This window comes from Triturus cristatus, chromosome 1_2 (genome assembly GCF_964204655.1).
Source record: "Triturus cristatus chromosome 1_2, aTriCri1.1, whole genome shotgun sequence".
NCBI classification, from domain to species: Eukaryota; Metazoa; Chordata; class Amphibia; order Caudata; family Salamandridae; genus Triturus; species Triturus cristatus.
This window is the reverse complement of record NC_140580.1, coordinates 15,494,350-15,638,528: the sequence shown is the minus strand read 5'-3', so window position 1 is coordinate 15,638,528 and position 144,179 is coordinate 15,494,350.

The following is a 144,179-nucleotide window of genomic DNA, read 5'->3' as shown; positions in this document are numbered from 1 at the left end:
TTCCAAGTGTACACTGGGGCTTTAGGACGTCTCCCCATAACCTCATCAGCTATCACTTCTTCCTCATTTCTTGGAACCATTTTCTCCTTTTCCATTACACAACCAACTTTCACTTCATAAGCACGACCTCTGGTGTCAACTGCATGCAGCAAACTATTACTTTGGAGATAACTCTCTTCATTAAAAAAAGGTTCAGTATTTGAACTATGCATCCATTCTCCTAAAAACAATTTACAAAAGTTATTTCTTTTCACTACTCTTTTCGTTTTGCTTTGTGACTTCATTACATTGACCATTTTATCTAATGTACGGATCCTGTTCAAAATTCAAATGAATAGTTTTCTTTTTAATTCTAAAGCCTTAGCTACAATTGATTCAATATCTTTCTTTCTCTTATAAAATTTCGCTTTCTTCTTATATTTTTTCACATCCTTTAGCAAATTGGACATCACTCTTCTCTGAAACATTTTGCTACGAATGTCTTTAAATGCTGTTTTTCTTTTTAAGTCAATCTTTATTGCTTCTGATTGTACATTAGCATTTAGTAATTTCTCACTTTTGTCCTGTTGTTTTCTACTTGAAACACTATTTGCAGTGGGGACATTTTTCAAATGTTTTCTTTTTTTGAAGATATTTTTTAAAAAATCCTTAGTCTGCTTACCAGAAGAAATTTGATTTGCAATTTGAAAGCACACTTACTACTGTGGTAGAGCAAGTGATAATTACTCTAACAGTCTTACACTTTTTCATTATAGTTTTCAGAAACAGAAAAGAGCACATGTCCAAACAGCTTTTTGAGACCATGAACATGTGTAACCTGGATGACGTACTACACTCCAGCAAAGGAAATGAGCCTTGGTGATGTTGAACGTATTAGCGTTACTCACTGCTATCTGAAACACCACACAGTGCTGAATAGTAAGCATGACTGTAGAGGAGAAACAGATTCCTCTCTGCTAAGAGTGTGCTTCTGGAGACTGTCTACTGTCAGGTGCAAGAGAGATCTGCATGGACGCTTGCACAACTGCATAAACACTGGAGACATGTATGTAAGACTACATGTGTGGTAAGGGTTAATAGGAGTTTTGAACATGTAGGAACTACATGACCCATTGCACGAGTGGAAGTAAAATCTACCATGTTGATTTCAAATGTGTTAGCATTGCCCTCTCATTTGTGACATATTAATTTGGGCTGAATGCTAACCAACACAGTTCATGAAAACAAGCTTCCCCTTTCCTACGAATGCAATTCTAAAAGAACCAGAGTAACACGAATTAAATCTCTGACAACAATTCCTGTGTGCATCCAGACTCATGGTGTGATTCTAGGCAGAAAACGAAATTTGATTTGCAATTCGAAAGCACACTTACTACTGTGGTAGAGCAAGTGATAATTACTCTAACAGTCTGACACATTTTCATTATAGTTTTCAAAAGCAGAAAAGAGCACATGCCCAAACAGCTTTTTGAGACCATGAACATGTGTAACCTGGGTGACTGACTACACTCCAGCAAAGGAAATGAGCCTTGGTGATGTTGAATGTATTAGCGTTACTCGCTGCTATCTGAAACACCACACAGTTGTGAATACTAAGCATGATAGTACAGGATAAGCAGCTGGGTGTGTGCTAAGAGTCTGCTTCTGCAGACTGTGTATTTTCAGTTACAATAGACATGTGCATGGACGCTTCCACAACAGCATAAACATTGGAGTGATGTATGTAAAAGTACATGTGTGGTAAGGGTTAATTGGAGTTTTGTACATGTAGGAACAACCTCACCCATTGCATGATTGGAAGTAAAATCTACCATATCAATTTCAAATGTGTTAGCATTTGCCTCCCATTTGTGAGATGCTGTTTTATGCTGAATGCAAACTATCACAGTTCTAAAAAACAAGCTGCCCTACGAATTCCATTCTTACAGAACCAGACCAACACAAATTAAATCTCTGACAACAATTCCTGTGTGCACACAGACTCATGGTTTGATTCTAGGCACAAAACAGTATTCCTCAGTGATACCAGTACACCTTAACTTATGGTGAAGACATACTCCATAATATCTTACAAGTTCAAGACAGTTAAATATCTCCTAAAACACAAAATGTGAAACACAACTTTAAAAGAAGAATCACATTTCTATTATTTATATCAAAATGCACCACATACATCCCCTCTCAAATTCATAACTCACCTTTAAAAGTAGTTAGTTGAGAAAGAAATGTGGCACTCAAACAGCAGATTATCAGAGCAACAATCTCTGAGCTGTACACCTCTCTCCTCTCACCAGAACCAGTTAATGGCAAAGTTTCCCTCTCTTTTTTCACACATATACATGTTAACTCCAAATCACAGTGCTTCCCACATTTTTTTCAAATGGAAACACACATTTCTATTGGTTAGAAATTTCAACCCTTTCCAAATGATCCCTACCCCCATCTTTACTTCTGCCTGCTACCATAGCAACAGGTTATGGAACACTGGTGTGAGCAGAGAGGTCATAAGTTCAGCACACAATGTTTCTAATCCTTAGAGCAAGAGTGCTTGACTTTTCAAACCTAACAGCAAATCCAAAGTATGTTCTGTGGGTACACATTTTTCTGAACCAATACAAAACATGCTTGTAAAAATCTAAACAGACAGCCTAGTTTTAACTGTAAAATGGTTTGAATCAGCCAATGAGTTCTTTTTTTTTTTTAAAGTATGGTAGCCTCCATTTTACAAACTATCTTTCTTTTCATATTGCCATTCTACTGAAAGACACCTTCTGAGTGCATCCCGATCTCCTTGAAAGGTGTTCACAGTGTGGATTGTAGGTTATAGCTATGTCTTCTGGAGTGAAAAGTTTGCAGAAAAAAGAGGTATTGTGAAAGACCTTGCTTTGCCAAATGTAGACATTAAATGGATTGGTCAGAGAGGGTTAAAGTGGCACAAATTAATGCCTTTGGTGAAAACCTTTCTACATCTCCCACAGCCTAACCTTATTATTGTGCACTGTGGTGGAAATGACCTAGGCACTTTAACTGGGGTAGGTCTGGAAATGCTTAGTAAGGACACCTTTGTGCAATTGATGTCACTTTTTCCACAAACTGCCTCTGTATATTCTAATATATGCCAAAGGCAAAAGTCGAACTGGTCCAACCAATTTTGTCCGCAGATTGACAAAGCAAGAAAGCACGTCAATAAGTCTGTTTCTGCTTTCCTCAGAGACTATGGTATGGGTTCTATATACCACAACAACTTGCGTTACAACATGCAAGACATTTATAGAGGAGACGGTGTACATTTCAATAATGAAGGGAACAGAGTCTTCCTCTTGAACTTTAAACTCTGCATCGGTACTTACTTGTAGGTACCAAAAAAACACTTCATAAACACAACGGCTCTTTTTAGAGCCACCTAACATCTAAACATTTAATTTTGATTAATTACATTTTTTTTTTTTTTTACCGCCGTACGCGTACCGTACGCGCACAGTACGCGCACCCCGCGATTTAAAAAAAAAAAAAATGTATTTTTCACACTTCTGGGTCCTTCTTGGACCCCCTGACAAAGGGGCAACTCTCTACCTTGCCCCCTTTTCACGTTCTCCACCTTTGTTTTTAGTGCGAGACACACAAAATGGCGGCCAACACTTCCTGATTTCGACCGACTGGAATGTTTACTGTCATGTAACCACCAATCAGAATTACGCTCGCGCACGGCAGCGTGCGCGTACGGTATGCATACCGTGCGCGCACGGTGCGCGGCTATAGATATGTATGTACTTTTAACTGCAATTTTCTCAGGAACTACTGAACAGATTGACTCCAGATATGCAAAAGGCACATCCCTGACCTGAGGACTTTCTCTTTGCCAAATTTCAAATAATTCTGTTCAGCCGTTTGGGCTGTACCTTGGACTAAAGGTCACTATGGAAAATTGCATGGGAAAAACGCGTATTATCTACTGGCGGTCGCCAGTAGATAGTTATAGTTAGGACCGTGTTTCCATAGGAAATCCGCAACATTCTATTTGGAATAACTTTGGCGCCGGTTGACGAATCCTCGCGAAATTTTCAAAATAGGTGGGGCGCTCCGCTCCGCTCGTACCCTAAAAGTCTCGTGGAGATTCGTCAATGGGGGCTGAGAAAAAAGGGGGGTCACAAAACGCGTTTTTCCCATGCAATTTTCCATAGGGACCTTTAGACTCAGGAATACCAGCTGGGCAAAGTGAAAAAGTGGATAAGTCAAAAGAAGAAGAAATTTATGAACATTTCAGCATACATCCTCTTCATTCAAAAGAAGTTATGGCAAACACTATTGATCTGTTTCAGATGAAAAAAGCAAAAGGAACTCCCGTGAGTGTATGGGAGAGCTTGGAAGCTCGATGTTTTCCCCAGCTGTTTCCTACAGGAAAAGGTGGACGATATGATGAACGCCCAGTACAGATTCCTGCTTCTGAGTATCGGACTACAAGATTAAATGCAGAAGATCCAAGATTTCGTCAAAGTATTCCTTATTTGTTCCATCTTTTATTTGAAAGTGACTTGTCTGCACTATCTTATGCAGTAAATCACATTTTAAAAAGTGGAGTACATCTACATAATGTGTCTGCAAAGGATTTTATGAACAAAGTGCAACAGCGAGATGATCATTTGGAATCAAAATTGATGAATCTGATCGCTTGTCAGCGTGGGACTAATGAATATTGATACCGACGCCATGGAGAATTGAAATGTATGTTAAGGAATTTAGGAACTCCTACATGGTTTCTCACCCTAAGCTGTGGTGAGTACGCTTGGGATGATCTTCTGGATTTTCTGCGAGAGGCAAATTCAAATATTGAAAACATCCAATACAAGACAGCAGGAGAATTGTGCTCATTGGATCCGGTTAATGTTTGCAGATATTTCAATCATAGATTTGAGGCTATGATGTCCTTTATCTGCAATAAAAAAAATCCACCTCTTGGAGAAGTTGTGGATTTCTTTTGGAGAAAAGAGTACCAAGCAAGAGGTGCTCCTCATATTCATATGCTGTTGTGGATCAAGGATGCCCCAAAATTTGGAACAGATTCTGATGATGCAGTTTTAAGTTTCATCGAAGAATATGCAACATGTGCTATACCTAAAAGCAGAGTCATTTTATCCATGTGGAATGCTAACATGGATATACAGTATGTTGCTGACAATTCTATTGCTGTTGCTCGGTATGTCACATCTTACATCACTAAATCTGAGAAAACGGAATTGAAGGAAATGTGGGAAGAGATTTCTCACAAGAAGACTGTCAGTAAGAAGCTATACAGTTTCAGTTTAAAGATGTTATCGCATCGAGAAATTTTATCCTACGAATGCTCAGATAGGTTATCATCTGCAAGTTTGTACTCCAAATCCAGAAGAATAATTTGGGTAACTTTAGGCCTTGCAGGAATGCGAAATCGGGTACTGAAATCTGTTGGAGAAATTGAATATTTGGCAGAGAACGACCCGGAAAGTACAGATATTTTGAAATCAAACATGTTGGACACATATTACCCAAAAAGAAGTCGTCATCTTGAGAACATGTGTCTCTATGAAGTGCTGCAGAACTACATTTTTACACGGAAAGCCACAGAAGACATCAACAATGGAAAATATAAAGTCATTGGTGAGGAAGGATGTTTGGTGAAGCAAACAAAAGGAAGTTTGATTAATCACAGGAAGCTGAGTTGCGACACTCCTGACAAAAAGGAATTTTACTACTTAGCACTTTTACAGCTGTTTAAACCATGGCGTTCAGAGGATGAATTACTTGGAGATTTTCACAGCTATGAAGATTCCTTTAATGCATGTAAAGATACGATTGAATGCAGTACTTTCACAAATTATGTACAAATGTTAAATGAAGAAATTGAACAGGAAGCTACAATTGCAGCTGAAGTAGCTAGAGACAGTTCTCAAGACAGCCAAAGTTCTGGAACGCTCAGTCAAGATCCCCTAGGACAACCAATCGTAGAAAATGAAGCTGCAATAGCCATGACTGAAGTGGAAACAGCTATGAATCAAGCTCAGGAAGATTTAATAGACTTACCAAATTTGGAACAGCAACTGAATGAAGAACAACAACAAATTTATGAAGAAGTCACAAAAAAAAATTGATCATGGATTACTACATGAAAAGAAAGAGTGCTCATGCACATCATTTGAACCAATCAGGATGTATGTGAGTGGACAAGCTGGAACTAGAAAAAGTTTCTTAATTAAAGTCATCAGAAGCTACCTACAGCAAAAAACAGATTCAACTTTGTCTTGTGTTGTTACTGCTCCAACTGGGTTAGCAGCATATAACATAAAAGGAATTACCTTACATCGCATGCTAATGTTACCAGTGGAGCATGAGAACAAAATAGAATATCACAAGCTAACAGGAGAAGCATGCTTCGAAGTTTCAAGAGTGTTGAAGAAGATGCAAGTTCTCATTATTGATGAGGTAAGCATGGTATCAAACTTAATGCTTGCCTTTGTGCATTTAAGAATGCAGCAAATTCTAAAGAGAGACTATGACGTGTTATTTGGTGGAAAACATGTTATAGTTTTTGGGGATCTTCTGCAGCTCACTCCAGTTAAAGGACAACCAGTGTTTAATACTGTGACACATGAAGACACGAAGAAGTCATTAGGTAGTATTGGTAATGCGAATATTTGGTCATTCTTTGAGTACAAAGAACTCACTACCAATATGAGGCAAGCAAATGATGAAGATTATGCAAGTGTTCTGAAAGATATCAGAATTGGACTACTCACAGAAGTTGGCAGAAAAGCATTACAGAGTCGGTTGCTACATAATTTATTTCCAAGTGAAGAAATAGTTGCAGAGAAAATATACAAGAACATTGCAGAAAAAAATACTGTAATCTGCTTAATGCCAACACTACGTGAATGCTCGATATTCAATGAGTAACTTTTGAAATTGGAAAAGGAAGAGATTAAGAAAATGGAAGCAGTGGACAAAATTCAGCATGAAGGAATTACTATTACATTAACAGGCAAAATGAAAAATAAATTGGATTCTCTAGAGAAAAACATTTCGAAAACAGCTGGATTAGAAAAAAATCTTTATGTTTTTATGAACTGTCGAGTATTTTTAAGAAGAAATTTGGATGTAGAAAAAGGTTTAGTGAATGGAGCTATGGGTAAAGTTGTGGGTTTTGTGAAATACCAGAAAAGAGATGGGATTGAATTTTTAAAAATAAAATTTGATCAGATTGAAGAGGTTAAAGACATTAGTCGTTGCTCAGTCCGTTTTTTGCTTGTAAAAGACTTATATGTACGTAGGAAGCAGTTTCCATTTTCTCTAGCATATGCTGTAACTATTCACAAATCTCAAGGATTAACTGTAGATAGTGCTTTTGTAACATTGGTTCTACTGTGTTCAAAGAAGGTATGGCATATGTTGCTTTGTCACGAGTGAAAACATTATCTGGTTTATTCATGATAGACTTTGAATGTTAGTGCTGATGCAAATTGTGTAAAGGAGTATAATAGATTAACAAGAACCTATGCTCCTCATTTAGGTCAGTATCCTGTGTTTGAAAAATGTGTTGTTTCTCGGAAAAGGAGAATTGAGAATATCTGTAATGAGGATGTACAGAAGAGAAAACAAAAGGAGAGTGATGTGATTGCAAGCAAAAAGAAAAAGGACAATGTTCAAGAGGTTGTTGGTTGTCATTTTGAAAATAGCTCTGGTGTCAACTGCTACGCTAATATAGTGCTGAATGTTGTATTTTATCTTGAAAGTTTGCAAGAGCAGATAATAGTAAATCATGAAAAAAGATTTTGTTCTCTGATGAGTTTTCTTTTTGAGATGCTGAGTATTGATAAAACTAAAATAGAAAGTGCTTCTGATGTTAGAAAACTTTTAGATGTATGTTCAGGATGTACACAGTTTACTCAAAATGTCCAGCAAGATGCACAGGAATTCTTGATGTATATCCTTATGGTACTGGAAGAAGAAGGAGTAGAAATAGAAAATATGTTTGGTCTCTCTTATAAATGGGAACATAGTTGTGAAAACTGTTTCAACAAATGCAGCTCTAATGTTGATTCAGAAAGGTTTATATATTTAACATTACCAGAGACTAAATCAGTGACTTTTAGTAAATTAGTTAAAGATGCCAATCACAACATGGAATGTTCTAAATGTAAATCAGACATGTTTTCAACGTTATTTTTAAAGAAATATGGACAGTATGTAATTTTAATGATGCAACGTTGTAGAGCTGATGGTTCAAAACTGGACACTTTAATAAAGAAGTTTACAGGACATCAATTATTAATATCTGGAAAAACTTTTGTTGCAGTTGCAATAATTTTCCATGATGGACCTTCTATAACTTCTGGTCATTACACAGTTTATCTTAAATGTGAAAAAGGATGGACACTGTGTAATGATTCTCGATTGATTTTCAAGCAACGTTTGCCTGCAGAATTACCAAATTCCTATTTAATTTTTCTGAAACCGAAATTTTAGATTCAAATTGCAACATCTTGAACAAATCATTTTTGCGATTTTATTGGATTACCATTGGATATTTCATCAAAAAAGAATTTAAAAATTACCATTTGGCCTCATGGAAAGGTAAAAATTTCTATTGTGGAGGTAAGTTTGAAATATCTGTATTTATCACACATTTACTTTCATGCTCCCTTTTTTCACTTCTCCTCACTCTGCTTTTCTCATTTCCCTTGTGGTCCTTCAAGTACCTTGGAGGGTGAAAAAAAGATTTTATTTAAAAAAAATTAAAAAAATTGTGAGGTAAGGTGGCTCTTAAAAGAGCCGTTGTGTTAATACAGGGACAGAGGAAGGAAAGAATGGCAATATTATAAGGTACCGTACTTGTGCTGCTCTATCTTATTGTCTATTAGAGGAATACTAGACTCCCCAAAAGCAATAGGAGCATAGCAAGTATTGCACCGTATATGTACCCTCTGAAATCGAGGGTAAATGTCCAGAGTAGCAGAAGAGGGTGACGCTCCCACCGCAGAGGAAGTGCTCGGCTGAGCTGCCGAAGATGTACTCGGCTGAGCACCTGCGGATGTGCTCGGCTGAGCTGCTGGAGGGGTTGCTGCAGTAGCTCGAGCAAAAGTCTTGGGATGTACATCCCTAATGTGTCTGAACATAGTGAAGATTCCAAAAGAGTACTTCTTCTTTGGATCTCCTCTAGACAAGACACACCCACAAAGTTTGCAGGTGACTTTTGGAGCATTGACTTTCTTCTGCCCCTCTGGAAATGTAAAATATTGCCAGACAAAAGAATCCTTCTGTTTCCTCTGTCTCTGTCTGATAATGCTGTCCTGCTCACTCCCAGAAGAGAACTGCTGCTCTGCCATTGTATCACAAAGACACTTCAGCTCCTTCTCCTAGGGAATCACAAGCAATAATGAGGGGAATGGGTGTGGTGTTGGAAGTTTCTGGAAATGAAAGAAGTTTAAACCAATGAAAAGTGTTGTTTCTGGATCACATGACCTACCGTGCGCGCTCTGTATGCTTACCGTACGCGCACGGTAAAAGTACGCAAGCGCGTACGTAAGACACGTGCATGCGCGTAAGGAGCACGCGTGTACGATGCATGCGCGCATGCGCATTAGAGGCTCGCGCGCATGCGCGTACGGCAGTTCCGCGTAAGGAGCACGCGCGCATGCGCAAAAATAAAACACGCGCATGCGCGTAGGAAGCCAGCGCGAACACGTCGCAGACGAAGTACGCATACATACGTAAATCGCATATGCATGCGCACACGGAGCATAGATATTACGTACGCGCACCGTACTTATAGCGTACCGTGCGCGTAGCGTAAGCTTACTGTATGCACACGGTAAAAAATCCTAAAACAAAAAACACAAAAAAAGTATAAAGGTTTGTAGAAGATATTAACTATGTTGTTCAACTATATCTAAATATTTATTTAAAAAAGGTGAACCATTCCATATTGCAGGATACAGTAAATCTATGATTATATACATAGGTAGCATGTTGTTTAAAAAAAATCTCAAAAGAAATAATAAATAAAAAAATTAGCATTTAAAAAACCTTGCAAATTCATAAAAAAAACCATAGGTTTCACACACGTTATAGTTAGGAATTAGCATTTAAAAAACCTTGCAAATTCACTGAAAAAACCATAGGTTTCACACACGTTATAGTTAGGAATTAGCATTTAAAAAACCTTGCAAATTCACTGAAAAAACCATAGGTTTCACACATGTTATAGTTAGCTGGACATTGCGCTCGTAAAAAACCAATGAAATTCCCCCGTTATAGTTAGTTCAGCTAACTATAACTCGCGCGCCCGCAATCCACTGCTGATGACGTCACATATTACATCACTCATGACATGGTCAGTGACATCACTCATGACATCACTGATGACATCTCAAATGACATCACTGATGACGTCATCCATGTGATAAATTACCACATCTTCTCACACCCTAATATTACCTTTGATACACCGACTCAAAATTTCAGAGTTCCATTCTCAAAACCATACATACTGCAATACCAATAACTACATACCCACTTATTAACTCTTAGGTCTACATACACCTCCACTCATTCACCTGTACAGTCACTCATACTTACAGTCACTCCATACAAGACTATCATATGCATTTATACACCTATATAGACACTCACACATCACCAATCATTCATAGAGGTATTCTCACACCTAGTCAGTCATGCAAATAATCACACTCCCATTTACTCACCTATGCGGTTATACACACTCAAGTTCACTTACTCAAAAATAGTACCACATTCTTACGCTCTTATAGAATCACTGATACAAGCACACACTCATCCATACAGTCACTCTCACAATCACACACTCTCACATCTACCCACTTATATACTCTTACACGCATACATACTGCCTTTCAAATATGTAGTTAGTCACAAATGTACCACTGAGGTATACATTCAATCCCTAACACACCCATACATACACTCACTCAACCATACAGTCCATCACAGATGCACTCTTAAAACCATGCACCCATAGAATCACCCACTCACACATCTAGTCACAGAGTAACACACACCCTACCCACACAAACACTCAGGAACCCATACAGATACTGAGACAATCAATCAATAACTCATATAGACACTCATATAGTTATTCACAAAACCATGCAGCCACTTATACACCAACATACAGACACATACAAACATTTACACAGTTTAGTCACTAGTCTGCAGTAAGATACATTTAATGACTCACATAAAGTCAGTTACGCACCACAGAAAATCATCCATTTACAAACTTGTACACCCACTTATTCTTCAACTGGCCTTTCCCTATATATATTAAACATATTAAAATTGTCCATTTAGACACTTATTTACCCATTTATTCTTCCATTAATCTTTAGATATACATATATAAAAAATATTTATTTTTCAGAAACACACATATTCACTGGATGATGTCATCAGTGATGTCATTTGAGATGTCATCAGTGATGTCATGAGTGATGTCACTGACCATGTCATGAGTGATGTAATATGTGACGTCATCACCAGTGGATTGCGGGCGCGCGAGTTATAGTTAGCTGAACTAACTACAACGGGGGAATTTCATTGGTTTTTTTATGAGCGAAATGTCCAGCTAACTATAACATGTGTGAAACCTATGGTTTTTTCAGTGAGTTTGCAAGGTTTTTTAAATGCTAATTCCTAACTATAACGTGTGTGAAACCTATGGTTTTTTCAGTGAATATATATATATATCCATCTTGCTGCCATTGGTGGAAGCCCAGCTGATTCGGTTGATTTCCTGAATGCCTGGACGCTGTCTCATCAGAAGACTTCGTTTCCCAGCATGCACCATCTTGGCTGCCAGGTAAGCGTTTCGTTGTTGGCTCATAGAAGACTCATAATTGAGTGCTGGCAATCGTGACTAAGCTTGTGTAGGTGCGGATAAAATAACACAGTGTCCTTGCTGCTCCAAGGTCTCTCCCAGGCCCCCTTGACGTCTCACCGCAAAATTCAAAGTCCATAGCGGTTGGAGACTCAGCTACAGTGACGCTGATCCCTGCGTGCAGTCACGGACTGCATTAGCAGCAACATAACAATGTTCTTTGGTTGCGGGGGCCTGAGCTTATTCCAATACCTTGGACACAACGAAAGCTGCAGAGCAGTTACCCTCGATATATATATATATATATATAATCTCAAATTATTCATAAATCATGAACCATGGTGCGCCGCATTGTAAATGCAACGCATCTGTGGTGGCGCAAGGGGGAATTACGTGACGCATCTGTTCTAGCGCATCCATGCTGATTTGCAGAGATGCGCCAGAAGTTGTAAATCTGCCCCATAATGTATTGTGAGCTGTGTCCATAACGGGTGATGGAGCGGGTAGTACAACATTTTGTATAGCCCCCTCTTAATTTGCATGCCTATACTAATTAGAATAATCTTTTAATTATAATATTAATGTGTTTGCATGAAAACTAATCGACATTACTAATAATCAAAATATACGTGGGATTAGCATTTGCATGGCTGAATAATTTTATTTACCCATGTACGCATACTAACTGTAGAAAATAGGATACTGCATAGTATATGTTGCTTTCGTGATGTTTTCGTAATGTTGCACCAGATTACATCAATGGGAGAATATGAACGCTTTGAATGTTGCTATACGCTAGATAATTACAAGCACATAAGGGAATTAGTGAGGGTTTAACACTTTATTCATTATTTCTATGTATTAATTATTCTTTTGTGTTTGTTTCGCTTAAGTTATCGTTTGTGCCTAAAAAAAAAGATGGCCGCTGACGTAACATGACGAAGTGGCCATTGTCCCACGAGGCATGGAGCGAAGTGCGCCAATGCGACAAAGGCTTCTAGACCTCAACATGAACTCTAAACGTGGTGTACCCGAACAAGTTCACTATGGGATGACGGCCAAGACGGAAAACAATGGACTTCCACAAGCAAACCAGTATGGACTGACTTTAGAAGAACCCATGACATCACCACTTTAATTATACCAAATTTGCTAACTTCAGCATCAAACGATCCTAACTAACCAATGGATGAAGCCCAAATTTTGTAAAATGTATCTTACCGACTTGACTTTCATTATAAAATGACAATAGAATAGAGAAGGCCACCTTTTGCTCTTCCTTTTCCTTATAATTTCTTTGCTGACGGAGGTGACGGTGACGCTGTGTTCCTGACAGACTGAATTGCTGCCCATTTCTTTGATGAACTGAGGACTTCCTAAATCTATGGGTACTGACAGATGCTTGCATGGCTCTGGTCCTTGATCATTCATGGGACTGTAGCGTGTTGCATGAAGGACTTTCGAATTCTGACTGATTGATGACCAAATTTGATGACTTAGAGGACGACCAATAGCCAGAATATGTAAATATGATGTTCTGTGATTTGCGTAATGATTAATAAATTCACTAGATAAAACTAAATTCTCGCAATAATTAGATAAACAAAATATTGATTAACAAGCAAATGTGTTTTGGTCGTTTATTAAGAATAAATAGATCAGGATCTTGAGTGTATTTAGCTGGACTAAATCACCATATCAACTCAAATAAATGATCCATTGATCACGTGGGAGGATTATCTTAATGTTTAAGTTTATGATGGGTAGAGATAAGGTTTAATGTACAGATATGTAAATAATTTTCTTCCTGTAGGATTATAAGGTATTCCTTTCATGTCAGCGCTTGGAACATTCATCTCTCCTATAATTGCAGACCAACGAGAAGTGAAGTGTGAATGTTGGTGTTATGGGCCCCACCAATGATTGTAGGAGTGAATGTGTTAATGTGATATTTGGTCTGTGACAAAAGGAGGATATTAGGTAAGGGGTTTCGTCTTGATTCCCGATACCCAGGTTTCCGCGCTGCATCAGGTTTTTCTGGTAGCAGGATTATGGTTTTTATTGTTTTGATTTGGTGAATATTGCTTGTAAATAGCTTATTGATTATTGATTGTGGATAAGTATTGGTTTATGTATTAACACTCTATGTTCAGTCGCGTTGAGTTCTATGTTGTTTGCGCGGCTTCTGGGATGTAGGAAGGCGGACGTTTGTAACGGTTCCGTAGTAGAGCAGAGGTAAGCGCTGCTCTCAGGAAAGACGGAATTGTTGTTGCCCTGTAGGTACGCAGGGGAAACGTGTAACAAGTGAAGCTGCATGACGCATTGTCTGGGTTCGATTCGGTGACATCGTCGCGTGTTGCCGTTAGAAAATATCTCCTATATGAAAGAAGTGTATGGTAGCGAAGGTCACCTGTGAAATTTTGGTCTTCGGTACCAGGGGTCCAGAAGGCACTCCGATAACGCTTATCAATAGAAAGGTAATAGGTGCTCCCTAAGCTTGATAGAAGGATAAAGTAGAGGGAAGTGCTACTTTATTAACGTGTGTCATAATTCTGTAGTAGGACAGACTGTTCGCTGTTCTCGGGAAAGACAGAATTCTGTGTGAATGAATTACATTTTCCGTATGAAAGTGCGTGAATGAAATAGCATTCGGGTTAATTGTGAAACTCTGGTTTTATTTCTCAGGAGTATTGGGTCTCCAACTAGGTGTCTTAATTCTGGAGAAACGATTAGCTAATACTTGTTAGAAGGGTAAGGTAGAGGGATATGCTACTTTATCAATGGAAGTAACGATTCCGTAGTAGGCCAGAGGTAAGCGCTGCTCTCGGGAAAGACAGAATTCATGTGAGGAAGGTCATTAACTATTCTTGGTTAGCGAAGCGGACAATGGTGGCATTTTTATGTTGTTACTAACAGATTTGTAAGTTAGAAAAAATGAAAAAAACTTACCGAGAAAATTTTGAAAAGGATGGGTCAGTAGAAGCTGGAGTAAGAGCAGCGGCTGCTGACGTCAGAAAGACTGCGCTGGGATTGGCCAGTCAGCTAGAGACTCAGACGCTCCTGATTGGTGCGTTAGTGTGAGTCGTGCTACGATTGGCTAAAATAACAGAATAGTCGAAAAGGAGAGACTAGCGATACACAAAAAGACAAAATGATGTATTACGATCCACCTGAAAAGGAGAAAAAGTCCTGGTTTGGAAAAATCAAGAAGTGGTTTAAAAAGGGCAAACCGATTGTGACTAGGGAAGGACAGCTCCTTCCCCCACCGAAAACCCCTGCATCCTTTATGGTTGCGAAATACGGATATCACACTTGTATTTGGTTACACAATTGGGTGAAATATACCAAGAATGACTGAATTTTAGCATTTCCAGAGCATGGTTCGTTTAATTTAGCGGTTTTGAGAAATTTGAGAGAAAGAATGATGAATCTAGAACCGAGACCTAGACCAACACAGTTTGAAGCACTGACAGAATGGGAAGATGAGATGCATGACAGAGAAAGACAGAGAAGTGGCGGAAGGTATAAATACATGTTTGGCAGATACGGGCATGATACTCATGATGAGAGAATGAGAAGGTGGCGGAATGCAAGTATGACCGAAGGTTTGTTTCCTGTAAGAATGGTTGAAGGAGTTGGAGGGAAAAAATGTACAGAAAAAAGACATAATTTAGAACCATAGGGGTATGGAGTGAACGAACTAGAGGATGATGTTCTTGATGACATGTGTTATAAAAATCCACCTCCGTATCAACCAGAATCTGAAATGTTGACACCAAGTGCCCCAATGAGAGAAACTTTGCGAATCATTAAGACAGAACCAGTACCTCAAGAATTAGGGAAAAGTAAAGCACTGGGAGAAATAGAGAGAAAATCAGATGATAAAATGAGTAGTGAAAATTCAGCAGAGTTAGCAAAAACAACCTTAGAATTAACTGAATAGATAAGAGAATTGACCAAAAATTTAGAAGCTGTAACTGTTCCGGTGACTATAGGCCCTGTGATGCCTATTTTTGACAAACAGAAGGATAGTGAACATTGTTTAATGGTTCCTTATAACGGCAATAAACAGATTGAAAAGCCAAAGCAGAGCTTAAATGAGAATCAGTGGAGACAGACAATGGGTAGGTTCGAGCCAAATGCCTCGAATAACCCATTTCTAGGCCCAAATGTAGCAGAAAACACTACTGTGAAGATGGAATCAGTATTTGAAACCCAAAGGGACTTAGAACAAACTAATGTAGAAAAACCAGTAGGCCCGTCTTCAGAGGAACTGAGCGAATGGTTGAGAAGTCTGCAGAGAAAAGACCTAGAATCTCAATCAATAGATGTAGCCAAACTACAAATGGTACTGGAAGAGTTAATAGTAGGAACTATCCCCACAGAGAAGTTAAAAACCTACCAGCATGAGGAGTTACTGTTTCTGTGTAAAACCATAACTTGGAGAGCAAAAAGTCTGCATGAAAGATTAGAAGAAGTAGCAAATGAAATGGGTATAGATATTGAAAAGGTGAAGGCCCTGCAGAAACCATATCGAATAGATTTCACTGAAAAGGACATTGAAAATTTGAATACCGCAGGACGAATGAGTCAGATTAAGGAAATAATTATCCTGCTGAGAAAATGGGGAGATGTGGACAAATGGAGAAGCAGATGGTATCGAAAACGAGATGATGCCTCAGATAAAACTTTTGCAGCTTTCCCTGTTAGAGAAAAGGAGAAGGTAGTAACAGAATGCCCTATGAGAGATATTCCAGGGAAAGGATATGTACATGTCCCATGGACTAGACAAGATATTTTGTCATTTGCAAATGATTTCCCTCGACTACGCGAAAAGCCCGTCGAGTGGTATAGGCAGGTGGACAGATTTGTAAAATTATCTAAAGTATTATGGATTGATCTAAACAGCCTGTTTGACATAATAGTACCAGCAGATTTATGGACAGAGTGCAAACTTATGATAAACTGGCCAACACAAGAATACCCTAGGGATCCAAAGACAGGAGCCCCTGACCCAGAGGTAATGAAAAAATATGAACAGGTCATTGTCTTTTAAAAAAATAAAGTACCTCCTAAAGAAACCGATTGGGTGAAAATTGACAGAACACATCAGGGAAGTAAGGAGTCGGTACATGCCTACTATGAGAGGTTGATTTTGGCTTTTAAACAATTTAGTGGTGATGAACATTTGAGCGAAAAGGACTTGAGTCATTTTGTATACAGATTTGTATATGGTCTATGTCCAGAAATTAGTGAAATGCTCAAGCAACATACCGTAGATTGGCAAAATAAGAAAATAGATGAGGTATTGAGACATGCAAAATATTTCAGTGATGAGATTGAGGCCAAGCAATGTAAATTAAAAGAAAAAGCTATGTGGGCACAAGTAAAGGTGGCAGAGAGACAGGAAGCCCAGTTAATGGAGCAAGCGAATAATATAGGCTCCAAAAAGTTCACTCCTGGGAAAGGTAAGGGAAATTTTTTCATAGAAGAAGCCAAAAAGAAATCCCCATGTCACAATTGCGGTAGGATAGGGCATTGGAAATCCGAGTGTAAATTTCCCCCAAGTACTAATAATGAAAATGCATCATTGAATCCACAGGTGCAGAATGAGGTGAGTGGTCAACCTCAGCGACAGCAGCAGGTTGTAAGCCAACAGAATCAGGTGCCAAAACCACCTTTTCCACAAAGCAAAAATTCACAGAAATACAGTAATGAGACAGGATTCTACAACGAAGAACAGGTAACTAAGCTGCCGTGCGCTAGCACTGTTTTGCAGTATTGGCTACAACGTGATGCAAGCGATTCAGAAGAAGGCTATTGACGGTGCCGAAGGGAGGGAAAAGAGTGCGTACTTGGCGCAACTCTAGAAGTAGACCAGACAGGCCCATTTGTGGATGGAAAGATAAATGACGAAAATGTTACCTTCCTAGTAGATACTGGTGCTACTCGATCAACTGTTAGATCAGCTGATGTTAAAAATCTTCCTCTCTCGGATGAAACGATCCAAGTAGTTGGTGTATCCAACAGACAGATTAAAACTTATCTGACAGAACCTGTAAAAGTAGGCATAGGGAAATTTTCCGAAATGCACCGCTTTGTTGTGTGCGATACAAGTCCTGTGAATTTGTTAGGAAGGGATTTGTTGTGCAAAATGAATTGCACTATATTCTGTACTCCTGATGGTATGGCATTTGAGACCCCTGATGAAGATGTATTGTATAAAATGACTATGGCAAACAGAGAAACTGAGGTTACTGTAGCCTATGCTGTATTTAACCCTGATGACCTACCCAAAGAATTGAAACAAACTGTAAAGGCAGAAGTCTGGGATTTCACGGGGGAAGATGTGGGACTAATGAGAAATGTTGACCCAGTAAAAATAACAGTGAAAGAAGGAATACGTTATCCAAATATTCTGCAGTATAAATTGACACCTCAGATAATTGAAGGAATTACACCTATAATTGAGAAAATGCTAAAACAAGGCATTCTGTGGGAAATAATGTGTAGTCCATGTAATTCCCCAATTATGGGACTGAAAAAACCTAATGGAAAGTTCAGGATAGTACAAGATTTGAGAAAGATAAACAAAATTGTCGTGCCATGTTGTCCTATTGTACCAAATCCATCTGTGATTCTGTATCAGATTCCCCATGAAGCAGAATGGTATATTGTAATTGATTTATGCCATGCTTTCTTTTCCATCCCATTGCACCATGACAGCCAGCAGATTTTTGCATTTCGTTTTGGCGAGCGTATTTTGGCATGGTGCCGAATTCCACAGGGGTACACAGAAAGCCCCTCAATCTTTAATCAGATATTGAAGAAATCTTTAGAAAGTTTAGAGATGCCCGAGAATTCAGTGTTAGTACAATATATCGACGACCTACTTGTGGCGTCAAAGACTCGTGAGGCATGTGTAACGGACACTATAATATTGTTGAATCATCTAGCTGATGAAGGACTTAAGGTGTCACCATCAAAATTGCAATTTTGCAAGAAAGAAGTACATTACTTAGGCCATAACCTCGAAAAGGGTCTGAGGAACATAACAATAGACAGAATCAGGATCATAAAAGGAATGAGAGCCCCTATGACACAAAGAGAGGTAAGGATGTTTCTTGGAATGGTTGGATATTGTCGGCAATGGATAAGCAATTTCTCCCTGATCGCAAAGCCATTGGTACGTTTGACAAAAAGTAATGTGAGAGATCCCATTGATTTGAACAAAGAAGAATTGGCAGCCTTTAAACAATTGAGAGATGGTTTGTGTGAAGCGCCAGCATTGGGAATGCCGGACTATGAGAAGGAGTTTGAGTTGTATTGCAGTGAGAGGAATGGATGTGCACTTTCTGTATTAATTCAGAAACATGGAAAAAATGAGAAGACCAATTGCATATTTTTCATCAATGCTAGACCCAGAAGCTGTAGCTTTACCTTGGTGCTTGAAAGCAGTGGCTGCTACATGTCGAAGCCTGGAACAGAGTGAAGGAATTGTGATGAGGTATCCTGTGAAAGTGTTTGTACCTCATGATGCGGCAATCCTTTTAACAAGGAGTCGCACTCAATACATGACACATAGTCGGCTGACTAAATATGAGAAAGTCATATTAGGTGCAACAAATGTGAGCCTTGAGAGGTGTTTGAATGTGAATCCTTCAACATTATTGCCTGATGCTGAGAAAGTGGTAGTCAGAGATGAAGCAGATCATGATTGTCTGGATGTACTCGATTTCTGTACCAAGCCACGTCCAGATATAAAAGATGTAGCATTGCCAGAAAGTGATTTTGGGATGTTTGTAGATGGTTCTTGCTTGAGAACAGATGATGGAATGTTGAGTGCAGCATATGCAGTATGCACGGTTGCAGCAGTAATGGAAGCATCCTATCTGAAAGGAGTGAAATCAGCCCAAGTAGCTGAACTTGTTGCTTTGACTAGAGCATGTAAGATTGGGAAAGGTGTGAGAGTGACTGTGATCACTGACAGCCAGTATGGTTTTGGTGTGGTGCATGACTTTGGCCAAATATAGCTACAAAGAGGATTTCTGACATCAAGTGAAATGCCCATTAAGATTGCTGAAGTGGTTGGAAAATTTCTTGAGGCGATACAGCTGCCTAACCAATTGGCTGTTGTGAAGAGTGCTGCACATAATCAGTCCGGCGATTACATTGCCGTAGGCAACAAATATGCCAATGATATGGCTCAATACTGTGCACAAAATCAGAATTCAATCCATAGGGGAAAGGAGAAAGAAATGACTTGCACCTTACTGTTTACTAACATTGTGGGTACCTGGGAGGAAGTGAGACAAGTGCAGGAAGAAGCAGGAGATGAGGAAATTAAACAGTGGGTAAAAGCAGGATCTGCACCAAGAGAGAAGGATCATGTATGGGTCTATTGGGATGGAAGACCAGTTATGCCTGATAGCATGATGTCTGCCATGGCACGGATGTATCATGGACATGGACACGTAGGGAGAGATGCCATGATAAGATCGTTTAAACAGACCTGGTACAATGCAAAATTTAGACTTGTGGCAGAAAGCCTTTGTCAGAGATGTCTTATATGTCAGCAATACAACCCAGGAAGAAAGACAGTGGTGAGTCTAGGAGCAATAGGTCGAGAAGGAGGACCTTTTACCAGAATGCAAGTAGACTTCATTGAAATGCCTCCTTGTAACAGGTTGAGGTATGTTCTAGTTATGGTCTGTTTGTTTTTGAGATGGGTAGAAGCTTACCCAACGAGAAGAAATGATGGAATCACAGTGGCAAAATTGCTTTTGAGGGAGTTTATTCCCAGATTCGGGTTCCCAGTAACAATTGAATCAGATCGAGGAAGACATTTCCAGAATGAGATCATAAAACTGATTTGTGAAGCATTAAATGTACAGCAAAAACTACATTGTGCCTATCGTCCAGAAGCTTCTGGTGTGGTGGAACAAATGAATGGTACTATCAAAAACAGGATAGGGAAAATGTGTTTAGCCACGGGTATGAAATGGCCTGATGTCTTGCCTCTAGCACTCATGACAATTAGATCAATTCCAGACAGAACCTCAGGGCTGAGCCCCCATGAAATTATCATGAGAAGAGCAATGCGCCATGTGTTCATACCAGTCAACAAGCTGTTGCCTATAACTGATGGTGTTGGATTACTGTAAAAGCCTGGCTGACGCAGTTCATTCTGTGTTTCATCAGGTTGGAGCGGCTGCCACCACCCTTGAAAAGAAGCAAGCTCATGACCTGAGCCCAGGGGACTGGGTAAGAATCAGAAGAAGAAACTGTTTGGTTCCAAGGTGGGGAAAACCACGACAAGTGATTTTGACTACAACAACAGCTGTAAAGTGTGCTGGAATCAAAAACTGGATTCATGCAAGTCACACGTTGAGAATCCCAAATCCAGTGGATAGCACAGAAAAGAAATATTTTGATGAGACAGAATCAAGTACTGACTACTGAATCAGACGAGGAAGAGACAAGAACAAAAGAAAACCCTGAAAGGGGGGAATTGGAGACAGATCAAACAGTCGTCCCAAAAAGTATTTCATTGAAAAGAAGATTACAAATTTCTGATACCAGCTCAGACTCAGAGACTGAACAAGCAACTTTACATTCGAGAAAATAAAAAGAAAGCGAAAAGACAATTAAAGAAATTGTTGATAAAGAAATTCCAGATGAAAAATTGAGAGAAATTCCACCTGAAGTATCAAAATTAGATGGACAGGTGCCAGATACAGAGAGAGAGGGAAAGATTCTTGCGGAAGACCCCAGAGGAGGTGTAGGGAATTCCAACATCCAGTTAGAGAAAGGGACAAGTAGCCAGCAGGAAGATTGTGCGCAAGAAACCCGAGGAGGGACAGAAGTAGGGAAAACGAAAGAAGCAAAAGAAAGAAAAGAGGTTGGAAGGAAAAAGCAAGTTGAAACAGAGTCAGAAGAAAGTGAAGACGAAGTACCAGAAAGTAGAGTCTTAAGACAGAGAGCTTGGAGGATGGAAAGGAAGATAAAGGAAATAAACTGAAAAGATCAGCAAAGGATGAAGTTTGGCCGAATAAAATAAAGAAGTTGAGATACCGACTGACACAAGTAAAATCACCAAGAGCTGAACAGGTGAATGAAATAACGAGTCAAGAAAAATCAAAAGACGAAGAAACAGTTGTAATTGAGGAAAGCAAAAGAACGAGGAAGCCTAACCAGAAGTATAAGTCGCCGGAATGGACATATGTAGCCCTGCCTGAAATTAAAGAAGAGGCACATAGCCAAGAAAATCCAGAGGTGACTATACCAAAAGTGGTTGAGGAAGACGAAGAATTGGAAATCCTCAGAGTAATCTTATCCGATATTGGAGAAGAGACGGATGTTCAGGAAATCCTATATCTATACAACGAAGGAAAGGTGAAGAATGATGAGATGCCAAACTGAATGAGACAAGAATGCTGCTGATGGAAAGACAATAAATAAGGAAAAAGATAAAAACTGGTAGAACCAAGTAGGTGCTTAGAGCCTTGGGTTAGATAAACTAGTTGTGAAGTAGAAGAGGTTAAGTCAAAATTCACTGTTCATTTCACGAAATAGCATACAAAGATGGTAGAAAAGGTAGATGTATATTTTTGAAGCGATGGTGTAAAATGTGTTGTTGTTGTACAGGATTACTAATGTTTCTATGGAGTATACTAGCCTTGATGATTACATTTAAGGTTAACTTAGACACAATAGAAGGACATAGTGAAAATAAGACTAATATAGAGCAGATTCAAAGGGTAGATCAGACCAGAATAGATAAACATTATTTGCATCAAGACAGGTCTATAACTGATTTTTCTAACAATGTATTTTCAAAATTACTGTACGAATATGTAAAGACAATGGACGTGAGGGACTGCTATGTTTGTATGCAGTTACCTGCATCTGTTTCGGAGGGAGTGACTTATCACCACCTTCCTGTAACTTATGGAATAACATGTAGTGTAATAGCTAGTTTATTTTATCAAACAGGAAAGCTAGAATATTATTTTTCAGATGTAGATAACATATTTTCACAAGTACTGTCAATTAACAAACTAAATAGGGTAAAACCTGCAAAGGTATTAGGTGAATTTTTCTTAGAGATTAAAGAATTAACATTAGAATATATATATAGAAATAATTTGACTTGCAGTTTAAAGAAAGAAGAAAATACTTTTGTAGATATGGTTGAAGAAAGGAGACTGAAAATGCAAAGGAAGGCCTCTGAAGGAAAGGTAGAAAAGACAGTTTGGGATGTAGATATGGAAAAACACTTGAAGGGGGAAGCTAGTCCAACTATGGCTTTAGATTGGCCTCAGAAAGGAAATTTTTGTATTAGAAGGAATCAGACTGCATATGACAATTACTTTGTAGGTAACAGTGAGTGCCATGATACATACCGAATCATGGGTGGATGGGGATTTAAAGGAGGAAATGATCAAGTTTTTCCAGGATTATATTTTATCTGTGGGAACAGGGCATATTATCGTTTGCCAGACCATTGGTATGGCACATGTTAGCCTGGTTTTCCCAAAGATCTTTCATATGGAAAGAGGAGAAGATGGTGTACATAATTTAGGTAATTATTTAGCCCGTAGAAAGAGAGAATCTTGGTCAGAAATTGTAGGTGATATCTTTGGAGCATTGATACCAGCAGTGGGAATATCTCTGAATGCAAATAAAATTAGAAAACTGTCAACAGTAGTGGATCGCTTGTCAACAAGCACCGCTGGAGGATTTTTATTGGTAAATACTGAAATGGTTGCCATGCGTGCCATGGTAATGCAAAATCGACTTGCCCTTGATATGTTATTGGCAAAAGAGGGTGGAGTCTGTGGAATGTTGAAAGTCCAACATTATTGTACTTACATACCAGACGAAAGTAAAGATTTGAAAATTTATATTAAAAGTATAACTGATTTGCATGGCGAAATTGCACCACTGGAGGTTGAAGGTGTTTGGGAAAAGATTGTTAAGAAAATATCTTCTATTAAAGATTTCTTAGTAAGTTTAGGTAGTACCTTTATATGTAAAATCTTATTTCCATTAACATGTGTGATTTTCTTAGTATTAATATTAAGATTAGGATGTCTTTGTTATAAAAGGAAGAACATTCAGAAAAAGTTAAAAAGAGAAAATTTAAGGAGACAGAATAAGAGACAGAAGAGGGAATTTAAAGAAATAGAATTAGAAGAGATAAAAGAAGATATGTATAAGACAGCCAAAATTGAAGAAATTGGGGAGACTGAGATGTAATAATGGAAGCAAGAATTCACTTTGACTCTATGAAAAAGTATACAACATTTTTATGGTGTGGTGATAAAATCACCAAAGGGGGGATTGATGGAGCGGGTAGTACAAAATTTTGTATACCCCCCTCTTAATTTGCATGTTTATACTAATTAGAATAATCTATTATTATAATATTAATGTGTTTGCATGAAAACTAATCGACATTACTAATAATCAAAACATACGTGGGATTAGCATTTGCATGGCTGAATAATTTTATTTACCCATGTACGCATACTAACTGTAGAAAATAGGATACTGCATGGTATATGTTGCTTTCGTGATGTTTTCGTAATGTTGCACCAGATGACATCAATGGGTGAATATGAACACTTTGAATGTTGCTATAAGCTAGATAATTACAAGCACATAAGGGAATTGATGAGGGTTTAACACTTTATTCATTATTTCTATGTATTCATTATTCTTTTGTGTTTGTTTCGCTTAAGTTATCGTTTGGGCCTAAAAACGAAGATGGCCGCCTACGTAACATGACGAAGTGGCCATTGTCCCACGAGGCATGGAGCGAAGTGCGCCAATGCGACAAAGGCTTCTAGACCTCAACATAAACTCTAAACGTGGTGTACCCGAACAAGGTCACTATGGGATGACGGCCAAGACGGAAAACAATGGACTTCCATAAGCATATCAGTATGGACTGACTTTAGAAGAACCCATGACATCACCACTTGAATTATACCAAATTTGCTAACTTCAGCATTGAACGATCCTAACTAACCAATGGATGAAGCCCAAATTTTGTAAAATGTATCTTACCGACTTGACTTTCATTATAGAATGACAATAGAATAGAGAGGGTCGCCTTTTGCTCTTCCTTTTCCTTATAATTTCTTTGCTGACGGAGCTGACGGTGACGCTGTGTTCCTGACAGACTGAATTGCTGCCCATTTCTTTGATGAACTGAGGACTTCCTAAATCTATGGGTACTGACAGATGCTTGCACGGCTCTGGTCCTTGATCATTCATGGGACTGTAGCGTGTTGCATGAAGGACTTTCGAATTCTGACTGATTGATGACCAAATTTGATGACTTAGAGGACGACCAAAGGCCCGAATAGGTAAATATGATGTTCTGTGATTTGTGTAATGATTGATAAATTCACTAGATAAAACTAAATTCTCGCAATAATTAGATAAACAAAATATTGATTAACAAGCAAATGTGTTTTGGACGTTTATTAAGAATGGATAGATCAGGATCTTGAGTGTATTTAGCTGGACTAAATCACCATATCAACTCAACTAAATGATCCATTGATCACGTGGGACGAGTATCTTAATGTTTATGTTTATGATGGGTAGAGATAAGGTTTAATGTACAGATATGTAAATAATTTTCTTCCTATAGGATTATAATGTATTCCTTTCATGTCAGCGCTTGGAACATTCATCTCTCCTATAATTGCAGACCAACGAGAAGTGAAGTGGGAATGTTGGTGTTATGGGTCCCACCAATGATTGTAGGAGTGAATGTGTTAATGTGATATTTGGTCTGTGACAGAAGGAGGATATTAGGTAAGGGGTTTCGTCTTGATTCCCGGTGCCCAGGTTTCCGCGCCGCATCACGGGCAACTAAATTGTTATGTTTATATTAATTTTAATAATACGGTTTGTATTTTTTACATGTGCTTGATGCTGAATGTTAACTCACAAATTGTGTTTGTGTTGCTAAGAATCTCCCTCTGCTTAGCAGTATGTTATACCTCTTTAAGATGGAACCCATACTGAAATGTATCTTTGAGTCCTTTTCCTATTCCGATTGCACACTTTTAAATGTGGCTTTTGTTATTGGGGCATGTTTACATGAGCAAGGCTGGCAGGCCGAAGCGCTTCTCATGAGCTGGTGATAAATTTGAATAAATCCAATTTATTGACAGTCCTGAGTGTGCGTGCTTTCGTTTCATTGGGAGAATGAAGAGTGGAATATTGAGCAGCTGGCTTTAGCATCCGGCGTCACGTGACACGCCCGTTGGGCAGTGCAGTACAAAGCAGACATGTGGAGATATGTATATATATATATATTACCTACTGGCGGTCGCCAGTAGGTAGTTATAGTTAGGACCCCTTTTCCATAGGAAATCCGCAACATTCTATTTTGAATAACTTTGGCACCGGTCGACGAATCCTCGCGAATTTCTCAAAATAGGCGGGGCGCTACGCTCCGCTCCTACCCTGAAAGTCTCGGGGGGATTCGTCAAGCGGGGGCTGAGAAAAAAGGGGGGTCCCAAAACACGTTTTTCCCATGCATTTTTCCATAGGACCTTTAGACAGGGCTACAGCCCGAACGGCTGAACAGAATTACTAGAAATTTGGCAGAGAGGTAGTCCCTAGGTCAAGGAAGTGCCTTTTGTAGGTTTGGTGTAAATCTGTTCAGTAGGTCCTGAGAAAATAGCATTTAAATCAATATATATATCTGAGCCAGCTTACGGTACGCTTACCGTAAGCTTACCGTACGCATACGGTGGCGTGCGCGAGCGCGATTCTGATTGGCTGTTAGATCTTAGTAAACATTCGAATCGGCCGAAACCAGGAAGCGGCGGCCGCCATTTTGTGTGTTTCACTCAGAAAAAAAAGAGTGAAAACAAGAAAAGGGGGCAAGGAGGAGAGTTACAGACCCCCTTACATTTGTTAGGGGGTCAAAGAAGGACAGAAAAGTACAAAGAAAACATTTATTGATTTTAAAAAAAATCGCGGGGTACGCGTACGGTAAGCTCACCGTACGCGTACGGTAGAAAAAAAATAAAATAAAAGAAAAGAAAAGCAGATTTAAGAGTTTAGATATTAGGGGGCTCTAAAAAGAGCCGTTGTGTTTATGAAGTGATTTTTTAAGTGGTACCTACAAGTAAGTACCGATGCAGAGTCTAAGGTTCAAGAGGAAGACTCTGTTCCCTTCATCATTGAAGTGCACACCATCTCCTCTATAAATGTCTTGCATGTCATAACGCAAGTTGTTGTGGTAAATGGCACCCATACCATAGTCACGGAGGAAAGCAGAAACAGATTTGTTGACGTGCTTTCTTGCTTTGTCAATTTGCGGACAGAAATGATTGGACCAGTTCCATTTTTGCCTTTGGCATATGTTGGAAAACACAAAGGCAGTTTTAGGGAAAAGTGAAAACAGTTGTGCAAAGGTGTCCTTCATAAGCATTTCCAGACCTACCCCAGTCAAAATGCCTAGGTCATTGCCACCACAGTGCACTATTATGAGGTCAGGGTGTTGGATTTGCATGAAGGATTTCACCAATGGCATCAATTGGTGCCACTTTAACCCTCTCTGACCAATCCATTTAATGTCTACATTTGGCAAAGCAAGGTCTCTCACCATACCTGTTTTCTCTGCAAACTTTTCACTCCAGAAGACATAGCTGTGCCCTACAATCCACACTGTGAACATCTTCAAAGGAGAACTGGATGCACTCAGGAGGTGTCTTTCAGTAGAATGGCAATAAGAAAAGAAATACAGTTTGGAAATGGAGGCATACATATTTTTTTCAAAACAAAAAGAACTGATTGGCTGTTTCATACCATTCTAGAATAAAAACTAGGCTGTATGTGTAAATTAATAGAAGCATGTTTTGTATTGGTACAAAAAAATGTGTTACCAAAGAACAGTACTATGGATTTGCTGTTAGGTTTGAAAAGTCAAGCACTCTTGCTCTGTGGAATTGAAACATTGTGTGGCGAACTTCTGACCTAACTCCACACAGCAGTGTTCCATGAGCTGTTGCTATGGTAGCAGGCAGAAGTCAAGTTGGGGGAAGGGTACTAGTCAGAAGTCAAGTTGGGGGCAGGGTACTTTTGGAAAAGGGTTGGTTTTCAACCAATAGAAATGTGTGATTACATTTGAAAAAAAGGGGGAAGCACTGAGATTTGAAACTTACATGTATATGTGTGGAAAAATAGAGGGAAAGTTTGCCATTATCTGGTTCTGCTGAGAGGAGAGAGGTGTAGAGAACAGAGATCCTGGCTCTGATAATCTGCTGTTTGAGTGCCACATTTCTTTCACAACTAACTAATTTTAAAGGTGAGTTTAGAGTTTGAGAGGGGATGTATATGGTAAATTAAGAAATGAATAATAGAATTGGAATTCCTTTTGTAGAAGTTGTGTTTATTATTTTCTGTTTTGGGAGAAATTTAAATGTGAGGAACATGTAAAATAATATGGACAATTTTTTCATGATAAATTAAGGTGTACTGGTAAAAATAAGGAATACTTTAAGGGTTTGAGGTTGCAGTCAGTAATGCAAATACATTCAGCATCACTAAGGCTGGTTGCCCTTGCTGGAGTGTAGGCAGTCACCGAGGATACACATGGTGGTGGTCTGAAAAAGCAGTTTGGACATGGGCTTTTTAAGAAAATCTAAAAAGTGGATTCATAATGTGTCAGTCTGTAAAAGGGATTTTCACTTGCCAAAAAAAAAGAGCAGTAAGTGTGCATTTAAATTGGCAAAGAAATTTTGTTTTGTGACTAATGTGAAAACATGACTCTGTGTGCAAATAGGAATTACAGGCAGAGATTTATTGCGTATTGCTCTGGTGATTTCACAGTTGCATTAGATGGAAAGGGGGAGCGATTTTTTGGTGCAGAAGCAGACTCTTAGCACACACCCAGCTCCTGTCCATGTATAATCATGCACAGTATTTACAAGCGAGTGGGGTTTTCAGGTTTCAGTCTGTAATGCAAATACATTCAGCATCACTAAGGCTGGTTGCCCTTGCTGGAGTGTAGGCAGTCACCGAGGATACACATGGTGGTGGTCTGAAAAAGCAGTCTGGACATGTGCAATTAAAAAAAATCTGAAAAGTGGTTTCATAATGTGTCAGTCTGTAAAAGTGATTTTCACTTGCCAAAAAAAAAGAGCAGTAAGTGTGCTTTCGAATTGGCAAAGAAATTTCGTTTTGGGACTAATGTGAAAACATGACTCTGTGTGGAAATAGGAATTACAGGCAGAGATTTATTGCGGTTTGCTCTGGTGATTTCACAGTTGCATTAGTAGGAAAAAGGGGGAGTGATTTTTTGGGGGAAGAAGCAGACTCTTAGCACACACCCAGCTCCTTTCCATGTATAATCATGCACAGTATTTAGAAGCGAGTGGGGTTTTCAGGTTTCAGTCTGTAATGCAAATACATTCAGCATCACTAAGGCTGGTTGCCCTTGCTGGAGTGTAGGCAGTCACCGAGGATACACATGGTGGTGGTCTGAAAAAGCAGTCTGGACATGTGCAATTTAAAAAAATCTGAAAAGTGGTTTCATAATGTGTCAGTCTGTAAAAGTGATTTTCACTTGCCAAAAAAAAAGAGCAGTAAGTGTGCATTCAAATTGGCAAAGAAATTTCGTTTTGGGACTAATGTGAAAACATGACTCTGTGTGCAAATAGGAATTACAGGCAGAGATTTATTGCGTTTTGTTCTGGTGATTTCACAGTTGCATTAGTAGGAAAAAGGGGGAGCGATATTTTGGGGGAAGAAGCAGACTCTTAGCACACACCCAGCTCCTGTCCATGTATAATCATGCACAGTATTTACAAGCGAGTGGGGTTTTCAGGTTTCAGTCTGTAATGCAAATACATTCAGCATCACTAAGGCTGGTTGCCCTTGCTGGAGTGTAGGCAGTCACCGAGGATACACATGGTGGTGGTCTGAAAAAGCAGTCTGGACATGTGCAATTTAAAAAAATCTGAAAAGTGGTTTCATAATGTGTCAGTCTGTAAAAGTGATTTTCACTTGCCAAAAAAAAAGAGCAGTAAGTGTGCTTTCAAATTGGCAAAGAAATTTCGTTTTGGGACTAATGTGAAAACATGACTCTGTGTGGAAATAGGAATTACAGGCAGAGATTTATTGCGTTTTGCTCTGGTGATTTCACAGTTGCATTAGTAGGAAAAAGGGGGAGCGATTTTTTGGGGGAAGAAGCAGACTCTTAGCACACACCCAGCTCCTTTCCATGTATAATCATGCACAGTATTTAGAAGCGAGTGGGGTTTTCAGGTTTCAGTCTGTAATGCAAATACATTCAGCATCACTAAGGCTGGTTGCCCTTGCTGGAGTGTAGGCAGTCACCGAGGATACACATGGTGGTGGTCTGAAAAAGCAGTCTGGACATGTGCAATTTAAAAAAATCTGAAAAGTGGTTTCATAATGTGTCAGTCTGTAAAAGTGATTTTCACTTGCCAAAAAAAAAGAGCAGTAAGTGTGCATTCAAATTGGCAAAGAAATTTCGTTTTGGGACTAATGTGAAAACATGACTCTGTGTGCAAATAGGAATTACAGGCATAGATTTATTGCGTTTTGTTCTGGTGATTTCACAGTTGCATTAGTAGGAAAAAGGGGGAGCGATTTTTTGGGGGAAGAAGCAGACTCTTAGCACACACCCAGCTCCTGTCCATGTATAATCATGCACAGTATTTAGAAGCGAGTGGGGTTTTCAGGTTTCAGTCTGTAATGCAAATACATTCAGCATCACTAAGGCTGGTTGCCCTTGCTGGAGTGTAGGCAGTCACCGAGGATACACATGGTGGTGGTCTGAAAAAGCAGTCTGGACATGTGCAATTTAAAAAAATCTGAAAAGTGGTTTTATAATGTGTCAGTCTGTAAAAGTGATTTTAACTTGCCAAAAAAAAAGAGCAGTAAGTGTGCATTCAAATTGGCAAAGAAATTTCGTTTTGGGACTAATGTGAAAACATGACTCTGTGTGCAAATAGGAATTACAGGCAGAGATTTATTGCGTTTTGTTCTGGTGATTTCACAGTTGCATTAGTAGGAAAAAGGGGGAGCGATTTTTTGAGGGAAGAAGCAGACTCTTAGCACACACCCAGCTCCTGTCCATGTATAATCATGCACAGTATTTACAAGCGAGTGGGGTTTTCAGGTTTCAGTCTGTAATGCAAATACATTCTGCATCACTAAGGCTGGTTGCCCTTGCTGGAGTGTAGGCAGTCACCGAGGATACACATGGTGGTGGTCTGAAAAAGCAGTCTGGACATGGGCTTTTTTAAAAAACTGAAAAGTGGTTTCATAATGTGTCAGTCTGTAAAAGTGATTTTCACTTGCCAAAAAAAAAGAGCAGTAAGTGTGCATTCAAATTGGCAAAGAAATTTCGTTTTGGGACTAATGTGAAAACATGACTCTGTGTGCAAATAGGAATTACAGGCAGAGATTTATTGCGTTTTGTTCTGGTGATTTCACAGTTGCATTAGTAGGAAAAAGGGGGAGCGATTTTTTGGGGGAAGAAGCAGACTCTTAGCACACACCCAGCTCCTGTCCATGTATAATCATGCACAGTATTTAGAAGCGAGTGGGGTTTTCAGGTTTCAGTCTGTAATGCAAATACATTCAGCATCACTAAGGCTGGTTGCCCTTGCTGGAGTGTAGGCAGTCAACGAGGATACACATGGTGGTGGTCTGAAAAAGCAGTCTGGACATGTGCAATTTAAAAAAATCTGAAAAGTGGTTTCATAATGTGTCAGTCTGTAAAAGTGATTTTCACTTGCCAAAAAAAAAGAGCAGTAAGTGTGCATTCAAATTGGCAAAGAAATTTCGTTTTGGGACTAATGTGAAAACATGACTCTGTGTGCAAATAGGAATTACAGGCAGAGATTTATTGCGTTTTGTTCTGGTGATTTCACAGTTGCATTAGTAGGAAAAAGGGGGAGCGATTTTTTGGGGGAAGAAGCAGACTCTTAGCACACACCCAGCTCCTGTCCATGTATAATCATGCACAGTATTTACAAGCGAGTGGGGTTTTCAGGTTTCAGTCTGTAATGCAAATACATTCTGCATCACTAAGGCTGGTTGCCCTTGCTGGAGTGTAGGCAGTCACCGAGGATACACATGGTGGTGGTCTTAAAAAGCAGTCTGGACATGTGCAATTTAAAAAAAAATGAAAAGTGGTTTCATAATGTGTCAGTCTGTAAAAGTGATTTTCACTTGCCAAAAAAAAAGAGCAGTAAGTGTGCATTCAAATTGGCAAAGAAATTTCGTTTTGGGACTAATGTGAAAACATGACTCTGTGTGCAAATAGGAATTACAGGCAGAGATTTATTGCGTTTTGCTCTGGTGATTTCACAGTTGCATTAGTAGGAAAAAGGGGGAGCGATTTTTTGGGGGAAGAAGCAGACTCTTAGCACACACCCAGCTGCTTACCATGTGGAATCATGCACAGTATTTAGAAGCGAGTGGGGTTTTGAGGTTTCAGTCTGTAATGCAAATACAATCAGGATCACTAAGGCTGGTTGCCCTTGCTGGAGTGTAGGCAGTCACCGAGGATACACATGGTGGTGGTCTGAAAAAGCAGTCTGTACATGGGCTTTTTAAAAAAAATCTGAAAAGTGGTTTCATAATGTGTCAGTCTGTAAAAGTGATTTTCACTTGCCAAAAAAAAAGAGCAGTAAGTGTGCATTCAAATTGGCAAAGAAATTTTGTTTTGGGACTAATGTGAAAACATGACTCTGTGTGCAAATAGGAATTACAGGCAGAGATTTATTGCGTTTTGCTCTGGTGATTTCACAGTTGCATTAGTAGGAAAAAGGGGGAGCGATTTTTTGGGGGAAGAAGCAGACTCTTAGCACACACCCAGCTCCTGTCCATGTATAATCATGCACAGTATTTACAAGCGAGTGGGGTTTTCAGGTTTCAGTCTGTAATGCAAATACATTCAGCATCACTAAGGCTGGTTGCCCTTGCTGGAGTGTAGGCAGTCACCGAGGATACACATGGTGGTGGTCTGAAAAAGCAGTCTGGACATGTGCAATTTAAAAAATCTAAAAAGTGGTTTCATAATGTGTCAGTCTGTAAAAGTGATTTTCACTTGCCAAAAAAAAAGAGCAGTAAGTTTGCTTTCAAATTGGCAAAGAAATTTCGTTTTGGGACTAATGTGAAAACATGACTCTGTGTGCAAATAGGAATTACAGGCAGAGATTTATTGCGTTTTGTTCTGGTGATTTCACAGTTGCATTAGTAGGAAAAAGGGGGAGCGATTTTTTGGGGGAAGAAGCAGACTCTTAGCACACACCCAGCTCCTGTCCATGTATAATCATGCACAGTATTTACAAGCGAGTGGGGTTTTCAGGTTTCAGTCTGTAATGCAAATACATTCTGCATCACTAAGGCTGGTTGCCCTTGCTGGAGTGTAGGCAGTCACCGAGGATACACATGGTGGTGGTCTGAAAAAGCAGTCTGGACATGTGCAATTTAAAAAAAAATGAAAAGTGGTTTCATAATGTGTCAGTCTGTAAAAGTGATTTTCACTTGCCAAAAAAAAAGAGCAGTAAGTGTGCATTCAAATTGGCAAAGAAATTTCGTTTTGGGACTAATGTGAAAACATGACTCTGTGTGCAAATAGGAATTACAGGCAGAGATTTATTGCGTTTTGCTCTGGTGATTTCACAGTTGCATTAGTAGGAAAAAGGGGGAGCGATTTTTTGGGGGAAGAAGCAGACTCTTAGCACACACCCAGCTGCTTACCATGTGGAATCATGCACAGTATTTAGAAGCGAGTGGGGTTTTGAGGTTTCAGTCTGTAATGCAAATACAATCAGGATCACTAAGGCTGGTTGCCCTTGCTGGAGTGTAGGCAGTCACCGAGGATACACATGGTGGTGGTCTGAAAAAGCAGTCTGTACATGGGCTTTTTAAAAAAAATCTGAAAAGTGGTTTCATAATGTGTCAGTCTGTAAAAGTGATTTTCACTTGCCAAAAAAAAAGAGCAGTAAGTGTGCATTCAAATTGGCAAAGAAATTTTGTTTTGGGACTAATGTGAAAACATGACTCTGTGTGCAAATAGGAATTACAGGCAGAGATTTATTGCGTTTTGCTCTGGTGATTTCACAGTTGCATTAGTAGGAAAAAGGGGGAGCGATTTTTTGGGGGAAGAAGCAGACTCTTAGCACACACCCAGCTCCTGTCCATGTATAATCATGCACAGTATTTACAAGCGAGTGGGGTTTTCAGGTTTCAGTCTGTAATGCAAATACATTCAGCATCACTAAGGCTGGTTGCCCTTGCTGGAGTGTAGGCAGTCACCGAGGATACACATGGTGGTGGTCTGAAAAAGCAGTCTGGACATGTGCAATTTAAAAAATCTAAAAAGTGGTTTCATAATGTGTCAGTCTGTAAAAGTGATTTTCACTTGCCAAAAAAAAAGAGCAGTAAGTTTGCTTTCAAATTGGCAAAGAAATTTCGTTTTGGGACTAATGTGAAAACATGACTCTGTGTGCAAATAGGAATTACAGGCAGAGATTTATTGCGTTTTGTTCTGGTGATTTCACAGTTGCATTAGTAGGAAAAAGGGGGAGCGATTTTTGGGGGGAAGAAGCAGACTCTTAGCACACACCCAGCTCCTGTCCATGTATAATCATGCACAGTATTTAGAAGCGAGTGGGGTTTTCAGGTTTCAGTCTGTAATGCAAATACATTCAGCATCACTAAGGCTGGTTGCCCTTGCTGGAGTGTAGGTAGTCACCGAGGATACACATGGTGGTGGTCTGAAAAAGCAGTCTGGACATGGGCTTTTTTAAAAAACTGAAAAGTGGTTTCATAATGTGTCAGTCTGTAAAAGTGATTTTAACTTGCCAAAAAAAAAGAGCAGTAAGTGTGCATTCAAATTGGCAAAGAAATTACGTTTTGTGACTATTGTGAAAAGAAATGTAGTAATATATTTAAATAAAATAAAGGATTTTTTTTTTAGTTTTTTTCAGGTATTGCTGAAGAGCAGTGGACAAAATTTAAGATGCCTACAAAATCCAGAGTTCAAAAAACGCACAAAAAAAACCTATATTTGAAGACAACTAGAGGACCAAAGTTAGTAGAAGATGCTCATGTTGGGAAAAAGAAAAAATCTTCTGGTAAGCAGAAAAAAGAATTTCTAAAAAAAATATTAAAAAGAATGAAAAATGTACAAAATGTCTGTACTCGAAAGGATGTTTTGAACAAAAAAGGAGAGGAAAAAATTGAAAATTTAGTTAATGCAAATATACCTTCAGCAACTGAAAAGATTTATATAAATAGAAAAACAGCGTTTAAAGAGATACGTAGAAAAATGTTTCAGAGAAGAGTTATGTCCAATTTGATGAAGGATGTGAAGAAATATAAGAAAAAGACAAAGTTTTATAAAAGAAAAATAGAAGCCATTGCAGCAAAGGCATTAGAATTAAAAAGGAAACTATTCATTTTAATTTTGAATAGGATGCGTACATTAGACAAAATGGTTAATGTACTGAAATCACATAGCAAAAGGAAAAGAGTAGTGAACAGAACAAACTTTTGTAAAGTGTTTTTAGGAAAGTGGATGCATAGTTCAAGTAGTGAACCTTTTTTTAATGAAGAGAGCTATTTTCAAAGTAATAGTTTGCTGCATGCAGTTGACACCAGAGGTCGTTCTTACGAAGTAAAAAATGGTTGCATAATGGAGAAGGAGATAATGGTTCCAAGAGATGAGGTACAAGTGATGGCAGATGAGGCTATGGGGAGACGTCCTAAAGCCCCAGTGTACACTTGGAATTGTAGTAGTATTTGCACAGTGCGTCAGGAATCTATTGACAAATTTCGAGAGTTTCTAAGAGAATATAGTAAAAAAAGTATAAAACAGAAGATTAAGGTGCTTCAAAGTCTGGATCCATGCAGAGTGAGAGAGAATACTGGTTTGCAGGGTCATTCTCTGGCTTGTCTATCTAGAAAAGTGTGCAATAGTGTTTTCCATCATTTTAGGATGCTGGCTGTTCATCATACTGAAATGAGAAAGTTTGTGAGACGGTTGTATTTTGCCAAAAGTCCAGCAATAAAGTTAAATGAATTGAATAGGGCTCTGTTCCGAGGAACGGTATCAGATGTAGAGAAGGTTGTGGATGAAATTCAGTTTTGTTACTTTGGTCCTGAACAAAACAGTGCAGAGAAGGACACAGTAAATGAGGAAGAAGTGGAAGAGAATGTAGAACCCTCTGTAAGTAACACATTTAATGATCATATAACAAAATTTGCAATAGTCTCTAATGAAAGACCAAATTTTACTTGTATTTGTTGCCGCAGAACTCATTATAGAAAACAAACTAGGAATGTTGATCTCTACAGAAAGAGTGAAAATGAAGATAATTATAAGTGGAAGGATTTTGCCACATATATATTTCTAGAAAATTGTTTTGATTTGGGAGAAGATCAGCGTATTTGTAAATACTGTTACAACAAGTTAGAGGAAAATAGAATGCCGACCAGAGCTGTACATAATAATTTAGAATTGGATGCTATTCCTGCTGAACTTTCTGAATTAAATACATATGAGTCTATACTCATTCAATGTGTTCATCCGTTCCAGACCATAGTACGTATGGAGCCCAAAACTGGTAAATTGCCTCCTTCTGATTTACTGAGAGGTTTAAAAGGAAGAGTGGTGTATTTGCCCTTGGATTTGAAAAAAAATATGGAAACTATTGATGCGGATACTTTGGAAACTGAACCATTAATTATTCTGGTTAATGGTGTACCTACAAAGAATAAGAAGATTTGGCAGGAGCTGGTAGATGTGCGGAAAGTACAAAGAGCAAATTTGTATTTGAAAAGGAATAACAAATGGTATGAATCAATTTATATAGAAGAAGAAGAAGAAGAAGATTTACAAGAAGACACAGAAACACCAACTGGACAAATTGAAAAAGTGGACAAGTCAAAGGAAGAAGAAATTTATGAACATTTTAGCATACATCCTCTTCATTCAAAAGAAGTTATGGGAGATAATATTGATCTCTTTCAGATGAAGAAAGCAAAAGGAACTCCCGTGAGTGTATGGGAGGAGAGCTTGGAAGCTCGATGTTTTCCCCAGCTGTTTCCTAAAGGAAAAGGAGGACGATACGATGAACGTCCAGAACAGATTCCAGCTTCTGAGTATCGGACTACAAGACTATATGCTGAAGATCCCAGATTTCGACAAAGTATTCCTTATTTGTTCCATCTTTTATTTGAAAGCGACTTGTCTGCACTGTCTTATGCAGTAAATCACATTTTAAAAAGTGGAGTACATTTACAAAATGTGTCTGCTAAGGATTTTATGGAGAAAGTGCAGCACCGAGATGATCATTTGGAAACACAACTGATCAATCTGATGGCTTGTCAGCGTGGGACAAATGAATATTGGTACCGACGCCATGGTGAACTAAAATGCATGTTACGGAATTTAGGAACACCAACATGGTTCGTTACCCTAAGCTGTGCGGAGTACGCTTGGGATGATTTACTGGATTTTCTACGAGAGGCAAATTCAAACATTAAAAACATTGAATACAAGACAGCAGGAGAACTGTGCTCATTGGATCCGGTTAATGTTTGCAGATATTTCAATCATAGATTTGAGGCTATGATGTCCTTCATCTGCAATAAAAAAAATCCACCTCTTGGAGAAGTAGTAGATTTCTTTTGGAGAAAAGAGTACCAGGCAAGAGGTGCTCCTCATATTCATATGCTGTTGTGGATCAAGGATGCCCCAAAGTTTGGAACAGATACTGATGAAGCAGTGTTATCTTTCATTGAAGAATATGCAACATGTGCTATACCAAAAAGCACAGAAGAGAAAAAGTTAAAGGAGCAAGTTTTACGTTTCCAAAGTCATCGGTGTGGAAAATACTGTCGACGGAAATACAAGAGCAAAGATAAATACTACACTAAATGTCGATTTGGATTTCCTAGACCTGTTCTTTCAAATGGAAGAGTCAACAGTTTTATGTCAGCTGTGAGACATACTATCACAAGGAAATCACCTAAGAATACCTACAACCTAAAAAGAAAAGAAGAATCCAAAAATATAAATGACTACAACCCAGTCATTTTATCCATGTGGAACGCTAACATGGATATACAGTATGTAGCTGACAATTCCATTGCTGTTGCTCGATATGTAACGTCTTACATTACGAAATCAGAAAAAACAGAATTGAAGGAAATGTGGGAAGAGATTTCTCACGAGAAGACTGTCAGTAAGAAGCTGTACAGTTTCAGTTTGAAGATGTTATCGCATCGAGAAATTGGATCCTACGAATGTTCAGATAGGTTATCTTCTGCAAGTCTCTACTCGAAGTCAAGAAGAATAATTTGGGCAAGTTTAGGCCTTGCAGCAATGAGAAATCGGGTACTGAAATCTGTTGGAGAAATTGAATATTTGGCCGAGAATGACCCAGAAAGTACAGATATTTTGAAATCAAACATGTTGGACACATATTATCCCAAGAGAAGTCAACATCTGGAGAACATGTGTCTCTATGAAGTGCTGCAGAACTACATTTATTCACGGAAAGCCGCAGAAGACATCAACAATGGAAAATATAAAGTCGTTGGTGAGGAAGGATGTTTGGTGAAGCAAACAAAAGGAAGTTTGATAAATCACAGGAAGCTGAGTTGCGACACTACTGACAAGAAGGAATTTTACTACTTGGCTCTTTTACAGTTGTTTAAACCATGGCGTACAGAGGATGAACTACTGGGAGAATTTCAAAGCTATGAAGATTCTTTTAATGCTTGCAAAGACAGCATACAATGCAGTACATTCTCAAGTTATCTGCAAATGCTAAATGAAGAAATTGAACAGGAAACTACAATTGCAGCAGAAATAGCTAGAGACAGTTCTCAGGACAGCCAAAGTTCAGGAACACTCAGTCAAGATCCCCTAGGACAACCAATCGTTGAAAATGAAGCATCAATAGCCATGAATGAAGTGGAAACGGCTATGAATCAAGCTCAAGAAGAATTTATAGACTTAGAAAATTTGGAAAGACAACTGAATCAAGAGCAGCAACAAATTTATGAAGAGATCAGAAGCAAAATTGAACACGGATTTCTACATGAAAAAAAAGAGTGCTCATGCACATCATTTCATCCAATCAGGATGTATGTAAGCGGACAAGCTGGAACTGGAAAAAGTTTCCTTATAAAAGTCATCAGAAGCTACCTACAGCAAAAAACAGATTCTACTTTGTCTTGTGTGGTTACTGCTCCAACTGGGTTAGCAGCATATAACATAAAAGGAATCACTTTACATCGTTTGCTAATGTTACCAGTGGAGCATGAGAACAAAATACAATACAACAAGCTAACTGGAGAAGCATCCTTGGAAGTTTCAAGAGTATTGAAGAAGATGCAAGTTCTCATTATTGATGAGGTGAGCATGGTATCAAACTTAATGCTTGCCTTTGTGCATTTAAGAATGCAGCAAATTTTGAAGACAGACTATGACATGTTATTTGGTGGAAAACACGTCATAGTTTTTGGAGATCTTTTGCAACTTACTCCAGTTAAAGGACAACCAGTGTTTAGTACTGTCACACATGAAGACACGAAGAAGTCATTGGGAAGCATCGGAAATACAAATATTTGGTCCTTCTTTGAGTACAAGGAACTTACTACTAATATGAGGCAAGCAAGCGATGAAGAATATGGAAGTATTCTGAAAGATATCAGAATTGGACTACTCACAGAAGTTGGCAAAAAAGCATTACAGAGTCGGCTGCTACATAATTTATTTCCAAAGGAAGAAATAGTTGCAGAGAAGATATACAAGAACATTGCAGAAAACAAAAGTGTCATCTGCTTAATGCCAACTCTACGTGAATGCTCAATATTTAATGAGGAGCTTTTGAAATTGGAAAAGGAAGAGATCAGGAAATTGGAAGCAGTGGACAAAATTGAGGATGGAAGAATTACTGTCACAGTAACAGGCAAACTGAAAAATAAATTGGACTCACTAGAGAAGAACATCTCAAAAACAGCTGGATTAGAAAAAAATCTATATGTTTGCATGAACTGTAGAGTATTTTTAAGAAGAAATTTGGATGTTGAAAAAGGTTTAGTTAATGGAGCTATGGGAAGAGTTGTGGGTTTTATTAATTATCAGAAAAAAGATGGAATTGAATGTTTAAAAATAAAATTTGATCAGATAGAAGAAGTTAAAGATATTTGTCGTTGTACAGTTCGTTTCATGCTTGTGAAAGACTTATATGTACGTAGGAAGCAGTTTCCGTTTTCTCTAGCATATGCTGTAACTATTCACAAGTCTCAAGGATTGACTGTAGATTGTGCATTTGTGAACATTGGTTCAACTGTATTCAAAGAAGGTATGGCATATGTTGCTTTGTCACGAGTGAAAACATTATCAGGTTTATTCATGATAGACTTTGATGATTCAAAAGTTAGTGCTGATACAAACTGTGTAAAGGAGTATAATAGATTAAGAAGAAGCTATGCTCCTCATTTAGGTCAGTATCCTGTGTTGGAGAAACGTGTAGTTTCTCGTAAAAGAAAAAATGAGAATATCTGTAATGAAGATGTAGAGAAGAGGAAAAAAAAGAGGAGTGATGTAATTGCAAGCAAAAAGAAAAAGGAAAATGAAGAACAGGTTGTAGGATGTCATTTTGAAAATAGCTCTGGTGTCAACTGCTACGCAAATGTAGTGCTGAATGTTGCATTTTATCTGGAAAGTTTGCAAGAGCAGATAATAGTAAATCAGGGAAAAAGATTCTGTTCTGAGCTGAGTCTCCTTTTTCAAAAGCCGAGTAAAGATAAAACTCAAATAGAAAGTGCTACTGAAATTAGAAAACTTTTAGATATATGTTCAGGACGAACACAGTTTTCTCAAAATGTACAGCAAGATGCACAGGAATTCTTGATGTATTTTCTTCAGGTACTGGAAGAAGAAGGGGTTCCCATTGAAAATGTATTTGGTCTCTCTTATAAATGGGAACATAGTTGTGAAAACTGTTATAATATATGTGGCTCTAATGTTGATAATGAAAGGTTTATTTATTTGACATTGCCAGACAGTAAAACAGTCACTTTTGCAAAATTAGTTAAAGATGCTAATCATAGCATGAAATGCGCTGAGTGTAAATCTGACATGTTTTCAACATTAATTTTAAACGAATACGGAAAGTATGTAATTTTAATGATGCAACGATGTAGAGCTGATGGTTCAAAATTGGATACTTTAATAAAGAAGTTTACAGGACAGCAATTATCAATTTCAGGAAAAACTTTTGTAACTGTTGCAATAATTTTCCATGATGGACCTACTGTTACTTCTGGACATTACACAGTTTATCTTAAATGTGAAAAAGGCTGGACACTGTGTAATGATTCCCAATTGATTTTCAAACAACGTTTGCCTTTTGATTTAGCAAATTCCTATCTAATCTTCCTGAAACCTAAATTTTAGAGAAACTTGGCAAGATCTGGACAAAATAATTTTTCTATTTTACTGGATTACCATTGGAAATTTCTAAAAAAAAGATTTTTTAAATTATCATTTGGCCTAATGGAAAGATAACCAATTGTAATGTTGACTTTTTTAATTTTTAATGAAACTTTCAAAAACCAATAATTTAGAGATAATCGGTAACATCTGCACAATTTAAATTTTGGAATGTTATTGGAGTGCCATTGGAAATTTTTTCAAAAATGATTTTAAAAATTACTATTTGGCCATGCGGAAAAGTAACCAATTCTATTGTGGACTTATTAAATTATTAAAAAAAAATTCTTGGACCAAAATGTTACAGAGAATCGGTGAGATCTGGACAAATTAAACTTTAGAATTTTATTGGATTACCGTTGGAAATTTAATCCAAATTTTTTTTTTAAATTACTATTTTGCCTAAAGGAAATGGAATCAGATGTATTGTGGAGTTATTTGAGATATAATATTGTGATTATACTTCTGAAACAAAAATATCAGACGGTATTTTAAAGAAATAAGTATTGTTTTTTGATGATATTTTTTTAGAATATTATGCATTTCTGTAATGTTAAGTTTAAGTGAGAAGAGATTCTGGGCTTTTTTAATACAATCTTTGAGATTGTTATTTTTTTTTTGCCCGCTGTTAAATGATGAATGCAATTGCTTTCACAATTTAAAGTGAAATGCAATATATTCTGAAAACAGCAAAAATAATGCAAAAATATTTTTTTAAAAATATGTAAATACGAGTACCGTATTTTAAAATGTTTAAAAAATATTAATACTTTTTTCTTTTTTTTCAGATTGATATAGAAAATTTTCGAAAACTAGACCCATTTTTAAAGGAATTTTTTTTTTAAAAAACAAATGAATAAATATTTTTTGAGTGGGTATGGTAAGTCAATAATAATAATTGTAGTGTTTCAAAGTCCTTGTAATGTGATTTTTGATTTTTAGTGTTTTTTTTAAAAAAAAAAAAAAAAAATTACGCGCACCATACGCGTACGGTAAAAAAAAAAAAAAAAGTTTTTACAAATATCTATAAAAAAAAGATGAAAGATAAGGTTGGCTCTTAAAAGAGCCGTTGTGTTCATGCAGGGAGAGAGGAAAGAAAGAATGGGAAAATTAGTCTCTGTGACAAGTGTGCTGATCTATTTTGAGGTCCACTAGGGAAACACTGGTCTCCCTATGACAAATTAGATCATGACAAGAGGCACATCGAATATCAACCCTCAGAAATCGAGGGTTAATTTCCAGAGGGCCAGCAAAAGGAGATGCTCCCCCCACAGATGAAGGGCTCACCTGACCTGCAGAAGAAGGAGTCAGCCCTGCAGATGATGGTCCAGGCTGAGCTGCTGTGGATGTGCTTGGTTGACTTTCTGAAGGGTTACCTCCAAAAAGTCGAGCATGTGTCCTTCTGTGTACATCCTTGAGGTGTCTCTTCATGGTATGATTCCCAAAGGAATACTTCCTGTCAGGATTACCTCTTGAAAGTACACGCTTACACAGCTTGCAAGTTACCAAGGGTGCATTTACCTTTTTCTGGCCTTCAGGAAAAGTAAAATAATCCCATACATAAGAGGTCTTTTGTTTCCTCGCTCTCTGCCTCAAGGTAGTGCTGCTAGTGCTAGCCTCACTCTCAGAAGAGCTCTGCTGGTCTGCCATCGTATCACAAAGACAACCCAGCTCCTTCTCCTAAGGGATCACAAGCAGAAATGAGGGGAATGGGTGTGGTGTAGGAGAGTTCTAGAACTGAAAGTAGTTTCAACCAATCAAAAGTTGTGTTTCATGATCACATGACCTACCGTACGCTTACGGTACGCTTACGGTGCGCTTACGGCAAAAGTGCGCATGCGCGTAAAAAAGACACGCGCTTGTGCGCATGCGCATAACAGTCACTACCCGACACTTCCGCGTAACGTGCGCGTGTAGCGTACACGCGTACGCGTCCCACGCGGAGTACGCGCGGCTACGCAAATTGCGTAACTATACGCAAACAGCGTAGAAAAATTACGGGCGTTGCGTAAACCGTACGCTTACCGTAAGCTTACGGTACGCGTACTAAAAAAAAAATAAAAAAAAAGGAAAAAATGTATTGCTAATAAATTTTACCTTTTTGTATTATAAAATTTTTAAAAAAAAACATATTATAGAATTTTAAAAATTTAACCACAGTCTTAAAAAAAGGATAGAAAATTTTTAAAAAAAATATGAAAAAAATAAAAAAATACATAACTTAGCATTTAAAAAACCGTACAAATTCACTGAAAAAACCATAGGTTTCACACACGTTATAGTTAGGAATTTGCATTTAAAAAACCTTGCTAATTCAATGAAAAAACCATAGGTTTCACACACGTTATAGTTAGGAATTAGCATTTAAAAAACCTTAGAAATTCAATGAAAAAACCAAAGGTTTCACACACGTTATAGTTAGCTGGACATTTTACTCGTAAAAAACCATTGAAATTCCCCCGTTATAGTTAGTTAAGCTAACTATAACTCGCGCGCCCGCAATGCACTGCTGATGACGTCACATATTACATCACTCATGACATGGTCAGTGACATCACTCATGACATCACTGATGACATCTCAAATGACATCACTGATGACATCACTAATGACATCATCCTTGTGATAGAGTGGCAGACCTCCTCTCACCCTAATATAACCTTTGATACACACATTCATAAATAGAGACTAAACTTTTCAAAACAATGGACATACCAATACCAGTTACAACAACCTCTTCAGTAATTCTAAGATCCACATACACATCCACTCATTCACCAACAGTCCTATACAGTCACTCATACATGTACTCACTCATCATATGTACTCATACACCTATACATCCTGTTACACAATGCCACTCATCCGTAGAGTTACTCACACACATAGTCACTCATGCTAATAAAGAATCAAACATCCATTTACTTGCATATACAGTTATACACACACCACCACACTTACTTCTACAAAAACTTACACATACTTAGTCTTTTAAACAATCACTTATAGAAACACATACTTATTCATACAGGAACTCTTTCAATCTCTCACTCTCACATATACTCACTTATATACACCAATAGTCACATATACTAGTTTAAAACATATGTAGTTACTCATAAAAACACTGTAGAGACAGTCATTCACTCACTAACACACCCATACACACACTCATCCACCCATGCAGTCCTGCACACATACTATCTTCAACACATACAAACAGTAAGTCACTCATTCATGCACCTTTGCACTACGTAATACCCCCCATCGAACCATAAAAACATCAGACACTTATACTGATACCCAAAAAACCAACTAATAACCTATATAAACACTCATGTAGCTGCTCACCAACCCATGCAGCCACTTATACACAAAGTGAAAGACTGATACAGATATATACATATTTAAACATTACTCACTAAGCCATGTATTCACTATGATACACCTAATCAGTCAGTTACACAATCAATTTTTCAAAAACAAATCATCCATTTAGACACTTATATACCCATTTATTCTTCCATCGACCTTGAGATATACATATATAAAACATATTTAATTTTCAGAAAAACACACATTCACTGGATGATGTCATCAGTGATGTCATCAGTGATGTCATTTGAGATGTCATCAGTGATGTCATGAGTGATGTCACTGACCATGTCATGAGTGATGTAATATGTGACGTCATCAGCAGTGCATTGCGGGCGCGCGAGTTATAGTTAGCTTAACTAACTATAACGGGGGAATTTCAATGGTTTTTTACGAGTAAAATGTCCAGCTAACTATAACGTGTGTGAAACCTTTGGTTTTTTCATTGAATTTCTAAGGTTTTTTAAATGCTAATTCCTAACTATAACGTGTGTGAAACCTATGGTTTTTTCATTGAATATATATATATATTACCTACTGGCAGTCACCAGTAGGTAGTTATAGTTAGGACCTATTATCCATAGGAAATCCGCAACATTCTATTTAGAATAACATTGGCGCCGGTTGACGAATCTTCGCGAGATTTTCTAAACTCGTGGCCTGCTCCGGTCCGCTCCTATCCTGAAAGTCTCGGGGTGATTCGTCAAGTGAGGGCTGAGAAAAAAGGGGGTCCCAAAACATGTTTTCCCCATGCAATTTTCCATAGGGACCTTTAGTCGCAGCTACAGCCCGAACGGCTGAACGGAATTATACCACATTTGGCAGAAAGGTAGATCTTGGTTCAGAGTCATGTCTTTTGCTTAAATGGTGTAAATCCATTCAGTAGTTGCTGAGAAAATCAAAAGTAAAATCACATATATATCTGGGTGGAGCCTAACCACACATCTCATCGTGAGATCTGATTGGCTGACAGCACTTCATCCAAGAAGTGTTGGCAGCCATCTTGGGACCAATATACATGATAGCACCTCATTAAAAAACATTGCAGTTAATAGAAGGTTTTAAGACTTTAGTTACATTATAAATTATTTGTTGATGGTACCATACTCATTTTAGGAATTGTGGTATGTTCTAAGGTGATTTTACCATGTGAAAATGCCTCCTGCTGGGATATCATTAATCATGTTTGAGAGAAAACTATTTTCTCATGCTTTTCCTACAGAGGTTTGGAAGGTGATCTATAAGCTAAACTGAGAGCATTTTTTCTGTAAATTCACATTATCTTTCTCAGTCATGTGAGAATGAAGTCTGACATTATCAGTAAACCATGAACATCCAACAAGGGCAGAGACTGTCAGTTGATTCCTTTGAGTTCTACTGCAGCTTTCCAGAGTGTTCCAAAGAACAACTAGTGCGCTAACAGTCCTACTTATGATACACGTATGGCACACTTGAAGCCATCTTGATTGGAATAAAGTGGTAACTCTTAAAACATTTAATTTAAAAAGGAACAACATGAGGGGGTTCATTTTGCCATAGAAAGTATGATTAGTGCTGCAGAAAGAAAAATTAGGGCACATTTTGAGTGACTTCTCAAATCCTCTTCTATTTCATTCAAAAATTCTGACATGCAGACTGAAACATGCACTTTCAATACCAGCAGCCGACTTCCCTGGTGAGCAGTAGCTTTAGTACAGTGATCTAATGAGCAACTAGAGTGCTAACATTCTGAATTTATGGCAAATGTGTGACACATCTGAATGCCTTCTTGATAGAATCAAAGTAAAAAACTGAAAGTATTCCTACTGAGGAGACTGTAGTAAATGAGGAAAATAGGAAACTTCATTAACAAAGAAGTCTCCCAAGATGGCCACCAAAGACAAAAGAGCCCAAATGTAGCACAAATATCACCCAGATGTAGCCCAAGTATAGCCCAATGACAGAATGTCCCAGAGTGTTTCAAAGAACAACTAGAGCGCTAACAGTCTAACTTATGACAAAAGTATGCCACACCTGAAGCCATCTTGATTGGAATAAAGTGGTAACACTTAAAACATTTAATTTGCAAAGGAACAAAATGAGGGGGTTAATTTTGCCATAGAAATTATGATTAGTACTGCAGAAAGAAAAATTAGGGCACATTTTGACTTCTCAAATCCTCTTCTATTTCATTAAAACATTCTGACATGCAGACTGAAACATGCACTTTGAATACCAGCAGCAGACTTCCCTGGTGAGCAGTAGCTTTACTACAGTGATCTAATGAGCAACTGGAGTGCTACCATTCAGAATTTATGGCAAATATGTGACACATCTGAATGCCTTCTTGATGGAACCAAAGTAAACACGCATTGAAAATGAAATAGGTCTCGCCCTAGTTTAAGTTAAAGCAATTCTGTTTGTAATTAGGTGGCTTTTTAGCTTTGCTTTTATTAGTGTTTTTCAAACTTTAATGTACATAACATGCATATGCATGCATATATGTAAATGTATATGTATGCATGCATTTATATTTGTATTTATATGGATATGCAAATTATATATATGTATGTATATATATATACATATCCAGAACTCGTCCTGCAATCCCGAATGTTTGGAAAGGACAAAGCGAACCCAAGTTAAGTGCTTTCGAAGTTTATTCCGTGCCCAGCACCGCCGCAATTACGCGTTTCAGCCCTCTAGGGGCCTTGGTCACATGATACATCACATGGCTCATTTCACACTATTTAAAGTGACAGTGCTCAGGAAAGACAAACAAACACTTCCGTTTCTACATCATGGAAACTGTAGAAATTTTAGCATAATGCTACATAAAGTGCTAATATGTGCAAAATAACGCAAACTTTTGGTCTAAATACCGAACTTATGTTCAGGCAATTGTTAATAAGACTAATAAATAAATAAATATACTTATTAGAAGTCAGACAGGGTTAAACGAACACTCTCATTATATCAAAATTTAGGACACATTATAAAACAGGTTAAAACCATCTATATGTGAACCATTGATATGGAGTGACAAAGAATGAATATTAAAAGAGAACATGCAGGTAGAATACCTAATTCCCATCTTGATATCATCAAATTGTAACAATATCAAAACCCAATATATTCAATCTCATGTTGTACAGATTGTACTTGTACCAAGTTGTCACCCTGTTGGAAGTGCTAGAAACATAAAAGACAACTGACCAAAACTGCCCCAGTGGGCTATTGCACAAGCGAATACTTAAAGCACCTAAAGTTTGTTGTCTGCCTGATGTCACCCAAAATTGTGTCTCTAACCTATTGTGCAAAATTGTGATTAAATAGAATAAAAAAATATATATAAGAATTATTTCATAGGTTAAAAAACTAGTAGCTCATATGTTTGGGGATAGCAGGATTAAATGTCCAGAAACTAAAAAATCATAAATCAGTAAAAAAGTCCTCACTAGAATTTAATCCATTTGGAATTTTGCTATCTAACTCCAATATAAATTTGATTTCCAATTTCCTTAGCAGAGAATCGCGGTTCCCACCTCTTCTTAGGGGAGGAACTGAGTCTATTAAGAAGTATCGCAACTCACTAGATCTCCTTGCATGTACTTCATCAAAGTGGCGAGCTACTGGATATGTGGGATCACCATGATAAATAGCTCGAATGTGCTGTAATATTCTTTTATGTGCCTGGAGTCTTGTACTGCCCACGTAGCGTAACCCACATGGGCACTCAAGCACATAGATAACAAACTCGGTTTTACAGGTGAGTTTTTTATCAATTTGGGTGATCCTATTATTCAATGGAGTAGTATATTCTGTTTTGTTCACTCCATGTTTACATGCTTTACAACTAGCACATTTGATAAAACCTTTGCTAGTCGATAACCACGTTGTATTTTCAACCAACTCCGGGCTACTCTTGACAAGGGAATCACTCATAGAGCGTGCCTTTCTAAAAGTCAAATTAGGTGACCGAGAAAGTGTATCGCCCAATACCAGGTCACTTTTGACCAACGCCCAGTTTCTATTGATAATCTTTCTTATACTATGTTGTTGATTGCTGTAGGTTAGAATTAATCTGGGTGGTTGTGAGGTCCCTGGTTCAATGGTAGGAACGATATGCATATATATAAATGCATTTGCATATATATGCATATATATATATGTGCATATGTGTCCGTGTAGAGAGAGGTAGAGAGAGGTAGATAGGTACAGGTGTAGAGGTAGAGGTGTAGAGGTAGAGGTGTAGAGGTGGAGAGGTAGAGGTAGAGAGGTAGAGAGAGGTAGAGAGAGAGGTAGAGAGAGGTAGAGAGTAGAGAGTGAGTAATAGAGAGTAGAGAGTGAGTAGTAGAGAGTAGTAGAGAAGAGTAGAGAGAGTAGCAGAGAGTGAGTAGTAGAGACTAGTAGAGTGAGTAGTAGAGAGTGAGTAGTAGAGAGTGAGTAGTAGAGAGTAGTAGAGAGTGAGTATTAGAAAGTGAGTAGTAGAGAGTGAGTAGTAAAGAGTAGTAGAGAGTAGTAGAGAGTGAGTAGTTGAGTGAGTAGTAGAGAGTATTAGAGAGTAGTAGAGAGTGAGTAGTAGAGAGTGAGTAGTAGATAGTGAGAAGTAGAGAGAGAGTATTAGAGAGTGGTAGAGAGTGAGTAGTAGAGTGAGTAGTAGAGAGAAGTAGAGAGAGAGTAGCAGAGAGTGAGTAGTAGAGAGTAGTAGAGAGTGAGTAGTACAGAGTGAGTAGTAGAGTGAGTAGTAGAGAGTAGTAGGGAGTAGTAGAGAGAGTAGTAGAGAGTGAGCAGTAGAGAGTAGTAGAGAGTGAGTAGTAGAGAGTAGTAGAGAGAGAGTAGTAGAGAGTGAGTAGTAGAGAGTAGTAGAGAGTGAGTAGTACAGAGTGAGTAGTAGAGTGAGTAGTAGAGTGAGTAGTAGAGAGTGAGTAGTAGAGAGTAGTAGAGAGAGAGTAGTAGAGAGTGAGTAGTAGAGAGTAGTAGAGAGTGAATAGTAGAGAGTGAGTAGTAGAGAGAGAGTAGTAGAGAGTGAGTAGTAGAGAGTGGTAGAGAGTGAGTAGTAGAGAGTGAGTAGTAGAGTGAGTAGTAGAGAGTAGTAGAGAGTGAGTAGTAGATTGAGTTCTAGAGAGTAGTAGAGAGTGAGTAGTAGAGAGTGAGTAGTAGAGAGTGTGTAGTAGAGAGTGAGTAGTAGAGAGTAGTAGAGAGTGAGTAGTAGAGAGAGTAGTAGAGAATGAGAAGTAGAGAGAGTAAGAGAGAGTAGTAGAGTAGTAGAGAGTGAGTAGTAGAGTGAGTAGTAGAGAGTAGTTGAGAGCGAGTAGTAGAGAGTGAGTAGTAGAGAGTAGTAAAGAGTGCGCAGTAGAGAGAGAGTAGTAGAGAGAGTAGTAGAGAGTGGGTAGTTGAGAGTGATTAGTAGTGTAGTAAAGAGTGAGTGGTAGAGATAGTGGAGAGTAATGGAGTGAATAGTAGAGAATAGTAGAGAGTGAGTACTAGAGAGAGTAGTAGAGAGTAGTAGAGTAGTAGAGAGTGAGTAGTTGAGAGTGAGTAGCAGAGAGTGAGTAGTAGAGAGAGTAGTAGAGAGTAGTAGAGTAGTAGAGAGTGAGTAGTAGAGAGTGAGTAGTAGAGAGTAGTAGAGAGTGAGTAGTAGAGAGTGAGTAGTGGAGAGTGAGTAGTAGACAGTAATAGAGAGTGAGTAGTAGAGAGTGAGTAGTAGAGAGTGAATAGTAGAGAGTGAGTAGTAGAGAGAGAGTAGTAGAGAGTGAGTAGTAGATAGTAGTAGAGTGAGTAGTAGAGAGTGAGTAGGAGAGAGAGCGTAGTAGAGAGTAGAAGAGAGTGTGTAGTAGAGTAGTAGAGAGTGAGTAGTAGAGAGTAGTAGAGAGAGAGTAGTAGAGAGTGAGTAGTAGAGAGTAGTAGAGAATGAATAGTAGAGAGAGAGTAGTAGAGAGTGAGTAGTAGAGAGTGGTAGAGAGTGAGTAGTAGAGAGTGAGTAGTAGAGTCAGTAGTAGAGAGTAGTAGAGAGTGAGTAGTAGAGTGAGTTCTAGAGAGTAGTAGAGAGCGAGTAGTAGAGAGCGAATAGTAGAGAGTGTGTAGTAGAGAGTGAGTAGTAGAGAGTAGTAGAGAGTGAGTAGTAGAGAGAGTAGTAGAGAATGAGAAGCAGAGAGAGTAAGAGAGAGTAGTAGAGAAGTAGAGAGTAGTTGAGAGCGAGTAGTAGAGAGTGAGTAGTGGAGAGTGAGCAGTAGAGAGTAGTAGAGAGTGAGCAGTAGAGAGTGAGTAGTAGAGAGTAGTACAGAGTGAGCAGTAGAGAGAGAGTAGTAGAGAGAGTAGTAGAGAGTGGGTAGTAGAGTGAGTAGTAGAGAGTGAGTAGTAGAGAGTGAGTAGTAGAGAGTAGTAGAGAGTGAGTAGTAGAGAGAGTAGTAGAGAATGAGAAGCAGAGAGAGTAAGAGAGAGTAGTAGAGAAGTAGAGAGTAGTAGAGAGTGAGCAGTAGAGAGTGAGTAGTAGAGAGTAGTACAGAGTGAGCAGTAGAGAGAGAGTAGTAGAGAGAGTAGTAGAGAGTGGGTAGTAGAGTGAGTAGTAGAGAGTGAGTAGTAGAGAGAGAGTAGTAGAATGAGTAGTAGAGTAGTAAAGAGTGAGTAGTAGAGAGTAGTAGAGAGTAGTGGAGTGAGTAGTAGAGAATAGTAGAGAGCGAGTACTAGAGAGAGTAGTAGAGAGTAGTAGAGAGTGAGTAGTAGAGAGGGAGTAGTAGAGAGTAGTAGAGTAGTAGAGAGTGAGTAGCAGAGAGTGAGTAGTAGAGAGAGTAGTAGAGAGTAGTAGAGTAGTAGAGAGTGAGTAGTAGAGAGTGAGTAGTAGAGAGTAGTAGAGAGTGAGTAGTAGAGAGTGAGTAGTAGAGAGTGAATAGTAGAGAGTGAGTAGTAGAGAGAGATTAGTAGAGAGTGAGTAGTAGAGAGTAGTGGAGTGAGTAGTAGAGAGTGAGTAGTAGAGTGAGTAGTAGAGAATAGTAGAGAGTGAGTAGTAGAGAGTGAATAGTAGAGAGTAGTAGTAGAAAGAGAGTAGTAGAGAGTGAGTAATAGAGAGTGAGTAGTAGAGCGTGAGTGGTAGAGAGTAGTAGAGAGTGAGTAGTAGAGAGGGAGTAGTAGAGAGTAGTAGAGTAGTAGAGAGTGAGTAGTAGAGAGAGAGTAGTAAAGAGTGAGTAGTAGAGTAGTAGAGAGTGAGTGGTAGAGAGTAGTAGAGTGAGTAGTAGAGAGTAGTAGAGAGTGAGTAGTAGAGAGTGAATAGTAGAGAGTAGTAGAGAGTGAGTAGTAGAGAGTTAGTAGTAGAGAGTAGTAGAGAGTGAGTAGTAGAGAGTGAGTAGTAGAGAGTGCGTAGTAGAGTAGTAGAGAGTAGTCCGTCAGTGTCAGTCAGTGTCAGTCAGTGTCAGTCAGTCAGTGTCAGTCAGTGTCAGTCAGTCAGTGTCAGTCAGTCAGTGTCAGTCAATCACTGTCAGTCATTGTCAGTGAGTCAGTTTCAGTCAATCAGTGTCAGTCTCAGTCAGTGTCAGGCAATCAGTGTCAGTCAGTTTCAATCAGTCAGTGTCAGGTAGAGCAGCTCTGCTAACCTGGTTCTCTGGCTCTAAAGCAGCTCTGCTGACCTGGTTCTCTTCCTCTTCAGCAGCTCTGCTGACCTGGTTTCTCTGACTCTACAGCAGGTCTTCTGACCTGGTTCTCTGGCTCTAGAGCATCTCTGCTGACCTAGTTCTTAGGCTACAAAGCAGCTCTGCTGATCTGGTTCTCTGGCTCTACAACAGCTCTGCTGACCCGGTTCAATGGCTCTAATGCAGTTCTGCTGACATTGTTCTCTGGCTCTAGAGCAGCTCTGCTGACCTGGTTCTCTGGCTCTAAAACAACTCTGTTGACCTGGTTCTCTGGCTCTAAAGCAGCTCTGCTGAACCGGTTCTATGGATTTAAAGCAGTTCTGCTGACCTGGTTCTTAGGCTCTAGAGCAGCTCTGCTGACCTGGTTCTCTGGCTCTAAACCAGCTCTCCTGACCTGGTTCTCTGGCTCTAAATAGGCTCTGCTGACTTGGTTATCTAGCTCTAGAGCAGCTCTGCTGACTTGGTTCTCTAGCTCTAAACCAGCTCTCCTGACCTGGTTCTCTGGCTCTAAAGCAGCTCTGCTGACCTGGTTCTCTCCCTCTAAAGCAGCTCTGCTGTGCTGGTTTCTCTGGCTCTACAGCAGCTCTGCTGACTTGGTTCTCTAGCTCTAAACCAGCTCCCCTGACCTGGTTCTCTGGCTCTAAAGCAGCTCTGCTGACCTGGTTCTCTCCCTCTAAAGCAGCTCTGCTGTGCTGGTTTCTCTGGCTCTACAGCAGCTCTGCTGACCTGGTTCTCTGGCTCTAGAGCAGCTATGCTGACTTAGTTCTTAGGCTCTAAAACAACTCTGCTGACCTGGTTCTCTGGCTCTAAAGCAGCTCTACTGAACCGGTTCTATGGATTTAAAGCAGTTCTGCTGACCTGGTTCTCTGGCTCTAGAGCAGCTCTGCTGACCTGGTCCCTTGGCTCTAAAGCAGCTCTGATGACCTGGTTCTCTCCCTCTAAAGCAGCTCTGCTGGCATGGTTCTCTCGCTCTAAACCAGCTCTACTGACCTGGTTTCTCTGGCTCTACAGCGGCTTGGCTGACCTGGTTCTGTCCCTCTAAAGCAGTTCTGCTGACCTGGTTTCTCTGGCTCTAGAGCAGCTCTGCTGACCTGGTTCTCTGGCTCTAAAGCAGCTCTGCTGACCTGGTTCTCTCCCTCTAAAGCAGTTTTGCCGACCTGGTTCTCTCCCTCTAAAGCAGCTTTGCTGACCTGGTTCTCTGGCTCTATAGAAGCTATGCTGACCTGGTTCTCAGCCTCTAAAGCAGCTCTGCTGACCTGGTTCTCTGGCTCTAGAGCAGCTCTGCTGACCTGGGTCACTGGTTCTAGAGCAGCTCTGCTGACCTGGTTCTCCGGCTCTAGAGCAGCTCTGCTGACCTGGTTCGCTGGCTCTACAACGGCTCTGCTGACCTGGTTTCTTTGGCTCTACAGCAGCTCTGCTGACCTGGTTCTCTGCACTCACAATGCACGCACCCGACTTCGCGGAAATATATTTTAATTATAAGTACAAATATATTATTTTTATGAATATCTTAGATAATCTCTTGCCCTAATATGTATATTAAAGACACATACATATCATTTTAGAACATAACATTATTTTGCGGGAGTCGCGCACCCAGCGCGCCTCAGCACGTATATGACTTCACGCGGGACCCGCAACCACGCAAGCATCTCGTATCGTAATGCGCATGTGTCGTGAATGCGCGGGAGCAGGAGTCGCAGACTGGTCGCATACCAATCGCACACATCACGTAATATTAAATGTATATTATGTAACTGAAAAACACACAGCCGTCGCACCCCGTACGCGGATCCTTCACGCCTTTTCTAAAATGGCGGCTAGAATGCGCACACCCACCGCGATGTGTACGCTTTGAGTGCGCTACTCCGAAATTTTTTTACATTTTTTTTAAAGAACATAATATAAATATATTAAAATAAAAAATGAAAACAAGAACATTTATCAATATGTCAGTCAGTCAGTCAGTGTCAGTCAGTCAGTGTTAGTCAATCAGTGTCAGTCAGTGTCAATCAGTCAGTGTCAGTCAGTCAGTGTCAGTCAGTCAGTGTCAATTGCTTTTTTTTAAAAAGAAAAGAATATAAATATATTAAAATAAAAAATGAAAACAAGAACATTTATCAATATTTCAGTTTGAGTTTTAAAAAAAAACTATTTTGATGCAATTTTCAGAAAAATATATCGTGTTACTTAATGAATACATTTTTTATAAATAAACAGTTAAAAAACTGTAGAAAATCAGTACAAAAAAATAGGTATAACTACTATCACACTTCAAAATTAGCATTTAAAAAACCTTTGAAATTCACTAAAAAAAACATAGGTTTCAGAGACGTTATAGTTAGAAATTAGCATTTAAAAAAGCTTTGAAATTCAATGCAAAAACCATAGGTTTCAGAGATGTTATAGTTAGAAATTAGCATTTAAAAAACCTTAGAAATTCACAGAAAAAACTATAGGTTTCAGGGGTGTTATAGTTAGCTGGCCATTTCACTCGTACAAAACCATAGAAATTCCTCCGTTATAGTTAGTTCTGCTAACTATAACTCACGCCCCCGCAATGCACTGCTGATGATGTCACATATTGCATTATTCATGACATGGTCAGTGACATCACTGATGACATCACTGATGACATCTCAAATGCTGTCTAAGAACGTTCATGAAATCAAAGTCTGTTGTTTATGTTTAGTATGTGTCGGAACACGTAAAACGATGTGTCACTATTTGCTCAATATGTGAACAAGTGAGTGCTTGCTCTCAAAACGCGTTATATTGACTAATACATTTTGCTTTATTTCACTGCACCTGAGAGCACGTTTTGATCTTGAAACTTTTTGCAAAACCTATTTGCCGGCAGTGGCTCTACCGGCATATCGTGCCACCATACCATGGGCGAGATTTCTGGGAGGAGCCGTGTTCGCTTTAACAAATAATATGGAGGAAATCTTGCCGGCCGATGTGTAACCATTTGGAATTTCACTTGGAATCCGAGAAACTTTGAGGAAGATTGGAGACCGGAGATCTTACCCGGAACGGCGTCCTAGAAGTAAGCCTTACCGGAACATGTAATATGGGGCTGACGCGGGTCTAACGTGTTAGCCTACCGGGTTACGGTTACCGTGGGGGGGCGTCTCTAGTTGGCTGTAGGGTCGCGCTAGCATAAGAAGTATGCAATTGGGACATCATTGTGAATAGAATGCCAACTACCAAATTGCAGTTCACGGAGGAAATACTTATTTAGGGAACCCTCGTGTGTGCTAACAGCGCTCCGTGTATTTTGTGTATATATATTTCGGCATATGGAACTTCTGATCAGAGGAGGGGTGCAGTGAACATAGAAACAATTAAAATGCAACAATAGTGACACTAGGCAGTGTTATTATATGAACTATAATATATTTATAATAAATTGAAAAAGACAGACATATATGAAACATTGATTACTTTGTCACAGACTATATCTCTATTATGGATGAAGACTTACAAAGACGTATGGTAGCACAAACACTGTTGGCACGTGCACCAGGGAAGAGTCAGCAAGTTGTGCTTAGACAAGATACAGATACTTCATTGCTAACTAAACTAAGGAAATATGAGAAATTGAAGAAGTCTGAAATGTCAAAATGGTGGGAGGCAGTTTCTCTTCAAGACTATGTGGATAAGAACATGGTGCCGCGAGGGTTGAGAATCTATACAACACCGTCTTATGAATCTCCTAATCCGAAGATGTGAGAGGAGTGGTCCGAGAATTCTTCTAAAAGCTCCAGAACAATGCTTTGCACACTTGTAAAATATGCTTGGGAAGATAGAGAGAACATAGTTAAAGAAATTGCGGAAATTGAAGAAGAATTTAAAGTTCACAGCGAGCAGACAATAATTAAAAAATTCAAAGAAGAAATGAAAACAAGATTACTGAAGAAGATATAAAACTGAGAAAACAGAGAAAACTTCATCGAGATTGTACGGATTATGAGACTGGTCGGATACTTACTTATAGTAGAAAGTACGATCACCTGTATGATATACAATTACCTGAATCTGGGAGTAATACAGTAAAAACAACTGGAAAAACAACAATACCAACTGAAGTAACAGAAGATTCTGATACAGATATATCAGTTAATACTACGAGTACATCATCAGAAGTAAAAGTTATCACCCGACCGGCAACTTTTTTAGATGAGTTCCGAGTGCTGAAGAAGGGGCTGTAATCGGGGAGAACAACCCCTCCAATGGTACAGACACCAAGAGGGAGAGGATATCGTGGGAGAGGAAGAGGCAGAGGAAGAGGCAGGGGCACCTTACGCAAAGAAGATCAAGACGGAAACAAAGGATTAACAAGAGACAAAAACATAGAGCCTATGGGAACCAGACGTGGTGGCTACAAGAAGAAACAAGAACACTGAATAACAACACAACGGTAAATAAAACTATTGTCAACCTTACTAATCGACATCTTTCCCCTCTAGAGACTAGACTGAAGTATTTAGTTATTCGAATACTCGTATTGACATGTTTAAATTTATTAGGAAACTCAAATTTACTAAGTGGCATACATTAAAAAAGAGTACTGTTTATTCCACCGGAGACAATCAACCAAGATTGACAGTAGAAGATGCAAATATCCTCAGAACCATGCAAAATCTCGCCACAAGTACTGAGGTGAATGATGAGAATGTTGATATTACCACTGAGATTACCGATATGATAACAGATAAAGCAGCTGGTACTAAATTTAAACCTAAGTCAATATTTTACCCAATTCTTCCACATGATAATATTGACACATTTCACGATGTGGTTACAAAGTCACTACTTGAATGTAAGCATCCGCAAGGTAGAAAAACATGTAGGTTTTTTAACTTAACTCTTAAACAGACATCCATCATTTCAGAGTTGGCTAATGATAAGAATCTGATAATTTGTCCTGCAGACAAAGGAGGGAATGTGGTACTACAAGATAAGACAATGTACCTTAAAGAAGCATACAGACAACTTGATAATGACAGATTTTATTCCAAAAGTAATACAAGAGTATATAATGACAGTATTACAAAAACGTGGAAGAAACTGTCTGAGTGGCAAATGCAAGGGATTATCTCATGGGAAGAATATTTATTCTTAAAAAGAGACTATCCAAAATTACCAATAATATATTTCCTCCCCAAAATTCATAAGAATCCACTTGTACCCCCAGAGAGGCCGATTGTGTCATCTATAGGTAGTGTTTTTGAAAATATTTCAAAATATGTCGACCACTTCTTACAGGAATATGTGTCAAAACTTTCATCGCATGTGAAAGACACAAAAGATTTTCTTTGCAAAATTGAAAATGTTGTCTGGGAAGACGGATATATGTTTATGATTATGGATGTGTGTTCCTTGTATACGATCATAGAACATAATCAAGGGATTAAAGCCAATATGAGATATCTAAAAGAGAGAGATATCATGTTTTTGGAACACACAAAAATGCTAACTGAAATGATGGACATGTGTCTTCGCAATAACATTTTCTTATTTAATGGGGATCTGTACAAACAGACTACTGGAACATCGATGTTTCGCGCCTAGTTTTGCGAACTTGTTCCTAGGTGTATGGGAGGAGAGGACATTCAAAGATTAAAAAAAACATGAAATATCTGGAAAAAGTGGTCCTTTGGCTACAGTATATAGACAACCTATTTATTATTTGGAAAGGCAGTGAACTAGAGGCTATAGAATTCATCAGTCTTTTGAATGACAATATATATAATATAGCCCTTACGTACAACTTGCAAGATAAGGAGATAGAATTTCTTGATGTCAAAATTGCAGCCATAGGTAACACTTTAAAAACAAGACTATATAGAAAGGATACAGCAGGTAACAGTGTCCTCCATGCTCTCAGCAGCCACCCAGACACATTGAAATGGAGTATACCATTTGGTGAGCTGCTGAGAGCACGAAGGAACTGTAGTGATCTGGAGGAATATCAGGAAGAAGAAAAAAACATGCTATGTAGGTTCAGGATGCGTGATTACCCAGAATGGGTGCACAATAGGGCAGTATCCAAAATAAGAAACACATTGAGAGAGAAAACCCTTGAGCCAAAAGATAAAGATGATGTTATTACCGATCATGACACACGTGTGATTCTGACTTATAACAATGATTCACACAAAGTCCAAAAAATCTTGAATGAAAATTGGCATATCCTTAAGAATGATTCTGTTATAGGTTCTACTATAAGTAATAGACCTAAAATTACCTACCGGAAAAGCTAAAGTATAAGAGATATGCTAGTACGAGGTGACATCACAGAATCTAAGGATTACAACCAACACAATTTAAAGGGATTTTATCCCTGTGGCCATTGCAAAGCCTGCAAAAACAGCAAAATGGTACGGGAATTTAGTATACCATCAAACAAAGGGGTTAAAACAATTACTCAATTCCTTACATGTAGCACCACTTTTGTAATATACGTGTTGGAATGCCCATGTGAGATGAGATATGTGGGAAGCACTACTTTGATGGCAAAAAAAGAGTCCTTGAGCATCTTAGGGCAATAAAGAACAAAGACCCCCACTACCCTATTGCACGACATTTTGCAGAATTCCATCTGTCCAATAGTAGTCTGTTGCGTTATTTTATTATAGAGCAGGTACATATTGGTGAAGGGGGGGCAACAGAGAGCTGACCCTCAGAAAACGAGAATTCAATGGATTCTCAACCTTGAAACGAGGTATCCAAAAGGACACGATCAGGATGAGGAATTAGCAACACACCTTATTGAGGAATAATGTGATTTCCTTCCCGGTTCTCGCACATGTTGCTCTCCCGAAGATTAAGTAAGCATAATAAAATAACAAAGAGGTGAATGCATTACTACGCCTGAGGTGGTGACTTTTATCCATAGAGTATGATTTTAAGAATATAGTCTGTGTTTTGTTTGTAATCCTTATGTTTTTTGTTCTTTTTCCTTTTCAGGAGGAAAGGAAGGGGCCCAAGGTATTTTATGGATAATCATACATTCACACACTTGTACACCCACTCATTCTTCAACAGGCCTTTCAATATACATATTAAACATTAAAACTTTACAGAAACACAGACTCACTGGATGACGTCATCAGTGATGTCATTTGAGATGTCATCAGTGATGTCATCAGTGATGTCACTGACCATGTCATGAGTGATGTAATATGTGACGTCATCAGCAGTGCATTGCGAGGGCGCGAGTTATAGTTAGCTGAACTAACTATAACAGGGGAATTTCTAGGGTTTTGTACGAGGGAAATGTCCAGGTAACTCTAACGCCCCTGAAACCTATGTTTTTTTTTAGTGAATTTCTAAGGTTTTTTAAATGCCAATTCCTACCTATAACGCCTCTGAAACCTTTGTTTTTTTCAGTGAATTTCAAAGGTTTTTTAAATGCCAATTCCTAACTTTAACGTGCATGAAACCTATGGTTTTTCAGTAAATTTCAAAGGTTTTTTAAATGCTAATTCCTATCTATAACTTATCTCTGAAGATATCATGTTTAATGATTTTGATTGGATTTCTATATTTTTCAAATTCAGTGTGTCTATTTCATTAATTATCTTTTTTTTAAAATACTTTTTTATCACCATTTTTTAAACTTATTTTTTCAATTAATTCTTTTAAAAAGTAAAAAATGTTATTTGAACTTAATGGGTTTTTCAAACATATTTTTTTATATTTTTCAAAATATTTTTTTAACTATATGTTCAAAACTTTATTTTATATATTTTTTTCAATGTTTTTGGATCCGCGCACCCTAAGCGCACCATTCTCGATCCCTACGCGATAGCATCCGCGCAGGGTACGAGTTGGGTACGTGTTTAGTGCGTGATCGCAATGCGACAGGTACGCGACTCGATGTACGTAACGCGACGTTTACGCTCTTCCGCATTGCGTCATGTGCGTCTATGACGTGGTAGGTGCGCGGATCCCGCGAAATAATTAACATTTAAAAAAACATATATATGTATTTCATGTGAATATTAATTGAAGACAAACTCTAAACTAGTCTTAAAAGTAATATATTTTTACATCTAATCCTATATTTCTTTTTAATTCAATTTCGCGGATGCGCGCTGGGTGCGTGCTGCGTATGCGCAGGGTGCGCAGATCCCATGTGACTTGCAAAAAAAGAGATTTGATTGGTTCATTACACTTCCTCTTCTAACTATTGAAAGACCCCAGCCATTTCAATCATTCTTCTTTGACCTTCTTTAGAGCACCATCTCTCTTTGGAGAGAAGAAGATTTTTTAGACTAAGTTTACACTTAGCTCTAACTTTTTTCAACCAAAAATGGCTTCAGGCCAGCAGGCATCACCTGCATCACCTCATACTTTTGAGGATGAATTTTTGCCGGAGGCACCACCCAAAAAACGTTTTTCTTCAGTGGTGTGGAAATTTTTTACTTTTCCCGAGGGGCAGAATAATACCAATGCCACCTTGATCACGTGCAAGATTTGCAAAAGAGTTCTATCGAGAGGGGATCCTAACAAGAAATACTCTTGCAGCACGGCAAGTATGATGAACACATGAGGACCCTTCATCCGAACAATCTTGCACAAGAAGAGTGCCGACGGATGAAAAACAATCCTGCTCCTGCGCCATCCACCACATTGCAGCCGAGCACATCAAGAGTGCATCCATCAGCCCAAACCTTGGACATCCATCCTCAATTTCAATTTTTAAAAGTGCTCTGCACTAAGTGCAATAAGGCTTTGTGCTATGGTGAGCAGTCGATCGATCTGATCTGCCGCCGGCAAGAAAGTCACATTTGCTATGGCTATAATGCAGTTCTGCTGACATGGTTCTCTGGCTCTAGAGCAGCTCTGCTGACCTGGCTCTCTCCCTCTAGAGCAGCTCTGCTGACCTGGTTCTCTCCCTCTAAAGCAGCTCTACTGACCTGATTTCTCTGGCTCTACAGCAGCTCTGCTGACCTGGTTCTCTTGCTCTAGAGCAGCTCGGCTGACCTGGTTCTTAGGCTCTAGAGAAGCTCTGCTGACCTGGTTCTCTGGCTCTAAAGCAGCTCTGCTGACCTGGTTTCTCTGATTCTACAGCAGGTCTTCTGACCTGGTTCTCTGGCTCTAGAGCAGCTCTGCTGACCTAGTTCTTAGGCTACAAAGCAGCTCTGCTGATCTGGTTCTCTGGCTCTACAACAGCTCTGCTGACCTGGTTCTCTGGCTCTAAAGCAGCTCTACTGACCCGGTTCTATGGCTCTAATGCAGTTCTGCTGACATGGTTCTCTGGCTCTAGAGCAGCTCTGCTGACCTGGTTCTCTCCCTCTAGAGCAGCTCTGCTGACCTGGTTCTCTCCCTCTAAAGCAACTCTACTGACCTGGTTTCTTTGGCTCTACAGCAGCTCTGGTCGCATACCAATCGCGCACGTCACGTAATATTAAATGTATATGATGTAACTGAAAAACACGCAGCCGTCGCACACCGTACGCGGATCCTTCACGACTTTTCTAAAATGGCGGCTAGAATGTGCGCACACACCGCGATGTGTGCGCTTTGAGTGCGCGACTCCGAAAAAAAAATGGATTTTTTTTTAAAACTAAATAATATAAATATATTAAAATAAAAAATGAAAACAAGAACATTTATCAATATTTCAGTTTGATTTTTAAAAAAAAACAATTTTGTTGCAATTTTCAGAAAAATATATAATGTTATTTAATGAATAAAATATTTATAAATAAACAGTTAAAAAACTGTAGAAAATCAGTACAAAAAAATAGGTATAACTACTATCACACTTACAAATTAGCATTTAAAAAACCTTTGAAATTCACTAAGAAAAACATAGGTTTCAGAGATGTTATAGTTAGAAATTAGCATTTAAAAAAGCTTTGAAATTCACTGAAAAAACCATAGGTTTCAGAGACGTTATAGTTAGAAATTAGCATTTAAAAAACCTTAGAAATTCACAGAAAAAACCATAGGTTTCAGGGGTGTTATAGTTAGCTGGCCATTTCACTCGTACACAACCATAGAAATTCCTCTGTTATAGTTAGTTCTGCGAACTATAACTCACGCCCCCGCAATGCATTGCTGATGATGTTACATATTGCATCATTCATGACATGGTCAGTGATATCACTGATGACATCACTGATGACATCTCAAATGCTGTGTAAGAACGTTCATGAAATCAACGTCCGTTGTTTATGTTTAGTGTGTGTCGTAACACGTAAAACGATGTGTCACTATTTGCTCAATATGTGAACAAGAGAGTGCTTGCTCTCGAAATGCGTTATATTGACTAATACATTTTGCTTTATTTCACTGCACCTGAGAGCATGTTTTGATCTTGAAACTTTTTGCAAAACCTATTTGCCGGCAGTGGCTCTACCGGCATATCGTGCCACCATACCATGGGCGAGATTTCCGGGAGGAGCCGTGTTCGCTTTAACAAATAATATGGAGGAAATCTTGCCGGTCGATGTGTAACCGTTTGGAATTTCACTTGGAATCCGATAAACTTTGAGGAAGATTGGAGACCGGAGATCTTACCCGGAACGGCGTCCTAGAGCTAAGCCTTACCGGAACATGTAATATGGGGCTGACGCGGGTCTAACGTGTTAGCCTACCGGGTTACTGTTACCGTGGGGGGGGGCGGCTCTAGTTGGCTGTAGGGTCACGCTAGCATAAGAAGTATGCAATTGGGACATCATTGTGAATAGAACGCCAACTACCAAATTGCAGTTCACGGAGGAAATACTTATTTAAGGAACCCTCGTGGGTGCTAACAGCGCTCCGTGTATTTTGTGTATATATATTTTGGCATATGGAACTTCTGATCAGAGGAGGGGTGCAGTGAACATAGAAGCAATTAAAATGCAATTATAGTGACACTAGGCAGTGTTATTATGTGAACTATCATATATTTATAATAAATTAAAAAAGACAGACATATATGAAACATTGATTACTTTGTCACAGACTATATCTCTATTATGGATGAAGACTCACAAAGACGTATGGTAGCACAAACACTGTTGGCACGTGCACCAGGAAAGAGTCAGCAAGTTGTGCTTAGACAAGATACAGATACTTCATTGCTAACTAAACTAAGGAAATATGAGAAATTGAAGAAGTCTGAAACGTCAAAATGGTGGGAGGCAGTTTCTCTTCAAGACTATGTGGATAAGAACATGGTGCCGCGAGGGTTGAGAATCTATACAACACCGTCTTATGAATCTCCTAATCCGAAGATGTGAGAGGAGTGGTCCGAGAATTCTTCTAAAAGCTCCAGAACAATGCTTTGCATACTTGTAAAATATGCTTGGGAAGATAGAGAGAACATAGTTAAAGAAATTGCGGAAATTGAAGAAGAATTTAAAGTTCACAGCGAGCAGACAATAATTAAAAAATTCAAAGAAGAAATGAATACAAGATTACTGAAGAAGATATAAAACTGAGAAAACAGAGAAAACTTCATCGAGATTGTACGGATTATGAGACTGGTCGGATACTTACTTATAGTAGAAAGTACGATCACCTGTATGATATACAATTACCTGAATCTGGGAGTAATACAGTAAAAACAACTAGAAAAACAACAATACCAACTGAAGTAACAGAAGATTCTGATACAGATATATCAGTTAATACTACGAGTACATCATCAGAAGTCGAAGTTATCACCTGACCGGCAACTTTTTTAGACGAGTTCCGAGTGCTGAAGAAGGGGCTGCAATCGGGGAGAACAACCCCTCCAACGGTACAGACACCAAGAGGGAGAGGATATCGTGGGAGAGCAAGAGGCAGAGGAAGAGGCAGGGGCGCAGTACACAAAGAAGATCAATACGGAAACAAAGGATTAACAAGAGACAAAAACATAGAGCCTATGGGAACCAGATGTGGTGGCTACAAGAAGAAACAAGAACACTGAATAACAACACCACGGTAAATAAAACTATTGTCAACCTTACTAATCAACATCTTTCCCCTCTAGAGACTAGACTGAAGTATTTATTTATTCGAATACTCGTATTGACAAGTTTAAATTTATTAGGAAACTCAAATTAACTAAGTGGCATACATTAAAAAATAGTACTGTAAGAGATGGCAAGGTTTATTCCACCGGAGACAATCAACCAAGATTGACAGTAGAAGATGCAAATATCCTCAGAACCATGCTGAATCTCGCCACAAGTACTGAGGTGAATGATAAGAATGTTGATATTACCACTGAGATTACCGATATGATAACAGATAAAGCAGCTGGTACTAAATTTAAACCTAAGTCAATATTTTACCCAATTCTTCCACATGATAATATTGACACATTTCACGATGTGGTTACAAAGTCACTACTTGAATGTAAGCATCAGCAAGGTAGAGACACATGTAGGTTTTTTAACTTAACTCTTAAACAGAAATCCATCATTTCAGAGTTGGCTAATGATAAGAATCTGATAATTTATCCTGCAGACAAAGGAGGGAATGTGATACTACAAGATAAGACAATGTAACGTAAAGAAGCATACAGACAACTTGATAATGACAGATTTTATTCCAAAAGAAATACAAGAGTATATAATGACAGTATTACAAGAACGTGGAAGAAACTGTCTGAGTGGCAAATGCAAGGGATTATCTCATGGGAAGAATATTTATTCTTAAAAAGAGACTATCCAAAATTACCAATAATATATTTCCTCCCCAAAATTCATAAGAATCCACTTGTACCCCCAGGGAGGCCGATTGTGTCATCTATAGGCAGTGTTTTTGAAAATATTTCAAAATATGTCGACCACTTCTTACAGGAATATGTGTCGAAACTTCCATCGCATGTGAGAGACACGAAAGATTTTCTTTGCAAAATTGAAAATGTTGTCTGGGAAGAGGGATATATGTTTATGACTATGGATGTGTGTTCCTTGTATACGATCATAGAACATAATCAAGGGATTGAAGCCTGTATGAGATATCTAAAAGAGAGAGATATCATGTTTTTGGAACACACAAAAATGCTGACTGAAATGATGGACATGTGTCTTCGCAATAAAATTTTCTTATTTAATGGGGATCTGTACAAACAGACTACTGGAACATCGATGGGAACATGTTTCGCGCCTAGTTTTGCGAACTTGTTCCTAGGTGTATGGGAGGAGAGGACAGTCAAAGATAAAAAAAAAACATGAACTATCTGGAAAAAGTGGTCCTTTGGCTACAGTATATAGACAACCTATTTCTTATTTGGAAAGGCAGTGAACTAGAGGCTATAGAATTCATCAGTCTTTTGAATGGCAATATATATAATATAGCCCTTACGTACAACTTGCAAGATACGGAGATAGAATTTCTGGATGTTAAAATTGCAGCCATAGGTAACACTTTAAAAACGAGACTATATAGAAAGGATACGGCAAGTAACAGTGTCCTCCATGCTCTCAGCAGCCACCCAGACACATTGAAATGGAGTATACCATTTGGTGAGCTGCTGAGTGCACGAAGGAACTGTAGTGATCTGGAGGAATACCAGGAAGAAGAAAAAAACATGCTATGCAGGTTCATGAAGCGTGGCTACCCAGAATGGGTGCACAATAGGGCAGTATCCAAAATAAGAAACACATCGAGAGAGAAAACCCTTGAGCCAAAAGATAAAGATGATGTTATTACCGATCATGACACACGTGTGATTCTGACTTATAACAATGATTCACACAAAGTCCAAAAAATCATGAATGAAAATTGGCATATTCTTAAGAATGATTCTGTTATAGGTTCTACTATAAGTAATAGACCTAAAATTACCTACCAGAAAAGCAAAAGTCTAAGAGATATACTAGTACGAGGTGACATCACAGAATCTAAGGATTACAACCAACACAATTTAAAGGTCTTTTATCCCTGTGGCCATTGCGAAGCCTGCAAAAACAGCAAAATGGTACGGGAATTTAGTATACCATTAAACAAAGGGGTTAAAACAATTACTCAATTCCTTACATGTAGCACCACTTTTGTAATATACGTGTTGGAATGCCCATGTGAGATGAGATATGTGGGCAGCACTACTTTGATGGCAAAAAAACGAGTCTTTGAGCATCTTAGGGCAATAAATAACAAAGACCCCCACTACCCTATTGCACGACATTTTGCAGAATTCCATCTGTCCAATAGTAGTCTGTTGCGTTATTTTATAATAGAGCAGGCACATATTGGTCGAAGGGGGGGCAACAGAGAGCTGACCCTCAGAAAACGAGAATCGAAATGGATTCTCAACCTTGAAATGAGGTATCCAAAAGGACACAATCAGGATGAGGAATTAGAAACACACCTTATTGAGGAATAATGTGATTTGCTTCCCGGTTCTCGCACATGTTGCTCTCCCGAAGATTAAGTAAGCATAATAAAATAACAAAGAGGTGAATGCTTTACTACGCCTGAGGTGGTGACTTTTATCCATAGAGTATGATTTTAAGAATATAGTCTGTGTTTTGTTTGTAGCAAAGATGTACTTTTTTAATCCTTATGTTTTTTGTTCTTTTTCCTTCTCAGGAGGAAAGGAAGGGGCCCAAGGTATTTTATGGATAAGTCACGGGCCGCCTACCCTTTTCTTCGTCTCTAGAAGAGAGTGCACCTGGGGAAGAATAGATAAGGATTTATTTATTCAATTGTATATTACTTTGGTTTTTCACGGTTTTTCACCTATTTTTTATATGTGATACTGATATACGACATTAGGATAAGAGGCCAAGAACGGAATATAGAATGTCTAAAATACTGCAGCAATTTTCTATGTAGATACACAGATAATGTGTGCTAAATTGTTTGTGGATAACTCTTGATGTGCACAAACAAAATCTAATTGAAAATGTTTTGAATTGATTAAGTCTAAGATGTGACAAGAACTTTTATGTAAAATACCATGAGTTTCTATGATAAAAATAGATATTGTGACAGGTTTTATCTTAACATACTAGCTTAGAAATCTTTTACCACTATGGTGCATACATTGTTATGTTATACAAATATCGTTACTCTAATTTGGATGTTTCCTGCACGCTTAGACTTTTCATATACAACTACAATTTGTCTAAAAGCTCCTCTGATCGATCTGTGATACTAGCCACTGTGACACTGGTATTGTGAATACATAGCGCGTAATCGTGACGTTTATGAAATAGAACGCATATGCGAAAAATTTGAAATATGAAATAACCTATGGTTTTAAAAGAGAATCACTAGTATTTCTCGTAGAAAAGTCATTTGGCAGATTTTCGACTTTCCACATGTGAATAAAACATAGTATTGATACATACTAACCCATTCCATTATGGCCGCTGCAGCGAGGCTGTCTAAGAACATTCATGAAATCAAAGTCCGTTGTTTATGTTTAGTGTGTGTCGGAACACGTAAAACGATGTGTCACTATTTGCTCAATATGTGAACAAGAGAGTGCTTGCTCTCGAAACGTGTTATATTGACTAATACATTTTGCTTTTTTTCACTGCACCTTAGAGCACGTTTTGATCTTGAAACTTTTTGCAAAATATATATATATATCTATATATATTCTCTAAAAAAAACAAAGGTTTCAGGGGCGTTATAGTTAGCTGTACATTTCCCTCGTACAAAACCCTAGAAATTCCCCCGTAATAGTTAGTTCAGCTAACTATAACTTGCGCCCCCGCAATGCACTGCTGATGACATCACATATTACATCACTCACGACATGGTCAGTGACATCACTGATGACATCACTGATGACATCTCAAATGACAACACTGATGACATCACTGATGACGTCATCCAGTGAGTCTGTGTTTCTGTAAAGTTTTAATATGTTTAATATGTATATTGAAAGGCCTGTTGAAGAATGAGTGGGTGTACAAGTGTGTGAATGGGTGATTTTCTAGGTGCGTAACTGTCTCTATCAGTGAGTCATTAAATGTATCTTACTGCAGACTAGTGACTAAACTGTGTGAATGTCTGTATGTGTCTGTGTGTTGGTGTATAAGTGGCTGCATGGTTTTGTGAATATTTATATGAGTGTCTATATGGGTTATTGATTGGTTGTCTGAGTATCTGTACGGGTTCCTGAGTGTTTGTGTGGGTAGGGTGTGTGCATAGATGTGTGAGTGAGTGATTCTATGGTGCATGGTTTTATTTTTTGTGTTGAAATTTTTTATTAGCATTTCAGAATCATTAAACAAAAACAAGAAAACTCAAATACAAGTAATAAGGGTAAGGATCATATGATAGAGATTAAAAAGTAAATTCATATATAAAACAATATTTAATATTATGCTATCTAGGACAATAAATATATATAACAATATATAAAGGAAAGAGTGAAAAAGCATACACAATCAAGTTTTAAAAACGAAATGATAACAAATACAAACATGTTAAGAAAGTAAAAAAGGATTCCATATCTGTGAAAATAACTCTAGTTGATCTTGAATATTATATATAATCCTTTCATGCGAAGGATTTTGAATCATAGCAGATAACCAGGACTCTTGAGATGGTGGAGTGGAAGATTTCCATTGTCTTAATATACAGATTATAGCAGTTGCAAGCGCGGTATGTAGGAAATGAGATTGTGGTTTAGAAAGAGTGGGAACATTTCTGAAATCATGTAATATAATATTAGCTGTGGAGAGGGGTAAATGCAGTGAGATAGACTTATGTAAGGTCTGACCTATGTAAGACCAATAATGTTTAACCAATGGACACGTGCAAAGAATATGAACAATATCACATCCAGAAGCATTACATCTCCAACAATTGGAATGCGGTAACAAGCCTGCCTTATATAATCTAACCGGAGACCAATGCCAGTCATGTAGAATTTTAAATGAGCAAAACTTTAAACGAGCTTCTCGAGCTCCCTTATCCAAACCATCTAGTATATTCATCCATTCCATATCTGAAAAAGAAGTCTGTAAACGTGTTTGCCATTTATGTCGGAGATCGTAGGATAATGGGTGTGAAAATAATTGAGATGTAATTGTTTTGTAGAGACCTGAAATGACACCTTTCTGTTTGCCCCAAATTTGTAAATAAAACACAATTGGTGATATAGATAATGACCAAGGTGTGGCACCAAGAGCTTTGAGAAGAGATTTTCTAAGTTGATCGTATTTGGCATGCTGCAGCGGGGGTAAGTTGAATTCATCCGTTAACTGTGATAGAGGTTTAAGATCCCCGTCATGGAGAATTTGGTCTAGTGTGAGAATGCCTGCCGATTTCCATTGAGGCCATAGAAAGCTTCTACCTTTAATGCGTATTCTGGAGTTGTTCCATATAGGAGCCTTTACATGTAAACGAGAATTAATGCCCAAGATACGATGCGCTCTTGGTGCATGGTTTTAAGAGTGCAACTGTGATGGACTGTATGGTTGGGTGAGTGTATGTATGAGTGTGTTAGTGATTGAATGTATATCTCAGTTGTACATGTGTCAGTAACTACATATGTGAAAGGCAGTATATATGTGTGTAAGAGTATATAAGTGGGTATATGTGAGAGTGTGTGATTGTGAGACTGTGCTTGTATTAGTAATTGTATAAGAGTGTCAGAATTTGTTAGTATTTTTATGAGCAAGTGAACTTGAGTGTGTTTAACTGTAAAGGTGAGTTAATTAGACTGTGCTTAATTCTTTGCACAACTGACTAGGTGTGTCAGTACCTCAATGAATGATTGGTGGTGTGTGAGTGTCTATATAGGTGTATAAATGCATATGATAGTCCTGTACAGAGTGACTGTAAGTATGAGTGACTGTACAGGTGAGTGAGTGGAGGTGTATGTAGACCTAAGAGTCAATAAGTAGGTATGTAGTTATTGGTATTGGAGTATCTATGGTTTTGAGAATGGCCGTCTGAAATTTTGAGTCGGTGTATCAAAGGTTATATTAGGGTGTGAGAAGATGCACTAATTTATCACATGGATGATGTCATCAGTGATGTCATCAGTGATGTCATTTGAGATGTCATCAGTGATGTCATCAGTGATGTCACTGACCATGTCATGAGTAATGTAATATGTGACGTCATCAGCAGTGCATTGCGGGGGCGCGAGTTATAGTTAGCTGAACTAACTATAACAGGGGAATTTCTAGAGTTTTGTACGAGTGAAAAGTCAAGCTAACTATAACGCCCCTGAAACCTATGGTTTTTTCAGTGAATTTCTAAGGTTTTTAAATGCTGATTCCTAACTATAACGCCCCTGAAACCTTTGGTTTTTTCAGTGAATTTCAAAGGTTTTTTAAATGCCAATTCCTAACTATAACGTGCATGAAACCTATGGTTTTTTCAGTGAATTTCAAAGGTTTTTTAATTGCTAATTCCTATCTATAACTTATCTCTGAAGATATCATGTTTAATGATTTTGATTGGATTTCTAAATTTTTCAAATTCAGTGTGTCAATTTCATTAATTATCTTTTTTTTAAAATACTTTTTAATCACCATTTTTTAAACTTATTTTTTCAATTAATTATTTTAAAAATTAAAAAATATTATTTGAACTTAATGGGTTTTTCAAACATATTTTTTTATATTTTTCAAAATATTTTTTTAACTATATGTTCAAAACTTTATTTTATGTATTTTTTTCAATGTTTTTTGGATCCGCGCACCCTATGCGCACCGTTCTTCATCCCTACGTGATAGCATCCGCGCATGGTATGCGTCGGGTACGTGGTTACTGCGCGATTCCAATGCGACCGGTACGCGACTCCCAGCCTAAACGTGACACGTTCGATGTACGTAACGCGACGTTTATGCGCTTCCGCGATGCGTCATCTGCGTCTATGACACGGTGGGTGCGCGGATCCCGTGAAGTATTTCACATTTAACCCCTTCGCTGCCAGGCCTTTTCCCCCTCCTGTGCCAGGCCTTTTTTTGGCAATTTGGGGTAGTGCGCGCTTAGGCCCCTGTAACTTTTTGACCGCATTAGGTAGCCACGCCAAATTTGTGTCCTTTTCTTCCAACATCATGGGGATTCTAAAGGTACTCAGGGTTTGTGGATTCCCCTGGAGGGGTCACAGAAAAGAGCCAAAATACAGCAAAATTTTTTTTTTTTTTGGGAAAAATTGGAAAAACGGGCTGCAAATGAAAGCATCTGGGTTTTTCCCTGCAAATGTTATCAAAAAAGGGTTTGTGGGGTTGAAATCACAATTTTCCCAGCTTTTCGGGGATACCTGACTTTTGTCAGAAACACAACATTTTTTACACAGTTTTGGCATTTTTCTGGGACATAGCCTATTTTTGCTATTTTTTGTGCTTTTGACCTCCTTCCAGTTAATGGCAGAAATGGGTACAAAAGCAATAATGGATCCTGGAAAGCTATACATTTTCGAAAAGAAGACAACATTCTGAATTCAGCAAGGGGTCATTTGTGTAGATCCATCAAGGTTTTTTTATAGAAACAAACAGTTAAATGTAGGATAAATTGAAATTTAGTTGAAAAAAACAGCCTTTTGTGTCAACGTTTTCACCTGTAACTTCTTCTAATTATGACAGCTCTTTGAAAGCAATATACCGTTGCATCTGCTGGACATTACTGGTTGTGGGGATATATAGGACTTGTAGGTTCACCAAGAACCCGACGAACCCAGAGCCAAAAACTGAGTAGTAACTTGCAATGGTTTTCATTATGTACCGGGTATATAGTAATTATTCTGTAAAAAAGTGTACATGGAAAAATCGGTATGAAAGACACCTATGTATTTCTGAAATGGGAACAAAATATAGAGCTTAGAAACAGTAGATATTTGCACATTTCTGAAATTGGGAATACTCATACTAGCATGAGAATTATCAGTCATTTTTTAGAATGACTTCTTTTTTACACAATATCTTTCATTTGGAAAGCAGAAATGCATGGAAAGTCAATAGATAATAACAGTTCCTTTACAAAACTGAATTACCCTAAGTCTCCCGATAAAAATGGTACCTCACTTGTGTGTGTAGGCATAGTGCCCACGACAGGAAGCGGCGCAAAACGCAACGTGGTCACAACTCAATATCGCAGTGAAAATTTACCCTTTTTTTGCAAAGTGCCTAGCTCTAGTTTTTGAACCCTAGCTCTGCAGGCACCTTGGGAAACCTAGCAAACCTATACATTTTTGAAAACTAGACACCCAGGGGAATCCAGGATGGGGTGACTTGACTGCCTCCCACCAGGGTCTGTTACCCAGAATCCCTTGCAAACCTAAAAAATTGTCAAAAAAAACACATTTTCCCCACATTTCTGTGGTGGAAAGTTCCGGAATCTGCGTGGATCCACAAATTTCCACCCACCCCGCGTTCCCCAAAGTCTTACGAGAAAAAAGGTACCTCACTTGTGTGTGTCGGCCTAGTGCCCGTGACAGGAAACGGCGCAAAACGCAACCTGGTCACACCTCAATTTCGCAGTGAAAAATTACCCTTTTTTGGCAAAATGACTAGCTGTAGTTTTTGAACCCTACCTCAGCGGGCACCTTGGGAAACCTAGCAAACCTATACATTTTTGAAAACTAGACACCCAGGGGAATCCAGGATGGGGTGACTTGACTGCCTCCCACCAGGATCTGTTACCGAGAATCCCTTGCAAACCTAAAAAATTGTCAAAAAAACTACATTTTCCCCACATTTCTGTCGTGGAAAGTTCCGGAATCTGAGTGGATCCACAAATTTCCACCCAACCCGCGTTCCCCAAAGTCTTACGAGAAAAACGGTACCTCACTTGTGTGGGTCGGCCTAGTGCCCGCGACAGGAAACGGCGCAAAACGCAACCTGGTCACACCTCAATTTCGCAGTGAAAAATGACCCTTTTTTGGCAAAATGACTAGCTGTAGTTTTTGAACCCTACCTCTGCGGGCCCCTTGGGAAACCTAGCAAACCTATACATTTTTGAAAACTAGACACCCAGGGGAATCCAGGATGGGGTGACTTGACTGCCTCCCACCAGGGTCTGTTACCCAGAATCCCTTGCAAACCTAAAAAATTGTCAAAAAAACACATTTTCCCCACATTTCTGTCGTGGAAAGTTCCGGAATCTGCGTGGATCCACAGATTTCCACCCACCCCGCGTTCCCCAAAGTCTTTCGAGAAAAACGGTACCTCACTTATGTGGGTCAGCCTAGTGCCCGCGACTGGAAGCGGTGCAAAACGCAACGTGGTCACACCTCAATTTCGCAGTGAAAAATGACCCTTTTTTGGAAAAATGACTAGCTGTAGTTTTTGTACCCTACCTCTGCGGGCACCTTGGGAAACCTAGCAAACCTATACATTTTTGAAAAGTAGACACCCAGGGGAATCCAGGATGGGGTGACTTGACTGCCTCCCACCAGGGTCTGTTACCCAGAATCCCTTGCAAACCTAAAAAATTGTCAAAAAAAAACACAGTTTCCCCACATTTCTGTCGTGGAAAGTTCCGGAATCTGCGTGGGTCCACAAATTTCCACCCACCCCGCGTTCCCCAAAGTCTTTTTTTTTTTTTTTTTAAAACCTTTATTGAGATATAGTAAATGGACAGATCAGGTTGCCGTGGGCACCCATTGAAATGGGATGCCCCTACAGTCCATCAGAACAGATCCGGTGTCTCTTACACGGCCATTCAGCCGACATCCCAGAGGACCGGCGGCATTGCAATAATAACATCACATAAAACAGTCCAGACTGAATTGCCTCTGAGAATGGAAGGTGTATTAGTCCCCAGTCTGCACTACAGCTTGACATGCTTGTATGACAAGCCTATTGTTGTCCACCCTCTTCTACACACCTGGTCTAGCTCCTGAGAATTTGTAAACCATATCTCAACGCCCACCCACCCACCCCACCCACCACAAATTCACTGTCTCCTCCTTCGTTCCTTCTACATGTACACGCTTCCGCAAGTCCAGCAGCCAATACTGACCAGCCACTGCGCCCCCCGCTTTCAGGCCATTCTCAACCCTGCAACTCTCATTCACGTCTCACTTGATCTCTTCTAAGGAGTGCCAGCCGCAATCGAAGGGCACCCCAGCGCCCCTTCCACTGACCAGCATCCATCTCAGTCGGTGCACCGGCATCACATCACATCACGCTACAATAGGGTCCTGTTCTTGTGTCGCGCCCTCCTCCGTCCCTCTGTGAGCACCTGGGTCTTCGCTCTGTGTCTCCCCCTGACCAGCCGCCTTGGGGTCTCCGGCCATCAGGTATGTTCTATACAGCGCCCAAAAGTTCTTGGGACGACCCTTCGGGGGTAACAATTCGCTATACGTCTCCGCCTGCGTGCTGTAATACAGCATATCTCTGGCCCATCGTTTCTTAGTAGGAAGCGGCCCTCTCATCCAGCAGGCCGCCACGACTCGCCGCGCGATCAATAACGCCATGTCTGTTAGACGTCGCAGTGCCAACGGGAGAGGCCTGGAGTAGCCCAGCAGCGCCAATGCCGGATTAGGTTGGATCTCTGTTTCCAGTATCTGGCTCAATTCCCGAAACACCGCCATCCAAAACCGGGCCACACCTGGGCAAAGCCAGGCCATGTGCAGGAAGTCAGCCACTGGGATATGACAGCGCTCGCACTCCGCCGTGGGGCGCAACCCGTACCTATGTAGTCTTTCAGGGTGTAATAGACCCGCTGTAAGAACTTAAAATGTATCAACCGGTGTCGACCATTCAAAGAAACCTTTTTGGTGCTAGAGCAGCAGTACTTCCACATCTCATCCGAGATGTCCATTTCGAGATCAGTCTGCCAGTCTCGCCGTGCTGCGGAGCACTGGTGCGCCCTGTGCTGGTCACCGAGTTTTTTGAGGTTCGAAACCAATTTGGAAGGCGCCGCGGTTTTGATAACATAGGTAAGTTCCGGGATTTCCGAGGGTTCCGCCCCGCTCGGCCCCAACAGAGCCAACAGCGCGCTACGGACCCTATGAAATTGAAAGCGCTGGAGTAACGTGACCTCAGCCCGAGTCGAGCCGACACTCTCCAATGTTTTGGCCACTCCGTCCTGGAACAGATCCGCCATCCTAACAACTCCCAAAGCGCTCAGCGCCTGCTTCACTCCTGCTTCCCGCAGATGGGGGAGCCACACCGCCCATTTCACCCGCATCAACGGGGAATATAATAGTTCTCGGCCTTGCGCTCTCATTACCGCATGCCATGCATGGTTTGTGGCTCTAATCGAATCCAACAGTCCCACCCTGCGATCCACCGGCAGAAAGACCGTCGCCGGGAGAGGGAGCGGATCCTCAAACAGTCGCTCCAGTAGCACATGCGGGACATCTGGTTTGGCATGTATCCACGTATGCAGGTGGGACGCCTGTGCTACTCTGTAGTATCTTTCCAGGTCCGGAGCTCCGAGCCCTCCCATCTCGTAGGGAAGCGTCAACACTTTCCACTGGACTCTAGGTTGTTTACCACCCCAGGCCAGCCGAATCAGGGTCTGAGTCAACTGCGCGAAGAAGGTCTTAGGGAGCACTATAGGGATGCTATTGAAGAGGAACAGAAATCGCGGTAGGACGACCATTTTCATGACGGCTATTCTGCCCATCAGCGACAAGGGGAGCCTGTTCCACTCCTCCACCTCGTCAACAAGTTTGGAGTAAGCTACTTCGTAGTTTTCCCTCAGCAAAACCTCCGGGTCCTTGTGGAGCCGAATCCCCAAGTATCGGATTGAGTCCGTTGTCCACTGCAAAGGGTATTCCATAGGGAATGGCAATGTAGCCGGAGTCAACGGGAATGCCAGCGACTTGTTCCAGTTCACCTTGAGGCCCGACAGTGCCCCAAACCGGACCACTTCTCGCAAAATGGAAGCGAGATTCTCCTCCGGGTCACGGATGTACAACAGCGTATCGTCCGCGTAGGTAGAAATACCAATCTTATAGGAGGGAAAGTTAATGCCCTCAAATCTGTGATATTCTCTTATTGCGCATGCTAAAGGTTCCGCCACCAGCGCGTATAGGAGTGGGGAAAGAGGGCAACCCTGCCTGGCCCCCCTGGAGATTTCAAATGTCTCCGTGACTCGGTCGCCGAGGCGTAGCCGAGGAGTGGGTCTAAAATACAGTGCTCCAAGCATCTGCAGAAAAGGCTCTCCCAGTCCAAGCTTCCTCAATACCCTCACCATAAACGGCCATTCCACAGAATCGAACGCTTTCTCCATATCTAGGAAAAGCGCTAAGGCCTTACTCTCTGGGCGCACATGCTGCATGACTCCAAGGACTGTGCGGATATTGTATGTGAGGTTCCTGGATGGAACAAAGCCCGCCTGCTCCGGTGCCACGAGCTCCGGCACCAGCAGTGCTAAGCGCGTGGCCAGTACCTTAGCATATAGCTTGGCGTCGACATTAATCAGGGAGAGTGGCCTACAGGAACCGCACAGGTTAGAGGGTTTCCCAGGTTTTAAAATGGTAACCAACAGGGCCTCTCGCATCGTGTCGGGCATGCAACCTTCAAGACATATATCATCAAAGAGAGTCATAAGGTGCGGGAGGAGCTTATCCTGAAAGGCCTTATAAAAGGCCACCGTCAGCCCGTCCGCTCCCGGGGCAGTGCCCGCCTTCATACCCCCCAGAGCCTCCAGGATCTCATCCTTTTGTATGGGCAGCGCCAGGAATTCCCTCTGCGAGTTAGTCAAAAAGGGCATTTTAATGTAACTGAGGTAGTCTTCCATCTCCTCTTCCATTTGAGAGGACTTAGATTTATACAGTCCAGCATAATAGGCCCTGAATTCGTCTATTATCCCCGTCTCGTCAGTGATCACATCGCCCGAAGCAGTGACAAGCTCGTCGATGACTAGGGGTCGCCTAGCGTTGCGGAGTATGCCCGCAAGTAAGGATCCCGGGCGCTCGCCTTCCCCGTAGGTACGAGCCGTAGCATACTTTCCCATATGTTGCACCTCTCGGTCCGCTTCACTGTTGAATTCAGTGACCAGGTCCTGAATCTGCGCTGCTATCTCAGGGTCCGCAGAAACCCGCTGACTCTCCTCCAACCGCGCAATCTGCGTCTCCAGAGCCCCCAGCCGCTGCCGTATGGACTTAAGCACACCAGAATGCTTAGTCATAGCTACACCGCGAATATAAGCCTTAAACGAGTCCCACACCATTTGGAAACTCTGGACTGATCCTGAATTTAACTCAAAGAAAAATTCTATGTCATCCGCCAGTTCCCCCCGAAACACATCATCTAACAGTGAGTAAGGCGGTAGCCTCCACGTGAACGGCGGAACTCGTCGGAGCGGAGTAGCCATTACCAGAAGAAGGGGGGAGTGGTCCGACAAAGTGGGCGGTAAGACCTCGCACCCCCTGACGACCGCAAGCAAAGACCGCGACACTAACCAATAGTCTATTCTGGTATGCACGTCATGGAATGCTGAGTAATGCGTGTATCCCTCTTTACCTGGGTGCCGGTGTCGCCAGACGTCTAGCATATCAAGTCTAGTTAGTTCTGCCTGCATATGCAGGGCGGCAGCCGCCGGGCGGCGCACCTGCCCCGAGGAGCGGTCCAAGTCCGGGTTGAATGTAAAGTTAAAGTCACCACCCCATACCATGCCAGTGTGCACGTGCTGCCTGCACTGTGTCGCCAATGCGCCGTAGAACTCTGGAGAGTCGTAATTGGGGCCATACACATTGACTACAATTAGGTCATGGCCCTTCCCAACGCACCGCGCGATTAAGTAACGCCAGTCCGGGTCGGCGGTCAGCAACGTCAACCGCAGTTTCGATCGTGGGTTTACCCAAGTAACCACCCCTCTGGAGTGTGATGTAAAGCCCGCCGCCACGCTGTTGCCCACCAGCCCCTTCGCCGCTAACATTTTACTAGTAAGGGGGAGATGGGTCTCCTGAATTAGCGCCAAATCAATGTGATGCCTGTGGAGATAATTCAATACTTTCCTGAGTTTGCGAAAATCATTCAACCCCCTTACATTCCATGTCAACGCCCTAATGGCCACATCGCCAGTGTCACCCATCAGCTCTCCAAGGCCAGTCATCCCTGCAGAAACATACCGCAACCTCTGCAGCTTAAGGGCCGAGCGGGAGGTCCCGCCCACCATTCAACTCCAGACAACTTGGAACAGCCATACAGCGATAGAGCAGAAAACTTGCCTCTCAGCGTACAGTGTAGATCCCAGTCCCCAACCTCAGAACGTCCCCCTAACTCCCCTACCCTCCTCCCACAGCTGACCGCCCCCAACCTGGCCAGACAGATCCCCAGTCCTACCCCCCTCCCTACCCCACAACAAACACACAGAACCTTCCCCGAATCAGCCCCCAGAGGGGCCATGCGAGCTATCAGCGCTGGGGCAGAGGCCGCCGATGAACAGCTACCCTAAACCTCTCAACAGGCCACCGTATGGACTTGCCCCCACACCCTTGCCCCAAGTCTCAGTACAGCTCGAGCTATTATCACCTCCCCTCCAGTGGTTCTAGGGGAGTCCCCAACACCCCCATCAGAAGCGAGCTGCCCCACCCATCAAGGCTGGCCCGTCAATCCCAGGGCGCCCCCGTTTAAACATCCAGGTCGGTGCCCATTAGTCTCATAGACCGGTCCGCACGGTGAGCACTAGGCGCCACCCCAGCAGGAACCCCTCAGTGATAAAGGCCACGGGACAATCCAGCTGGTGACCAGTCAGTGTAAGCAGACCGGCCCCCACAGCCCCCCCGAGTCTAGGGCCCCGGCACCAGGGTGCCCCCAACATGTCAGATAGTTCTCACCCAGCAGCAGCAGCCTCGAAGTCCTCAGGGATGGTCACCGTCTCCTGCACCCCCACAATGCTCCAGCAGTCATGACTCCGCCAGGGAAGCAGCCGCCCCCACGACATGTCGGCAACCCCCTGCCAGGCGGCAGATCGCAACCAGAAGCCACAACCAGCAATCTAGTCCTGCTCCCCCAGACTGGAGGCCTCCGCTCGAGTGTCAATGCAGCCCTGTGGCCCATTCCGTTGCTCCTTAGACCACTCCCTCAGGGATCGCTGCAGCTCCCTCGGATCCGTGAAGAAGTGCGAATGCCCTGCTTGTTGATCCGGAGCCTCGCCGGGTATAACATAGCATAGTCCAGGCCCAAGTCGCGAAGTTGTTTTTTGTAGGGTGCAAACTGCCTGCGCTCCTCCTGGACCTTCGCCATGAAGTCGGGATAGATGGAGATGTCCATCCCCTCAAATTGCAACTTCCCCTTTTCTCTTGCCACCCGCAGGGCTGTGTCTCTGTCTCTATAGTTCAGTAGTTTTGCTATTATGGGTCTTGCGGGTGCTCCAGGCTTGGGGCGAGGGCCCAGCGAACGATGGGCTCTCTCGACAACAAACATAGGGGAGAACACGTCTTCTCCCAGCAGAGCCCGCAACAGTTTTTCGACGAAGAGTTCCATTCGCCCGGTGTGCGTCGACTCCGCCACGCCCGTTATGTGGACGTTCGACCTCCTTGAGCGGGCCTCTAAGTCCTCCGACTTGTCCTGTATGACCTGCAGTAGTTTACTGAATTGCCTGCGATCTGAATCCCATGCCGTCTGGGCCTCCTCCACCTGCGTTATTCTCTGTTCGGACGCATCCATCCTCTCCGAGTTCTTGTCCACTCGTTCTGACATTCGGTCCATGCGGTAGGTGAGCGCATCAAGCTTGGTGTCTATCGCGGTCAGACTGCCCTGTAGCCCCTTTTCCATTGCCGCCAACATTGCTTTGATGTCTGCGCACATAGAGCTCTCCGAGGCAGCTCCGCCGGGTGGCCGCTCCGGCGTTGCAACATCAGGCCCCTTCGGCTTGCGGGGGTCAAAAGACAGTTTGGGCTGGGTCTTATCGCCTTTGCCCATGGCGACGCTGAGGGTCAGCGGCCGCCGCGAGCCCACCGCTCCGGGTCAAGGTCCAGCTCCAAGGGGGACCACGCTACAGGCAACCCCAACGAGGCAGGCCACTGGGCTCCCCACCACGTCCCACCAATGTTCGAACCACCGGACACTCCGAGTCACAATACTACTCTCTGTTCTCTTCTCGGCCACAGTCACCAGTCAGCCCGCAGAGTCCTAGGCAAGCCTTTGCCACTATTGGCCCCCGATCGCCACCGTAGGCCCGAGCAAGGGGCGGTTCTCCTCGCCCAGGGCAGATGGTCCACGCTCCTCCACGTGATCCGCCGCAATCCGGTACCGGGAAGGTACCCTTGGAGCAGTAGCCAGTGACTGCTATCAGCAAGGTCCGCATACAGAAGGCCTGCGGCAGCAGACCGCTCCCATCCAGTCGATCGCCCCACTGGCCCCTCCGAATCACGCAGCCAGGCCGCAGCACAGGTCAAGGGATCGAGCTCTCCGGGCACCCACCGTCGTCCACCGCTCTGTCCACAGCACAGATACCAGCACCCCGCCAAGCAGGGGGCAGCTAAGGAGGGCGCCGCAAGAACAAGGCCCAGCTCGGATCGAGAATGAGCGGTAATCGCTCTGCAGACTCCGCTGACCAGGATAAGCGCCTGGGGAGTAAGGGGGAGGGCGCCACCGCTTAGGGAATCTGTAAGTTCCCACGTCTCCCGGGTGCCTGGTCTCGTCACCGCTGCACTCCCCCGCCTTCACTTATCCCGCAGGTGCCCCTCGACCGGCGCTGATCCCCGGGGAAGCCAGAGGGGGGGGGCCCACACCAGACCGCCAGCCCCCAGCGTCTCCCCCGCTGTCCGAAGTAAGTATTTCTCGGGGTACCCCAAGTCAGGGGAAGTCTCCGGGTCCGGATCCACAGGGGCACTAGGGGCTCCACGCGTCGCAAGCAGCCGCCGCCGGGGGGCTCAAGCCGCAATCCAGCCGGAGCGGGGGGGAGATACCACACCGCACGCTCCTCACCCCCTACGGGTCCGCACTCCTCCGTCTGTTCCTCCGGTGCACTCAGCTCCGCAGTTCCGCCGTCTCTCCGTCTCACAGCCGATGAACCGGGCCGATCGGGTTCTCCCCCTCCAACTCTGCCGCACGTCGAGTGACGCACGTCGGGGAGAGCCGCAGGACAGCCCGGGGACCGCGGCCCAGCCCGCCTCTCTATACGCTGCTCGCCGTTGTCGTCTCTCCGGGCCCCGCCCGCCGCCGCCAGATATCTGTGGTGAGGCAGCTCGGTGCAGGAGGGAACCCCCTCGCCAGTAAACGTGTCAGCTCCGCCGTTCAGGATACTTAGACGGATAGTTTTTGGGCTAGGACAGGGAGCTCTGTGCTCACACGTCCACCATAGCCGCCGGCTAGCTCCACCCCCCGCGTTCCCCAAAGTCTTACGAGAAAAACGGTACCTCACTTGTGTGGTTCGGCCTAGTGCCCGCGACAGGAAACGGCGCAAAACGCAACCTGGTCACACCTCAATTTCTCAGGGAAAAATGACCCGTTTTTGGAAAAATGACTAGCTGTAGTTTTTGAACCCTAGCTCTGCGGGCACCTTGGGAAACCTAACAAACCTATACATTTTTGAAAACTATATACCCAGGGCAATCCAGGATGGGGTGACTTGACTGCCTCCCACCAGGGTCTGTTACCCAGAATCCCTTGCAAACCTAAAAAATTGTCAAAAAAAACACATTTTCCACACATTTCTGTCGTGGAAAGTTCCGGAATCTGCGTGGGTCCACAAATTTCCACCCACCCCGCGTTCCCCAAAGTCTTATGAGAAAAATGGTACCTCACTTGTGTGGGTCAGCCTAGTGCCCACAACAGGAAACGGCGCAAAACGCAACCTGGTCACACCTCAATTTCGCAGTGAAAAATTACCCTTTTTTGGAAAAATGACTTGCTGTAGTTTTTGAACCCTAGCTCTGCAGGCACCTTGGGAAACCTAGCAAACCTATACATTTTTGAAAACTAGACACCCAGGGGAATCCAGGATGGGGTGACTTGACTGCCTCCCACCAGGGTTTGTTACCCAGAATCCCTTGCAAACCTAAAAAATTGTCAAAAAAAACACATTTTCCACACATTTCTGTTGTGGAAAGTTCCGGAATCTGCGTGGATCCACAAATTTCCAACCACCCCGCATTCTCCAAAGTCTTACGAGAAAAACAGTACCTCACTTGTGTGGGTCGGCCTAGTGCCCGCGACAGGAAACGGCGCAAAACGCAACCTGGTCACACCTCAATTTTGCAGTGAAAAATGACCCTTTTTTGGAAAAATGACTAGCTGTAGTTTTTGAACCCTAGCTCTGCGGGCACCTTGGGAAACCTAGCAAACCTATACATTTTTAAAAACTAGACACCCAGGGGAATCCAGGATGGGGTGACTTGAGTGCCTCCCACCAGGGTCTGTTACCCAGAATCCCTTGCAAACCTAAAAAATTGTCAAAAAAACCACATTTTCCCCACATTTCTGTCGTGGAAAGTTCCGGAATCTGCGCGGATCCACAAATTTCCACCCACCCCGCGTTCCCCAAAGTCTTACGAGAAAAACAGTACCTCACTTGTGTGGGTCGGCCTAGTGCGCACCACAGGAAACGGCACAAAACGCAACCTGGTCACACCTCAATTTCGCAGTGAAAAATGACCCTTTTTTGGAAAAATTACTAGCTGTAGTTTTTGAACCCTAGCTCTGCGGGCACCTTGGGAAACCTAGAAAACCTATACATTTTTTAAAACTAGACACCCAGGGGAATCCAGGATGGGGTGACTTGACTGACTCCCACCAGGGTCTGTTACCCAGAATCCCTTGCAAACCTAAACAATTGTAAAAAAAAACACATTTTCCCCACATTTCTGTCGTGGAAAGTTCCGGAATCTGCGCGGATCCACAAATTTCCACCCACCCCGCGTTCCCCAAAGTCTTATGACAAAAACGGTACCTCACTTGTGTGGGTCGGCCTAGTGCCCGCGACAGGAAACGGCGCAAAACGCAACCTGGTCACACCTCAATTTCGCAGTGAAAAATGACCCTTTTTTGGAAAAATGACTAGCTGTAGTTTTTGAACCCTAGCTCTGCGGGCACCTTGGGAAACCTAACAAACCTATACATTTTTGAAAACTAGACACCCAGGGGAATCCAGGATGGGGTGACTTGATGGCCTCCCACCAGGGTCTGTTACCCAGAATCCCTTGCAAACCTAAAAAATTGTCAAAAAAAACACATTTTCCCCACATTTCTGTCGTGGAAAGTTCCGGAATCTGCGTCGATCCACAAATTTCCACCCACCCCGCGTTCCCCAAAGTCTTACGAGAAAAACGGTACCTCACTTGTGTGGGTCGGCTTAGTGCCCGCGACAGGAAACTGCGCAAAACGCAACCTGGTCACACCTCAATTTCGCAGTGAAAAATGACCCTTTTTTGGAAAAATGACTAGCTGTAGTTTTTGAACCCTAGGTCTGCGGGCACCTTGGGAAACCTAGCAAACCTATACATTTTTGAAAACTAGACACCCAGGGGAATCCAGGATGGGGTGACTTGACTGCCTCCCACCAGGGTCTGTTACCCAGAATCCCTTGCAAACCTAAAAAATTGTCAAAAAAAAACACAGTTTCCCCACATTTCTGTCGTGGAAAGTTCCGGAATCTGCGTGGGTCCACAAATTTCCACCCACTCCGCGTTCCCCAAAGTCTTACAAGAAAAATGGTACCTCACTTGTGTGGGTCGGCCTAGTGCCCGGGACAGGAAACGGCGCAAAACACAACCTGGTCACACCTCAATTTCGCAGTGAAAAATTACCCTTTTTTGGAAAAATGACTAGCTGTAGTTTTTGAACCCTAGCTCTGCGGGCACCTTCGGAAACCTAGCAAACCAATACATTTTTGAAAACTAGACACCCAGGGGAATCCAGGATGGGATGACTTGACTGCCTCCCACCAGGGTCTGTTACCCAGAATCCCTTGCAAACCTAAAAAATTGTCAAAAGAAACACATTTTCCCCACATTTCTGTCGTGGAAAGTTCCGGAATCTGCGTGGATCCACAAATTTCTAGCCACCCCGCGTTCCCCAACGTCTTACGAGAAAAACAGTACCTCACTTGTGTGGGTCAGCCTAGTGCCCGCCACAGGAAACGGCACAAAATGCAACCTGGTCACACCTCAATTTCGCAGTGAAAAATGACCCTTTTTTGGAAAAATGACTAGCTGTAGTTTTTGAACCCTAGCTCTGCGGGCACCTTGGGAAACCTAGCAAACCTATACATTTTTGAAAACTAGACACCCAGGGGAATCCAGGATGGGGTGACTTGACTGACTCCCACCAGGGTCTGTTACCCAGAATCCCTTGCAAACCTAAACAATTGTAAAAAAAACACATTTTCCCCACATTTCTGTCGTGGAAAGTTCCGGAATCTGCGTGGGTCCACAAATTTCCACCCACCCCGCGTTCCCCAAAGTCTTACGAGAAAAATTGGACCTCACTTGTGTGGGTCGGCCTAGTGCCCGCGAAAGGAAACGGCGCAAAACGCAACCTGGTCACACCTCAATTTCGCAGTGAAAAATGACCCTTTTTTGGAAAAATGACTAGCTGTAGTTTTTGAACCCTAGCTCTGCGGGCACCTTGGGAAACCTAGCGAACCTATACATTTTTGAAAACTAGACATCCAGAGTCCTCCCGGGTGAGTGAGAGTGAGCGCATATCTCCGTCTTCACCCCTGGGACCTCGAGCCCTCTGACAGGCACCCTGCTCCTCGGAGCCCCCCGCCGTAGCACCCGCCGCACCGCAAGCCCGTCTCGCCTCCAGCTCTGCCTCCGAGCCGCTGGGAAGAGCTGTACGCGGCATAGGCGTGCCCACGCCCGATGCGTGAGCCGCGGTAGGGTCCGGGCCGATCTCTGACAGGAGAGAGGGAAGCGCGACGAAGCGCACCGAAGGGCTAGGACTGGCCTAAATCACCTGTAAGTAACTGGAACCCCAAGTAACATTTCTAAGAGACTAAAGAGTATCCATTTGAAACTGCAAACAAAGAACATTCGCCTGCTTTGCGATCTGGTGGCATAAAGAAAAACGTTATTGGTCTTGTGATAAGTCTGCTGAGATATATATACCTATTTTTACATAAAGAAGCGTATTTTTCTACAATCCAAGGCTGGTGTCCATTTCTGGGGGGATTGATGTATTTACTGTATGTATGATTGCAACTGCTTAACTGACTAACGCCTGGAGAATAGCCTTGGCTGCTCCCGCCACGCACCTAGAGGGTGAGCAAGGGTCATTCACAAGGGGTTATCCTGCGCCCTGACGTAGAGGAGAGGGTTCCTGCTTGACACAAGGGCAACCTTGCGCCAACCAGAGACCCCCAAGTCTAACAGGAAACCTACCAAACCCATACATTTCTGAAAACTAGACACCCGGGGGCTTCCAGGGAGGTATGGCTTGCGTGGATCCCCCAACGTTTCCTTACCCAGAATCCCCTGCAAACCTCAATTTTAGCTGAAAAAATCACTTTTTTCACACTTGTTTGTGTGGAAAAGTTGTGGCATCACCGGGCTCACTCAAATTTCCCACCTCCCAGCGTTCCCCTGGGTCTCCCGGTAAAAATGGTGCCTCACTTGTGTGGGAGGCCCAAGTACCCGCGACAGGCAAGGGCCCAAAACGTAGTGATGCGACATCAACATTGCCTATCTCAAAACCACCTGGTTTTGCAAGGGGGTCTCTTGGGTTTTTGGCCCGGTGCACGGCGGCCATCTAGGGAAACCTACCAAACCCATACATTTCTGAAAACTAGACACCCGGGGGCTTCCAGGGAGGTATGGCTTGCGTGGATCCCCAAACGTTTCCTTACCCAGAATCCCCTGCAAACCTCAATTTCAGCTGAAAAAATCACTTTTTTCACACTTTTTTGTGTGGCAAAGTTGTGGCATCACCGGGCTCACTCAAATTTCACACCTCCCAGCGTTCCCCTGGGTCTCCTGGCAAAAATGGTGCCTCACTTGTGTGGGAGGCCCAAGTACCCGCGACAGGCAAGGGCCCAAAACGTAGTGATGCGACATCAACATTGCCTATCTCAAAACCACCTGGTTTTGCAAGGGGGGTCTCTTGGGTTTTTGGCCCGGTGCACGGCGGCCATCTAGGGAAACCTACCAAACCCATACATTTCTGAAAACTAGACACCCGGGGGCTTCCAGGGAGGTATGGCTTGCATGGATCCCCCAACCTTTCCTTACCCAGAATCCCCTGCAAACCTCAATTTCAGCTGAAAAAATCACTTTTTTCACACTTTTTTGTGTGGGAAAGTTGTGGCATCACCGGGCTCACTCAAATTTCCCACCTCCCAGCGTTCCCCTGGGTCTCCCGGTAAAAATGGTGCCTCACTTGTGTGGGAGGCCCAAGTACCCGCGACAGGCAAGGGCCCAAAACGTAGTGATGCAACATTTGGGATAGGCAATGTTGATGTCGCATCACTACGTTATTGAGTGAGCCCAGTGATGCCACAACTTTCCCACACAAAAAAGTGTGAAAAAAGTGATTTTTTCAGCTAAAATTGAGGTTTGCAGGGGATTCTGGGTAAGGAAACGTTGGGGGATCCACGCAAGCCATACCTCCCTGGAAGCCCCCGGGTGTCTAGTTTTCAGAAATGTATGGGTTTGATAGGTTTCCCTAGATGGCCACCGTGCACCGGGCCAAAAACCCAAGAGACCCCCCTTGCAAAACCAGGTGGTTTTGAGATAGGCAATGTTGATGTCGCATCACTACGTTTTGGGCCCTTGCCTGTCGCGGGTACTTGGGCCTCCCACACAAATGAGGCACCATTTTTACCGGGAGACCCAGGGGAACGCTGGGAGGTGTGAAATTTGAGTGAGCCCAGTGATGCCACAACTTTCCCACACAAAAAAGTGTGAAAAAAGTGATTTTTTCAGCTAAAATTGAGGTTTGCAGGGGATTCTGGGTAAGGAAACATTGGGGGATCCACGCAAGCCATACCTCCCTGGAAGCCCCCGGGTGTCTAGTTTTCAGAAATGTATGGGTTTGGTAGGTTTCCCTAGATGGCCGCCGTGCACCGGGCCAAAAACCCAAGAGACCCCCCCTTGCAAAACCAGGTGGTTTTGAGATCGGCAATGTTGATGTTGCATCACTACGTTTTGGGCCCTTGCCTGTCGCGGGTACTTGGGCCCCCCACACAAGTGAGGGACCATTTTTACCGGGAGACCCAGGAGAACACTGGGAGGTGGGAAATTTGAGTGAGCCCGGTGATGCCACAACTTTCCCACACCAAAAAGTGTGAAAAAAGTGATTTTTTCAGCTAAAATTGAGGTTTGCAGGGGATTCTGGGTAAGGAAACGTTGGGGCATCCACGCAAGCCATACCTCCCTGGAAGCCCCCGGGTGTCTATTTTTCAGAAATGTATGGGTTTGGTTGGTTTCCCTAGATGGCCGCCGTGCACCGGGCCAAAAACCCAAGAGACCCCCCTTGCAAAACCAGGTGGTTTTGAGATAGGCAATGTTGATGTCGCATCACTACGTTTTGGGCCCTTGCCTGTCGCGGGTACTTGGGCCTCCCACACAAGTGAGGCACCATTTTTACCGGGAGACCCAGGGGAATGCTGGGAGGTGGGAAATTTGAGTGAGCCCGGTGATGCCACAACTTTCCCACACAAAAAAGTTTGAAAAAAGTGATTTTTTCAGCTACAATTGAGGTTTGCAGGGGATTCTGGGTAAGGAAACGTTGGGGGATCCATGCAAGCCATAGCTCCCTGGAAGCCCCCGGGTGTCTAGTTTTCAGAAATGTATGGGTTTGGTAGATTTCCCTAGATGGCCACCGTGCACCGGGCCAAAAACCCAAGAGACCCCCCTTGCAAAACCAGGTGGTTTTGATTTAGGCAATGTTGATGTCGCATCACTACGTTTTGGGCCCTTGCCTGTCGCGGGTACTTGGGCCTCCCACACAAGTGAGGCACCATTTTTACCGGGAGACCCAGGGGAACGCTGGGAGGTGGGAAATTTGAGTGAGCCCGTTGATGCCACAACTTTCCCACACAAAAAAGTGTGAAAAAAGTGATTTTTTCAGCTAAAATTGAGGTTTGCAGGGGATTCTGGGTAAGGAAACGTTGAGGGATCCACGCAAGCCATACCTCCCTGGAAGCCCCCGGGTGTCTAGTTTTCAGAAATGTATGGGTTTGGTAGGTTTCCCTAGATGGCCGCCGTGCACCGGGCCAAAAACCCAAGAGACCCCCTTGCAAAACCAGGTGGTTTTGAGATAGGCAATGTTGATGTCGCATCACTACGTTTTGGGCCCTTGCCTGTCGCGGGTACTTGGGCCTCCCACACAAGTGAGGCACCATTTTTACCGGGAGACCCAGGGGAACGCTGGGAGGTGTGAAATTTGAGTGAGCCCGGTGATGTCACAACTTTCCCACACAAAAAAGTGTGAAAAAAGGGATTTTTTCAGCTAAAATTGAGGTTTGCAGGGGATTCTGGGTAAGGAAACGTTGGGGAATCCACGCACGCCATACCTCCCTGGAAGCCCCCGGGTGTCTAGTTTTCAGAAATGTATGGGTTTGGCAGGTTTCCCTAGATGGCTGCCGTGCACCGGGCCAAAAACCCAAGAGACCCCCCTTGCAAAACCAGGTGGTTTTGAGATAGGCAATGTTGATGTCACATCACTACGTTTTGGGCCCTTGCCTGTCGCGGGTACTTGGGCCTCCCACACAAGTGAGGCACCATTTTTACCGGGAGACCCAGGGGAACGCTGGGAGGTGTGAAATTTGAGTGAGCCCGGTGATTCCACAACTTTCCCACACAAAAAAGTGTGAAAAAAGTGATTTTTTCTGCTAAAATTGAGGTTTGCAGGGGATTCTGGGTAAGGAAACGTTGGGGGATCCACGCAAGCCATACTTCCCTGGAAGCCCCCGGGTGTCTAGTTTTCTGAAATGTATGGGTTTGGTAGGTTTCCTGTTAGAAATGGGATTTCTGGTTGGCTAAGGCTTGCGCCAAAGTCAGGCAGAAACCACCACTCTAGTCAGGGCAAGGGAGTTACACGCCAAAGATAACCCCTGCTCACCCCCTTGGTAGCTTGGCACGAGCAGACAGGCTTATCCCTGAGGCGATGTGTAAAGCGTTTGCGTGCGCACCCAGCAACAACACCCAAGGCCCACCACAAAGGAAACTCCACACAAGGTATTCTATAAAAATAGCCTTTGTATTATACACAACACATTGGATAAAAACACACACTCTACAATGTGCCAACAGGCACGGGCAGAATTTACAAGGGATTATATATACAGGGGACAGGGCCACCTGGACCACTGTCAGGAATTAGCACTTTTTAGAACATAGGAATAATACTGTAGTACAAAATAACATATGTAGCACACAACCAGTAACTACTGGTATCAGGTAAGTACCACCTACGCAACCCTAACCACCTTAGGAAAATATTGCGCAGGGAATCAGGACCTCACTAGCACCACCTGTACTAGGAGAAAACAACCACCTAAGTATCACAATACCTATAGGGGTAAACGCACTTTACACATGATGCATCACATTCAGAGGTGTAGAACAAGGGAGACACATGATGCATAAAATACATTCAGCGGTGTAAAGCAAAGCACATGACGCATAAACACATTCAGAGGTGCAGGAAAGGAGACAATAACGCCAAACTCGCATTAGCCACCACTGTGGCAGTCCCTAGGCCAACTGGCCTTGTCGGGGCAAGGACGCCCTGTGTCCAGAAAAGTCAGGGCACGGCTGCGCAAGTTGCGCAAGCCAAAACACAGAGGCCACAACCTAAACGTCGCAGCTGCCCACTAAGTGCTGGGCAGCTGGGGAAGTGAACTTGGGCACCACGGTGCCTTCAAAACAAAGATGGCAGGGGTTGGAGCCTCTCCTGGACTCTAAATGCACAAAATGCCCCCCTAGAGCCCTCGTGGCTCTGAACAACTCTGTGGGGCAAGGTGGGAGTGGCCCGCTGCCATCTGGGGCCACTCAGTCACAACAGAAATGCCCCCGTATGCGTGGGAGCGGCCCGCTGCCTTCCGGGGCCGCTCGGAGTGCAAAAGAAATGCCCCCTGCAATTTGAGTCCCTCTGGACTCTTGGACAAATCAATCCCCACGTTGGAGCGCCTCGCGCTCAAAAGACAATCGCTGCCCCCTTCGGTGGAGCCTCGTGGGCTCTGAACAGCTGTGGGGGGGGAGGCAACGTTAGAGCGGCCCGCTGCCTTCCGGGGCCGCTCGTAACAGAAAAGGAATGCCCCCGTTCGTTGGAGCCTTCACGGCTCTTAAGCAAAATGCCCCCGAGGTCGGAGTGTACTCTGCGCTCACTGGAAACGAGGAGGCGCTCTCAGTAAAAACAGGTCCCCACTGGAGCGGCCCGCAACTGCGGCGCCGCTGGCCCCTCACTCACCGGGTCGATTCCGCTGGGGGAGAAGGCTTCCCAGGACTCTGGCGGCATACGGAGCTCTTCCCTCTGCTTCTCCGGAGTCCCGCTCAGGTCCGCACACCCCCCGGCTCCTTTTCTCGGCCGGACGTCCTGCAGAGAGCAGCGGCACTCACCGGGCACACGCAGGAGCGCGGGGTAGGCTCCCCCCGGCTTCCTGCTTAAACCATGCCCCCGTCCCAACACGAACTGCCTGACTTCCTCTGGGAGCCCGGCTGCGGCGGTGATTTTCAATCTTGGCAATGAGAGGGGTAGGCTCCCTCGTAGATGCGGTATACGGCGGGGTGGGCACCCGCCGTAAGAATAAGCAAATAAGCGGGGTGGGCACCCGCAAGCAGTTACGGCAATGTCCCTGGCAGGGTGGGCACCTGCCAGGAGACTCTAGAATCGGCAAATACGGGGCAAACGCCGGGTGGGCACCGGCTTTCAGAAATAAAGCGCTCCTAGCGCTAAGGAAAATAAAAGCGCTTCCAGGCGCTTAGGGATGCCCACAGACACCAAGTCCAGCAAAGTTCTCCCCTGCATGCAGCAGGGCAGGGGTGGGGGGCAAGGCTGGACCCAGAGCCAGCTCACTGGGCCTCCAGGCAGGGAGGTAGTCCAAGTGGCGGTCCTCTGGTCCAGCAGCAGCAGCAGCCCCCCTCAGGTAGGATCCTGGCAGAGAACAGTTTCTGTGGGGACACAGCCCCATTTTTATACAGTCAAACCCTTTGTTCTGGGTTCAGGGTGAGGGGGAAAACCAGTCGCAGCTGGTTGGGGAGCACCCTTGATGTGCTCAGCCCCTCACTCTATTCATTGGCAGGGCTAGGGTCGTCAGTTGCACCACAGGGGGCGGGGCCAGCATTGTGTGTGGAAAACCCTGTCCTATTCAGGACCCAGGTGTACTCCTCCCACCCATCTAGCTGCTGATCTCCCCATTCACCACTGGGTGACTCATCCTGACTCTGGGGAATCCCTAGCCCGTCACATGACATGACCAGCCAATCACGCGACAGACACACTGCACACAGAAGTGCCCACCTCTAGAAGTGGCACTTCCACACTGGTACATGCACGCCGCACACATCATCGCGCAGCATTCACTCCCACGAGTCCGCACATACCAAACTCGGGCCTGCACACCCCACGCATCAGGAACTACTAGGGACACATACATTCCCCATGCATTCCTATGGGAGGGCAGGCCTATCTCACCACATGCACTCAGAGCACGCACGCACTTTACCCTGGGACACAGGGAAAGTGCGCAGGAAACCAAAAAATCACCACACCAAGTCATCAGTAAAAAGCAAAAAAGTTCATGGGTGAACCTGCCAGAAGGGCCAAGTCCAACACAACCCCCTTCCAGCCAAAACGCAGGGCAGACCAATCACCACCGTGATGGACTTCCCTGCTTGGGGCGATAGAACACGGACGCGGGCCCGCAACTGCAGGGACACCCTCTGGTTCTACGCCACGGTGAACCCATGGAATTCTTTCTAACACCACTGTCTGGACAAACTGGTCTACCCCACTGGTACTCCCAAGCTGTCCGCGGCCAAGACCAGGCCCTAGGCCACCCAGGTGCCACCGGTCTTTGCCTAATCACAGAGTGGGGGGTAGTAACCCCTGGCACATAGCGGCCATTCTCCACTCTTCCTCTCTGCAAGACAGGACTAGACTGCCACTGGTTCTCCAGCCTAGGGTCTACACCCTCAGGCGGACCAGGAGTCTCAGGGAAGGCTCTCCTCCCCTTACCTCTTCTCCTAGGGTTCCTCCTCCTCTGGCGAGGGGTACACCTAGAACGCCATTCCAACCCAGGGTTTAACCCCTCAGGTTGTACCGGGGGCAGAGGTGGGCTCTCCCACCCTCTGCACCCCCTTCCAGAACCCTGCTCCCTACCAACTGGGGCGGTACCTCTGGAAGAAGAACTGGTCGGGACGCTGATTACAGACGTCCCACCCTTCAGGTCAGGCTGATCCTGAACCTGGCCTCCCAACCTCCGGCCTAGAACCTTTGGTGGAATAATTGCCTGGCACTCCAGGACTTCTGGGGATTTCCACTCCATCCCCCTGAGGCTATCAAAGGACACATATGTCGAGCGACTGTCTGTCTGGCACTGATCTCCCGTCCCCTGTCCACCTGACAGTGCGCGGAGATCCCCCAGAACAGAAGTGGTGCCACCCTGGTCACTACACGGGATCCTAGCCCAACTGGGTAGTCCCTGACCCACAGGCTCTTCCACTGGGAAACTCATCCCCCAATCACTCCTCACACTGGACTCCTGTACCCTCCCTACCGGAGCGGTACTGCCAGACTCTAGAACCACAGGAGCCCTGGTTACAGGTGCTCCAGGTCCTCTACTCACCAGGAGATCTTCCTCAAATGGGCTAACAGGACAGCCTAGGTCCCCAACTTGGTGTTCCCTCATGGAACCATCCAAGTCCTGAGGCAGAGTTTCGTACGTCCGGGGACCCTCGGTCACCCTCTCACTCCTGCTCCACTGAGCCAGGCAGTGAGCCCCTACACCCTCCTCGCTATCCTGGGACCTAGCTGGGCTACACTGAGCCTCTTCCACCACGCTGGGCTGGAAGATACCTGACCCACTACTTTTGGAGTCACTCCCTAATGACTCTAGAGAACCTCTAGCCCTTTCCCAGCGCTCTGCTTCCTCCGCAAGCTCAAGGGGCTCAGACAATCCACACCCCAACAGGTGTTGGCGCAACCCTGGCACACAACAACTGAGCAGGTGTTCTTTGAGAACCAGATTACACAGTATGTCAAAATCACTTGCTGTGGAAATCCAATCAAACATTGCATCCTCACATCCATCCACAAACTCCTCCCAAGTCTGGTGAGACCGTTTCCTATTGCCCCTGAATTTCAACCTTAACTCCTCCTCCTGGGAAACAGGTACTAGACTGGGGGAACTGGGACTGGGATTTCCTACACTGGAATCTATCTGGCTGCTACCACTGGACTCAACCCTCCCTGGGGAGTCCAGAAAATTAAAACTGCGCGCAGGGGATAGTCTACCCTCCAGAGCTACTTTGCCTCTGGTGGAGGCCCTCTCAGCCTCCTCTACCCTCTCCCGCGCCAAGACCCACTCAGTCTCTCGCTGTTGCTTCCTGGCCTCCAGCTGCGCCATAGCCTGAGCATGCTCTAACCTGAGCTTCTCTAACGCCAGCTGGTGCTCCCTTTCTTTCCTCCTATCTTCCCACTCCTCTGGGGACAGGGAAAGGGATGAGGCGCTGCCTCCTACGCTGGACCCAGCAAGGGACGCCCTACCTATGGGGTCCACACTCTCTACTGGCGTCCAGGTATTGTCATCCTCTACCTCCTCTTCTGAATCTTCAGGGCTCCCCACAGACCCACCACCCTCCAGGTGTGAGGCCCGGGCCCTTTCCATACTGTGCTCAAGATCCCATGGACCCTTTTGCCATAGGACCAGGTGGTCCTGAAGTTCGTACCGAGTGTCGGACTCTCTCCCTGTACAGGACCTTTCTAACTCCTGCCTCTGGCGCCAAGCTAGCTCATAGGGATCACAAGCAGGCTCCATTCTGGCGGACGTTATGGTAAAAAGATTATACAGGGGACCTAGGGGTCTGAGTTTCACACAGGAGCACACAATTCACAAAAAGATTCAGCAAGCTCTCTAAACCAGAGAACTCACACTCACTTGCCTAGTGCCACACACCATTCATCCACACACACAACCCTCCCCTCGGACTGGTAAGGCAGTTTCTACCACCCCTGATTCCTCAACCTGACCACCACGTGACACAGGTACCAACTCTGGGCGCAGGGCGGGGGACAAATGTACAGGACACTATTACGCTGCCACCACTGGATCCCACCCTCTGGTGAATCCAGAAACACAATGCACTAAGGGGGATGATCTACCCTCCCGAGCTAGGGACACCTAACTCACAGTGCACAAAACCACATTTCCAAAGAAATGACAATTAAAAACAAACTTAGAACAATAATCCCTATACCATGTGATTTATCTAAATGCAGAGTTTTGTAGTGCGGCCAGTTGCCGCTGCGGTACAGCGCAAACGCAAGTCCAAATCCCACCGCTGATCACCAATGTTAGAAATGGGATTTCTGGTTGGCTAAGGCTTGCGCCAAAGTCAGGCAGAAACCACCACTCTAGTCAGGGCAAGGGAGTTACACGCCAAAGATAACCCCTGCTCACCCCCTTGGTAGCTTGGCACGAGCAGACAGGCTTATCCCTGAGGCGATGTGTAAAGCGTTTGCGCGCGCACCCAGCAACAACACCCAAGGCCCACCACAAAGGAAACTCCACACAAGGTATTCTATAAAAATAGCCTTTGTATTATACACAACACATTAGATAAAAACACACTCTCTACAATGTGCCAACAGGCACGGGCAGAATTTACAAGGGATTATATATACAGGGGACAGGGCCACCTGGACCACTGTCAGGAATTAGCACTTTTTAGAACATAGGAATAATACTGTAGTACAAAATAACATATGTAGCACACAACCAGTAACTACTGGTATCAGGTAAGTACCACCTACGCAACCCTAACCACCTTAGGAAAATATTGCGCAGGGAATCAGGACCTCACTAGCACCACCTGTACAAGGAGAAAACAACCACCTAAGTATCACAATACCTATAGGGGTAAACGCACTTTACACATGATGCATGTTAGACCTGGCCCCTTGGCGTGAGTCTCCCTTCCTCTTTTTGTCGCTGTGCCTCATGTGTTTTTATGGTGTTGGCCGCTCAGCGCGCTGTGCCGCTGCCAACCAGTGTCGCGGTGCGAGTGCTCCCTATGTAAATTGTATATGTTGGTTGGATTCCATGATTGGATTGTTTGATTTACTGTCAGACCCCAGTAAAATGCGCCGGGGGCGCCAGGGCATGTAAATGCGAACAACGCTGGTGGGCTTGCAGCACTGGTTGTGCCACCCACAGAAGCGGCCGGTAAAATATGTCTGAGGTCTGCCATCGCAGAACCTGCGTGCAGTCTGGTACTGACATGCTGACCGGCAAGTGCCCACACTTGCCAGTCCCTAAAACCTTCCCTTAGCTGCATGTTAGTCACCCCTCTGGTAGGCCCACGGGCAGGGTGCGTTGTAAGCCTAAGGTAGGACAAGCCCGGATGCGTGGCATGTCCTAGTAGTGAATTACCGCCATCTTGTTGTTCACTACTGCAAGGCTACCCTGTTCTCATAGGCCAGTATGGGCGGCCTGGATTATTACACCCTATGATCCTAACCGACCCAGGGAACATGGTAGAAGATCGAGTTTAGTATGCCTGAACTCGGAATAATAAGGTACATCTTTTCGCAAGGTTTATTTTAATATTCCGGGTTTGCAAATGCCGCTTTTAGAAAGTTGGCCTTTGCTTGCCTAAACCTTTCAGCCGCCTCTGCGTGATGTGTATCTGATGTCTGGCTGGTATGAGTGACAGGGCTGGGGGAACCCAGATGGGCAGGGCTAGGTAGCCTGGTAATGAATAGGACGATCGACAGGTAGATGGGTGGGAGGAGTGCTCCTAGGCTCTGAATAGGACAGTGCTCTGCTACCTCAATGCCGGCTCCGCCCCCTGTGGAGCGTCTGATGACTCTGCCCTGCACTCTGAAAGAAGAAGCCTGCATCGCGTAAACAAAGTGCTCAGAAACCGGACTGAACTAGGCAAGGGCCCCCCTGGCCTGGGAGAACAAAAGATTTGCTGTATAAATGGAGGAGCCCTGCTCCTGAGAAACTAGATCCGCTTTTGACCAAGAAGAATCTCTGCCTGAGGAGGAGGCACCGGGAAAGCTGTAGGAGGAAGACTGTCCCTATCCTGGGGGATTGGCCTGCAGTGGTGACCTTGCTGCCAAAGGAGAGAAGAGAAACTGTTGCTGAAGACTTTCACTTTACTTTTACTTTCAAGACTTGTGCTTTTCCAAAACGATCTCCAAGGGCTTGGAACTGAGCTTGCCCCCTGAACTGAGCCCCAGGACCATTGGGCTCTACCTGATCTTCACTCGCCTGCTGCTGGACTGTGGTGTCCTTTCCCTTGCCGGAGCTGTGACCCTCGTGCCCCAGTCCCTCCTTGAGCCGTGACCAGGACTGCTTAGCCGCCCCCGCCTTGGGAAGAGCCTCGCTTGATCGGAGCCGCTCCCCCTACGCTGTGCTGGGCTGCCCCGTCACCTCGCTCGTTGGAGGCTCGCTGTGCACCTTCACCCTCCCGCCGGAATCGGCGTTTGTGAGCATCTCCAAGCCTCGGACGGCCCGGACGTATCTGCGTGCCCGGCTGCCCCGCTTTGTTCACCCGCCACCTGCAACACCCCGCTCTTGTCGTGAGCCTGAAGATCAGACCCCCATCGTGAAGTGTGGGAGCCTCGGACGCCGCCTCGCCCTTCTGTCGAAGGGCCGCTGAAATCCCGCACCCGCCTTTGCGTCAAGAAACAAGGTACTGTACTCACGAACTCGACCGCGAGCTCGCATCGGATCCAGGGTCCGCAACGTTCTTATTTCCCTGTCATCTGCTGTGTGCTTCCTGGGCGCTGCCTCAGCCCAAAGTGCGCTGAGGCCTACAGTTACCTTGTGCCCGCCTAAAGAACTTTCCGTAAAACAAAGAGAACTTTACCGTATTTCCAAGAATTGTGGCCCCATCAGTTCAACGTTACTGGGCCTTGTATTTGAATCTGCTGAATCTACATAAAAGCTTATTTTTATATACTTCCTGATTGGTGTCCGTTTGTGGTGCATGCAAGGGGTTTACTGTATGTGTAATTGCATTTGCTTAACCGTGTACACCTGAGACTTAGCCTAGACTGCTCGCGCCACGCACCTAGAGGGTGAGCAGGGGTTATTCTGGGGAGTCATCCTTAGCCCTGACAAGAAGTAAAGGGTCCCTGCTTGTTGTGGGTTCACACCTGCGTCAACCGGAGCCCCCTCATTTCTAACATTGGTGGCAGCGGTGAGGATTTACGGATTTGCATTTGCGGTTTGCGTATAGTGAACCACTGATCACCACGTAGTGAGAGCAGACCAGTAACACAGCCACAAGACTAGAATTTGTTTTTGTTTTGCCAAGAATCTCCGTTGTTAGACCCATGCCTGGTTCACTTCCCGCCGGAAGGGCAGCTTCTACAATCTCTGGATTTGAGGACATAGATTGGGAAGAAAGCGCACTTCGGAATTATAGCAATGAAGAATTGAAAGGTTTTTGCTCCAAGTTCAGAATTGCCCAAACTGGATTGAAAAACAAGACCCAATTTGTGAAGGCGCTGAGGGCCTGGTATGAGTCAAAGGCACCAGAGAATCAGGTGGAAGTGGTTCCACCAGAAAGTGTCCATGAGTTTGGCCGAGGCCTGTCGCCAGAAGAGTTGGCAGACAGGGCAGCAACCCGGGCACACGAGGTGGAGATGGCAAAACTTCATGGGCAGATGGATATGGAAAAACAAAGACTAGCCATGGAAGAAAAGAAACTACAATTAGAGCATGACATGAAGCTGAGGGAGCTGGAGCTGAAAGCAAAAAGTTTGGAGCTTAATCCCTCTGGTGGCAGCACACCGCCAGTACCGGCGGAACCAAGAGTTTATATTCCCAAGGATGTGGTGAAGGAGTTCTTCAAGAATGACGACATCGGGCAGTGGTTCAGAGCCTACGAGGTAGCCATGTCTTCCCACCGGGTCCCTGAGAAAGATTGGGGAGCGGGGTTGTGGGGACGGTTCCTGAGTGAAGGGCGGGACACACTGTTAGATTTACCTGCTGATGTTCATAATTCTTATGCCCATATGAAGGAAGCATTGATGGCTAGGTATGGGTTGACCCCTGAGTTATATAGACAGAGGTTTAGGGGTTGCACTAAGATTCCCAATAGTACGTATGTGGAGTATGTGACTTTCTTTTGCAGAGCGCTGGATGGTTGGGTAAAGGGTAGTAAGGTAAATGATTATCAAGGGCTTCTTGATTTAGTGGCATGGGAGCACTTGTCCAGTAATTGTTTTCCTGAGCTACGCCAGCACCTGATCGATAGTAGGCTGACTAACCCTAGGAAGCTTGCTGAGGAGGCGGACCGCTGGGTCAGTACCAGGGTCCACAAGGGTACCGTGGGGGATTCCGCCAAAGGTGGGCAGGGTCCCCAGCAGAAGAGTGGGGGGGACAGGGGTAAACAGAAGCAGTTCCAAAAAGGGCCCCAACATAGTCCCCAAGGGAACCAAGGGAAGGGTTCTCAGCCTCCCCCACCCCAGAAACCGACCGGGGCCCCGACAGGTCCTCCTGTTCAAAAGGGGCCCGTAAGATGTTACAGGTGTAACAATTTGGGGCATTTTGCCTCTGATGTAAAGTGTCCATTGTTTGGTAAACCAGCGCCCACTGGTGCTCCACCCCGGCAGGTGACTAGTGTAGCCTTGGGGGAGGAGAGGGATGTCCAAGGTGGGTGGGGTCCCGCAGAGATGTCCCTGGTCTCGCTAGGAGACCGTGAAGTGGTCCCTCCAACCCAGCTGCCTGAGAACACTAAGAAGTACAGGCAGTGGGTGACCATAAATGGCCATAGAGTGGAAGCTCTTAGGGATACAGGAGCCAGTGTGACAGCTGTCAGGTGTCACCTGGTGTCTCAGGAGCAGGTGGTCCCCAACGCATTCTATCCCGTTGTTGCCGCTGACAACACAGAGAGACACTGCAAGGTGGCTCAGGTTCCCTTTGAGTGGGGGGGGGTCTCTGGTACTCTTCAGGTAGCTGTGAGGCCCGCCATGCCTGTAGACTGTTTGTTAGGGAACGATTTGGAGAGCTCACCTTGGGCTAAGGTGGAGCGGAGTGCTCACCTGGAGATGTTGCGTATGCCGGATTGGGCGTGTGTCACCACACGGTCCATGGCAGCCAGTAGAGGTACTCAAGAGGTCCTGGAGCCTGAGAGGGAGGCCCAGGAACTGGCCTCAGAGAGAAGGAGCAAGGGGCGCGGGAAGCCAGCCCCTGAAGTTCCCACGGTCCAGGAGGAAGCAGACCTTGAGGGGGATGCCCTGGAGCCTACAGGGGAGCAGATAGCTGAACTGGGAGACCTGCCGGAGCTGACCCATTGGCAGCAGGAAGGGGGTCCCACCAGGGAGGACTTTTGCAAGGCACAGAAGGAGTGCCCTTCTCTCGTGGGTATGCGGCAGCAGGCTGCAGACCAGGCCGCAGGTGATCAGTCAGGATCACATTTCGTTTACTGGGAGAACGACCTCCTATATACAGAGCCTAAGGTTGCTGAGCCTGGGTCAGCCCGTGCGCTGGTGGTACCCCAGGACTTCAGAGCCTTCCTACTGGGGCTGGCTCACGATGTGCCATTGGCAGGGCATTTGGGGCAGGACAAGACCTTTGAAAGGCTTGTCACCCACTTTTATTGGCCTCAAATGCGCAGGAGTTCAGATACTCACTGCAGGACATGCCAGACTTGCCAGGCAAGTGGAAAGAGTGGAAGGAAGCAGAAGGCTCCACTCCAGCCATTCCCTGTGGTCGGTACCCCATTCCAGCGAGTGGGGATTGACATTGTAGGGCCACTGGACCCCAGGACAGCGATGGGCAATAGGTTCATCCTGGTCCTGGTGGACCATGCCACCCGGTACCCGGAAGCCATTCCTCTAAGGACAGTGACGGCCCCCGTGGTGGGACGGGCACTGATGGGAATTTTCTCCCGAGTGGGATTCCCTCTAGAAGTGGTGTCTGACCGAGGTACCAATTTCATGTCCAAGTACATGAAATCTCTTTGGCAAGAGTGTGGTGTAACCTACAAGTTCACCACCCCTTACCACCCCCAAGGAAACGGGTTGGTTGAGAGATTCAACCGAACCCTCAAAGGCATGATAATGGGCCTGGAAGGAGCCATGAGGCGTAAGTGGGACGTCCTCTTACCATGCCTTCTCTTCGCTTACCGTGAGGTGCCACAGAAGTCTCTGGGGTTCAGTCCCTTTGAGCTTCTGTATGGTCACCCAGTCAGAGGACCTCTAAGTCTGGTCAAAGAAGGCTGGGAGCAATCTCCCAGGAAGCCTCCCCAGAATGTATATAGTTACATGCTGGCCTTCAGGAATCAGACTAGGCGATTCAGGCAACTTGCTGAGGCAAATCTGGAAGCCAGCCAGGAGGAGATGAAGCGGTGGTACGACCAGAACGCCACTCTGGTAGAGCTTCAGCCTGGGCAGAAAGTATGGGTCTTGGCCCCCGTGGAGCCGTGTGCGCTCCAGGATAAGTGGACCGGTCCCTTTGAGGTGGTGGAGCGCAAGAGTCCTGTTACCTACGTGGTGGACCTAAAGTCTCCTAGGAACCCCTTAAGGGTCCTACACGTCAACCGCCTCAAGCCCCACTTGGAGAGGTCCCAAGTGGGCATGCTCTTGGCAACAGATGCTGGAATGGAAGAGGAGACAGAACCTCTTCCTGACCTCCTGTCAGCCAAGGAGCAAGATGGGTCAGTGGATGGTGTCATCCTCTCTTCCACCCTGACCCCTGAGCAACAGAATGATTGTCGCCAGTTGCTGGGACAGTTTTCTGACCTGTTTTCCCTGGTCCCGGGTGTCACTGATTGGTGCGTCCATGATGTGGACACTGGGGATAGTCCACCTGTGCGGCACAAGGCCTACAGGGTGACTGACAGGGTGAGGACATGCATCAAGGAGGAGGTCTCCAAGATGTTTGCACTCGGGGTAATTGAGTCTTCTAGCAGTCCTTGGGCCAGCCCCGTGGTCTTGGTCCCAAAAGCTGCAGCGCCGGGAGCCACACCCGAACTCCGGTTCTGTGTGGACTACAGAGGACTCAATTCGGTCACTAGGACCGACGCACACCCCATCCCCAGAGCTGATGAGCTCATCGATCGGCTAGGGGCTGCCAACTACCTCAGCACGTTTGATTTAACGTCTGGGTATTGGCAGATCGCCTTGACCGAAGGGGCCAAAGAGAGGTCAGCATTTTCCACCCCAGATGGGCACTACCAGTTCCGGGTTATGCCATTTGGGATGAAGAATGCCCCTGCCACCTTCCAGAGATTGGTCAACCAGGTGTTGGCTGGGCTGGATTCGTTCAGTGAAGCCTACCTGGATGACATCGCAGTGTTCAGCTCCACTTGGGAGGAACACTTGCGTCACCTCTGGGAAGTGTTGATGGCGCTGCGCAAGGCAGGCCTCACGATCAAGGCGAGTAAGTGCCAGATCGGGCAGGGTTCCGTGGTGTACTTGGGACACCAAGTTGGGAGTGGCCAGGTGGCACCCCTTCAGCCCAAGATAGAAACCATCCTGAATTGGGAGGCGCCCAAAACCCAGACGGAGGTGAGAGCCTTCCTAGGTCTCACCGGGTACTACAGGAGGTTTGTCAAGGGGTATGGCAACATGGTTGCCCCCTTGACAGCGCTGACTTCGAAGAAGCAGCCCAGGAAAGTGATCTGGACTGACACCTGTCAGAAAGCTTTTGAAGCCTTGAAAACTGCTATGTGCACGGCGCCCGTGCTCTTGGCTCCCAACTTCTCCAAAGAGTTTATCGTTCAGACAGACGCTTCAGAGCATGGTGTGGGGGCTGTTCTTTCACAGATTAATGAGGAGGGCCTAGATCAACCCGTAGCCTTTCTTAGCAGGAGGTTACTTCCATGGGAACAAAGGTGGAGTGCTATTGAGCGTGAGGCATTTGCTGTGGTCTGGGCGCTGAAGAAGCTAAGACCCTACTTGTTTGGGTCTCACTTCCGGGTTCAGACGGACCACAGGCCCCTCAGATGGTTGATGCATATGAGGGGTGAGAATCCAAAGCTGTTGAGGTGGTCCATTTCCCTACAGGGTATGGATTTCACGGTGGAACATCGCCCTGGTACAGATCACGCCAATGCTGACGGTCTGTCCAGATTTTTCCGCCTTAGTGATGAGGAACTCCCTGGGGTAGGGTAGTTCTCCCCACCTTTCAGCTGGAGGGGACACGTGTTAGACCTGGCCCCTTTGGCGTGAGTCTCCCTTCCTCTTTTTGTCGCTGTGCCTCATGTGTTTTTATGGTGTTGGCCGCTCAGCGCGCTGTGCCGCTGCCAACCAGTGTCGCGGTGCGAGTGCTCCCTATGTAAATTGTATATGTTGGTTGGATTCCATGATTGGATTGTTTGATTTACTGTCAGACCCCAGTAAAATGCGCCGGGGGCGCCAGGGCATGTAAATGCGAACAACGCTGGTGGGCTTGCAGCACTGGTTGTGCCACCCACAGAAGCGGCCGGTAAAATATGTCTGAGGTCTGCCATCGCAGAACCTGCGTGCAGTCTGGTACTGACATGCTGACCGGCAAGTGCCCACACTTGCCAGTCCCTAAAACCTTCCCTTAGCTGCATGTTAGTCACCCCTCTGGTAGGCCCACGGGCAGGGTGCGTTGTAAGCCTAAGGTAGGACAAGCCCGGATGCGTGGCATGTCCTAGTAGTGAATTACCGCCATCTTGTTGTTCACTACTGCAAGGCTACCCTGTTCTCATAGGCCAGTATGGGCGGCCTGGATTATTACACCCTATGATCCTAACCGACCCAGGGAACATGGTAGAAGATCGAGTTTAGTATGCCTGAACTCGGAATGATAAGGTACATCTTTTCGCAAGGTTTATTTTAATATTCCGGGTTTGCAAATGCCGCTTTTAGAAAGTTGGCCTTTGCTTGCCTAAACCTTTCAGCCGCCTCTGCGTGATGTGTATCTGATGTCTGGCTGGTATGAGTGACAGGGCTGGGGGAACCCAGATGGGCAGGGCTAGGTAGCCTGGTAATGAATAGGACGATCGACAGGTAGATGGGTGGGAGGAGTGCTCCTAGGCTCTGAATAGGACAGTGCTCTGCTACCTCAATGCCGGCTCCGCCCCCTGTGGAGCGTCTGATGACTCTGCCCTGCACTCTGAAAGAAGAAGCCTGCATCGCGTAAACAAAGTGCTCAGAAACCGGACTGAACTATGCAAGGGCCCCCCTGGCCTGGGAGAACAAAAGATTTGCTGTATAAATGGAGGAGCCCTGCTCCTGAGAAACTAGATCCGCTTTTGACCAAGAAGAATCTCTGCCTGGGGAGGAGGCACCGGGAAAGCTGTAGGAGGAAGACTGTCCCTATCCTGGGGGATTGGCCTGCAGTGGTGACCTTGCTGCCAAAGGAGAGAAGAGAAACTGTTGCTGAAGACTTTCACTTTACTTTTACTTTCAAGACTTGTGCTTTTCCAAAACGATCTCCAAAGGCTTGGAACTGAGCTTGCCCCCTGAACTGAGCCCCAGGACCATTGGGCTCTACCTGATCTTCACTCGCCTGCTGCTGGACTGTGGTGTCCTTTCCCTCGCCGGAGCTGTGACCCTCGTGCCCCAGTCCCTCCTTGAGCCGTGACCAGGACTGCTTAGCCGCCCCCGCCTTGGGAAGAGCCTCGCTTGATCGGAGCCGCTCCCCCTACGCTGTGCTGAGCTGCCCCGTCACCTCGCTCGTTGGAGGCTCGCTGTGCACCTTCACCCTCCCGCCGGAATCGGCGTTTGTGAGCATCTCCAAGCCTCGGACGGCCCGGGCGTATCTGCGTGCCCGGCTGCCCCGCTTTGTTCACCCGCCACCTGCAACACCCCGCTCTTGTCGTGAGCCTGAAGATCAGACCCCCATCGTGAAGTGTGGGAGCCTCGGACGCCGCCTCGCCCTTCTGTCGAAGGGCCGCTGAAATCCCGCACCCGCCTTTGCGTCAAGAAACAAGGTACTGTACTCACGAACTCGACCGCGAGCTCGCATCGGATCCAGGGTCCGCAACGTTCTTATTTCCCTGTCATCTGCTGTGTGCTTCCTGGGCGCTGCCTCAGCCCAAAGTGCGCTGAGGCCTACAGTTACCTTGTGCCCGCCTAAAGAACTTTCCGTAAAACAAAGAGAACTTTACCGTATTTCCAAGAATTGTGGCCCCATCAGTTCAACGTTACTGGGCCTTGTATTTGAATCTGCTGAATCTACATAAAAGCTTATTTTTATATACTTCCTGATTGGTGTCCGTTTGTGGTGCATGCAAGGGGTTTACTGTATGTGTAATTGCATTTGCTTAACCGTGTACGCCTGAGACTTAGCCTAGACTGCTCGCGCCACGCACCTAGAGGGTGAGCAGGGGTTATTCTGGGGAGTCATCCTTCGCCCTGACAAGAAGTAAAGGGTCCCTGCTTGTTGTGGGTTCACACCTGCGTCAACCGGAGCCCCCTCATTTCTAACAATGCATCACATTCAGAGGTGTAGAACAAGGGAGACACATGATGCATAAAATACATTCAGCGGTGTAAAGCAAAGCACATGACGCATAAACACATTCAGAGGTGCAGGAAAGGAGACAATAACGCCAAACTCGCATTAGCCACCACTGTGGCAGTCCCTAGGCCAACTGGTCTTGTCGGGGCAAGGACGCCCTGTGTCCAGAAAAGTCAGGGCACGGCTGCGCAAGTTGCGCAAGCCAAAACACAGAGGCCACAACCTAAACGTCGCAGCTGCCCACTAAGTGCTGGGCAGCTGTGGAAGTGAACTTGGGCACCACGGTGCCTTCAAAACAAAGATGGCAGGGGTTGGAGCCTCTCCTGGACTCTAAATGCACAAAATGCCCCCCTAGAGCCCTCGTGGCTCTGAACAACTCTGTGGGGCAAGGTGGGAGTGGCCTGCTGCCATCTGGGGCCACTCAGTCACAACAGAAATGCCCCCGTATGCGTGGGAGCGGCCCGCTGCCTTCCGGGGCCGCTCGGAGTGCAAAAGAAATGCCCCCTGCAATTTGAGTCCCTCTGGACTCTTGGACAAATCAATCCCCACGTTGGAGCGCCTCGCGCTCAAAAGACAATCGCTGCCCCCTTCGGTGGAGCCTCGTGGGCTCTGAACAGCTGTGGGGGGGGGAGGCAACGTTAGAGCGGCCCGCTTCCTTCCGGGGCCGCTCGTAACAGAAAAGGAATGCCCCCGTTCGTTGGAGCCTTCACGGCTCTTAAGCAAAATGCCCCCGAGGTCGGAGTGTACTCTGCGCTCACTGGAAACGAGGAGGCGCTCTCAGTAAAAACAGGTCCCCACTGGAGCGGCCCGCAACTGCGGCGCCGCTGGCCCCTCACTCACCGGGTCGATTCCGCTGGGGGAGAAGGCTTCCCAGGACTCTGGCGGCATACGGAGCTCTTCCCTCTGCTTCTCCGGAGTCCCGCTCAGGTCCGCACACCCCCCGGCTCCTTTTCTCGGCCGGACGTCCTGCAGAGAGCAGCGGCACTCACCGGGCACACGCAGGAGCGCGGGGTAGGCTCCCCCCGGCTTCCTGCTTAAACCATGCCCCCGTCCCAACACGAACTGCCTGACTTCCTCTGGGAGCCCGGCTGCGGCGGTGATTTTCAATCTTGGCAATGAGAGGGGTAGGCTCCCTCGTAGATGCGGTATACGGCGGGGTGGGCACCCGCCGTAAGAATAAGCAAATAAGCGGGGTGGGCACCCGCAAGCAGTTACGGCAATGTCCCTGGCAGGGTGGGCACCTGCCAGGAGACTCTAGAATCAGCAAATACGGGGCAAACGCCGGGTGGGCACCGGCTTTCAGAAATAAAGCGCTCCTAGCGCTAAGGAAAATAAAAGCGCTTCCAGGCGCTTAGGGATGCCCACAGACACCAAGTCCAGCAAAGTTCTCCCCTGCATGCAGCAGGGCAGGGGTGGGGGGCAAGGCTGGACCCAGAGCCAGCTCACTGGGCCTCCAGGCAGGGAGGTAGTCCAAGTGGCGGTCCTCTGGTCCAGCAGCAGCAGCAGCCCCCCTCAGGTAGGATCCTGGCAGAGAACAGTTTCTGTGGGGACACAGCCCCATTTTTATACAGTCAAACCCTTTGTTCTGGGTTCAGGGTGAGGGGGAAAACCAGTCGCAGCTGGTTGGGGAGCACCCTTGATGTGCTCAGCCCCTCACTCTATTCATTGGCAGGGCTAGGGTCGTCAGTCGCACCACAGGGGGCGGGGCCAGCATTGTGTGTGGAAAACCCTGTCCTATTCAGGACCCAGGTGTACTCCTCCCACCCATCTAGCTGCTGATCTCCCCATTCACCACTGGGTGACTCATCCTGACTCTGGGGAATCCCTAGCCCGTCACATGACATGACCAGCCAATCACGCGACAGACACACTGCACACAGAAGTGCCCACCTCTAGAAGTGGCACTTCCACACTGGTACATGCACGCCGCACACATCATCGCGCAGCATTCACTCCCACGAGTCCGCACATACCAAACTCGGGCCTGCACACCCCACGCATCAGGAACTACTAGGGACACATACATTCCCCATGCATTCCTATGGGAGGGCAGGCCTATCTCACCACATGCACTCAGAGCACGCACGCACTTTACCCTGGGACACAGGGAAAGTGCGCAGGAAACCAAAAAATCACCACACCAAGTCATCAGTAAAAAGCAAAAAAGTTCATGGGTGAACCTGCCAGAAGGGCGAAGTCCAACATTTCCCTAGATGGCCGCTGTGCACCGGGCCAAAAACCCAAGAGACCCCCTTGCAAAACCAGGTGGTTTTGAGATAGGCAATGTTGATGTCGCATCACTACGTTTTGGGCCCTTGCCTGTCGCGGTTACTTGGGCCTCCCACACAAGTGAGGCACCATTTTTACCGGGAGACCCAGGGGAATGCTGGGAGGTGGGAAATTTGAGTGAGCCCGGTGATGCCACAACTTTCCCACACAAAAAAGTGTGAAAAACTTGATTTTTTCAGCTAAAATTGAGGTTTGCAGGGGATTCTGGGTAAGGAAACGTTGGGGGATCCACGCAAGCCATACCTCCCTGGAAGCCCCTGGGTGTCTAGTTTTCAGAAATGTATGGGTTTGGTAGGTTTCCCTAGATGGCCGCCGTGCACCGGGCCAAAAACCCAAGAGACCCCCCTTGCAAAACCAGGTGGTTGTGAGATAGGCAATGTTGATGTCGCATCACTACGTTTTGGGCCCTTGCCTGTCGCGGGTACTTGGGCCTCCCACACAAGTGAGGCACCATTTTTACCGGGAGACCGAGGGGAACACTGGGAGGTGGGAAATTTGAGTGAGCCCGGTGATGCCACAACTTTCCCACACAAAAAAAGTGTGAAAAAAGTGATTTTTTTCAGCTAAAATTGAGGTTTGCAGGGGATTCTGGGTAAGGAAACGTTGGGGGATCCACACAAGCCATACCTCCTTGGAAGCCCCCGGGTGTCTAGTTTTCAGAAATGTATGGGTTTGGTAGGTTTCCCTAGATGGCCGCCGTGCACCGGGCCAAAAACCCAAGAGACCCCCCTTGCAAAACCAGGTGGTTTTGAGATAGGCAATGTTGATGTCGCATCACTACGTTTTGGGCCCTTGCCTGTCGCGGGTACTTGGGCCTCCCACACAAGTGAGGCACCATTTTTACCGGGAGACCCAGGGGAACGCTGGGAGGTGTGAAATTTGAGTGAGCCCGTGATGCCACAACTTTCCCACACAAAAAAGTGTGAAAAAAGTGATTTTTTCAGCTAAAATTGAGGTTTGCAGGGGATTCTGGGTAAGGAAACGTTGGGGGATCCACGCAAGCCATACCTCCCTGGAAGCCCCCGGGTGTTCAGTTTTCAGAAATGTATGGGTTTGGTAGGTTTTCCTTGATGGCCGCCGTGCACCGGGCCAAAAACCCAAGAGACCCCCCTTGCAAAACCAGGTGGTTTTGAGATAGGCAATGTTGATGTCGCATCACTACGTTTTGGGCCCTTGTCTGTCGCGGGAACTTGGGCCTCCCACACAAGTGAGGCCCCATTTTTACCGGGAGACCCAGGGGAACGCTGGGAGGTGGGAAATTTGAGTGAGCCCGGTGATGCCACAACTTTCCCACACGAAAAAGTGTGAAAAAAGTGATTTTTTCAGCTAAAATTGAGGTTTGCAGGGGATTCTGGGTAAGGAAACGTTGGGGGATCCATGCAAGCCATACCTCCCTGGAAGCCCCCGGGTGTCTAGTTTTCAGAAATGTATGGGTTTGGTAGGTTTCCCTAGATGGCCGCCGTGCACCGGGCCAAAAACCCAAGAGACCTCCCTTGCAAAACCAGGTGGTTTTGAGATAGGCAATGTTGATGTCGCATCACTACGTTTTGGGCCCTTGCCTGTCGCGGGTACTTGGGCCTCCCACACAAGTGAGGCACCATTTTTACCGGGAGACCCAGCGGAACACTGGGAGGGGGGAAATTTGAGTGAGCCCGGTGATGCCACAACTTTCCCACACAAAAAAGTGTGAAAAAAGTGATTTTTTTCAGCTAAAATTGAGGGTTGCAGGGGATTCTGGGTAAGGAAACGTTGGGGGATCCATGCAAGCCATACCTCCCTGGAAGCCCCCGGGTGTCTAGTTTTCAGAAATATATGGGTTTGGTAGGTTTCCCTAGATGGCCGCCGTGCACCGGGCCAAAAACCCAAGAGACCCCCCTTGCAAAACCAGGTGGTTTTGAGATAGGCAATGTTGATGTCTGATCACTACGTTTTGGGCCCTTGCCTGTCGCGGGTACTTGGGCCTCCCACACAAGTGAGGCACCATTTTTACCGGGAGACCCAGGGGAACGCTGGGAGGTGTGAAATTTGAGTGAGCCCGGTGATGCCACAACTTTCCCACACAAAAAAGTGTGAAAAAAGTGATTTTTTCAGCTAAAATTGAGGTTTGCAGGGGATTCTGGGTAAGGAAACGTTGGGGAATCCACGCAAGTCATACCTCCCTGGAAGCCCCCGGGTGTCTAGTTTTCAGAAATGTATGGGTTTGGTAGGTTTCCCTAGATGGCCGCCGTGCACCGGGCCAAAAACCCAAGAGACCCCCTTGCAAAACCAGGTGGTTTTGAGATAGGCAATGTTGATGTCGCATCACTACGTTTTGGGCCCTTGCCTGTCGCGGGTACTTGGGCCTCCCACACAAGTGAGGCACAATTTTTACCGGGAGACCCAGGGGAATGCTGGGAGGTTGGAAATTTGAGTGAGCCCGGTGATGCCACAACTTTCCCACACAAAAATGTGTGAAAAAAGTGATTTTTTCAGCTAAAATTGAGGTTTGCAGGGGATTCTGGGTAAGGAAACGTTGGGGGATCCACACAAGCCATACCTCCCTGGAAGCCCCCGAGTGTCTAGTTTTCAGAAATGTATGGGTTTGGTAGGTTTCCCTAGATGGCCACCGTGCACCGGGCCAAAAACCCAAGAGACCCCCCTTGCAAAACCAGGTGGTTTTGAGATAGGCAATGTTGATGTCGCATCACTACGTTTTGGGCCCTTGCCTGTCGCGGGTACTTGGGCCTCCCACACAAGTGAGGCACCATTTTTACCGGGAGACCCAGGGGAATGCTGGGAGGTGTGAAATTTGAGTGAGCCCGGTGATGCCACAACTTTCCCACACAAAAAAGTGTGAAAAAAGTGATTTTTTCAGCTAAAATTGAGGTTTGCAGGGGATTCTGGGTAAGGAAACGTTGGGGAATCCACGCAAGCCATACCTCCCTGGAAGCCCCCGGGTGTCTAGTTTTCAAAAATGTATGGGTTTGGTAGGTTTCCCTAGATGGCCGCTGTGCACCGGGCCGAAAACCCAAGAGAGCCCCCTTGCAAAACCAGGTGGTTTTGAGATAGGCAATGTTGATGTTGCATCACTACGTTTTGGGCCCTTGCCTGTCGCGGGTACTTGGGCCCCCCACACAAGTGAGGGACCATTTTTACCGGGAGACCCAGGGGAACACTGGGAGGTGGGAAATTTGAGTGAGCCCGTGATGCCACAACTTTCCCACACCAAAAAGTGTGAAAAAAGTGATTTTTTCAGCGAAAATTGAGGTTTGCAGGGGATTCTGGGTAAGGAAACGTTGGGGGATCCACGCAAGCCATACCTCCCTGGAAGCCCCCGGGTGTCTAGTTTTCAGAAATGTATGGGTTTGGTAGGTTTCCCTAGATGGCCGCCGTGCACCGGGCCAAAAACCCAAGAGACCCCCCTTGCAAAACCAGGTGGTTTTGAGATAGGCAATGTTGATGTCGCATCACTACGTTTTGGGCCCTTGCCTGTCGCGGGTACTTGGGCCTCCCACACAAGTGAGGCACCATTTTTACCGGGAGACCCAGGGGAATGCTGGGAGGTGGGAAATTTGAGTGAGCCCGGTGATGCCACAACTTTCCCACACAAAAAAGTTTGAAAAAAGTGATTTTTTCAGCTAAAATTGAGGTTTGCAGGGGATTCTGGGTAAGGAAACGTTGGGGGATCCACGCAAGCCATAGCTCCCTGGAAGCCCCCGGGTGTCTAGTTTTCAGAAATGTATGGGTTTGGTAGGTTTCCCTAGATGGCCACCGTGCACCGGGCCAAAAACCCAAGAGACCCCCCTTGCAAAACCAGGTGGTTTTGAGATGGGCAATGTTGATGTCGCATCACTACGTTTTGGGCCCTTGCCTGTCGCGGGTACTTGGGCCTCCCACACAAGTGAGGCACCATTTTTACCGGGAGACCCAGGGGAATGCTGGGAGGTGTGAAATTTGAGTGAGCCCGGTGATGCCACAACTTTCCCACACAAAAAAGTGTGAAAAAAGTGATTTTTTCAGCTAAAATTGAGGTTTGCAGGGGATTCTGGGTAAGGAAACGTTGGGGAATCCACGCAAGCCATACCTCCCTGGAAGCCCCCGGGTGTCTAGTTTTCAAAAATGTATGGGTTTGGTAGGTTTCCCTAGATGGCCGCTGTGCACCGGGCCGAAAACCCAAGAGACCCCCCTTGCAAAACCAGGTGGTTTTGAGATAGGCAATGTTGATGTTGCATCACTACGTTTTGGGCCCTTGCCTGTCGCGGGTACTTGGGCCCCCCACACAAGTGAGGGACCATTTTTACCGGGAGACCCAGGGGAACACTGGGAGGTGGGAAATTTGAGTGAGCCCGTGATGCCACAACTTTCCCACACCAAAAAGTGTGAAAAAAGTGATTTTTTCAGCGAAAATTGAGGTTTGCAGGGGATTCTGGGTAAGGAAACGTTGGGGGATCCACGCAAGCCATACCTCCCTGGAAGCCCCCGGGTGTCTAGTTTTCAGAAATGTATGGGTTTGGTAGGTTTCCCTTGATGGCCGCCGTGCACCGGGCCAAAAACCCAAGAGACCCCCCTTGCAAAACCAGGTGGTTTTGAGATAGGCAATGTTGATGTCGCATCACTACGTTTTGGGCCCTTGCTTGTCGCGGGTACTTGGGCCTCCCACACAAGTGAGGCACCATTTTTACCGGGAGACCCAGGGGAATGCTGGGAGCTGGGAAATTTGAGTGAGCCCGGTGATGCCACAACTTTCCCACACAAAAAAGTTTGAAAAAAGTGATTTTTTCAGCTAAAATTGAGGTTTGCAGGGGATTCTGGGTAAGGAAACGTTGGGGGATCCACGCAAGCCATAGCTCCCTGGAAGCCCCCGGGTGTCTAGTTTTCAGAAATGTATGGGTTTGGTAGGTTTCCCTAGATGGCCACCGTGCACCGGGCCAAAAACCCAAGAGACCCCCCTTGCAAAACCAGGTGGTTTTGAGATGGGCAATGTTGATGTCGCATCACTACGTTTTGGGCCCTTGCCTGTCGCGGGTACTTGGGCCTCCCACACAAGTGAGGCACCATTTTTACCGGGAGACCCAGGGGAACGCTGGGAGGTGGGAAATTTGAGTGAGCCCGTTGATGCCACAACTTTCCCACACAAAAAAGTGTGAAAAAAGTGATTTTTTCAGCTGAAATTGAGGTTTGCAGGGGATTCTGGGTAAGGAAACGTTGGGGGATCCACGCAAGCCATAGCTCCCTGGAAGCCCCCGGGTGTCTAGTTTTCAGAAATGTATGGGTTTGGTAGGTTTCCCTAGATGGCCACCGTGCACCGGGCCAAAAACCCAAGAGACCCCCCTTGCAAAACCAGGTGGTTTTGAGATGGGCAATGTTGATGTCGCATCACTACGTTTTGGGCCCTTGCCTGTCGCGGGTACTTGGGCCTCCCACACAAGTGAGGCACCATTTTTACCGGGAGACCCAGGGGAACGCTGGGAGGTGGGAAATTTGAGTGAGCCCGTTGATGCCACAACTTTCCCACACAAAAAAGTGTGAAAAAAGTGATTTTTTCAGCTAAAATTGAGGTTTGCAGGGGATTCTGGGTAAGGAAACGTTGGGGGATCCACGCAAGCCATAGCTCCCTGGAAGCCCCCGGGTGTCTAGTTTTCAGAAATGTATGGGTTTGGTAGGTTTCCCTAGATGGCCACCGTGCACCGGGCCAAAAACCCAAGAGACCCCCCTTGCAAAACCAGGTGGTTTTGAGATGGGCAATGTTGATGTCGCATCACTACGTTTTGGGCCCTTGCCTGTCGCGGGTACTTGGGCCTCCCACACAAGTGAGGCACCATTTTTATCGGGAGACCCAGGGGAACGCTGGGAGGTGGGAAATTTGAGTGAGCCCGTTGATGCCACAACTTTCCCACACAAAAAAGTGTGAAAAAAGTGATTTTTTCAGCTAAAATTGAGGTTTGCAGGGGATTCTGGGTAAGGAAACGTTGAGGGATCCACGCAAGCCATACCTCCCTGGAAGCCCCCGGGTGTCTAGTTTTCAGAAATGTATGGGTTTGGTAGGTTTCCCTAGATGGCCGCCGTGCACCGGGCCAAAAACCCAAGAGACCCCCCTTGCAAAACCAGGTGGTTTTGAGATAGGCAATGTTGATGTCGCATCACTACGTTTTGGGCCCTTGCCTGTCGCGGGTACTTGGGCCTCCCACACAAGTGAGGCACCATTTTTACCGGGAGACCCAGGGGAACGCTGGGAGGTGTGAAATTTGAGTGAGCCCGGTGATGTCACAACTTTCCCACACAAAAAAGTGTGAAAAAAGTGATTTTTTCAGCTAAAATTGAGGTTTGCAGGGGATTCTGGGTAAGGAAACGTTGGGGAATCCACGCAAGCCATACCTTCCTGGAAGCCCCCGGGTGTCTAGTTTTCAGAAATGTATGGGTTTGGCAGGTTTCCCTAGATGGCTGCCGTGCACCGGGCCAAAAACCCAAGAGACCCCCCTTGCAAAACCAGGTGGTTTTGAGATAGGCAATGTTGATGTCGCATCACTACGTTTTGGGCCCTTGCCTGTCGCGGGTACTTGGGCCTCCCACACAAGTGAGGCACCATTTTTACCGGGAGACCCAGGGGAACGCTGGGAGGTGTGAAATTTGAGTGAGCCCGGTGATTCCACAACTTTCCCACACAAAAAAGTGTGAAAAAAGTGATTTTTTCAGCTAAAATTGAGGTTTGCAGGGGATTCTGGGTAAGGAAACGTTGGGGAATCCATGCAAGCCATACCTCCCTGGAAGCCCCCGGGTGTCTAGTTTTCAGAAATGTATGGGTTTGGCAGGTTTCCCTAGATGGCTGCCGTGCACCGGGCCAAAAACCCAAGAGACCCCCCTTGCAAAACCAGGTGGTTTTGAGATAGGCAATGTTGATGTCGCATCACTACGTTTTGGGCCCTTGCCTGTCGCGGGTACTTGGGCCTCCCACACAAGTGAGGCACCATTTTTACCGGGAGACCCAGGGGAACGCTGGGAGGTGTGACATTTGAGTGAGCCCGGTGATTCCACAACTTTCCCACACAAAAAAAGTGTGAAAAAAGTGATTTTTTCTGCTAAAATTGAGGTTTGCAGGGTTTTCTGGGTAAGGAAACGTTGGGGGATCCACGCAAGCCATACCTCCCTGGAAGCCCCCGGGTGTCTAGTTTTCAGAAATGTATGGGTTTGGTAGGTTTCCCTAGATGGCCGCTGTGCACCGGGCCAAAAACCCAAGAGACCCCCCTTGCAAAACCAGGTGGTTTCGAGATAGGCAATGTTGATGTCGCATCACTACGTTTTGGGCCCTTGCCTGTCGCGGTTACTTGGGCCTCCCACACAAGTGAGGCACCATTTTTACCGGGAGACCCAGGGGAATGCTGGGAGGTGGGAAATTTGAGTGAGCCCGGTGATGCCACAACTTTCCCACACAAAAAAGTGTGAAAAACTTGATTTTTTCAGCTAAAATTGAGGTTTGCAGGGGATTCTGGGTAAGGAAACGTTGGGGGATCCATGCAAGCCATACCTCCCTGGAAGCCCCTGGGTGTCTAGTTTTCAGAAATGTATGGGTTTGGTAGGCTTCCTTAGATGGCCGCCGTGCACCGGGCCAAAAACCCAAGAGACCCCCCTTGCAAAACCAGGTGGTTGTGAGATAGGCAATGTTGATGTCGCATCACTACGTTTTGGGCCCTTGCCTGTCGCGGGTACTTGGGCCTCCCACACAAGTGAGGCACCATTTTTACCGGGAGACCCAGGGGAACACTGGGAGGTGGGAAATTTGAGTGAGCCCGGTGATGCCACAACTTTCCCACACAAAAAAAGTGTGAAAAAAGTGATTTTTTCAGCTAAAATTGAGGTTTGCAGGGGATTCTGGGTAAGGAAACGTTGGGGGATCCACGCAAGCCATACCTCCCTGGAAGCCCCCGGGTGTCTAGTTTTCAGAAATGTATGGGTTTGGTAGGTTTTCCTTGATGGCCGCCGTGCACCGGGCCAAAAACCCAAGAGACCCCCCTTGCAAAACCAGGTGGTTTTGAGATAGGCAATGTTGATGTCGCATCACTAAGTTTTGGGCCCTTGTCTGTCGCGGGAACTTGGGCGTCCCACACAAGTGAGGCCCCATTTTTACCGGGAGACCCAGGGGAACGCTGGGAGGTGGGAAATTTGAGTGAGCCCGGTGATGCCACAACTTTCCCACACGAAAAAGTGTGAAAAAAGTGAATTTGTTCAGCTAAAATTGAGGTTTGCAGGGGATTCTGGGTAAGGAAACGTTGGGGGATCCATGCAAGCCATACCTCCCTGGAAGCCCCCGGGTGTCTAGTTTTCAGAAATGTATGGGTTTGGTAGGTTTCCCTAGATGGCCGCCGTGCACCGGGCCAAAAACCCAAGAGACCCCCCTTGCAAAACCAGGTGGTTTTGAGATAGGCAATGTTGATGTCGCATCACTACGTTTTGGGTCCTTGCCTGTCGCGGGTACTTGGGCCTCCCACACAAGTGAGGCACCATTTTTACCGGGAGACCCAGGGGAATGCTGGGAGGTGGGAAATTTGAGTGAGCCCGGTGATGCCACAACTTTCCCACACAAAAAAGTTTGAAAAAAGTGATTTTTTCAGCTAAAATTGAGGTTTGCAGGGGATTCTGGGTAAGGAAACGTTGGGGGATCCACGCAAGCCATAGCTCCCTGGAAGCCCCCGGGTGTCTAGTTTTCAGAAATGTATGGGTTTGGTAGGTTTCCCTAGATGGCCACCGTGCACCGGGCCAAAAACCCAAGAGACCCCCCTTGCAAAACCAGGTGGTTTTGAGATGGGCAATGTTGATGTCGCATCACTACGTTTTGGGCCCTTGCCTGTCGCGGGTACTTGGGCCTCCCACACAAGTGAGGCACCATTTTTACCGGGAGACCCAGGGGAACGCTGGGAGGTGGGAAATTTGAGTGAGCCCGTTGATGCCACAACTTTCCCACACAAAAAAGTGTGAAAAAAGTGATTTTTTCAGCTAAAATTGAGGGTTGCAGGGGATTCTGGTTAAGGAAACGTTGAGGAATCCACGCAAGCCATACCTCCCTGGAAGCCCCCGGGTGTCTAGTTTTCAGAAATGTATGGGTTTGGTAGGTTTCCCTAGATGGCCGCCGTGCACCGGGCCAAAAACCCAAGAGACCCCCCTTGCAAAACCAGGTGGTTTTGAGATAGGCAATGTTGATGTCGCATCACTACGTTTTGGGCCCTTGCCTGTCGCGGGTACTTGGGCCTCCCACACAAGTGAGGCACCATTTTTACTGGGAGACCCAGGGGAACGCTGGGAGGTGTGAAATTTGAGTGAGCCCGGTGATGTCACAACTTTGCCACACAAAAAAGTGTGAAAAAAGTGATTTTTTCAGCTAAAATTGAGGTTTGCAGGGGATTCTGGGTAAGGAAACGTTGGGGAATCCACGCAAGCCATACCTCCCTGGAAGCCCCCGGGTGTCTAGTTTTCAGAAATGTATGGGTTTGGCAGGTTTCCCTAGATGGCTGCCGTGCACCGGGCCAAAAACCCAAGAGACCCCCCTTGCAAAACCAGGTGGTTTTGAGATAGGCAATGTTGATGTCGCATCACTACGTTTTGGGCCCTTGCCTGTCGCGGGTACTTGGGCCTCCCACACAAGTGAGGCACCATTTTTACCGGGAGACCCAGGGGAACGCTGGGAGGTGTGAAATTTGAGTGAGCCCGGTGATTCCACAACTTTCCCACACAAAAAAGTGTGAAAAAAGTGATTTTTTCAGCTAAAATTGAGGTTTGCAGGGGATTCTGGGTAAGGAAACGTTGGGGGATCCACGCAAGCCATACCTCCCTGGAAGCCCCTGGGTGTCTAGTTTTCAGAAATGTATGGGTTTGGTAGGTTTCCTTAGATGGCCGCCGTGCACCGGGCCAAAAACCCAAGAGACCCCCCTTGCAAAACCAGGTGGTTGTGAGATAGGCAATGTTGATGTCGCATCACTACGTTTTGGGCCCTTGCCTGTCGCGGGTACTTGGGCCTCCCACACAAGTGAGGCACCATTTTTACCGGGAGACCCAGGGGAACACTGGGAGGTGGGAAATTTGAGTGAGCCCGGTGATGCCACAACTTTCCCACACAAAAAAAGTGTGAAAAAAGTGATTTTTTCAGCTAAAATTGAGGTTTGCAGGGGATTCTGGGTAAGGAAACGCTGGGGTATCCACACAAGCCATACCTCCCTGGAAGCCCCCAGGTGTCTAGTTTTCAGAAATATATGGGTTTGGTAGGTTTCCCTAGATGGCCGCCGTGCACCGGGCCAAAAACCCAAGAGACCCCCCTTGCAAAACCAGGTGGTTTTGAGATAGGCAATGTTGATGTCTGATCACTAAGTTTTGGGTCCTTGCCTGTCGCGGGTACTTGGGCCTCCCACACAAGTGAGGCACCATTTTTACCGGGAGACCCAGGGGAACGCTGGGAGGTGTGAAATTTGAGTGAGCCCGGTGATGCCACAACTTTCCCACACAAAAAAGTGTGAAAAAAGTGATTTTTTCAGCTAAAATTGAGGTTTGCAGGGGATTCTGGGTAAGGAAACGTTGGGGAATCCACACAAGTCATACCTCCCTGGAAGCCCCCGGGTGTCTAGTTTTCAGAAATGTATGGGTTTGGTAGGTTTCCCTAGATGGCCGCCGTGCACCGGGCCAAAAACCCAAGAGACCCCGCTTGCAAAACCAGGTGGTTTTGAGATAGGCAATGTTGATGTCGCATCACTACGTTTTGGGCCCTTGTCTGTCGCGGGAACTTGGGCCTCCCACACAAGTGAGGCCCCATTTTTACCGGGAGACCCAGGGGAATGCTGGGAGGTGGGAAATTTGAGTGAGCCCGGTGATGCCACAACTTTCCCACACGAAAAAGTGTGAAAAAAGTGATTTTTTCAGCTAAAATTGAGGTTTGCAGGGGATTCTGGGTAAGGAAACGTTGGGGGATCCATGCAATCCATACCTCCCTGGAAGCCCTCGGGTGTCTAGTTTTCAGAAATGTATGGGTTTGGTAGGTTTCCCTAGATGGCCGCCGTGCACCGGGCCAAAAACCCAAGAGACCTCCCTTGCAAAACCAGGTGGTTTTGAGATAGGCAATGTTGATGTCGCATCACTACGTTTTGGGCCCTTGCCTGTCGCGGGTACTTGGGCCTCCCACACAAGTGAGGCACCATTTTTACCGGGAGACCCAGGGGAACACTGGGAGGTGGGAAATTTGAGTGAGCCCGGTGATGCCACAACTTTCCCACACAAAAAAGTGTGAAAAAAGTGATTTTTTCAGCTAAAATTGAGGGTTGCAGGGGATTCTGGGTAAGGAAACGTTGGGGGATCCACGCAAGCCATACCTCCCTGGAAGCCCCCGGGTGTCTAGTTTTCAGAAATATATGGGTTTGGTAGGTTTCCCTAGATGGCCGCCGTGCACCGGGCCAAAAACCCAAGAGACCCCCCTTGCAAAACCAGGTGGTTTTGAGATAGGCAATGTTGATGTCTGATCACTACATTTTGGGCCCTTGCCTGTCGCGGGTACTTGGGCCTCCCACACAAGTGAGGCACCATTTTTACCGGGAGACCCAGGGGAACGCTGGGAGGTGTGAAATTTGAGTGAGCCCGGTGATGCCACAACTTTCCCACACAAAAAAGTGTGAAAAAAGTGATTTTTTCAGCTAAAATAGAGGTTTGCAGGGGATTCTGGGTAAGGAAACGTTGGGGAATCCACGCAAGTCATACCTCCCTGGAAGCCCCCGGGTGTCTAGTTTTCAGAAATGTATGGGTTTGGTAGGTTTCCCTAGATGGCCGCCGTGCACCGGGCCAAAAACCCAAGAGACCCCCTTGCAAAACCAGGTGGTTTTGAGATAGGCAATGTTGATGTCGCATCACTACGTTTTGGGCCCTTGCCTGTCGCGGGTACTTGGGCCTCCCACACAAGTGAGGCACAATTTTTACCGGGAGACCCAGGGGAATGCTGGGAGGTTGGAAATTTGAGTGAGCCCGGTGATGCCACAACTTTCCCACACAAAAATGTGTGAAAAAAGTGATTTTTTCAGCTAAAATTGAGGTTTGCAGGGGATTCTGGGTAAGGAAACGTTGGGGGATCCACACAAGCCATACCTCCCTGGAAGCCCCCGGGTGTCTAGTTTTCAGAAATGTATGGGTTTGGTAGGTTTCCCTAGATGGCCACCGTGCACCGGGCCAAAAACCCAAGAGACCCCCCTTGCAAAACCAGGTGGTTTTGAGATAGGCAATGTTGATGTCGCATCACTACGTTTTGGGCCCTTGCCTGTCGCGGGTACTTGGGCCTCCCACACAAGTGAGGCACCATTTTTACCGGGAGACCCAGGGGAACGCTGGGAGGTGTGAAATTTGAGTGAGCCCGGTGATTCCACAACTTTCCCACACAAAAAAGTGTGAAAAAAGTGATTTTTTCAGCTAAAATTGAGGTTTGCAGGGGATTCTGGGTAAGGAAACGTTGGGGGATCCACGCAAGCCATACCTCCCTGGAAGCCCCTGGGTGTCTAGTTTTCAGAAATGTATGGGTTTGGTAGGTTTCCTTAGATGGCCGCCGTGCACCGGGCCAAAAACCCAAGAGACCCCCCTTGCAAAACCAGGTGGTTGTGAGATAGGCAATGTTGATGTCGCATCACTACGTTTTGGGCCCTTGCCTGTCGCGGGTACTTGGGCCTCCCACACAAGTGAGGCACCATTTTTACCGGGAGACCCAGGGGAACACTGGGAGGTGGGAAATTTGAGTGAGCCCGGTGATGCCACAACTTTCCCACACAAAAAATGTGTGAAAAAAGTGATTTTTTCAGCTAAAATTGAGGTTTGCAGGGGATTCTGGGTAAGGAAACGCTGGGGTATCCACACAAGCCATACCTCCCTGGAAGCCCCCAGGTGTCTAGTTTTCAGAAATATATGGGTTTGGTAGGTTTCCCTAGATGGCCGCCGTGCACCGGGCCAAAAACCCAAGAGACCCCCCTTGCAAAACCAGGTGGTTTTGAGATAGGCAATGTTGATGTCTGATCACTAAGTTTTGGGTCCTTGCCTGTCGCGGGTACTTGGGCCTCCCACACAAGTGAGGCACCATTTTTACCGGGAGACCCAGGGGAACGCTGGGAGGTGTGAAATTTGAGTGAGCCCGGTGATGCCACAACTTTCCCACACAAAAAAGTGTGAAAAAAGTGATTTTTTCAGCTAAAATTGAGGTTTGCAGGGGATTCTGGGTAAGGAAACGTTGGGGAATCCACACAAGTCATACCTCCCTGGAAGCCCCCGGGTGTCTAGTTTTCAGAAATGTATGGGTTTGGTAGGTTTCCCTAGATGGCCGCCGTGCACCGGGCCAAAAACCCAAGAGACCCCGCTTGCAAAACCAGGTGGTTTTGAGATAGGCAATGTTGATGTCGCATCACTACGTTTTGGGCCCTTGTCTGTCGCGGGAACTTGGGCCTCCCACACAAGTGAGGCCCCATTTTTACCGGGAGACCCAGGGGAATGCTGGGAGGTGGGAAATTTGAGTGAGCCCGGTGATGCCACAACTTTCCCACACGAAAAAGTGTGAAAAAAGTGATTTTTTCAGCTAAAATTGAGGTTTGCAGGGGATTCTGGGTAAGGAAACGTTGGGGGATCCATGCAATCCATACCTCCCTGGAAGCCCTCGGGTGTCTAGTTTTCAGAAATGTATGGGTTTGGTAGGTTTCCCTAGATGGCCGCCGTGCACCGGGCCAAAAACCCAAGAGACCTCCCTTGCAAAACCAGGTGGTTTTGAGATAGGCAATGTTGATGTCGCATCACTACGTTTTGGGCCCTTGCCTGTCGCGGGTACTTGGGCCTCCCACACAAGTGAGGCACCATTTTTACCGGGAGACCCAGGGGAACACTGGGAGGTGGGAAATTTGAGTGAGCCCGGTGATGCCACAACTTTCCCACACAAAAAAGTGTGAAAAAAGTGATTTTTTCAGCTAAAATTGAGGGTTGCAGGGGATTCTGGGTAAGGAAACGTTGGGGGATCCACGCAAGCCATACCTCCCTGGAAGCCCCCGGGTGTCTAGTTTTCAGAAATATATGGGTTTGGTAGGTTTCCCTAGATGGCCGCCGTGCACCGGGCCAAAAACCCAAGAGACCCCCCTTGCAAAACCAGGTGGTTTTGAGATAGGCAATGTTGATGTCTGATCACTACATTTTGGGCCCTTGCCTGTCGCGGGTACTTGGGCCTCCCACACAAGTGAGGCACCATTTTTACCGGGAGACCCAGGGGAACGCTGGGAGGTGTGAAATTTGAGTGAGCCCGGTGATGCCACAACTTTCCCACACAAAAAAGTGTGAAAAAAGTGATTTTTTCAGCTAAAATAGAGGTTTGCAGGGGATTCTGGGTAAGGAAACTTTGGGGAATCCACGCAAGTCATACCTCCCTGGAAGCCCCCGGGTGTCTAGTTTTCAGAAATGTATGGGTTTGGTAGGTTTCCCTAGATGGCCGCCGTGCACCGGGCCAAAAACCCAAGAGACCCCCTTGCAAAACCAGGTGGTTTTGAGATAGGCAATGTTGATGTCGCATCACTACGTTTTGGGCCCTTGCCTGTCGCGGGTACTTGGGCCTCCCACACAAGTGAGGCACAATTTTTACCGGGAGACCCAGGGGAATGCTGGGAGGTTGGAAATTTGAGTGAGCCCGGTGATGCCACAACTTTCCCACACAAAAATGTGTGAAAAAAGTGATTTTTTCAGCTAAAATTGAGGTTTGCAGGGGATTCTGGGTAAGGAAACGTTGGGGGATCCACACAAGCCATACCTCCCTGGAAGCCCCCGGGTGTCTAGATTTCAGAAATGTATGGGTTTGGTAGGTTTCCCTAGATGGCCACCGTGCACCGGGCCAAAAACCCAAGAGACCCCCCTTGCAAAACCAGGTGGTTTTGAGATAGGCAATGTTGATGTTGCATCACTACGTTTTGGGCCCTTGCCTGTCGCGGGTACTTGGGCCTCCCACACAAGTGAGGCACCATTTTTACTGGGAGACCCAGGGGAATGCTGGGAGGTGTGAAATTTGAGTGAGCCCAGTGATGCCACAACTTTCCCACACAAAAAAGTGTGAAAAAAGTGATTTTTTCAGCTAAAATTGAGGTTTGCAGGGGATTCTGGGTAAGGAAACGTTGGGGAATCCACGCAAGCCATACCTCCCTGGAAGCCCCCGGGTGTCTAGTTTTCAAAAATGTATGGGTTTGGTAGGTTTCCCTAGATGGCCGCCGTGCACCGGGCCGAAAACCCAAGAGACCCCCCTTGCAAAACCAGGTGGTTTTGAGATAGGCAATGTTGATGTTGCATCACTATGTTTTGGGCCCTTGCCTGTCACGGGTACTTGGGCCCCCCACACAAGTGAGGGACCATTTTTACCGGGAGACCCAGGGGAACACTGGGAGGTGGGAAATTTGAGTGAGCCCGGTGATGCCACAACTTTCCCACACCAAAAAGTGTGAAAAAAGTGATTTTTTCAGCGAAAATTGAGGTTTGCAGGGGATTCTGGGTAAGGAAACGTTGGGGGATCCACGCAAGCCATACCTCCCTAGAAGCCCCCGGGTGTCTAGTTTTCAGAAATGTATGGGTTTGGTAGGTTTCCCTAGATGGCCGCCGTGCACCGGGCCAAAAACCAAAGAGACCCCCCTTGCAAAACCAGGTGGTTTTGAGATAGGCAATGTTGATGTCGCATCACTACGTTTTGGGCCCTAGCCTGTCGCGGGTACTTGGGCCTCCCACACAAGTGAGGCACCATTTTTACCGGGAGACCCAGGGGAACGCTGGGAGGTGGGAAATTTGAGTGAGCCCGTTGATGCCACAACTTTCCCACACAAAAAAGTGTGAAAAAAGTTATTTTTTCCGCTAAAATTGAGGTTTGCAGGGGATTCTGGGTAAGGAAACGTTGAGGGATCCACGCAAGCCATACCTCCCTGGAAGCCCCCGGGTGTCTAGTTTTCAGAAATGTATGGGTTTGGTAGGTTTCCCTAGATGGCCGCCGTGCACCGGGCCAAAAACCCAAGAGACCCCCCTTGCAAAACCAGGTGGTTTTGAGATAGGCAATGTTGATGTCGCATCACTACGTTTTGGGCCCTTGCCTGTCGCGGGTACTTGGGCCTCCCACACAAGTGAGGCACCATTTTTACCGGGAGACCCATGGGAACGCTGGGAGGTGTGAAATTTGAGTGAGCCCGGTGATGTCACAACTTTCCCACACAAAAAAGTGTGAAAAAAGTGATTTTTTCAGCTAAAATTGAGGTTTGCAGGGGATTCTGGGTAAGGAAACGTTGGGGAATCCACGCAAGCCATACCTTCCTGGAAGCCCCCGGGTGTCTAGTTTTCAGAAATGTATGGGTTTGGCAGGTTTCCCTAGATGGCTGCCGTGCACCGGGCCAAAAACCCAAGAGACCCCCCTTGCAAAACCAGGTGGTTTTGAGATAGGCAATGTTGATGTCGCATCACTACGTTTTGGGCCCTTGCCTGTCGCGGGTACTTGGGCCTCCCACACAAGTGAGGCACCATTTTTACCGGGAGACCCAGGGGAACGCTGGGAGGTGTGACATTTGAGTGAGCCCGGTGATTCCACAACTTTCCCACACAAAAAAAGTGTGAAAAAAGTGATTTTTTCTGCTAAAATTGAGGTTTGCAGGGTTTTCTGGGTAAGGAAACGTTGGGGGATCCACGCAAGCCATACCTCCCTGGAAGCCCCCGGGTGTCTAGTTTTCAGAAATGTATGGGTTTGGTAGGTTTCCCTAGATGGCCGCTGTGCACCGGGCCAAAAACCCAAGAGACCCCCCTTGCAAAACCAGGTGGTTTTGAGATAGGCAATGTTGATGTCGCATCACTACGTTTTGGGCCCTTGCCTGTCGCGGTTACTTGGGCCTCCCACACAAGTGAGGCACCATTTTTACCGGGAGACCCAGGGGAATGCTGGGAGGTGGGAAATTTGAGTGAGCCCGGTGATGCCACAACTTTCCCACACAAAAAAGTGTGAAAAACTTGATTTTTTCAGCTAAAATTGAGGTTTGCAGGGGATTCTGGGTAAGGAAACGTTGGGGGATCCACGCAAGCCATACCTCCCTGGAAGCCCCTGGGTGTCTAGTTTTCAGAAATGTATGGGTTTGGTAGGCTTCCTTAGATGGCCGCCGTGCACCGGGCCAAAAACCCAAGAGACCCCCCTTGCAAAACCAGGTGGTTGTGAGATAGGCAATGTTGATGTCGCATCACTACGTTTTGGGCCCTTGCCTGTCGCGGGTACTTGGGCCTCCCACACAAGTGAGGCACCATTTTTACCGGGAGACCCAGGGGAACACTGGGAGGTGGGAAATTTGAGTGAGCCCGGTGATGCCACAACTTTCCCACACAAAAAAAGTGTGAAAAAAGTGATTTTTTCAGCTAAAATTGAGGTTTGCAGGGGATTCTGGGTAAGGAAACGTTGGGGGATCCACGCAAGCCATACCTCCCTGGAAGCCCCCGGGTGTCTAGTTTTCAGAAATGTATGGGTTTGGTAGGTTTTCCTTGATGGCCGCCGTGCACCGGGCCAAAAACCCAAGAGACCCCCCTTGCAAAACCAGGTGGTTTTGAGATAGGCAATGTTGATGTCGCATCACTAAGTTTTGGGCCCTTGTCTGTCGCGGGAAATTGGGCCTCCCACACAAGTGAGGCCCCATTTTTACCGGGAGACCCAGGGGAACGCTGGGAGGTGGGAAATTTGAGTGAGCCCGGTGATGCCACAACTTTCCCACACGAAAAAGTGTGAAAAAAGTGAATTTTTTCAGCTAAAATTGAGGTTTGCAGGGGATTCTGGGTAAGGAAACGTTGGGGGATCCATGCAAGCCATACCTCCCTGGAAGCCCCCGGATGTCTAGTTTTCAGAAATGTATGGGTTTGGTAGGTTTCCCTAGATGGCCGCCATGCACCGGGCCAAAAACCCAAGAGACCTCCCTTGCAAAACCAGGTGGTTTTGAGATAGGCAATGTTGATGTCGCATCACTACGTTTTGAGCCCTTGCCTGTCGCGGGTACTTGGGCCTCCCACACAAGTGAGGCACCATTTTTACCGGGAGACCCAGGGGAACACTGGGAGGTGGGAAATTTGAGTGAGCCCGGTGATGCCACAACTTTCCCACACAAAAAAGTGTGAAAAAAGTGATTTTTTCAGCTAAAATTGAGGTTTGCAGGGGATTCTGGGTAAGGAAACGTTGGGGGATCCACGCAAGCCATACCTCCCTGGAAGCCCCCGGGTGTCTAGTTTTCAGAAATATATGGGTTTGGTAGGTTTCCCTAGATGGCCGCCGTGCACCGGGCCAAAAACCCAAGAGACCCCCCTTGCAAAACCAGGTGGTTTTGAGATAGGCAATGTTGATGTCTGATCACTACGTTTTGGGCCCTTGCCTGTCGCGGGTACTTGGGCCTCCCACACAAGTGAGGCACCATTTTTACCGGGAGACCCAGGGGAACGCTGGGAGGTGTGAAATTTGAGTGAGCCCGGTGATGCCACAACTTTCCCACACAAAAAAGTGTGAAAAAAGTGATTTTTTCAGCTAAAATTGAGGTTTGCAGGGGATTCTGGGTAAGGAAACGTTGGGGAATCCACACAAGTCATACCTCCCTGGAAGCCCCCAGGTGTCTAGTTTTCAGAAATGTATGGGTTTGGTAGGTTTCCCTGGATGGCCGCCGTGCACCGGGACAAAAACCCAAGAGACCCCCCTTGCAAAACCAGGTGGTTTTGAGATAGGCAATGTTGATGTCTGATCACTACGTTTTGGGCCCTTGCCTGTCGCGGGTACTTGGGCCTCCCACACAAGTGAGGCACCATTTTTACCGGGAGACCCAGGGGAACGCTGGGAGGTGGGAAATTTGAGTGAGCCCGGTGATGCCACAACTTTCCCACACAAAAAAGTTTGAAAAAAGTGATTTTTTCAGCTAAAATTGAGGTTTGCAGGGGATTCTGGGTAAGGAATCTTTGGGGGATCCACGCAAGCCATACCTCCCTGGAAGCCCCCGGGTGTCTAGTTTTCAGAAATGTATGGGTTTGGTAGGTTTCCCTAGATGGCCGCCGTGCACCGGGCCAAAAACCCAAGAGACCCCCCTTGCAAAACCAGGTGGTTTTGAGATAGGCAATGTTGATGTCGCATCACTACGTTTTGGGCCCTTGCCTGTCGCGGGTACTTGGGCCTCCCACACAAGTGAGGCACCATTTTTACCGGGAGACCCAGGGGAACACTGGGAGGTGGGAAATTTGAGTGAGCCCGGTGATGCCACAACTTTCCCACACAAAAAAAGAATGAAAAAAGTGATTTTTTCAGCTAAAATTGAGGTTTGCAGGGGATTCTGGGTAAGGAAACGTTGGGGGATCCACACAAGCCATACCTCCCTGGAAGCCCCCGGGTGTCTAGTTTTCAGAAATGTATGGGTTTGGTAGGTTTCCCTAGATGGCCGCCGTGCACCGGGCCAAAAACCCAAGAGACCCCGCTTGCAAAACCAGGTGGTTTTGAGATAGGCAATGTTGATGTCGCATCACTACGTTTTGGGCCCTTGCCTGTCGCGGGTACTTGGGCCTCCCACACAAGTGAGGCACCATTTTTACCGGGAGACCCAGGGGAACGCTGGGAGGTGTGAAATTTGAGTGAGCCCGTGATGCCACAACTTTCCCACACAAAAAAGTGTGAAAAAAGTGATTTTTTCAGCTAAAATTGAGGTTTGCAGGGGATTCTGGGTAAGGAAACGTTGGGGGATCCACGCAAGCCATACCTCCCTAGAAGCCCCCGGGTGTCTAGTTTTCAGAAATGTATGGGTTTGGTAGGTTTTCCTTGATGGCCGCCGTGCACCGGGCCAAAAACCCAAGAGACCCCCCTTGCAAAACCAGGTGGTTTTGAGGTAGGCAATGTTGATGTCGCATCACTACGTTTTGGGCCCTTGTCTGTCGCGGGAACTTGGGCCTCCCACACAAGTGAGGCCCCATTTTTACTGGGAGACCCAGGGGAACGCTGGGAGGTGGGAAATTTGAGTGAGCCCGGTGATGCCACAACTTTCCCACACGAAAAAGTATGAAAAAAGTGATTTTTTCAGCTAAAATTGAGGTTTGCAGGGGATTCTGGGTAAGGAAACGTTGGGGGATCCATGCAAGCCATACCTCCCTGGAAGCCCCCGGGTGTCTAGTTTTCAGAAATGTATGGGTTTGGTAGGTTTCCCTAGATGGCCGCCGTGCACCGGGCCAAAAACCCAAGAGACCTCCCTTGCAAAACCAGGTGGTTTTGAGATAGGCAATGTTGATGTCGCATCACTACGTTTTGGGCCCTTGCCTGTCGCGGGTACTTGGGCCTCCCACACAAGTGAGGCACCATTTTTACCGGGAGACCCAGGGGAACACTGGGAGGTGGGAAATTTGAGTGAGCCCGGTGATGCCACAACTTTCCCACACAAAAAAGTGTGAAAAAAGTGATTTTTTCAGCTAAAATTGAGGTTTGCAGGGGATTCTGGGTAAGGAAACGTTAGGGAATCCACGCAAGTCATACCTCCCTGGAAGCCCCCGGGTGTCTAGTTTTCAGAAATGTATGGGTTTGGTAGGTTTCCCTAGATGGCCGCCGTGCACCGGGCCAAAAACCCAAGAGACCCCCTTGCAAAACCAGGTGGTTTTGAGATAGGCAATGTTGATGTCGCATCACTACGTTTTGGGCCCTTGCCTGTTGCGGGTACTTGTGCCTCCCACACAAGTGAGGCATAATTTTTACCGCGAGACCCAGGGGAATGCTGGGAGGTTGGAAATTTGAGTGAGCCCGGTGATGCCACAACTTTCCCACACAAAAATGTGTGAAAAAAGTGATTTTTTCAGCTAAAATTGAGGTTTGCAGGGGATTCTGGGTAAGAAAACGTTGGGGGATCCACACAAGCCATACCTCCCTGGAAGCCCCCGGGTGTCTAGTTTTCAGAAATGTATGGGTTTGGTAGGTTTCCCTAGATGGCCACCGTGCACCGGGCCAAAAACCCAAGAGACCCCCCTTGCAAAACCAGGTGGTTTTGAGATAGGCAATGTTGATGTCGCATCACTACGTTTTGGGCCCTTGCCTGTCGCGGGTACTTGGGCCTCCCACACAAGTGAGGCACCATTTTTACCAGGAGACCCAGGGGAATGCTGGCAGGTGTGAAATTTGAGTGAGCCCGGTGATGCCACTACTTTCCCACACAAAAAAGTGTGAAAAAAGTGATTTTTTCAGCTAAAATTGAGGTTTGCAGGGGATTCTGGGTAAGGAAACGTTGGGGAATCCACGCAAGCCATACCTCCCTGGAAGCCCCCGGGTGTCTAGTTTTCAAAAATGTATGGGTTTGGTAGGTTTCCCTAGATGGCCGCCGTGCACCGGGCCGAAAACCCAAGAGACCCCCCTTGCAAAACCAGGTGGTTTTGAGATAGGTAATGTTGATGTTGCATCACTACGTTTTGGGCCCTTGCCTGTCGCGGGTACTTAGGCCCCCCACACAAGTGAGGGACCATTTTTACCGGGAGACCCAGGGGAACACTGGGAGGTGGGAAATTTGAGTGAGCCCGGTGATGCCACAACTTTCCCACACCAAAAAGTGTGAAAAAAGTGATTTTTTCAGCTAAAATTGAGGTTTGCAGGGGATTCTGGGTAAGGAAACGTTGGGGGATCCACGCAAGCCATACCTCCCTGGAAGCCCCCGGGTGTCTAGTTTTCAGAAATGTATGGGTTTGGTAGGTTTCCCTAGATGGCCGCCGTGCACCGGGCCAAAAACCCAAGAGACCCCCCTTGCAAAACCAGGTGGTTTTGAGATAGGCAATGTTGATGTCGCATCACTACGTTTTGGGCCCTTGCCTGTCGCGGGTACTTGGGCCTCCCACACAAGTGAGGCACCATTTTTACCGGGAGACCCAGGGGAATGCTGGGAGGTGGGAAATTTGAGTGAGCCCGGTGATGCCACAACTTTCCCACACAAAAAAGTTTGAAAAAAGTGATTTTTTCAGCTAAAATTGAGGTTTGCAGGGGATTCTGGGTAAGGAAACGTTGGGGGATCCACGCAAGACATAGCTCCCTGGAAGCCCCCGGGTGTCTAGTTTTCAGAAATGTATGGGTTTGGTAGGTTTCCCTAGATGGCCGCCGTGCACCGGGCCAAAAACCCAAGAGACCCCCCTTGCAAAACCAGGTGGTTTTGAGATAGGCAATGTTGATGTCGCATCACTACGTTTTGGGCCCTTGCCTGTCGCGGGTACTTGGGCCTCCCACACAAGTGAGGCACCATTTTTACCGGGAGACCCAGGGGAACGCTGGGAGGTGGGAAATTTGAGTGAGCCCGTTGATGCCACAACTTTCCCACACAAAAAAGTGTGAAAAAAGTGATTTTTTCAGCTAAAATTGAGGTTTGCAGGGGATTCTGGGTAAGGAAACGTTGAGGGATCCACGCAAGCCATACCTCCCTGGAAGCCCCCGGGTGTCTAGTTTTCAGAAATGTATGGGTTTGGTAGGTTTCCCTAGATGGCCGCCGTGCACCGGGCAAAAAAACCCAAGAGACCCCCCCTTGCAAAACCAGGTGGTTTTGAGATAGGCAATGTTGATGTCGCATCACTACGTTTTGGGCCCTTGCCTGTCGCGGTTACTTGGGCCTCCCACACAAGTGAGGCACCATTTTTACCGGGAGACCCAGGGGAATGCTGGGAGGTGGGAAATTTGAGTGAGCCCGGTGATGCCACAACTTTCCCACACAAAAAAGTGTGAAAAACTTGATTTTTTCAGCTAAAATTGAGGTTTGCAGGGGATTCTGGGTAAGGAAACGTTGGGGGATCCACGCAAGCCATACCTCCCTGGAAACCCTGGGTGTCTAGTTTTCAGAAATGTATGGGTTTGGTAGGTTTCCCTAGATGGCCGCCGTGCACCGGGCCAAAAACCCAAGAGACCCCCCTTGCAAAACCAGGTGGTTTTGAGATAGGCAATGTTGATGTCGCATCACTACGTTTTGGGCCCTTTCCTGTCGCGGGTACTTGGGCCTCCCACACAAGTGAGGCACCATTTTTACCGGGAGACCCAGGGGAACACTGGGAGGTGGGAAATTTGAGTGAGCCCGGTGATGCCACAACTTTCCCACACAAAAAAAGTGTGAAAAAAGTGATTTTTTCAGCTAAAATTGAGGTTTGCAGGGGATTCTGGGTAAGGAAACGTTGGGGGATCCACACAAGCCATACCTCCCTGGAAGCCCCCGGGTGTCTAGTTTTCAGAAATGTATGGGTTTGGTAGGTTTTCCTTGATGGCCGCCGTGCACCGGGCCAAAAACCCAAGAGACCCCCCTTGCAAAACCAGGTGGTTTTGAGATAGGCAATGTTGATGTCGCATCACTACGTTTTGGGCCCTTGCCTGTCGCGGGTACTTGGGCCTCCCACACAAGTGAGGCACCATTTTTACCAGGAGACCCAGGGGAATGCTGGCAGGTGTGAAATTTGAGTGAGCCCGGTGATGCCACAACTTTCCCACACAAAAAAGTGTGAAAAAAGTGATTTTTTCAGCTAAAATTGAGGTTTGCAGGGGATTCTGGGTAAGGAAACGTTGGGGAATCCACGCAAGCCATACCTCCCTGGAAGCCCCCGGGTGTCTAGTTTTCAAAAATGTATGGGTTTGGTAGGTTTCCCTAGATGGCCGCCGTGCACCGGGCCGAAAACCCAAGAGACCCCCCTTGCAAAACCAGGTGGTTTTGAGATAGGCAATGTTGATGTTGCATCACTACGTTTTGGGCCCTTGCCTGTCGCGGGTACTTAGGCCCCCCACACAAGTGAGGGACCATTTTTACCGGGAGACCCAGGGGAACACTGGGAGGTGGGAAATTTGAGTGAGCCCGGTGATGCCACAACTTTCCCACACCAAAAAGTGTGAAAAAAGTGATTTTTTCAGCTAAAATTGAGGTTTGCAGGGGATTCTGGGTAAGGAAACGTTGGGGGATCCACGCAAGCCATACCTCCCTGGAAGCCCCCGGGTGTCTAGTTTTCAGAAATGTATGGGTTTGGTAGGTTTCCCTAGATGGCCGCCGTGCACCGGGCCAAAAACCCAAGAGACCCCCCTTGCAAAACCAGGTGGTTTTGAGATAGGCAATGTTGATGTCGCATCACTACGTTTTGGGCCCTTGCCTGTCGCGGGTACTTGGGCCTCCCACACAAGTGAGGCACCATTTTTACCGGGAGACCCAGGGGAATGCTGGGAGGTGGGAAATTTGAGTGAGCCCGGTGATGCCACAACTTTCCCACACAAAAAAGTTTGAAAAAAGTGATTTTTTCAGCTAAAATTGAGGTTTGCAGGGGATTCTGGGTAAGGAAACGTTGGGGGATCCATGCAAGCCATAGCTCCCTGGAAGCCCCCGGGTGTCTAGTTTTCAGAAATGTATGGGTTTGGTAGGTTTCCCTAGATGGCCGCCGTGCACCGGGCCAAAAACCCAAGAGACCCCCTTGCAAAACCAGGTGGTTTTGAGATAGGCAATGTTGATGTCGCATCACTACGTTTTGGGCCCTTGCCTGTTGCGGGTACTTGGGCCTCCCACACAAGTGAGGCACAATTTTTACCGGGAGACCCAGGGGAATGCTGGGAGGTTGGAAATTTGAGTGAGCCCGGTGATGCCACAACTTTCCCACACAAAAATGTGTGAAAAAAGTGATTTTTTCAGCTAAAATTGAGGTTTGCAGGGGATTCTGGGTAAGAAAACGTTGGGGGATCCACACAAGCCATACCTCCCTGGAAGCCCCCGGGTGTCTAGTTTTCAGAAATGTATGGGTTTGGTAGGTTTCCCTAGATGGCCACCGTGCACCGGGCCAAAAACCCAAGAGACCCCCCTTGCAAAACCAGGTGGTTTTGAGATAGGCAATGTTGATGTCGCATCACTACGTTTTGGGCCCTTGCCTGTCGCGGGTACTTGGGCCTCCCACACAAGTGAGGCACCATTTTTACCAGGAGACCCAGGGGAATGCTGGCAGGTGTGAAATTTGAGTGAGCCCGGTGATGCCACAACTTTCCCACACAAAAAAGTGTGAAAAAAGTGATTTTTTCAGCTAAAATTGAGGTTTGCAGGGGATTCTGGGTAAGGAAACGTTGGGGAATCCACGCAAGCCATACCTCCCTGGAAGCCCCCGGGTGTCTAGTTTTCAAAAATGTATGGGTTTGGTAGGTTTCCCTAGATGGCCGCCGTGCACCGGGCCGAAAACCCAAGAGACCCCCCTTGCAAAACCAGGTGGTTTTGAGATAGGCAATGTTGATGTTGCATCACTACGTTTTGGGCCCTTGCCTGTCGCGGGTACTTAGGCCCCCCACACAAGTGAGGGACCATTTTTACCGGGAGACCCAGGGGAACACTGGGAGGTGGGAAATTTGAGTGAGCCCGGTGATGCCACAACTTTCCCACACCAAAAAGTGTGAAAAAAGTGATTTTTTCAGCTAAAATTGAGGTTTGCAGGGGATTCTGGGTAAGGAAACGTTGGGGGATCCACGCAAGCCATACCTCCCTGGAAGCCCCCGGGTGTCTAGTTTTCAGAAATGTATGGGTTTGGTAGGTTTCCCTAGATGGCCGCCGTGCACCGGGCCAAAAACCCAAGAGACCCCCCTTGCAAAACCAGGTGGTTTTGAGATAGGCAATGTTGATGTCGCATCACTACGTTTTGGGCCCTTGCCTGTCGCGGGTACTTGGGCCTCCCACACAAGTGAGGCACCATTTTTACCGGGAGACCCAGGGGAATGCTGGGAGGTGGGAAATTTGAGTGAGCCCGGTGATGCCACAACTTTCCCACACAAAAAAGTTTGAAAAAAGTGATTTTTTCAGCTAAAATTGAGGTTTGCAGGGGATTCTGGGTAAGGAAACGTTGGGGGATCCACGCAAGCCATAGCTCCCTGGAAGCCCCCGGGTGTCTAGTTTTCAGAAATGTATGGGTTTGGTAGGTTTCCCTAGATGGCCGCCGTGCACCGGGCCAAAAACCCAAGAGACCCCCCTTGCAAAACCAGGTGGTTTTGAGATAGGCAATGTTGATGTCGCATCACTACGTTTTGGGCCCTTGCCTGTCGCGGGTACTTGGGCCTCCCACACAAGTGAGGCACCATTTTTACCGGGAGACCCAGGGGAACGCTGGGAGGTGGGAAATTTGAGTGAGCCCGTTGATGCCACAACTTTCCCACACAAAAAAGTGTGAAAAAAGTGATTTTTTCAGCTAAAATTGAGGTTTGCAGGGGATTCTGGGTAAGGAAACGTTGAGGGATCCACGCAAGCCATACCTCCCTGGAAGCCCCCGGGTGTCTAGTTTTCAGAAATGTATGGGTTTGGTAGGTTTCCCTAGATGGCCGCCGTGCACCGGGCAAAAAAACCCAAGAGACCCCCCCTTGCAAAACCAGGTGGTTTTGAGATAGGCAATGTTGATGTCGCATCACTACGTTTTGGGCCCTTGCCTGTCGCGGTTACTTGGGCCTCCCACACAAGTGAGGCACCATTTTTACCGGGAGACCCAGGGGAATGCTGGGAGGTGGGAAATTTGAGTGAGCCCGGTGATGCCACAACTTTCCCACACAAAAAAGTGTGAAAAACTTGATTTTTTCAGCTAAAATTGAGGTTTGCAGGGGATTCTGGGTAAGGAAACGTTGGGGGATCCACGCAAGCCATACCTCCCTGGAAACCCTGGGTGTCTAGTTTTCAGAAATGTATGGGTTTGGTAGGTTTCCCTAGATGGCCGCCGTGCACCGGGCCAAAAACCCAAGAGACCCCCCTTGCAAAACCAGGTGGTTTTGAGATAGGCAATGTTGATGTCGCATCACTACGTTTTGGGCCCTTGCCTGTCGCGGGTACTTGGGCCTCCCACACAAGTGAGGCACCATTTTTACCGGGAGACCCAGGGGAACACTGGGAGGTGGGAAATTTGAGTGAGCCCGGTGATGCCACAACTTTCCCACACAAAAAAAGTGTGAAAAAAGTGATTTTTTCAGCTAAAATTGAGGTTTGCAGGGGATTCTGGGTAAGGAAACGTTGGGGGATCCACACAAGCCATACCTCCCTGGAAGCCCCCGGGTGTCTAGTTTTCAGAAATGTATGGGTTTGGTAGGTTTTCCTTGATGGCCGCCGTGCACCGGGCCAAAAACCCAAGAGACCCCCCTTGCAAAACCAGGTGGTTTTGAGATAGGCAATGTTGATGTCGCATCACTACGTTTTGGGCCCTTGCCTGTCGCGGGTACTTGGGCCTCCCACACAAGTGAGGCACCATTTTTACCAGGAGACCCAGGGGAATGCTGGCAGGTGTGAAATTTGAGTGAGCCCGGTGATGCCACAACTTTCCCACACAAAAAAGTGTGAAAAAAGTGATTTTTTCAGCTAAAATTGAGGTTTGCAGGGGATTCTGGGTAAGGAAACGTTGGGGAATCCACGCAAGCCATACCTCCCTGGAAGCCCCCGGGTGTCTAGTTTTCAAAAATGTATGGGTTTGGTAGGTTTCCCTAGATGGCCGCCGTGCACCGGGCCGAAAACCCAAGAGACCCCCCTTGCAAAACCAGGTGGTTTTGAGATAGGCAATGTTGATGTTGCATCACTACGTTTTGGGCCCTTGCCTGTCGCGGGTACTTAGGCCCCCCACACAAGTGAGGGACCATTTTTACCGGGAGACCCAGGGGAACACTGGGAGGTGGGAAATTTGAGTGAGCCCGGTGATGCCACAACTTTCCCACACCAAAAAGTGTGAAAAAAGTGATTTTTTCAGCTAAAATTGAGGTTTGCAGGGGATTCTGGGTAAGGAAACATTGGGGGATCCACGCAAGCCATACCTCCCTGGAAGCCCCCGGGTGTCTAGTTTTCAGAAATGTATGGGTTTGGTAGGTTTCCCTAGATGGCCGCCGTGCACCGGGCCAAAAACCCAAGAGACCCCCCTTGCAAAACCAGGTGGTTTTGAGATAGGCAATGTTGATGTCGCATCACTACGTTTTGGGCCCTTGCCTGTCGCGGGTACTTGGGCCTCCCACACAAGTGAGGCACCATTTTTACCGGGAGACCCAGGGGAATGCTGGGAGGTGGGAAATTTGAGTGAGCCCGGTGATGCCACAACTTTCCCACACAAAAAAGTTTGAAAAAAGTGATTTTTTCAGCTAAAATTGAGGTTTGCAGGGGATTCTGGGTAAGGAAACGTTGGGGGATCCATGCAAGCCATAGCTCCATGGAAGCCCCCGGGTGTCTAGTTTTCAGAAATGTATGGGTTTGGTAGGTTTCCCTAGATGGCCGCCGTGCACCGGGCCAAAAACCCAAGAGACCCCCCTTGCAAAACCAGGTGGTTTTGAGATAGGCAATGTTGATGTCGCATCACTACGTTTTGGGCCCTTGCCTGTCGCGGGTACTTGGGCCTCCCACACAAGTGAGGCACCATTTTTACCGGGAGACCCAGGGGAACGCTGGGAGGTGGGAAATTTGAGTGAGCCCGTTGATGCCACAACTTTCCCACACAAAAAAGTGTGAAAAAAGTGATTTTTTCAGCTAAAATTGAGGTTTGCAGGGGATTCTGGGTAAGGAAACGTTGAGGGATCCACGCAAGCCATACCTCCCTGGAAGCCCCCGGGTGTCTAGTTTTCAGAAATGTATGGGTTTGGTAGGTTTCCCTAGATGGCCGCCGTGCACCGGGCAAAAAAACCCAAGAGACCCCCCCTTGCAAAACCAGGTGGTTTTGAGATAGGCAATGTTGATGTCGCATCACTACGTTTTGGGCCCTTGCCTGTCGCGGTTACTTGGACCTCCCACACAAGTGAGGCACCATTTTTACCGGGAGACCCAGGGGAATGCTGGGAGGTGGGAAATTTGAGTGAGCCCGGTGATGCCACAACTTTCCCACACAAAAAAGTGTGAAAAACTTGATTTTTTCAGCTAAAATTGAGGTTTGCAGGGGATTCTGGGTAAGGAAACGTTGGGGGATCCACGCAAGCCATACCTCCCTGGAAACCCTGGGTGTCTAGTTTTCAGAAATGTATGGGTTTGGTAGGTTTCCCTAGATGGCCGCCGTGCACCGGGCCAAAAACCCAAGAGACCCCCCTTGCAAAACCAGGTGGTTTTGAGATAGGCAATGTTGATGTCGCATCACTACGTTTTGGGCCCTTGCCTGTCGCGGGTACTTGGGCCTCCCACACAAGTGAGGCACCATTTTTACCGGGAGACCCAGGGGAACACTGGGAGGTGGGAAATTTGAGTGAGCCCGGTGATGCCACAACTTTCCCACACAAAAAAAGTGTGAAAAAAGTGATTTTTTCAGCTAAAATTGAGGTTTGCAGGGGATTCTGGGTAAGGAAACGTTGGGGGATCCACACAAGCCATACCTCCCTGGAAGCCCCCGGGTGTCTAGTTTTCAGAAATGTATGGGTTTGGTAGGTTTTCCTTGATGGCCGCCGTGCACCGGGCCAAAAACCCAAGAGACCCCCCTTGCAAAACCAGGTGGTTTTGAGGTAGGCAATGTTGATGTCGCATCACTACGTTTTGGGCCCTTGTCTGTCGCGGGAACTTGGGCCTCCCACACAAGTGAGGCCCCATTTTTACCGGGAGACCCAGGGGAACGCTGGGAGGTGGGAAATTTGAGTGAGCCCGGTGATGCCACAACTTTCCCACACGAAAAAGTATGAAAAAAGTGATTTATTCAGCTAAAATTGAGGTTTGCAGGGGATTCTGGGTAAGGAAACGTTGGGGGATCCATGCAAGCCATACCTCCCTGGAAGCCCCCGGGTGTCTAGTTTTCAGAAATGTATGGGTTTGGTAGGTTTCCCTAGATGGCCGCCGTGCACCGGGCCAAAAACCCAAGAGACCTCCCTTGCAAAACCAGGTGGTTTTGAGATAGGCAATGTTGATGTCGCATCACTACGTTTTGGGCCCTTGCCTGTCGCGGGTACTTGGGCCTCCCACACAAGTGAGGCACCATTTTTACCGGGAGACCCAGGGGAACACTGGGAGGTGGGAAATTTGAGTGAGCCCGGTGATGCCACAACTTTCCCACACAAAAAAGTGTGAAAAAAGTGATTTTTTCAGCTAAAATTGAGGTTTGCAGGGGATTCTGGGTAAGGAAACGTTAGGGAATCCACGCAAGTCATACCTCCCTGGAAGCCCCCGGGTGTCTAGTTTTCAGAAATGTATGGGTTTGGTAGGTTTCCCTAGATGGCCGCCGTGCACCGGGCCAAAAACCCAAGAGACCCCCTTGCAAAACCAGGTGGTTTTGAGATAGGCAATGTTGATGTCGCATCACTACGTTTTGGGCCCTTGCCTGTTGCGGGTACTTGGGCCTCCCACACAAGTGAGGCACAATTTTTACCGGGAGACCCAGGGGAATGCTGGGAGGTTGGAAATTTGAGTGAGCCCGGTGATGCCACAACTTTCCCACACAAAAATGTGTGAAAAAAGTGATTTTTTCAGCTAAAATTGAGGTTTGAAGGGGATTCTGGGTAAGGAAACGTTGGGGAATCCACGCAAGCCATACCTCCCTGGAAGCCCCCGGGTGTCTAGTTCTCAAAAATGTATGGGTTTGGTAGGTTTCCCTAGATGGCCGCCGTGCACCGGGCCGAAAACCCAAGAGACCCCCCTTGCAAAACCAGGTGGTTTTGAGATAGGCAATGTTGGTGTTGCATCACTACGTTTTGGGCCCTTGCCTGTCGCGGGTACTTGGGCCCCCCACACAAGTGAGGGACCATTTTTACCGGGAGACCCAGGGGAACACTGGGAGGTGGGAAATTTGAGTGAGCCCGGTGATGCCACAACTTTCCCACACCAAAAAGTGTGAAAAAAGTGATTTTTTCAGCTAAAATTGAGGTTTGCAGGGGATTCTGGGTAAGGAAACGTTGGGGGATCCACGCAAGCCATACCTCCCTGGAAGCCCCCGGGTGTCTAGTTTTCAGAAATGTATGGGTTTGGTAGGTTTCCCTAGATGGCCACCGTGCCCCGGGCCAAAAACCCAAGAGACCCCCCTTGCAAAACCAGGTGGTTTTGAGATAGGCAATGTTGATGTCGCATCACTACGTTTTGGGCCCTTGCCTGTCGCGGGTACTTGGGCCTCCCACACAAGTGAGGCACCATTTTTACCGGGAGACCCAGGGGAACGCTGGGAGGTGGGAAATTTGAGTGAGCCCGTTGATGCCACAACTTTCCCACACAAAAAAGTGTGAAAAAAGTGATTTTTTCAGCTAAAATTGAGGTTTGCAGGGGATTCTGGGTAAGGAAACGTTGAGGGATCCACGCAAGCCATACCTCCCTGGAAGCCCCCGGGTGTCTAGTTTTCAGAAATGTATGGGTTTGGTAGGTTTCCCTAGATGGCCGCCGTGCACCGGGCAAAAAAACCCAAGAGACCCCCCTTGCAAAACCAGGTGGTTTTGAGATAGGCAATGTTGATGTCGCATCACTACGTTTTGGGCCCTTGCCTGTCGCGGTTACTTGGGCCTCCCACACAAGTGAGGCACCATTTTTACCGGGAGACCCAGGGGAATGCTGGGAGGTGGGAAATTTGAGTGAGCCCGGTGATGCCACAACTTTCCCACACAAAAAAGTGTGAAAAACTTGATTTTTTCAGCTAAAATTGAGGTTTGCAGGGGATTCTGGGTAAGGAAACGTTGGGGGATCCACGCAAGCCATACCTCCCTGGAAACCCTGGGTGTCTAGTTTTCAGAAATGTATGGGTTTGGTAGGTTTCCCTAGATGGCCGCTGTGCACCGGGCCAAAAACCCAAGAGACCCCCCTTGCAAAACCAGGTGGTTTTGAGATAGGCAATGTTGATGTCGCATCACTACGTTTTGGGCCCTTGCCTGTCGCGGGTACTTGGGCCTCCCACACAAGTGAGGCACCATTTTTACCGGGAGACCCAGGGGAACACTGGGAGGTGGGAAATTTGAGTGAGCCCGGTGATGCCACAACTTCCCCACACAAAAAAAGTGTGAAAAAAGTGATTTTTTCAGCTAAAATTGAGGTTTGCAGGGGATTCTGGGTAAGGAAACGTTGGGGGATCCACACAAGCCATACCTCCCTGGAAGCCCCCGGGTGTCTAGTTTTCAGAAATGTATGGGTTTGGTATGTTTCCCTAGATGGCCGCCGTGCACCGGGCCAAAAACCCAAGAGACCCCCCTTGCAAAACCAGGTGGTTTTGAGATAGGCAATGTTGATGTCGCATCACTACGTTTTGGGCCCTTGCCTGTCGCGGGTACTTGGGCCTCCCACACAAGTGAGGCACCATTTTTACCGGGAGACCCAGGGGAACGCTGGGAGGTGTGAAATTTGAGTGAGCCCGTGATGCCACAACTTTCCCACACAAAAAAGTGTGAAAAAAATGATTTTTTCAGCTAAAATTGAGGTTTGCAGGGGATTCTGGGTAAGGAAACGTTAGGGGATCCACGCAAGCCATACCTCCCTGGAAGCCCCCGGGTGTCTAGTTTTCAGAAATGTATGGGTTTGATAGGTTTTCCTTGATGGCCGCCGTGCACCGGGCCATAAACCCAAGAGACCCCCCTTGCAAAACCAGGTGGTTTTGAGATAGGCAATGTTGATGTCGCATCACTACGTTTTGGGCCCTTGCCTGTCGCGGGTACTTGGGCCTCCCACACAAGTGAGGCACCATTTTTACCGGGAGACCCAGGGGAACACTGGGAGGTGGGAAATTTGAGTGAGCCCGGTGATGCCACAACTTTCCCACACAAAAAAGTGTGAAAAAAGTGATTTTTTCAGCTAAAATTGAGGTTTGCAGGGGATTCTGGGTAAGGAAACGTTAGGGAATCCACGCAAGTCATACCTCCCTGGAAGCCCTCGGGTGTCTAGTTTTCAGAAATGTATGGGTTTGGTAGGTTTCCCTAGATGGCCGCCGTGCACCGGGCCAAAAACCCAAGAGACCCCCTTGCAAAACCAGGTGGTTTTGAGATAGGCAATGTTGATGTCGCATCACTACGTTTTGGGCCCTTGCCTGTTGCGGGTACTTGGGCCTCCCACACAAGTGAGGCACAATTTTTACCGGGAGACCCAGGGGAATGCTGGGAGGTTGGAAATTTGAGTGAGCCCGGTGATGCCACAACTTTCCCACACAAAAATGTGTGAAAAAAGTGATTTTTTCAGCTAAAATTGAGGTTTGCAGGGGATTCTGGGTAAGGAAACGTTGGGGAATCCACGCAAGCCATACCTCCCTGGAAGCCCCCGGGTGTCTAGTTCTCAAAAATGTATGGGTTTGGTAGGTTTCCCTAGATGGCCGCCGTGCACCGGGCCGAAAACCCAAGAGACCCCCCTTGCAAAACCAGGTGGTTTTGAGATAGGCAATGTTGATGTTGCATCACTACGTTTTGGGCCCTTGCCTGTCGCGGGTACTTGGGCCCCCCACACAAGTGAGGGACCATTTTTACCGGGAGACCCAGGGGAACACTGGGAGGTGGGAAATTTGAGTGAGCCCGGTGATGCCACAACTTTCCCACACCAAAAAGTGTGAAAAAAGTGATTTTTTCAGCTAAAATTGAGGTTTGCAGGGGATTCTGGGTAAGGAAACGTTGGGGGATCCACGCAAGCCATACCTCCCTGGAAGCCCCCGGGTGTCTAGTTTTCAGAAATGTATGGGTTTGGTAGGTTTCCCTAGATGGCCACCGTGCCCCGGGCCAAAAACCCAAGAGACCCCCCTTGCAAAACCAGGTGGTTTTGAGATAGGCAATGTTGATGTCGCATCACTACGTTTTGGGCCCTTGCCTGTCGCGGGTACTTGGGCCTCCCACACAAGTGAGGCACCATTTTTACCGGGAGACCCAGGGGAACGCTGGGAGGTGGGAAATTTGAGTGAGCCCGTTGATGCCACAACTTTCCCACACAAAAAAGTGTGAAAAAAGTGATTTTTTCAGCTAAAATTGAGGTTTGCAGGGGATTCTGGGTAAGGAAACGTTGAGGGATCCACGCAAGCCATACCTCCCTGGAAGCCCCCGGGTGTCTAGTTTTCAGAAATGTATGGGTTTGGTAGGTTTCCCTAGATGGCCGCCGTGCACCGGGCAAAAAAACCCAAGAGACCCCCCTTGCAAAACCAGGTGGTTTTGAGATAGGCAATGTTGATGTCGCATCACTACGTTTTGGGCCCTTGCCTGTCGCGGTTACTTGGGCCTCCCACACAAGTGAGGCACCATTTTTACCGGGAGACCCAGGGGAATGCTGGGAGGTGGGAAATTTGAGTGAGCCCGGTGATGCCACAACTTTCCCACACAAAAAAGTGTGAAAAACTTGATTTTTTCAGCTAAAATTGAGGTTTGCAGGGGATTCTGGGTAAGGAAACGTTGGGGGATCCACGCAAGCCATACCTCCCTGGAAACCCTGGGTGTCTAGTTTTCAGAAATGTATGGGTTTGGTAGGTTTCCCTAGATGGCCGCTGTGCACCGGGCCAAAAACCCAAGAGACCCCCCTTGCAAAACCAGGTGGTTTTGAGATAGGCAATGTTGATGTCGCATCACTACGTTTTGGGCCCTTGCCTGTCGCGGGTACTTGGGCCTCCCACACAAGTGAGGCACCATTTTTACCGGGAGACCCAGGGGAACGCTGGGAGGTGTGAAATTTGAGTGAGCCCGTGATGCCACAACTTTCCCACACAAAAAAGTGTGAAAAAAATGATTTTTTCAGCTAAAATTGAGGTTTGCAGGGGATTCTGGGTAAGGAAACGTTAGGGGATCCACGCAAGCCATACCTCCCTGGAAGCCCCCGGGTGTCTAGTTTTCAGAAATGTATGGGTTTGATAGGTTTTCCTTGATGGCCGCCGTGCACCGGGCCATAAACCCAAGAGACCCCCCTTGCAAAACCAGGTGGTTTTGAGATAGGCAATGTTGATGTCGCATCACTACGTTTTGGGCCCTTGCCTGTCGCGGGTACTTGGGCCTCCCACACAAGTGAGGCACCATTTTTACCGGGAGACCCAGGGGAACACTGGGAGGTGGGAAATTTGAGTGAGCCCGGTGATGCCACAACTTTCCCACACAAAAAAGTGTGAAAAAAGTGATTTTTTCAGCTAAAATTGAGGTTTGCAGGGGATTCTGGGTAAGGAAACGTTGGGGGATCCACGCAAGCCATACCTCCCTGGAAGCCCCCGGGTGTCTAGTTTTCAGAAATATATGGGGTTGGTAGGTTTCCCATGATGGCCGCCGTGCACCGGGCCAAAAACCCAAGAGACCCCCCTTGCAAAACCAGGTGGTTTTGAGATAGGCAATGTTGATGTCTGATCACTACGTTTTGGGCCCTTGCCTGTCGCGGGTACTTGGGCCTCCCACACAAGTGAGGCACCATTTTTACCGGGAGACCCAGGGGAACGCTGGGAGGTGTGAAATTTGAGTGAGCCCGGTGATGCCACAACTTTCCCACACAAAAAAGTGTGAAAAAAGTGATTTTTTCAGCTAAAATTGAGGTTTGCAGGGGATTCTGGGTAAGGAAACGTTGGGGAATCCATGCAAGTCATACCTCCCTGGAAGCCCCCGGGTGTCTAGTTTTCAGAAATGTATGGGTTTGGTAGGTTTCCCTAGATGGCCGCCGTGCACCGGGCCAAAAACCCAAAAGACCCCCCTTGCAAAACCAGGTGGTTTTGAGATAGGCAATGTTGATGTCTGATCACTACGTTTTGGGCCCTTGCCTGTCGCGGGTACTTGGGCCTCCCACACAAGTGAGGCACCATTTTTACCGGGAGACCCAGGGGAACGCTGGGAGGTGGGAAATTTGAGTGAGCCCGGTGATGCCACAACTTTCCCACACAAAAAAGTTTGAAAAAAGTGATTTTTTCAGCTAAAATTGAGGTTTGCAGGGGATTCTGGGTAAGGAAACGTTGGGGAATCCACGCAAGCCATACCTCCCTGGAAGCCCCCGGGTGTCTAGTTTTCAAAAATGTATGGGTTTGGTAGGTTTCCCTAGATGGCCGCCGTGCACCGGGCCGAAAACCCAAGAGACCCCCCTTGCAAAACCAGGTGGTTTTGAGATAGGCAATGTTGATGTTGCATCACTACGTTTTGGGCCCTTGCCTGTCGCGGGTACTTAGGCCCCCCACACAAGTGAGGGACCATTTTTACCGGGAGACCCAGGGGAACACTGGGAGGTGGGAAATTTGAGTGAGCCCGGTGATGCCACAACTTTCCCACACCAAAAAGTGTGAAAAAAGTGATTTTTTCAGCTAAAATTGAGGTTTGCAGGGGATTCTGGGTAAGGAAACATTGGGGGATCCACGCAAGCCATACCTCCCTGGAAGCCCCCGGGTGTCTAGTTTTCAGAAATGTATGGGTTTGGTAGGTTTCCCTAGATGGCCGCCGTGCACCGGGCCAAAAACCCAAGAGACCCCCCTTGCAAAACCAGGTGGTTTTGAGATAGGCAATGTTGATGTCGCATCACTACGTTTTGGGCCCTTGCCTGTCGCGGGTACTTGGGCCTCCCACACAAGTGAGGCACCATTTTTACCGGGAGACCCAGGGGAACGCTGGGAGGTGGGAAATTTGAGTGAGCCCGTTGATGCCACAACTTTCCCACACAAAAAAGTGTGAAAAAAGTGATTTTTTCAGCTAAAATTGAGGTTTGCAGGGGATTCTGGGTAAGGAAACGTTGAGGGATCCACGCAAGCCATACCTCCCTGGAAGCCCCCGGGTGTCTAGTTTTCAGAAATGTATGGGTTTGGTAGGTTTCCCTAGATGGCCGCCGTGCACCGGGCAAAAAAACCCAAGAGACCCCCCCTTGCAAAACCAGGTGGTTTTGAGATAGGCAATGTTGATGTCGCATCACTACGTTTTGGGCCCTTGCCTGTCGCGGTTACTTGGACCTCCCACACAAGTGAGGCACCATTTTTACCGGGAGACCCAGGGGAATGCTGGGAGGTGGGAAATTTGAGTGAGCCCGGTGATGCCACAACTTTCCCACACAAAAAAGTGTGAAAAACTTGATTTTTTCAGCTAAAATTGAGGTTTGCAGGGGATTCTGGGTAAGGAAACGTTGGGGGATCCACGCAAGCCATACCTCCCTGGAAACCCTGGGTGTCTAGTTTTCAGAAATGTATGGGTTTGGTAGGTTTCCCTAGATGGCCGCCGTGCACCGGGCCAAAAACCCAAGAGACCCCCCTTGCAAAACCAGGTGGTTTTGAGATAGGCAATGTTGATGTCGCATCACTACGTTTTGGGCCCTTGCCTGTCGCGGGTACTTGG